This window comes from Vicugna pacos, chromosome X (assembly GCF_048564905.1).
Source record: "Vicugna pacos chromosome X, VicPac4, whole genome shotgun sequence".
Lineage (NCBI taxonomy): Eukaryota > Metazoa > Chordata > Mammalia > Artiodactyla > Camelidae > Vicugna > Vicugna pacos.
The window spans coordinates 56193-194827 of record NC_133023.1 but is presented as its reverse complement, the minus strand read 5'-3'; the positions used below and the strand labels follow the sequence as shown (position 1 = coordinate 194827).

The 138635-nt window shown below is 57.9% G+C and overlaps 3 protein-coding genes and 3 long non-coding RNA genes across 10 annotated transcripts; 4 read left to right on the top strand and 2 right to left on the bottom strand.

The window, feature by feature from the left end:
• Nucleotides 1-43824: 43824 nt before the first annotated feature.
• Nucleotides 43825-50085, bottom strand: LOC140692057 (uncharacterized). Its single transcript, XR_012067638.1, has 3 exons — nucleotides 50019-50085; nucleotides 46627-46772; nucleotides 43825-44359 (listed from the first exon to the last, which is right to left on the bottom strand). It is a non-coding gene; the product is annotated as an uncharacterized lncRNA (long non-coding RNA).
• A 213-nt stretch (nucleotides 50086-50298) lies between these two features.
• Nucleotides 50299-50836, top strand: LOC140692039 (uncharacterized). Its single transcript, XR_012067620.1, has 2 exons — nucleotides 50299-50498; nucleotides 50733-50836. It is a non-coding gene; the product is annotated as an uncharacterized lncRNA (long non-coding RNA).
• Nucleotides 50837-55333: 4497 nt separating this feature from the next.
• PPP2R3B (protein phosphatase 2 regulatory subunit B''beta) lies at nucleotides 55334-100388 on the top strand. 4 transcript variants are annotated; one of them, XM_072955773.1, is made up of 13 exons: nucleotides 55334-56290; nucleotides 69658-69840; nucleotides 84815-84918; nucleotides 85096-85198; nucleotides 85951-86025; nucleotides 87353-87439; nucleotides 88301-88457; nucleotides 91199-91247; nucleotides 91628-91717; nucleotides 93960-94135; nucleotides 95136-95254; nucleotides 95406-95512; nucleotides 99536-100388. In XM_072955773.1, exons 1-13 carry the CDS (start codon nucleotides 55952-55954, stop codon nucleotides 99684-99686), a joined length of 1740 nt encoding a protein of 579 aa, XP_072811874.1. In that variant the 5' UTR covers nucleotides 55334-55951; the 3' UTR covers nucleotides 99687-100388. The 4 variants fall into 4 exon arrangements, with proteins under 4 accessions (XP_072811874.1, XP_072811872.1, XP_015099820.2 ...); XM_072955771.1 differs by lacking the exon at nucleotides 55334-56290 and adding an exon at nucleotides 59883-62051; XM_015244334.3 differs by lacking the exon at nucleotides 55334-56290 and adding an exon at nucleotides 63862-64046.
• An 8540-nt stretch (nucleotides 100389-108928) lies between these two features.
• On the top strand, nucleotides 108929-117014 carry GTPBP6 (GTP binding protein 6 (putative)). Its single transcript, XM_072956252.1, has 10 exons — nucleotides 108929-109323; nucleotides 111432-111569; nucleotides 112127-112197; nucleotides 112338-112468; nucleotides 112817-112887; nucleotides 113739-113897; nucleotides 114541-114749; nucleotides 115062-115210; nucleotides 115606-115758; nucleotides 116045-117014. Exons 1-10 carry the CDS (start codon nucleotides 108966-108968, stop codon nucleotides 116166-116168), a joined length of 1563 nt encoding a protein of 520 aa, XP_072812353.1. The 5' UTR covers nucleotides 108929-108965; the 3' UTR covers nucleotides 116169-117014.
• A 4113-nt stretch (nucleotides 117015-121127) lies between these two features.
• PLCXD1 (phosphatidylinositol specific phospholipase C X domain containing 1) lies at nucleotides 121128-136980 on the bottom strand. Of its 2 annotated transcripts, XM_006210169.4 has the most exons (7): nucleotides 136895-136980; nucleotides 133516-133662; nucleotides 129449-129585; nucleotides 126692-126820; nucleotides 125733-125888; nucleotides 124794-124977; nucleotides 121128-121576 (listed from the first exon to the last, which is right to left on the bottom strand). In XM_006210169.4, the coding sequence occupies exons 2-7, from the start codon at nucleotides 133640-133642 to the stop codon at nucleotides 121338-121340; spliced, it is 972 nt and encodes a 323-aa protein (XP_006210231.1). In that variant the 5' UTR covers nucleotides 133643-133662; nucleotides 136895-136980; the 3' UTR covers nucleotides 121128-121337. The 2 variants fall into 2 exon arrangements, with proteins under 2 accessions (XP_006210231.1, XP_072812174.1); XM_072956073.1 differs by lacking the exons at nucleotides 129449-129585; nucleotides 133516-133662; nucleotides 136895-136980 and adding an exon at nucleotides 128342-128473.
• On the top strand, nucleotides 121331-133509 carry LOC140691843 (uncharacterized). Its single transcript, XR_012067488.1, has 3 exons — nucleotides 121331-121472; nucleotides 131763-131830; nucleotides 132739-133509. It is a non-coding gene; the product is annotated as an uncharacterized lncRNA (long non-coding RNA).
• Nucleotides 136981-138635: the final 1655 nt, after the last annotated feature.

The following is a 138635-nucleotide window of genomic DNA, read 5'->3' as shown; positions in this document are numbered from 1 at the left end:
TTGTGCGCGTAGGACCCTGAACGGGGGCCTTGTCACGTGTCGTGGGGTCACTGCCCGGGCTGCTGCTGCTGCTGTGGTCACTGGGGTTGCTGTGGTTGCCACCACTGCTGTGTGGTTGTGGTTGATGCTGGCATTGCTGCTGCAAGAGAGGGCAGGCCCCAGACCTGCTGTGTGGCTGGGCTCAGCAGTGAGCCCGGGTTCCCTTGGGAATCACCCCACCACAGCTGCTTCCCGAGATTCAGGGAGGAGCTGTTTCTGAGATGGACCATGTAGTGGAAGGAATGGTGCTCCCTCCACGTCCTGACCCCCAGAATCTGTGAACAAGATCTTGTTTGGAAATAAGATCTTTGCAGATGTGATTAAGGATGTGAGAGGAGGTCCTCCTGGAGGAGGTGGCCCTACACCCAGTGACAGTGTCCTTAGAAGAGACAGAAGAGGAGATACACAGACACAGAGGAGAAGCCACGTGGAGACAGACGCAGAGACAGGAGGGAGGCGGCCACCAGCCCAGGGATGGACGCCTGGAGCCCCCAGAAGCTGAAAGAGGCAGGAGGGACCCTCCCCTGGAGCCTCGAAAGGGAGCGCGGCCCTGGGACACCTCATCTCAGACATCTGGTCCCCAGGATGGGGGGAGTGCATTCCTGCAGTTTAAGCCCCCAGCTTGGGGCACTTGGCTAAGGCAGCCCCAGGACACTCCTACTGAGGGTGCAGCAGGAGCTACCATCCAGGGGGCAGCGCCCTGTCAAGGCAATGCATCTCTTTTGCAACCTGTGGCCCGTGGTTTCCATGGCCAGGGTGGAAGCCCACTGCTCCTACCAGCAGCCTGTGGCAAGTGTTCTTAAGGCCCCGACCCTGGGGTCCTGGGGACCTTGGAAGAGGGGGAAGACAAGAACACTGCCGTGGTTGTGGAGGGCAGGAGGGCAGTAGCTAAAGGGCACGGGTTTCTCTTTGAGGTTCTAAAGTCACTGCATGGTGGTTGCACAGCTGTAAATTTTATCTCAGTAAAGCTGCTTAAAATGACGAAAAACCATGGGCTAACCATTCTTAGCCCATGGGTGGGCTGTGCTAAAGCAGGTGACGGGCCACACTTTGCAACCCTGCTGTAGAACACGGGGGGTGTTCTCAGAGTTGCTGTCATGGTCTGCAGGGGTGTTTGTTGCCATCTGCGAATGTTCCCAAGCCCTAAGCCATGAACGGCGGACCTTGGGTGTCATAGGAAAGAAAGAGGACAGTGGGTTCTATCTCAGTGGAAAAGGCCCCTTAGAGAAAGGAGGTTCGTAATCAGTGTACTGTGTTGGCCCAACTTTACCATTTTCATGACAGTTTTGCATTTTCACAGCACCCCACCCCGTAAACCTGTAACATAATTGTCCAGAGTTAATCACAATGTGCCAGGGCAGGAAGTATCTTCACAGAACCGTCATCCAAGACCCTGGATTTGCAGACGGAGAAGACAAGCATCGCAGAAGCGGCACCATCTGCTCTGGGACGCGTGGCTCAGGGAGGTGGTGTGGGGGCCAGAGCAGAGATTCTGGGCTCTGCTGTCTGAACCACAGGGCACCTGTGAAGGACTTGCTGCCTAGCATCCTCCAGGGCTGGTTTGCAAGGTTGCAAGTTGCTTTCCAGACAGGGGATGATTTTGAGTGTCTTCTCCTCTGGAGCCTCCACCTGTGCAAACTACACAACACGGCATAGAAAGAATGGGAAACATCACATGTAAAACACCTGATTCAGGACAGCACCCTTCCAGAGACCAGCTAAGTCCCAATGTTGCTCTGAAACATTCAAATGGTAAAGTCACAGCTTGGAAATATCAATGGTGACACCAGTTCAGTGTTCATCTCCAGCCACTGCTTCTGGAACGGTTCTGTCAACGATCAGAAGCAGAAAAGCCCCACTAATAACACGTCCCAGTTCAGTAGCTGATGATCAGTGTTGTCCTCATAATGCGCATCTTCCTCCTCAGGCACCATGTCTGTTCAGGTGCTTTTTCTTGGCGGGGCGGAGGGGGGCGGGTACTTTTCTCGGCACCTACAGATCAAGCGTGTGCTCAAGGTCACTGCCGCCCAGAATTCTGGCACCTCTCGTGTTTCCGAGATGGAGATGGGCAAGAAACCGAAATGAGGAAGCGGTCTCACCCCAGGGTCTTCACTGGCTCCTGAAAACAGGCTCTTGCACCAGCACAAGAGGGCACCAGATGTGTCCAAACCGTGACACCCAGCCGACACTCTCAGAAACACTAGACGGCAGCCCCGTGTTGCAAAGGAAGCCCTGCTGTGTGGATCACAGGTGCTCCTGCACATCCGTGGTTCAACGCCTCCTGTCCTCAGAGATGAAGGTGCCCAGGAGCAGGGTCCAAACTCCACCTTCCCCACCTGCTCCGTCCACACTGCGTCTTCCCCCTTCTGGAAAGTCATCTGCCTCCTCCTAAGGTCCTTAGGGGTTGGGGGTTTCCTGGAAGGCTGTCTGCCTTCTCCTAGGATCCTGTAGGGGTTGGAACTTCCTGCTGGCCAGGCTGGGAAGACGCGTTTCTCCCTGGGACAGAGAGATGGGTGTCCATCCCCTCAGCTGTCATAGATGCTGTTTGAAATTCTGAATCCTGGGTGGCCCAGCATTCCTCACCCCATATCACACTCTCTGCACCCCCACCACCAGAAGTATGCAGCTTTCATATCATTTTTGTTATGTCATTTATTTTTTTATTGATCATTTCTAATGTTTCCTAATGACCATGCTGACCTCCTTCACAAGCATAGGGCATCATACATGGGGGAGGGGAGTTTGCAAGGAAATCGTCTGAGATGTAATCCTGCAAAGATAAAGGAAGACCATAGACGTGACCAACAAGAGCCGAAATTCCCCCGCCATGAGCCCAGAGGAGAAGCCGCCGGCATTCCCGAGTAAATCCTTCTCCTGAAAGCACCTGGCAGGAGCGGAATTGTCTGCCCTTCGTGGTAACTAATTGTGGGCACGTTCTCAGGGTGGAGGGGGCGTCCAGATCATCTCACGGGGTGTCTGGGGTGGGCCGGGACACAGGTGTCCGACGTCCACACTGACGCGCAGCAGCCTCCAGTGACGGGAGCCGCCCGTCTGCATGTCACTCCCCGTAAATCAGCTCCTCCTCCCAGAAAGGAATTAAAAGAGCAGGTACAAAAATAAACATTTCCTGCCACACAAGCACTCACTTTTGACAGGCAAATCCCCTGAAGCTATGAGGGGAGAGGGCGCTGGGGCCCGGCTGAGCTGGGAGAGGGGAGCTACTCATCGATATGCAAAGAGAGGCTTCCCTTTAGGGAAGGGGCGGCCCAAGGAAGGGCTGCAAACACACAGAGCACACGTGTGTACAGACGTGTGTAGTCACCTACACACACACACACACACAAGCAGTCTTATACACACATTCACACAGACACACACGTGCACACACAGACACGTACACACAAATGCACAAACACAAAGATACGCAAGTGCAGATCACAGCCATATACACAGACACACACGCGCACACACGTGCGCAGCAGCTCAGACACACAGGCACACCTGGACTCGCACACGCACACGCACACGCACACACACATGCACACGCTTGCACCCACTGGGAGGAAGGCAGCTGCCCTTTCAGCAAAGCCCTGACGTGAAGTTTGTGGGGAAGAGAATGTAAGTGACATATTGGGGCTGGGGGGAGGAGAGGCGCTCAGGAGGCGGCACTGCATCCCCCGGTCCTCGCCGCTCACCCCGCCATCGCCGCCGGGGAAGGGGCTCTGAGCCGATCGCCCCCCAGGAGGTGAGTGTGGCGGGGCGGGGGCGGCCTGGGGGAGCGGAGGAGGCGCCGGGGGTGGGGGCGAGGCGGGGGAGTCACGGGGCCCCCGCCCCGTCCACGTGGGTCCGTCGCCCGCATGATGTGTCACAATCTGGCCGGGCTCCTGACAGCCCCGGCTGACTCGGGCATTAAATCATCGCCCTGAGGGATTCTCGGCACGGCAGTTTCTGCTGGTGGGCTGTCATCTCCTCCCACACAGTACCTATCACTTTTGACATGATTGGATCAAAATTAGTCAGTACATTTAGATGTAAATTAGAGACATCCAAGAATAATAATGAGCGGAGAGGTGCAGCCCCGTGTAATTGACAGGCCAACAGCTTCCTTCTGCGCGCCGCCCCCGCCGGCCTTATTAACACCCTGATAAGAAAGGAGCGTATCAAAAAAGGGAGAAAACTTTTTTGAGGGGCATATTTAACTAAGCCTTAAATCCCAAATAAGTCTATAATGTTAGCTCGTCCCGCAGTTAGAACTACCAGACGGCTCCCAGCACAGATGGAGACGTGACCGGCCTCTCCGGAGCCCCGCGCCTCGCGCGGCGGGGCCTTCGCTCCCACTCCCCCAGGACCCGTGCCTGCCGTGGAATTCTCCTCCCAGGAGGGCTGGGGAGGCCCGGCGCCCGCGTCCCTGCCCGGAGCCTGTGTGCACAGAGCTTGGCGTTGTCCCCTCCGAGCCAGCTGGACACCTCCATGGGAGCCGGCAGCAGCTCCTCGGGCCCCAGTTCCTTCCAGAATGACCACTCAGCCCTGCCGGCAGCACTGCACGCCTCTGCAGGTGCCTTCCCCGGGCTGGGAGCAGCACCCCTAAGGGCATCTGAGCGCCTCGCAGAGTGAAAGGGGCTTCCCCCACCCAGGCTCCCAGGCTCCCTGCCTGGCTCCAGGCAGGACCCGCTCCAGCCCCCGGTCCCGGGGCACAGAGGGACCCCAGAGCCGTGCACCCCTATTAGGCCATTCCAGGCTGTGGGGGCCGGGAGCTGGTTCGTAACAACTGCACGCAAGAATTAAATGGCCCTACTTTGCCTGTAAGTGGTGACTAATAGATAGATAATAGGTGTTAGAAATAGATAAATAGGTAATGGATAAAGGATGGATGGATGGATAAATGGATGGGTGGATAGACGGATGGACAGATAGATGGGTAGACAGATGACAGACACACAGAGATAAACAGGCAGATAAATGGACACAGACAGCTGACTGATGAGTGAGCAGCTGATCGATAACTGATGACAGATGACTGCAGAAGCAGAAACAGGTCAAGGAATTGAGGGAGTCCACACGCAACGGCTTTACACCCTTCATCAGAAGCACCGGACAAAATCGACACGTGGGTCCAGCAGGGACACGGAGACGTGATTTTCTGTGGCCGCCGGGAACCACGGGAGGCTGAGACAAGTCATCTGCAGGGGAGGCCACCCCGCCCCGGTGGGCACACGGGGGTAACGAAGGACACACGACCACATGGCAGCAGTACCGTTGGGTCGGCCAGGCTGGAATCAAACGGGCTGAGCAGTGCTTACTTGCCTTGTCACCGGTGTTTGCAGCAGCTCCTGATGCGTGGAACTGTAATCAAACCGCACCTCTGGCTGGTGCCTGGGAGCGGGGACCAGGGCTGCCACTTGGGGAAAATAAACCGCTGTGAGTGACAGGCTGGAGAGGCCTCTCTGCTGGGGTCCCCGGGACCAGGTGTAAGCTGCCTCCCCGCCCTGGCAACCAGGGCGTGAGGGGGGACGCGTGGGTGTCCTCACCGCCTCCCCAGGGGCAAAAATACAACCAAACAATCAGTGTTTTCAGTGGAGTGATTCCAAGTCCCTCTGCCACCAGCAGGCAGCCGTCGCCACCCGGGTTGTTAAAACAAAGGATTCCTGAAGTAAAGCACATCCTGGCGGGGCGTTTCCAACCTCTGGACCACAAAGCCACAGTCGCCTGTCTCAGCTCTCGCATCCCCCGCTCAGAGCCCGGCATATTAGGAACAGGGCGCTTGGCTGTCACCATCTGCATCCAAAACTGGAGAGTTCGCTGCCACCAGAAGCATCCAAACGCATATTGCCACGGGCACAACACGGAGACACCCCAAAAGCACAGATTTCCAGACAACAGAGCTACAAACGCAATGCATTTTGCCCCCCTCACCCTTGCCATGTTACAGTCACGCAGATTCCTTTTAACCTTGTGAGTTAGAATCGCCTTGGTTTGTTTTTGTTTTTTTTTCAAAATCAAATGAGACGTCACAGCCACTCTGCTCTGCCGTGTGAGTGCCGGCGCCTCTTTCTAAGACACCACCGAGTCTTGTGTTCGTTTCCTATGCGGATTTTGCTGTAAAGCCAGGAAGAAATGGAAGGGAGGCACCCAGGGAGGAAAAGATCACAGAGATCAATGCAACAGGGAATCGCCTGGCTGTGTTTGCAAACTGACCTCACACTGTTTTGTTTTTTCAGAGTCTAGACCTGGAACTCCTGCTGACGCAAGGGTACCTTGGACAGGACATCTGGGAGCTGGAGGGGTCACATGACGCCCACAGACACCTCATTTCTTTCTCAAATACAACAGGACTCCCCCCGCCCCTGCCCCGTAGGGCACATCCGCTGCCGAAACGGACTGGACTCCACGGCCAGCGTTTCCCTTCCAGGAGGGACGCTGCGATCCCGCCCGCTGCTCGCGTCCACCAGCACGAGCTCGAACACCAGGACGGGCGTAAGAGGGCATTTGCGGGTGTCATGATTACACAGCCTACCGACATGACCCAGTATCCCACACGATGACTGAGCTCAGCCGGCTGGTGTCCCTCCACCCGGCTGGGTCACCGACTCAGAGACGTGATACCTTCCAGAAAGGGTCACCCGGTACCCCAGCCAGGCGCGGTCCTTGTGACGGAAGGGCCGCGTCGGATCAGGACCAGCGTGTGCTGACGAGGGCGTGACGCGCTCACACTCTTCTGGAAGGCGGAGACACAGAACCTCCGGGCTGTGGGCTTGTTCCTGAAGCCCTGGCTTTGCGGCTTTGCAACCAGCAGCGGCTGCACCTCTTGCTACTGGGGCTCAATGCTCATACACAGTCGGGGTGCAGTGCAGAGGGTGCCCCCACATCCGCACCCACCCAGAACCTCAGGACGGGACCTTATTTGGAAGTAGGGTCTTGGTAGATGAGGTCAGTTGAGATGCTGGCTCACTGGTCTAGGGGGCGCCCTGAATCCAGTGGCTGGTGTGCTGATAGAAAGAGGGGAGTCTGGAGACTGACGTCAACGTGGGAGGAGAGGCTGGCGTCCAAAGGCAAGGAACACCGAGGACCACAGGCAGCCTCCAGAAGCTGGAGGACAGACCTGGGGCAGAGTGTCCCCTGGACCCTCCAGAAGGAATCAGCTCCGCCCACACCTCGACGCCGGGCTTCGGCTCCCCGGAGCTGGGAGCGGGCGAGCTTCCAGCCGGTTGGTGGCGCTGTGTCCTAGCAGCCCTCGGACACTAACATGATGGGTTACTGTGTGACACAGCGTCCTCACTATGCTAACTAAAATGCTGATGTTGTCCACGTGGCTCATTCCTTTATTGACATTAACACAAAATTGCAGTAATGATTGTTTGATGCTGGTGTCCCCAAAGTGTCTTTTTCTTCTCACTTGCCAGCATTCTCCCTCCTTTGAGTTATTCTCGGGCACAGGACGGGGTGTGTATCTGCCAGCTCCGAGCAGTTTTCGGCTTTGAATCCTTGTTCCAAAGAGAACCACTGGTCCCAGCCATTCTGTGACAAGCGTCACTGATGTCGGACTCAGACCGGGATGTCCAGGTACCCGTGAGGCAGGCGTGACAAACGAAATGACCTTCTGATCCCTCTCAGCCGAGGACCACCAAAGCCGAGAGCCAGATTTGGAGAGCAAGGCACACAATCTTGCTCCCATCCACCATCCTCCCGTCCCGAACATTCCCACTCACCCAGCATCACGTGGTGAGGCCACACAGAGCGGGGCCTGGGGCTGGGCTGGGCTGGGCCGGGCCAGGCCGGGCCGAGACACGGCGGACAGCTGCTTCAGTCACAGACCAGCCGCTTCATGTCCCAGACCCAGGTTTCAGGTCTGCAAAATGATCTAGATTCATCTGGACCAGGGTTTCCCAGCCCCAAACGACTGACACTGGGGCTGGACGGCTCTCTGATGGGGGCGTCCTGTGCACTGCGGGGTGTGGAGCTGCGTCCCTGGTCTCCACCCAGCACATGCCAGCAGCAGCTCCATCACCTCGACAACAGTCAGAAACATCCCCAGACATTGTCAGACGTCCCCTGGGGAACAGAGTCTTCCCTGGCTGAGAACCGCTGTTCCAGACGACCTCAAAGGACCTCCCGTTCCCGACATTCCAAGAGTCTGGAAGCGCTGATTCTTCTCAGGATGAACATTTGCCTCGTGCTCTGTTATGCACTTGGAATTTGTGTAAATTTATATCTATACCCACAGAGTCCTCTGCTGGCTGAACCCCTGGACTAAATTCTTCAACACAAAAAGAATCTTTTTTTCCTCTTTTCCATGAGTCTTTGCACCAAAACTGACCACATCTGACCTAAGTTGTAGGATGCCAGGTGGAATTCTGCTGCGGGGCTTCTGGGGTCAGGGGCCGCAGGAGGCGGTGGAAGCCACAGGGAGGAAGAATCAGGGCCAACACAGAGACCGACAGATGGCAGTGCCTTCCAGCCCAAAGAACAACCCAGAGCAGAATGAGCAAATATGGGAGCAAGACAAAGCATGAGGGACTGGAGTCAGCCCCCAGGAGGAACTTCCCTGCTACCAAACACAGGATAACAAAGCACTTCCCGGGAGGGAGGCGATATCATGCCGTGCTAAGCACCCGCGGGACTGGATGACACACACCTGGCGGGGATCTTGGACCTGAGCTGAAAGTCTCTGAGACGTCGCTCAGCCACGGGAGTCCCGTCAGACCTGTCCAGAGACCGGCAGAAGTGGGGTCATTTGGCCGCAGAGCCACAGTCACAAAGGACATCAAACTTGAATTTCCAAAAGTGTCTCCAGACGATGCCACACAAAACAGCCCAGCAACACGCCGGCCTCACAAAGGCTGTTGGGCTATCATTGCAGAACCGAACCACCAACTGTCCCACGAATGAAACACCCCATGAACCCAGGAAGCGTCTTGGGAACAGCCCACGTGTGCCACGTTGCATTTCCATGATGATTTTCGTTGACAGTCATTATGCAAATGTAAACGCTGAACACATGTCACGGTTTTTACAAACTTGCAGTTTGGCACATTGCATTCCCTTAACTGTAAAATGTGACAGTTACTGGCTGAGTGTGGGAGTCGACGAGCAAACACAGCGGCAGACACGCAGCTAGCACTGCCGCCCTGCTCACTGTGGACGTCGGAAACCAGCGTGCCATCGTCTCGTCAGTGTCTCGGGTGCGCGTAGTCCCTGCCGGTTCTCCAAAGCACATCCCTGGACCTCGCTGGCCGCCGCTTGGGCATCAGCCACAGGAAGGATGATGCTGCTTTCAGGCAGTGACTGCGAAGACGGCCCTTGCTGGTCCGCAGTGCCCTGAGTCCACCTGCACAGCCTAGGAGAACGAGGCTCCACAAACTCGGTGTCAGGGCCACGTGACTCCACGTTGGTAGCCCGCCACTGAGCAGTGTGATGACTGTCCCCCAGACTGTCGCCAGGCTGAGGGACATGGTGCCTGGGGTTTTTCTAGACCCCACCAGGTGGACACTTGGCAGACAGTCAGGTGACGTGTGTTGATTAACTGAATGGTAGACACGTTGCACCAAGTAGCCACGTGTGTCAAAATTATGTCTTCTATTATTTTTTATGTTTCACTTTCTGATTTTACACCACACAGAACTCACTGAGAGGAGCGGGGCCAAGATTTGACTTCACGATGCATCCTGTTTGTTTTTTCAGACCCCTAAGGAAACATTGCAAATCCCCTCAGGGACAAACAGGGGCTGAAGGAATCTAACAAAAACGTCAAGAACAGGAAGGACCTGATTACTGCTGTGGAGGACAGAATGCTGTCCCCAAGGACGTCCAGGCCCTGACCCCCGCGTGGAGGACAGAATGCTGTCCCCAGGGATCCTGGATTATCCAGATGCGCTGTAATCGTCATAGGTATGACTCTCAGAGGAAGCACAGGGAGTTTTGTCACTGAAGAGGAGGGACGTGAAGATGGAAGCCTAGGTTGGGGCGATGGGCTTAGAAGATGGAAGAGGGGCCACCGCCCAAGGAACCTGGATGCCCACAGAAGCTGGAAGAGACAGGGAGAACTTCTCCCTTAGAGCCTCCCAAAGGAACCAGCCTGCCGACCCTTGACTTTAGCCCCGTCGGACTCACATCAGATTTCTGGCGTCCAGAACCGTGAATGAACACATGAGCATGGGCTGAGACCTCCCGGCTGGAGGGCTTCGTTACGGCAGACACGGGGACCAACCCCCCAACACGAGCACCCAGTGGGTGAGGCCCGGCCTGAGTCGGTCCTGCAGTCACCCCCCGACGCAAGATCCGGGCCATCGCGCGCCTTCATCCACGAGGAAACGGAGCGGGAGAAGGGACCGTCCTGCCTCGGGCCAGCTCTCCAGGCTGGGAGCACAGGCTGCTAGCCCTCTTGCTCCACCACCTGCGCTGCATCTCCAAACACCGATACCCCTCCAAGTCTCTGCTGAGCTAAAGAGACTTCTAATTTCTGGAATGTGAGATACTTCTACCTGGAGACCTAAACAGACATCTCTCCAGTGAAGACATGCAGACAGTCAACAGGCACATGAAAAGATGCGCAGCATCACTCATTACAGAGAAATGCAGACCAAAGACACAGTGAGGTGTCACCTCACACCAGTCACATGGCCATCAATCAGAAGTCCACAGACGATAAACGCCGGAGAGGGCGCCGGCCCTCCCATATCACGCGTGCTGCAATCAGGCCCCAGAGGGACCTGTCCGTCTGCCCAACCCTCAAGCCAGCATCCTTCTCCCGGAACAGAGTCTAAACGCTCATTCCCCCACCATCATCCCAGAACCCCCTTTCCTCCCGGAAATGGGATTTTACATGATAAACTGGACGTGTTTTGGGAAAGGTGGAGAGAGCCCCCCGCCCCCACCGTCTCCCTTCTTCCTCTTCCCTCCTTCCTCTCCTGGGGGAGGCAGCGAAGGGCACGGTCTCTCCTTGGCCATCCCCTTATGTGTCCTGGCCGTGTCCACCCGGCGTCGGGGAGAGCACACCTGAGCATCACGATTGCAGGCACCTGCCCCGAATCCCAGTCCCTGGCTGTCTACCCGCGGCACCTCCTGCCCTCACCTGACCTCCCGCCAGGTCTCACACATCTCCTTCCGCCGGAATATTTGTGGGCTTCATCTTGGTCTGGGAAGTTTGAAGCAAATTGGAGAAGCCATTTTTGACTCACGGGCCTCTGAAAAATTAATATGTTTCTGACTTTGGTGGAAAGTGTCCAAGCTTTTTCTGCTCATCACTTGGAAAAGGGGCCAGCCTCGGAGAGTTCCAACTTTCCCTAAATTTGGTCCAAAGAGGAATTTGGTTTTTTTGCTGGGTGTTTTTTTTTTTTTTTTTTTGGTTTGTGGGGGTGGATCAGTGCACAAAGATTTAGGATCATCACACATAGCATCACTTATATGTGGAATCTATAAAAATGGCACAAATGAACTCATTTACAAAACAGAAGCAGGCTCACAGACATAGAAAACAAACTTACGGTTACCAGCAGGGAAAGTAGGAGAGGGATAAATTGGGAGTTTGGGATTCACAGACACACACTACTATACACAAAATGGATAAACAAGTTTATACTGTGCAGCACAGGGAACTATATTCAGTACCTTGTAATAAACTGCAGTAAATACAACATAATACACGGACTCGTTATAACACAAAATGAAATGGCTCAGTCAAAAAGAAACATCATTCATCTCAATGAACATGAGTGGGCTATGAGTTTGCCTATTAAAAGGGACAGGTTTTCAAATAGGCTTATCGAGCAATACCTGGCTATAGGCTCTACATGAGAGATACATCTACAACAGAGAAATTTCAAAAGGGCAAAAAGACAAAGAAATGCCAGGCAGACAGAAACCATCTGACAGCAGGGGCTAAGCTGCTGTTAAAAGACAAAACAGAACTTAGGCCAAAAGGCATTAAATTAGACAAAAGACACTTCCAAATGCTAAAAGCCACAACCCACAACCAAGATGTAAGATCATGAATACCCATGTGCCAAGCAACTCAATGCCCACCTACATAGTATCAGAAGCAGGAGATGCCAGGAGAAACAGGGGCTGATTAACAGTAAGAGTAATAACACTCGTGGTACAAGAAAGCGGACACAACGTGAAACTGGCTAAGGGTTAACACTTGACAAGTCTGTGCAAATAAATTTGAACATTTAGACGAAAGGCACAGTTTCCTAGGAAAATGTCATTTTCAAAATTAACCCCAGAAGAAATCAAAAGTCTAAAAATACCAATTCCAACCAATGAAAGAGAGAAAATCATCAGAAAACTACGTCACCAAAAGCACCAAAATTACATGGCTTAGTGGTGAGATTCTACCAAGCCTTCGCTGAGCAGACAGTCTCAACGCTTCTTAAACTGTCACAGAACATTAAACAGAGAATAAATATCCCAAAGCCTTTTTATGAAGCAAGTATAACAGTTACACCTAAACTTGGTATAAGTAGGACAAATAAAAGTAAATCACATCCTCAAGTCACTTACGAATATTAATTTTAGAAATTCTAAGTAAAGTATTAGCCAACAGACCCTGACACCACATTAAGAAAATAATGCCCCGTGACCAAGAGAAGTTTATATCAGGAATGCAAGGATGGTTCAATGTCAGGGAAAACGTCAGTATGATTCACTAAAGGTAGATCTAGGAGAAACCTCATGTAGGAAACTGTACATGCCGGAAGAGCTCTTGACACGATTCCCAAAAACACTCAAAAATCTACACTAGAAGGCTCTCTGTTAACATGATTAAAACATACATAGTACAGCAGTATCCTACTTAATAGAGAAACATTGGAAACATTTCCACCAGGATTGGAAACCACGCCAGGACACCCCTCACCCCAGCTACTCTGAAACCTTGTACGGGAGGAATTAGTCAAGCAATTAGACCAAGGACAATAATTAGACCTACTGGAAAGCTGGAAATCGGAAAATAAAAAGTAAAACCGTATTTCCTTTCAAAAGACATGATGGGAGAGCAGGAAAGCCCTCGAGAATTCATGATAAAACTGACCCCAATGAGACAAGTACTCCGCAAGGCAGTGGGGTGTACAACTCACGTGTCAGTACCTCTGTGGACACCAATAATAGCGGAACACCTGCCATGTAGGAAAATGCCATCTACAGCAGCAGTGAAGACAATGAAATACTTAGGAATAAACGCGACAAGAATGATGCAAAGCCAGTATCAAATGAAACTACAAAATACATCTTAAGCAAGAGTAAAATTGAACAAACGGAAAGACATCTCAGCACTATGAAATGCTGGTTCTCCCTAACTTAACTTATAAATCTAATGGGATCTTAGGAAACACATCAAGAAGCTTTTCCCCCTGGAGGTAAGCTAGTTGGTATTCAATTCATACCAAGAATAGTAGGAAAACACAGAAAGGAGACATGAGAGAGTAGAACTGACCTGCCGGGTGCAAACACACACAAACCTGTCAGTAAGACAGTGTGTTTTGGTACCTAAATCAACAGACCAGTGGACCTAGCAGAATCTGGAATTTTTCTTTTATATACTTTTTATTTTTATCGTTAAAAATTAATGAGTAAGTTTTGCCTCATGGGCTGTTCCTAAGCAAGCAATAACAACAAGGAATCACAAAAATTCCACATGCATCTATGATGTACAGCAAGGAAACCTAACGGCGTCAGGTCTCTTACATGGAAAATGAAAAAGGCCAGAATTAAAATTCTGAACTGGAGCCTGGAACACCAAAGGGACAGCGCCCAGAGAATTTATCTCTTCATCCATAGGAGTGATCCCCTGCGGTTGGAGACAGATGTGCGGTTCCACGCACCACACAGGTGCCCACAGATCCACGTCCATCTCTGCGGTTCCCAGGCCTGTTTGAGCCGCACGACTCTCCTGGTTCACTGGGTGTTGGGCAAGATGCCGGCTCCTCCAGCTTCTGCTACGTGGGGCCGGGTGGAACCGCAGGGACTCTAGCTGCTCTGGACCCACGCTGCCGAGGGAAGGGCAGCTGGCGGTCATTTACCTCCCTCCCCAGGAGGACGGGGGTTTAGGGGCTGCAGGGGGATCCTGCGCCAGCGGGGCCGCCCCTCCTGGCCCCCGATGTCAGCACCGTCTCAGGCACATAGGGGACAGGCCAGGGCACTGGGACACCTGTGTGTGTGTGCATGTGTGGAGGTGTGAGAGGTATGGGAGTGTGTGCCGGTCGAGGTGTGTGGCACACGCCTGTGGATGCTTGTGTGTGTAAGTGCAGGCTGTGGGCGTGTGAGTTTGTGTGTAGAGGTGGGTTTGTGGGGGGGTTAAGTGAGGGGTGTCTGTGTATGCACAGTTGTGGGTTGTGGTGTGTATATGTGTGCAGAGATGAGTGCATAGGCACAGGTGTGTGTACGTGTGGGGTGCAGGTGTAAGTTGTGTATAGTGTGTGTACATATTGCGTGTCTGTGTGGTGGTATAAAGATGGATGTGGGTGGGTGTATACATGTGTGTGTTTACTAGTATAGAGGTGGGGGTGCATGTGTGCCCATGTGTATGAGTGTGTACGTGTGTGTACTTGTACATGTCTGTGGAGGTAGGATGCATGTATGTCTGTATGTGTGTGCGTGTAGAGATTTGTGTCCCCGTGTGTGGAGGTGTGTGTTCATGTGTGTAGAGGTGTGTGTTCATGTGTGTAGAGGTGTGTGTCCGTGACTGTGTGTAGAGGTGTGTGGATGTGCACATGTGTGTAGACATGTGTCTGTGCGTGTGTAGAGGTGGGTGGCGTGTGTGCACATGATGAGTGCAGATGTGGGCTGGTACCTGTGCGTGGGTGAGCGAGTGTGTGAAGGCGTGCCTGCGTGTTTGTGTGGCCAGGTTGTGTCCATGTGGCTGTGTTTCCTCCCAGGCGTGTTCTCCTTCACGCGTCTTTGTCTCTCGTGTCCAAGCTCCTAACAAAGGAAACGGGCTCCCTCCTCCAACCAGTTTCTGCATCCTCACATCCTGGACACAGGTTTCCAGACTCCGACTCATTTCGTGCCGGGGGAGTGACCCTGAGTGGCCAGGCCTGGAGGCAGCCGGATGCTCCCAGCCACCGCACCTCCTCCTCCTCCACCCAACCATTGGAGCTCTGGAATTTCCGAGCTCCGTAAAAACACCAGCCCCCCACACACGGCGTGGCGCGTGCACCGGGCTCAGCGTCCAGACGACAGTCTGGACAACAGACCCAGCCGGCTGGTCGCGGTGGAGCCACACCACCTGCACTGGTGCCCTGGGCCCAGCGGGGACGCACCTGCCTGGCCCTCTCCTCCTCACACCCTTCCCACCCAGGACGCCCTGCTGGCCACCGGCATCACCCGCCCGCTTCCTGCTCTGGGCAATTACTGAGACCCTGGCACACCGGCACCCCCGTGACTGTCAATATTTGTTTCCAACGCTCTCCGGGACACCTGCTTCCACGGCAAACAGGCGATACCGGTGCACGCCCCCCTCTCCTAACCCCTCGTGTGTTGGGAATCTAATGGTATTTGACGGCTGCTTGCCTCTCAGGTCCAGGACAAACTTTCCTATGACAGCCCTCCGTCCAGCAACACACATCGCGTGGCAGGCACCCCCTTCCCCGGCCCTCCTCCCCTCCCCGCTGCGCCCCGTCCCCCGCGTCTTAATGCCCACGTCTCTGCGATCAGGAACAAATACGATTTCTGATTGAACATCACTTTATTTGCCAGTTCTGTGGTCTTTTCTTATCTTGTTCCACATTGCTCAGGCTTTGTGGTTAAATTATGTATTAAGGTCAATGTCAAAACAGAGAAGATCTGTAACCTACAGGGAGCTGGCTTTTATTCGTGATTAGGGTGAAGTGCGGGCTGCCTGTCAGCGAGCGGGGGCGAGCGCAGCGTGGGGGCCTCCGCGCAGCGGGGCTCTACAAAGGCATCTCGCCGGCTCCCGGGACGCGCCGTGATAGATTCGCCCAGATCGCCCGCCTCTCTTGAAAGCCTGCTTGCCTGGGCTTCCATCTGAGAGCTGTCAGCCGCACCTATGCGGTCGTGTCATAAATCAAAAGCAAAGTTTGTACGCTGGGGAGCGCGGCGGACGTCATGTACCCGCTTGTAGTCTGAGATCTTCTAAAGGAAACGGTGTCAGAATAAGGAAGACGGGGAGGGATGTGGGTTTTTTTTTTTCCCCTCTTTTTCCTTAAAAAAAAAAATTGACAGAACGCTTGAAAAGCCTGGCTGTAAACTTCTTCTGGAAACTTGCACAGTTGTAAGCGCTGGGTTCAGCCCCGCCGTAAGCGAACCAGGGAGAGTTCAGGGCGGGCAGCAGCGCCACGGCGGGACTCCAGGCGGCCGTGCACTGATGTCACTTCCCTGGCTGACATCCTGATGGGCATTTGTCAGCGCGGGTTCCCTTCAGTTCCAGGGCTTGGCTGGTGGAGGTGAGTCCTCCTGCCATCGAGACACGTTCTGTGGGATGGACAGCGGACGAGAGGCCGTGTCGTGGACGCCGAGTGTGCGCTGGAGTGAGGCGGCCCTGGCTCACCCATGGCACTCAAGACTCCCTCCTGCAACTTGGCTTCTGCCCCCTCCTTTGAAACGGTTGCTCTGTGCTGAGCGTAAAAGGCACCAACACACCTTTGTCCACCCCCCAGCATCTGCTCCTGCGACGTGAGCTTTCGGAAAACTGGAAGGCTCAGAGCCTCGTGGAAATGGCTTCCTCATCAGAGAGGACGGGGTGGTGGCAGTGGTGCCTGTGTAGACAGACGCCCCTGGCTTCCGTTTTCTGGGTTTCAGCGTCTCCACTCTGGGACCCCAAGCCCTCCAGCGTAGAAATGGGGCTCCTGGCACAGCGAGGGGATGGGGGAGCCGGTGTCCGACAGGGTGGCAAAGTCTCTTGCCCTCCCGCGAGCAAGTCCACCGAAGGTGCATTAACTCCTAACCGGTGTGGGATGCAGGGCTTGGCAAAGTATTTTAGAGTCTTGGTGATGCGACGGACATCCCTCGTCCGAAAATGTGGGGAGGGGTGGCCTCAGCCGGTATCCCCCACCCTGCCCGTTCCTGCAAGCGTGCCACGGACATCAGACCGACGTGCACTGTGTGTCCGTTACATCTGTCACCCGGGTGGCAACAGTGTAGTGCAACGCACGTTCCTCTATGAACGTGGGAAGTGTTCGTATCTGTAGACACACAGACAGTGACCCCAGAGATGAGCAGTTTCACAGTCTGGTGGAAGCCAGAGGTCGGTGGTGTCCGCCCAGGAGACACAGATGCAGAAAGGGCAGGCGGGACCCTCCGGGCTGTCGGAAATGTGCCATCTCTCCACTCGAGCAGTGGTCATGAGCGGTCGTATCTAAAAACCGCCGTGTTGAGCCTTGGGTTTCTGGGCTGCACCCACGTGCATTTCACATCCACAGAAATACCTATGTGATCTCGGGCCTCAGTCCTTGGGCCCCTGGTGGATCACGTCCTCTGCCCTCTCTGGTTTACTTTACCCCATTTTTCCCCCACCCACCGAATGGGTTCCGTGATCCACCAAGGGGTGGTGAGTGTGAACACGTGTCCCTGTGATGCCCTTGGAAGGATGAGGGTCAAAGCGGGGGCCCTCCCTAGAGAAGCTCAGGCCCAGAGGTGGGGGAGGGAGAATGCCAGAGAGAGTGCTGGCACGGCGGGCAAGGAGAGGCCCCTCCCCGGGCGGCCAGAGGAGGGCGGTGGGTGATGGTGGTCCCATCCCCCCAACTCCCACCCTCTCCTTGGAGTAACTAAACTCAGTCCTCGCTGGGCGACAAACAGGCATCGCTCTGTCAGTTAGAAACAAAAGCAACAGGCATAAAATAAGCCCGTCTTTCACAGACACGTCTTCCGCTGTTGGCAGGTGACGTGATTTGATGTCATCCTTTCTTTTTCAATGGTCCAAAAGTGAAGCAAAAGAAGATAAAGGAAAATGCTGCAAACGTGCGGGGAGTGAGTGTGGGATGGAGCAGAAAAGGGCAATAAAACAAAGATAATTTTTGGAACTGGGTGAAGGCTATGTGGGTTTCCTTACTCGATTCTCTGTTTTTGTTTGTGATTGAAAATGTCTGGATGAGTCAGCTCAGCCGCTGTAACAAACATCCCAGACAGGGTGGTTTAAAGATCAGACCTTCATGTCTCCCAGTCCTGGAGGCTGGGATCTGAGGTCAGGGTGTGAGCAGGGCTCGTCTCCCCTTGGTGTGTGGACGGCCGTCTCCTCCCTGTGTCCTCCCGTGGCCGTCCCTCTGTGTGTGTCTGGGTCCTCATCTCCTCTTCCTACAAGGACCCCAGTCCTGTGGGATCAGGACCCACCTAGTGACCCCATTTTACCTCCATCACCTCTTTGAAGGCTCCGTCTCTGAACAGAAGCACATTCTGAGATCTGCTGTTCCCAAAGGGGGGGGGGCGTCCTTGTGCTTCTTGGAGACAAGACACGCATGTGACCTGAGCTTCACTCATGCATGTGAAGTCTGGGTTCGACATGGAGGCACCAACAATACGTACTACATCTGGAGTCTTTGAACAAAACACGAAACACAGTTATGGTTTGGTCGGCGGGTGAAAGCACAGCGACCAGAGGCTGCGGGACCCTCCCTCTGGTTTCCCCGGGAGCCACGGGAAACGTTTTCGCTACCGCACTGCTGGTGGCGACTTGACGGGACATGACCCCCGGAAGTGACGGCCATCGGTGAGCCTGGTTGCAGAGGGACCATGCTTTCCTGCAGCACAAGCTGGTCTTCTCCTCAGGTGGACTCCTCCACGTCACAGTTCCCACGGAGCCCCCAGAAGTCAAGCCCCAACCCCATCAGGGGTGCAGGAGGTGGCCTGTGACCCCTCCGGGTCCTGGATGAAAATGACCCTGCTCCCCACCTGTCCCTGCATCCTTCCGGGGACTGGCCTGGGGACATGGAAGGCTTCAACAAGGACAGTGCAGACGACCACCGTGCAGGGGACAGGAGGCCCTGGAGTGGCACCCACAGCAGAGTCCGTGTGACTTGTGAGTGTCCTGGAGTGGCTGTAATGAAGGACCCCAAACCATGAGGCTGAAAACCACAAGAATCCATCCTCCCCCGTCCTGCAGGCCAGACGTCTGAGGTCAAGGTGTCCCAGGGCCGTGCTCCCTCCCGAGGATCCAGGGAAGGGTCCCTCCTGCCTCTTCCAGCTTCTGGGGGCTCCAGGCGTCCGTCCCTGGGCTGGTGGCCGCCTCCCTCCCATCTCTGCCTCCGTCTCCACGTGGTGTCTCCCCTGTGTCTGTCTCTCCCTCTTCTGAGGACACTGTCCTTGGATGCAGGGCCACCTCCTCCAGGAGGACCTCCTCTCAGACCCTTCCCTTCATCCCATCTGCAGAGATGCTATTTTCAAGCGAGGTCCCGTTTGGAAGAACCGTGGGTCAGCACTTGAACATCACCACACACCAGAGGCATCCAGAGGACACCCGCGTTAGTCTATTCAGGCTGCTGTGACAGAAGACCCAAGTCTGGACGATTTACAAGCAGCAGACATTTCCCACAGCTCTGGAGGCTGGACACCCGAGACACGGTGCTGACAGGTTCTGGGTCTGGTGAGGACTCACATCGTTGTTCACAGATGCCGTCTTCTGGCCGTGTCCTCACGTGGACAAAGGGGTGGGGACCTCTGTGGAGTCTTGTATAAGGACACTAATCCTTGGGGCTCCACCCTCATGACCTCATCTCCTCCACAAGGCCCCACCTCCTAACACCCTGGGGGTTAGGATTTCCACATACGAACTTCTGGGGAACACAAACACCCCATCCATCCCAGGGAAGCATATTTCAACCCATCGACAGTGCTCATTTTCTAAAGGCCTGGGTGCCAGGGGACCGACCCGTGTGACACTGTTTGTTGTTGGTCTGTGAGTTCCCTTTTAAGTCACTTTGGGGGTTGTCCATGTATTCAGGGCCCACCTTGGCTCACAGCACCGTGGGGTGCGTCCCACCCCTATTCCGTGCCTGAACTGCGCGGCCACAGTGGAGGAAAAGGAACAACGTTTTCAGCAGGTGGATAATCAGCGTGGCAGGTGCACCCCCAGGACCTGTGTGCCAGGCACACGACCTCATCCTTCCTTCCACTGCAGGGCGTCAGAGGCAACTGCGTGAGGGACTTTTCCACGGGACGTAGTTGTACCAGCTCAGTCCAGGACCCAACACCTTCCACCAACCAGCCCAGCAGGTAATTCAGATCCTCCCGTCCCTGACAATGCATCTCACCCCATTTTCCCAAGTTTTCTGCAACAATTCTCTCTCCATACTCCAGAAGGACTCAACTGTTGGGTAGTCCCCACACAGAACCCACGGAGAGGAAGAATATTGAAATAAATGAGTTCCTAAACTGGAAACGTTAACAGTGCCTCATCGACTCATGGCCTCCATAACCAGAGGGTTTTATTGAAAAGCCTCTTGTTCCTTGATTTCTCCCTGTTTCCCCGTTACCCAGAGGTAGGGCAAGACTGACCCCGTTCCCACCCCAGACATGAACACTCGCCCTAGGCGCGCCCCAGGGAGGCAAAAATCGTGCGGGAAACAGCCAGTTCCGCACGGAAGGAAGCTTTGCGCTCTTCCCCCATGAGAGCGTTTTAGAAGAGAAACACATTCAGGGGAATTTCTGATGCTTTGCAGTGGAAAAGCGACCTCATTTCTTATTAAGGGGCTCCCAGCCGGGAGACACGATTTCCCACGTGGGGCAGTTCTGCTGTTTCTCAAAAGACCTGGGGCGTCAGGAAAGCCTGACTCCGAATCTTCCTTCCTGCCTGCCTCCCCGAAGCTTCATCTCCTGGTCCACCGGTAGCCCTGCCGGAAACTTCATCTGGCCTCAGAGAGACAGAACCCACTCGGAGACAGGCCTCTGTCTTCACCCTTTCCCAGCAACGTTGCCAACGTGATCGACTGTTCCTCCAATTGATTTCTGGACAAACCCTTACAAAGGAGAGATTTCCGTCATCCCCCGGGGCTGCCCAGGGACACGCTCGTGTCACTTAGATGCGCACAAACGTGAAAATAACCTCACCGCCTGGTGATGACTGCCCAGGCGTGGGGAATGGACGGAGGACGTCTTCCTACCTTCTGGATTCTGGGTGCTCTGACACCTTGGGGCCTCGTCTGGGGAGGGGCTGATGACTAGTTCCTAGGGAAAGGCTTCGACGGGCAAGCCGACCCTCTGCTCCCACACCGCATGACCCGGCTCGCTGTAGGGCCCTCGCACGCCGGGCCTGCACCCCTCCCTCGTCACCCCAGGGCCAGGGGCACACAACGAGCGACAGCCCTGCAGCCCGGACGCTGCCGCCGGCCAGTCGCACCCAGCTCAGCTCCCTTCCCCGGCCTCCCCGGCCCTCCCGGCCCTCCCACGTTAGCACAAGCCCGTCCCCCGCCTGCACCGCCTGTCTGGCGGCTCAGCGTCCCCGGCGCTTGCCCCGGTGGCTTCCCTGAGTGCTTGCAGGAGACTGTGAGGATAACACAGCCGCCTTCCTTCCTTGACAATCACCTTCACGTCCCGGGGTCTGCGCGTCCCGGGGTCTGCGCGTCCCGGGGTCTCCGCGTCCCCGGGTCTGCGCGTCCCGGGGTCTGCGCGTCCCGGGGTCTCCGCGTCCCCGGGTCTGCGCGTCCCCGGGTCTCCGCGTCCCGGGGTCTCCGCGTCCCCGGGTCTCCGCGTCCCGGGTCTGCGCGTCTCCGCGTCCCGGGGTCTCCGCTTCCCGGGGTCTGCGCGTCCCCGGGTCTCCGCGTCCCCGGGTCTGCGCGTCCCCGGGTCTCCGCGTCCCCGGGTCTCCGCGTCCCGGGGTCTGCGCGTCCCCGGGTCTGCGCGTCCCCGGGTCTCCGCGTCCCGGGGTCTGCGCGTCCCCGGGTCTGCGCGTCCCCGGGTCTCCGCGTCCCGGGGTCTGCGCGTCCCCGGGTCTCCGCGTCCCCGGGTCTCCGCGTCCCGGGTCTGCGCGTCCCCGGGTCTGCGCGTCCCCGGGTCTCCGCGTCCCGGGGTCTGCGCGTCCCCGGGTCTCCGCGTCCCCGGGTCTCCGCGTCCCGGGGTCTGCGCGTCCCCGGGTCTGCGCGTCCCCGGGTCTCCGCGTCCCGGGGTCTGCGCGTCCCCGGGTCTCCGCGTCCCCGGGTCTCCGCGTCCCGGGTCTGCGCGTCCCCGGGTCTGCGCGTCCCCGGGTCTCCGCGTCCCGGGGTCTGCGCGTCCCCGGGTCTCCGCGTCCCGGGGTCTCCGCGTCCCCGGGTCTGCGCGTCCCAGGTCTGCGCGTCCCCGGGTCTCCGCGTCCCGGGGTCTCCGCTTCCCGGGGTCTGCGCGTCCCCGGGTCTCGAGGCGTCCCCGGGTCTGCGCGTCCCCGGGTCTCCGCGTCCCCGGGTCTCCGCGTCCCGGGGTCTGCGCGTCCCCGGGTCTGCGCGTCCCCGGGTCTCCGCGTCCCGGGGTCTGCGCGTCCCCGGGTCTGCGCGTCCCCGGGTCTGCGCGTCCCCGGGTCTCCGCGTCCCGGGGTCTGCGCGTCCCCGGGTCTGCGCGTCCCCGGGTCTCCGCGTCCCGGGGTCTGCGCGTCCCCGGGTCTCCGCGTCCCCGGGTCTCCGCGTCCCGGGTCTGCGCGTCCCCGGGTCTCCGCGTCCCCGGGTCTGCGCGCCTACGCGTCCCCGCCTCTCACCGGGCTCGATGACCGCAGGTCCGGGGTCACGGTCACGGCTCCCTGGGAGGGACACAAGGCGCCGAGGCTCAGGACCACGTCAGCCCCGGGCGGCGCTGGAAGCTCAGCAGGCCCGGGCCCTGCCGGGTGTGGACGGGACCCCGGGACCCTCATGCCGCCCCGGACGCCTCCTGCAGCCCCCGCGGTGGGTGCCCCCCCGGGCGCCCGAGGCACGTCCGCCCCCGTTCAGAGCAGCCGGCCGCGTGCGTGGGAGGCCAGCCGGCTTCCGGAATCGGTCCTGACGTCCAGGCCTAATTAGTGCCGCAGACTGACCTCCACGTCGTCGCTGATCACACGGCCGCAGCCTGGCCGGCGCACGCGGGGCTCAGACCAGACAGATTCCTCCGCGCCCGGGGAATACTGATGAGCGCTAATTAGCCGCCCCGCGCCGGGGAGCTCTGCTAATGGGCCCCGTGCTGGTGGCCACCCGGGGCCCTGCGAGCTGCCCGGACTGCGAGGCCAGGAGCCTGTCCCCCACCCAGACCCCCGCCCACCACCCGCATGGCCGTCCCGCGCTGGCCCGGGGCAGGAAGCCGGCATCCTGAGGACACCTGGTCCCCGCCCTTCTGAACACACAGGTGTGCACGTCCCGACGTCCTGTCTGTCCAGCCCGGGAGGGGTCCCTGCCCAGGGGACTCCCCCTCACACGTGACCTGTCCTCCATCTCCCCAGGATGCCCGGACCAGTTTCCCTGTGCAGGTCACCCACCACTCGTGCAGTGGGGGCGGCACCAGCTCTGGTCTCCAGGGGCACCTGCACTGGCCAAGGCCACAGCCCTGCCGGCCAGAGTCAGCCGTGGCTCCTGCCCCCAGCCCCACCCCACTCCACTCCCGGACCAGGGGTGTGGGCACCTTGTACTGCAGTGGGGACCGTGTTTCACCCCGAGGGGCTGCCACTTTCATTTCAATTCTTGGGTCCTGAGACAGGGCAGGATGTCTCTGCTGTGGGCTGAGGTCCCCAAAATTCCTACGTTGAAGTCCTGACCCTCAGGATCTCAGAATGGGGCTGTGTTTGGAAACGGGATCTTTAAGGAGGTGATGGAGGTAAAATGAGGTCACTAGGGTGGGCCCTGACCCCATAGGACTGGGGTCCTTATAAGAAGAGGAGATGAGGACCCAGACACACACAGAGGGACGGCCACGGGAGGACACAGGGAGGAGACGGCCGTCTGCACACCAAGGGGAGAGGGCTCAGGAGACACCAGCCCTGCTCACACCTGGACCTCAGATCCCAGCCTCCAGGACCGTGAGGAATAGTGTCTATTGTTTATGCCGCCCCCTCTGTGATGTTTGTGATGGCGGCCTCAGGACGCAGCCCCACACAAACTATTTCACTGTTACTCAAATGAGTACAGGAGGAAAAATAATCACATGCGCCTCCTGCTTAGAGTCCTGAGGTGTTGGGAACATGAAAATAAGCGTGCCGGTTAAATCCCAGCAAACAAGAAAGCCCTTCCCGTGCACACTCCCCGTCGAGGTCAGAGGCCGGTCACCCCCACCCCAGGGAGACTCCAGCCCCAGGGAAGGCGCTTCCTGATTCCTCCGGAATCCGGTCTCCGACTTCTCTGAGCTCTCCGGACTTCCCACGTCAGACCCTGCGCCCCACAGTGTCTTGGAGTCCTCTGTCTTTATGGAGCAAAATGGGGTAAATTTGTGCTCCGTGTACTCTGGGTACACTCAGTCTAACAGGGTCGGAGTGCCTGGTTTGGGAAAACGGGATAGGGGATTTGGGTCCCCACAAGAGGCACGTTTGGGGCCAAGCTACATCTGAGGCATCCAGCCCCCACACGCAAAGCAGACCCCATGCCCACCACGCCTCGTGGGTGCCCTGGGCGGGCCCGGAACCCCCAGACCTGGAGGGGCGGTCCTTCTCCACCACGGGAGTGGGAGCAGGGGGCTGCGGCTCAGGTGAAGGCTCTGCGTGTCGTGTGTGTCTACAAGTCTGAATTGGGTTTGCCGGCCCTGGAGAGTGAGACCTCACATTTCAGAAGGCTTGGCGTGCCCTCTTCCGGGCCGGGCTCAGTTGGAGGCTCCAGGAAGTCTCGGCCTCCTGGGGGAGGCCAATCCCTTGAGGACATAGCTCCACCTGTGCCGGGAATTATATGGGAAATGCCATGCATTTGGCCCCAACTCAGAGGAAATACATGTATCAGGTAAAGGAGGGGCTGGCCACAAACGTCATATTCTCTTCTGATGCACATTTGTGACAAACAGCGGTAGTAATCACATGCACACACACGCGTGAGGAAGCTGCTCGGGGCGTAGGGACAGGCAGGAACCCGCCCCACCCCGTCTGCGCCTGTTGACAGGGACCGTGTCCAGTGTATGCGTGTCCTGGGGCTACCACAAGTGACCGCAAACCATGAGACTTAGAAGCACAGACATTCAACCTCCCCCTGTCCTGGAGACCAGACGTCTGAGGTCAAGGTGTCCCAGGGCCGTGCTCCCTCCAGAGGCTCCAGGGGAGGGTCCCTCCTGCTCCTTCCAGCTTCTGGGGGCTCCAGGCGTCCATCCTGGGCTGGTGGCCGCCTCCCTCCCGTCTCTGCCTCCGTCTCCACGTGGCGTCTCCTCTGTGTCTGTGTCTCTCCTCTTCTGTCTCTTCTGAGGTCACTGTCACTGGATGCAGGGCCACCTCCTCCAGGAGGACCTCAGTTAACCACTCGATTTCAGACTTCCAGCCTCTGAAACTGTGAGAGAACAAGTTTCTCTTGCCTGAAGACTTAAAGGTGTCTTGGGTTGGAGTGACTGGTTCCAGGAGCCCCATGACCCTCAGACACACCATTCTGGGCTCTACCTGGAGGTCAGCACTCTCGTCTCCTGAACTGTCCGTCCCCTCCCTGGAAGGTAGTTTTTATTTTCTGACTCCCCTCCCAGTCCCACAGTCTTGACCCCTTCTCCCTCATGAATTTTGCCCCTTGATTCAGACTCTGCCCACCCAGACCCCAGCCCACCCCACCTGTCTGTTCCCTCCCAGTAGCACTGGTTTTGCAGACCTCAGCCTGCCCGCGGCCTGATTTCTATCCCTGGCAGACTAGACAGCACACGAAGGACCCTTGTGCACCACCCCCCACGAGGGGAACCGGTCCCTCAGAGCAGCTGGAGTCTCAGAGCATCTTAGGACACAGGTGCCGGTCGCCCAGCAGACACCCAGTCCCGCACGACGGGGAGCGGGTAGGGGTCTGGAGGCGCTGCTGCACCAGGAGTGTCGAGAAGCCTCCTTTCATCAGGTATCTGATACGCACATGCATTTCACATGCGCAGTTGGACGGAGCCCCGCTCACCCTAATTTATTTATCTTGAGGCTCGCGATGCACTGTAATTTCATCATAAAGGCTCCCAATCAAAGCTTACCTTTTCCAGAGGTAATTAATACAAAGCTTGTTGAATTAAAGATGTGAGTCATGACACTTTGGCAGGGGGTAAGGGACATGGTCTCCAGGGCCCAAATTATACCCGAGACAGACAATTAGCACCATGCGTCTTCTTTTATGTTAACTCCAATTAAGCTTCCTTAAAATTTTTAAAGTTATTTTCTTCCTCACCGTCTGCGAGTGTCAGACGGCACATCAAAGGGCCTGGGTGGAACACCGCAGGTGACGTGGGTCGGCAGACAGCTCTGCAGAGGACCAGCTCGCGGGCGCCCGGGCGCGCAGCTCCGCGGGCCCTGTGTCTGGGCCGGGAGGGGCTCGGGGAGAGAGGTGCCCCACAGGGAGCCAGGGTCCCGTGTGCCCCATGCCCCTCCCCACCCCCGCCGGTTCCCAGCAGCAATGGCTCCCGGGGCAAGGCCCAGACCCAGCCGAGTCCTGCAGCTCAGACTCACCCTCACCCCGTTGAGGTCCCCAGGGACAAGGAAAGTTCTTTCCCCGCATGGTTGCCGCCTGTCCGAGAATTAAGGCTGTCCACCCAGGGAGCAGCTGAGGCCCACGGAGGACCTGGGGCTGGTCGCAGCCTGTTTGTGTGTCCTGGGGCAGCCGGAACAAATGATCACAACGTAGGGGCTTAAAACCACAGATGTCCACCCTCCCCCGTCCTGGAGACAGGATGTCTGAGGTCAAGGTGTCCCAGGGCCGCGCTCCCTCTGGAGGCTCCAGGGGATGTTCCTCCTGCCTCTTCCAGCTTCTGGGGGCTCCAGGCGTCCATCCCTGGGCTGGTGGCGCCTCCCTCCCGTCTCTGCCTCCGTCTCCACGTGGTGTCTCCCCTGTGTCTCTCTCCTCTTCTGAGGACACTGTCCTTGGATGCAGGGCCACCTCCTCCAGGAGGACCTCCTCTCAGACCCTTCATGTCATCATGTCTGCAGAGACCCTGTTTCCAGATAAGGTCCCATTTGTAGGTTCCTGGTGGTCATGAATTTGGGAGACACCAGTGACCCCCTGGTGGGCTTTTTGCTCCCCAGATAGTTTCTTGTCCTGAAAGATTAGGACAAGCACTTGTCCTCTCCCCTCCTCTCACGGGGAGGGCACGGGGGCAGGGGGTTCCTGAGAAAGTGCACGTGCAGGACAACGCAGGAGCCAGGGTCCACGGAGGTCTCGGTGGAGACATGGGACCAGGACTGACTGCAGGGTCTGTCTGGGCTTCCCGCAGGGTCTGCACAGACATGCGGGGTCCTCTAAGTAGACCACCCATCAGCCAGTCTGTGGGTGACCAGACTCAGGGTCCCCTGGACAGGCCATCCCTCTGACACTGCGGTCAGTGGTCCTGGGAGGGGTCACTCGAGAGGGCTTGACAAGCCCCAGCAGCAGGCACGTCGGCACCACAGTGACTGGGAACAAGGCTGGTCGTCCGGGGTCCTCCGTCCAGCGTCCCCAGCTTCCACGACTGACGTGGGGGCCCCTGACTGCGTGCCATGGGGCTGAGCTGTGCTTAGAAGGAGGTTGAGCAGCAGAGATGCGGGGGCGGCAGCTAATCAATCGACAGATAGGTAGACAGACCACAGGCAGGTAATGGACGGACAGGTGCACTCACTGAGCGATGACTGCATAGTTGTAGCGCAGGGACAGATACCTGGAGATGAAGCTGGGTAAATACACAAACAGATAATTGATCGACTGATAGATGACAGATGATCGGTTAGATGTAAAGAGATACAGTTGGTGGATTTTAGATAATGACACATACAGTGAGACGGCCAATCCAAAAGAGCAGATCTGTGACGGACAGACAGCTGAGAGAGAGAAACAGATGACAGACAGACACACGGATCCGTAAACAGTCAGAGAGGTGGGGACGTAACAGACAGACATGTGGGTTGAAGACAGATGCTTCAGTATGGGTGGTAGATCAATAGACACGTAGATGAGAGACAGGTGGGCACACGTCCATACGTGGGAGGAAGTAGGTTGATCCTGCACAGACAGATGTGCTAGACGGACGGACCTATTGAGTGACTCACAGTAAGTGGACAGGTAGGCAGACAGGCAGGTAGGGACTTTCACGCAGAGGAAGGACAGTGATGCTCTGTTGGGCGGTGATCAACAGCCGCCCTGATCTGGAAGGTGACGGTCTAGTCCAGGGTTTCTCAGCCCCACACGGTGGGCGCCTGGGGCTGGGTGGCTGTCTGATGGGGGAGCGCCTTGTGCACTGTGGGGTGTGGAGCTGCGTCCCTGGTCTCCACTCACCACATGCCAGGAGCACCCCTCCCCCACTTACAGCAAAAACGTCCCCCAGCACTGCCAAGATGTACAGTATAGCGACTGACCATTCCTTGAGTTTGCACTCCGTTTAGAGGGATAATGAAATATCAGCTATCTTCCCTGTTCTGGACAGTATATCCTTGTAGAGTACTGCTTACTTTATACAGAATCGTTTGTGTCTCTTAATCCCTGCCCCATCTTGCCGCGCCCTCTTCCCTCCTGACACTGGTCACCACTAGTTTGTTCTCTCTGTCTGTGAGTTGGATTCTGTTTTGCATAGACATTCATTTCTATCATATTTTAGATGGCACATACAAGTGGTCCCATACAGCATGTGTCTTCTCTGACTTGTTCCACTTTTCATGATACCCTCCAGGTCCACCCATGTTGCTGCAAATGGCATTATTTCATTCTTTTTCATGGCTGAGTAGTATTCCGTTGTATAAATAGACCACATCTTCTTTATCCAGTCATCTGTTGATGGACATTTAGGCTGTTTCCATGTCTTGGTTGTTATGAAGAGTGCTGCTGTGAACATTGGGATGCAGGTACCTTTTCAAAGGTAACTTTGTTCAAATTAGTGTTTTCATACACACTGCTGGCATGGAACCAACAGAGCCTGGAATTTCACAGTGACTTCCAGTTCTGGGTGGCTGGGATGCCGGGACATGGGGCGGGGGTTGGAGGACCAAGGCTGTGCAGAGAAACGGGGAACTGGATGTCGGCCGAGTTGCGGGACCATGGAGGCGTTCAGGTGACAACATTGGGGAGGCAGGAAGACTGTGTGCACAGGATGAGGACGAGTCCAGGTCCAGCAATGGGGGAGGCAGGCACACATGGAGCCCAGGGTGTTGGTGGGAGCATGGGGGGTACCTGCTGGACCCCTGGAGGAACGTCCAATTGCGGAGACAGGACAGTGTGCAGCCCTGAAGAGGGAGGACCCTGGATGGTGCAAGGGAGACCCTGGGGGAGGGAGCAACACAGAAAGCACTGGGGAATCCGCCCCAGCACAGGAGGACCTGGGAGGGTCTAGGAAGTGCTGTTTTTATGTTTAAACCCAGCTCACTTAGGCAGTAATTTCGTCAGATATATGAGGATACAGGAAAACAGAAGAGAAATGGACACCAACAGGTAAACTAGTTTTAGGACAAGCCTAAATGAAGGCTGGGGAGCTATCGCCCTGACAGACAGGTGGGCATAAATAAACCGTCCTCCAACTCAGTTGTTGCCCAGTGTGCCGTGCGTGGGGGGCTACCGCTCTCCCAAAGCGTGCCCCTGACCCTGAGGGGCTAGCGCGCACAGGCGGAGGGAGCAACGGCGACGGTGTCTGAGGCGGAGGTGACGGCAGCGCAGGTGGGGTGGACGTGATGCTGGCAGTGCTGTGAGCTGGCGGCGATGGCGGCCCAGGTGGGGGTGACGGCGGCGATGGTGGCCAAGGTGGGGGTGGTGACGGCGATGGTGGCCCAGGTGGGGGTGGTGACGGCGATGGTGGCCCAGGTGGGGGTGACGGTGGCGATGGTTGCCCAGGTGGAGGTGGTGACGGTGATGGTGGCCCAGGTGGAGGTGGTGACGGTGATGGTGGCCCAGGTGGGGGTGGTGACGGCGATGGTGGCCCAGGTGGGGGTGACGGCGGCGATGGCGGCCCAGGTGGGGATGACGGTGGCGATGGTGGCCCAGGTGGAGGTGGTAACGGTGATGGTGGCCCAGGTGGGGGTGGTGACAATGATGGTGGCCCAGATGGAGGTGGTGACAGTGATGGCAGACCACGTGGGGGTGGTAACAATGATGGTGGCCCAGGTAGAGGTGGTGACTGTGATGGTCCAAGTGGAGGTGGTGGCACTGCACCCGCCTGGGCTGCCATCACCGCCCACAGCTCTCACAGCTGCTTAAATGGGGTCTGGACACCTGCCGTCCAACCTGGACGAGCCTTTCCGTGCATCTTATCCTCCTGCTTACAGACAGCCCAGGGCATCCCACTTCCGGAAACTTCATTCATTCTTAGCAATGAGAACGGGATTGGTCCATGCGCTAAGAAATCCCGGTTATGACCCTGAGCGACTCACATCCCTCAGCATCAAGATACTTTTCTGCCCCCACAGAACCTGAGTCTCCACAGAGAATCACAGGAAGCCACCTCATGCACTTGCTCTGGCTCTTAAAAGGTTTCTGAAAAAAAAGAAACATCTGCGAAGCTGCAGGGAAGTGGTATTTGTCTCCAGCGGGGACACCGGTGCAGTCTGCAGATTCAGCGGCTTGTGCAGCAGGGGAGGGGTGGGGGGGACGTGAGGACAGTGCCGGCCACCTTCCACGGGTCTGCAAGCTGCGAGGAATTCACTCAGTGCGTTTCTGACAATTCCATGCCTGGGTTTTTTTTTTTTTTTTTTTTTTAACATTTTCATTGGAATCACTGGCCGGGGCAGACCGGAACCCCGAACACCAAAACTCGCCGCCTCTCCTCGCCATCGGTTTCATCAGATCTGTGCAGTGACTGTTGACTTCTGAGCAGTGGGGAGATGTCAGAGGGCGGCCGAGGGGCTGAGTCTGTCAGGAAAGGCCTGCAGGGTGGCCAGCATCAGCTCTGGGGGAGCTGGTTCACGGTGTAAATGGGACCAAGTTAAGAGCCCTGGGCAGGACTGGGGGGGAGGGAGCGCGGTTGGTGCCAGCTCGAACTTCAAAAACAAACGAAGCAGCCTCGTTAAACGCAGAAAGGGGGAATGTCACCCGCTGGTCAACAGAGGAGAAATAAAAGCACGTCTGGTAAAGGAAATAAGTACTTCAAGACTCCGGCAGAAGCCCCGGTGTCCCTGCATTTCCACGGGAGACACCGCCATCCTGTGGCTGCTCGGGGAACGGGCGCCCAGATTCTGGCTCTGACCCGGAGCCACCAGCTCCTGCACACTTCCTCCCCTGCCCAGGGGGTACCACCCAGGACACGTGGCCTCGCCGGCCTCCACGTGAGCCTATTTCAGGGGAAAGCACTGTTCTGTGCATCTGGGGGACAACTCCAGACATTGGGATGTGGACTGGTGTTCTGTGTTTGGAGGCTGGTCGTTGTCTTTGCTGTCTTGGGCCGTGTTTTCAGGAGGTGCACTCAGGGACCTTCTGAGCCGCAGACACTATTTTCAAATGATTCAGCAAAAATACGATACATACATATATATTCACATCTAATGTGTGCACATGTATGTGTGTCTGGATAATGGAAAGAAACAAAGACAGAAAGAGAAAGAGAGGGAGGGAGGAAGAAAGACAGGGTGTTATGGGTTGAATTGTGGCCCCAAAAAACGTATGTCCACATCCTGACCCCAAGAACCTCAGAACAGGACCCTATGTGGAAACAGGGTCTCTGCAGATGTGATGACATGAAGGGTCTGAGAGGAGGTCCTCCTGGAGGAGGGGGCCCTGCATCCAAGGACAGTGTCCTCAGAAGAGACAGAAGAGGAGAGACACAGACACAGAGGAGACGCCACGTGGAGACGGAGGCAGAGACAGGAGGGAGGCGGCCACCAGCCCAGGGATGGACGCCTGGAGCCCCCAGAAGCTGGAAGAGGCAGGAGGGACCCTCCCCTGGAGCTTCAGGAGGGAGCGCAGCCCTGGGACACCTTGACCTCAGACGTCTGGTCTCCAGGACAGGGGAGAGTGGATGTCTAGTCCTTTGTGACAGCGGCCACTGAAGTTCCCACAGAGCCCGGTGCTGGGGGCAGCAGGCGCTGCAGAAACCAGTAACACAGCGGAGGGCCGCTTCCATGGCTACGGGACGGCCAGCGGCAAAGCCTTCTGGGGAAGCAGTTTGGCGATGGGCATCAAAGACTCAAGGAAGCTCACTCAACCCCTTCCTTCCAGGATCGGGTCCCAGAGTCGTAAATCAGAGCCGCTCCTAAGGGTGGGTGCGTGGGCACCTTCCTTGCCGGGTAATTTATCGTGTTGAATTTGGAAAGAAGTGAAATGGTTGGACATGAAGGAAACGGCTGAATCCACCCGTGAAAAGCCGCAGCGCAAAACAGCATCCTCCCTTGGAAAAGGAAAAGACGTCTGCGGAGGTTTTCACTGGCAAGAAGACTGCTCATCCCACAGCTTAACTGGGAGACACCCTGGACATAAAAGCACGCGCTGTGAATCTGCTGAGAGCCCCGTGTAGACACCAGACGAGCGCCGTCTGTTCTCGGGGGCGGATCCACATGGACGGTCGCGGACGTGCTGGGAAGGAGACGTCGGAAGCACGCGCCCAAAATGCTCGTCAGGTGCGTGTTACTTTACCTGGATGCTTTTTAAGACCATCTCCATTTTTCTCCTTTATTGTTTTCTGGAACTTTCCAGCAGGAGCCTGTCAGGACTGCTTTTGCAATCCAACGGAAGCATCTCGTGAATGTTAAAAGCCAAGAGGAGGTTTCCTTCTGTCTTGGTATGGAGAATGACAACGCCTGGCTGGGGCAGAGCTGGACCCCCCTGAGCCGCTCCAGGAAGAAAGGAGAACCACCGCCCGCCCCAGGCAGGCACCGAGGTCAGGAGAGGACGGGGCCAGTGCGAGGGACCCCCCCAGCCCGGACACAGTACCCCCATTGCTCTCCTTCACACACAGCACCCCCAGCACGTGCCAGAGCTGGGCCGAGAACCCCAGGCCGCCCGCCTCGATGGCCGCCTGGTGCCCACACAGGTGAGTCACAGGCGGGGCGCCCGGCCACACCGCACACTTTGTCTCTGCCGGGCAGGCCCCCGCCCAACGGCAGGAGACACGTCCCTCCTTTCGGGAAGCCTGGGGCGCCCGTCCTGTGTGTGTAGGAACCTGGGAGGCGGCAGTGGGATTAGCGCCTGCAGATGTGGGCGGACGTGGCCCCGGGCGCCCGACCCCAGGGAAGAAAGCTGTTTCTTCAAACACAGCCCTCTGATGTGGGAGAAAGGCTGGGGCGTTTGCAGTATTTGTCCAGAAGCAAGAGCTCTCTCTTGGCCAGGACATGCGAGGCCACTAAAGAGAGACCGTGGATTCTGGCTGTCAGGAACGTGGCCACGAGCAGGATTTATTTTGTTTGCTCAGTTCTGTTCGGGAGGATGCAGCATGGGGACCAGCCATGGGTCCAGGCCCTGCCTGTCTCGGGGTCTGGGGGGTTCCCTGGGGGCCTGCAGCCGTGGCTGCCACGGGGAGACCTCGCCATCTGCTAGTTAAGGGGTCGAGGTCCTTCTTGTGCCTTCATCCTGCGTCAGCCTCTCTGCCCGGCCACACGAGGCTCAGATGGGGAGGAAGTGGCTCTGAATTCCATCGGGGTGGTACTCACAGCTTTCCGCCCAAACCAGCCACTGGCCAGCTCCGGGGTCGACGTTTACGAAGGTTCCCGGGGTGGGGGGTCTCTTCCGACGCCGCTGACCCACTCTGCGTTGGAGGGCGGCTTCTTCCCCATGCCGGACCCCACGCCCTTTGTTGTGTGGACAGTCAACACCAGGTGGGTGATGTGGGCTCTCCCAGGACATGGCCGTTCCACAGAGGAGGCCCCGGGCCCTCGGGGTAACTGTGGGCTCACAGAGATTCCCACTGCCCAACAGACACCTGGGGGTCATCCACGCTTCACAGCAGCCTCCCCTCCCCGTTTCCCCCAAATCCCTGGATTATGGGAAATGGTACTGGTGCGCCCGCATGTCAACCTGTTGGAAGCCCACGTGGCAGGAAGAGGGGACGTGAAGCCAAGTTTGAGGGCCAGGCTTCGTGGCAGGAGGGCCAGGTGGCTGGTGAAGCAGCACATGGACACTGAGGTTCAATAAACGAAGCAGGCAGAATGTTTCATAACGTTGGGGTATTTTTAATTCAATAAGGGCAATTAAATTTCTTTCAATTAAATACTTTTTAAAAGCCCACCCCTTTCATTACTGGGCAAATGGATAGCGAAATAAATACTGATTTTATCTCCACCTACAACAAACCCAAGGAAGCAAACACAACCGCGAAGCGGCAGGATGGTCGAGGAGCCTTGTGCAAGATTAAGTGTGCACATAAAAGAGAGTCACGTCCTACTGCATCTGGAAACACGGAGGGGAGGAAAACAGAAAATAAGGCCGTCGGAAAAGCTCGCTTTCTATTTGAATGACGTGGAAATTGATATGTCTAGATGTTCCTTTTCCAGCCACGCTTAATTACATAACATCAGCTCATGTAACATTTAAGAAACCATGGGAGACCCCAAAGCAATTATAATCACTGCTGAGAAAGTGAACCCTTCATGGAAAGCAATGTTTAAATTAACTATCTCGGTGCATTTTAAAACATGTGCAATAAAAATCTTCCGTCCAAACATGTGAACTGGTAAACTTGGGGGGGTTCCCTTAAAGAGTAAAACATGCACCGGGGCGTGGAGGCAGAAACCGTGTGAACCACAAACCCGATCTCAAAATCCCCGAGGTCCACAGGGCCCACCACGACTCATGACTTCAGTGTAGTTTATTTTTCACAGAAAAAAGCAAGCATGCCATGTGTCGATCTGTGTTCCCCAGATCAGCTATGTGGAAGTCCCCGCCCCAGGACCCTGGAACGTGGCTCTGTCTAGAAATCGGGTCTTTACAGAGGTGACTGAAGTGGGGTAACTGTGGTGGTGGTGGCGTCGGTGTATGAAGGGGACACTGGAGACCGTCTCACCAGCGGCTGCACAGAGGTTACTTTAATTTTTCACTCGCCATTTCCTGTCCAGATGACGTTCCGATCGCAGTGCAGACGCTCACAGGAAGAATTCTAGCAGAGGTGGAAACGGGGTGGGGGCGTGCCTCCCAGGAACTTAGCGAGAAGACCCCCCCTCTACCCTGGACAGCTGAAAACGTCACCCTTCTTACCCCCAGTTTCGAACAAGAGGCCTGGACCCATCCATCTGTCTGTCTGTCCGTAGAGAAAACCAGAAGGGAGCGGACAGCCGCCCATCCTGGGCCCTGTGCACCAGGAGCGGGGCCTCGTCAGCTGGTGGGGACAAGGCTGGCCCCGCCTCCACTCCGTTTGCAATTGAACGTGCTTCCATTCCTAGGTTTCGTTCACCTTCTCGAAGCGGCTCCGCAGAATTATTGTGGAGAATTCATCTGAATGCTAGCTCTGGGATCAGACCGGGGACCCAGCCACGGTCAGCACCTGAACCCTAAGGGCAAGTCTCGGGGGCCAGTGTCTGAAGGACGAAGGGGCCCTGTTTACCTGAAGTGCAGAGGTTCTAACCCTGAAGGACAGAGAACTCCTTGGACCTCACCCTCGGCCAACATGGGACAGAGGAGACCCTTCCCAGGTGGCCCCTGGGCACCCCTTGAGCCTCCATCAAGGTGGTCAGGAATTTCCACCTCCCACGCAGCAAACTCCTCTTCATCCGATGCAGCCCGGCCCCTCCGAGCTGCAGCAGCCTGGGAGAGGGCTAGGCACCCCCGACCCCGACCCCGTCAGGGCATAGACCCGTCCGGGCGCATCCACGCAGGAGACCTGGATATCTGGTCGGCGCGCTCATGTTTCCCTGTACGGCTCGTGTACCGTCTGACGTTACTGGGGGCCCCTTGGACTCGGCCCCAGGACAGTGGTCCTGGGGGAGAAAGCGGGAGACTGCACACAGCCCGTGGGCTGCCAGCGGTCCTGGGTTCTCAGGGCAGCAGAGTACACCCTTCTAGTCTCGTTTTAGGGCGAAAGAAGGTGAGGGAGAGGCTCCTACGGGCAGATGTGTGTGACGGGGCTGGGGGGCTGGGGGAGGCGATGAGGCCATGAGGGTGGAGCCCCATGAGCGGGATCAGTGTCCTTATGACAGACCCCAGAGAGCTCCCACACCCCTTCCTCTGCGTGAGGACCCAGCAAAAAGTCACCGTCGGTGAACCCAGAAGAAGCCTCCGCAGACGCTAAATACGCCCCCGCCAGGACCGCAGACTCCTGCCCAGAACGGTGAGGAATAAACGTCCGTTGTCCACAAGCCCCCCACCCCTGTCTGCAGGCCTCTGTTACAGCAGCCCGAGGTAGGACCCCCCTCTCTCACCGAGAGCAGTTCACTGACCTAAGGGGGGTGGGGCTGAGCTTTCCCTGGAACCCCTAACAGACGGAGCTGGGGGGCACAGGAAGCAGCAGGCAGGTGTGGTCCGCTGAGGACTGGCCCCAGATATCCACGTCCTAGCCCCCCTAAGCTGTGACCTGCAGGGCAGACTCTGCAGGTGCAGTCAAGGCGTAAGTCAAGAGGAGGCCCTCCTGGACCAGCGTGGCCCTAAATCCAGTGACAGTGCCCTTTCACCTTACTCATCTCCTTAAAGACCCTGCCTCTAAATCCAGACACATTCTAAGATTCTGGGGGTTGCAGCTTCAACATGTGAATTTTGGGGACACAAGGCCATAACAGACCCAGACCCTGCAAATGGGATCTTATTTGGAAAATGAGTCTTTGCAGGTGCAATGAAGTGAAGGGCCTGAGAGGAGGGCCTCCTGGAGGAGGGGGCCCTGCATCCAAGGACAGTGACCTCAGAAGAGACAGAAGAGGAGAGACACAGACACAGAGGAGACGCCACATGGAGACGGAGGGAGAGACAGGAGGGAGGCGGCCACCAGCCCAGGGATGGATGCCTGGAGCCCCCAGAAGCTGGAAGAGGCAGGAGGGACCCTCCCCTGGAGCCTCGGGAGAGAGCGCAGCCCTGGGACACCTTGACCTCAGACGTCTGGTCTCCAGGATCGGGGGAGGGTGGATGCTTCTGGTTTAAAGCCCCTACGTTGTGGTCATTTGTTATGAAAACCCCAAGAAACTCATTCCCCCAATTTAATCCTGAGTAAGCCAAGGGGCCTCTCTGTTCCTCAGGCCTTGGTGGCCAGGTCCCTTTGCAGGAAAAGCCATAAACTGCAGTCTGGCTGGGAGCTCCCAGGAGGTCGGCCAAGACCCGAGGGCCGTGGCTGGGGTCACTGTTCCGCCATCACACCCTCGTTCCCCTCAGTCTGTAAATATGACCCTGCAGCTCTGGGCTGTGCTTTGCAGTGTTGCTGGTCTGACAGACGGCACAACCGCTGGGTGAAGTGACATGGCCTGCGGCCACCCGATAGGCGGCCCCTGGAGTCCCCCAGCCCCATGGGGAAGACCTGCAGGGGTGGGGGTCCCACAGGCGTGGTGGGCAGGGACGGCAGCTCCACCCTTTGTACAAAGCCCCCACCACCCCCCGGGGGACCGATCCAGGCTTGGTTCTGTCCCGTCCCACAGCCACGGCCACGTTCTTGCACGAGCACCCCGAGAGCGGGCCTTGGAGCCGTCCCTTTCACAGTCCCCCCGAACTTTCCTGCCCGGCACCTCCCCGCTCACAAGTCCCGTGTCTCCCGCAGAGTGGACCTGGGAAACGTCTGTGTGTTTTTCAAAGGACAGGGAAACAACTTCGTTCCTGTGCCCAGCGCTGCAGGAAGAAACACACACCCCGTGTCTGAAGCCTCGTTCAACATCCAGGGGCAGGTCTGCCCTGGGCCAGTCCTGCAGCAGGACCAGGGAGCAGAGGGAGCCCACGGCCCGTTTCTCAGGCTCAGTGACTCAGAGTCACCTGTCCTGACAGCAGCGTAGCTCTCCTCAGCCCCCTGCTCATGCTTTTGGAATGGGACCTGGAAACATCTGGCCCATCTCCTCTCCGGTGATCTGCAGGTTCCCAGCACCGTGCATGGGAGGTGTCACCAAGCCCCCACGTCACCCACTGAGGGGCCGTCTCCCCATTACCAGCAGCGCCGCACACCGGGCAGGGCTGCCCTGTGTACAGCAGCCGGCTCTTGGCAGCCCCCGCCTGGCCCCAGCCGACCCTCTATTTATAGACCCACATTGCCCAGCAACCACACAAACAGGACTCCCATGACAGCTGATGGGCAGGGGCGTGGCCCTGAGGTCTTAAATGCACAGATCCTGTTTCTCTAGTGAGCCCAAAAAAGACCCGAGCCCCAGGGCATCCGGGGCCCCCCTCTCCTGACCCAGCTGGGGGCGGCCGGATTCTCTGCAAGGCTCCGCTGCCGGCCAGGACCCGGAGGACGACAGGGGCTGGGCTGTCCCCCCTTGCATGGGTCCGTGCGGGGTGGGTTCCGCATTCCCCCAGGCTGAGGTCAATGCTGGCCGGGTGCTGGCTGGGTGCTGGCTGGGTGCTGGCCGGTCTCAGGGTCAGGGCTCAGGTCAGAGGGTGTGGCGTGGGTGTGGTGTGGCCTTGGCTGTGGCCAGGGAAGGCAGTTCGTGGAGATTTACGAGCCCAGCTGCCTCCGATGCTGAGCCCACTCCGTCTGCCTTTAGAAGATGAACAACCAGGTGGATGGACCTGGAGGGGGTTCTGCTTAGTGAAATATGGCAGATGGAGAGAGACAAACACTGTATGTCTTCACTTACATGTGGAATCTGAAAAATAATACAAATGAACAAGTGTAACAAAACAGAATTAGACTCCCAGATACAGAGGACAAACTCGTGGTGACCAGTGGGAAGGGGGAGGGCAGGATAGGGGTCAGGAAGTAAGAGGTACTAACCACTATGAATAAAACATTTATATAAATGAATAATTTATAATACGTATACAATGAATAAGCTACAAGGATACATGATACAGCAGAAGGCATCTAGCTGATTTTCTGGAATTGTCATAAATGGAGCAGTCTTTAAAAATGGTGACTCACTGTGTTATACACCTGAAACTTAAAATATCGTAAATCAACTGTGCTTAAATTAAAAAAATCAAAGTAAACTGCACAGTGATTAATGAATTGTTTAAAAGATGAATTAAAATAAATAAGATGCACATTAAACAATGATTTTTTTCCTTTAAAAGAGCTGCGCCCTGCCGGGCACATCTGCATCTAAGCCGGGGCACCCGCCATCCCACCGGCGATCCTGACCCAGCTGTCCCCTCTCCGCTGGCTGCGTCTTGGCTCTCGGAACGTGCGAGCGGAAGGTGGGCCCTCTCAGCTCCCGGCTCTGCCCCTATTAATAGCCACCAGCCTTCAGCATGTGTCCAGCCACAGCCTCGTGAAAACAAGAGCTTTGGAATTTCAGGCGGGGCCGCCGGGCTGGCCCTGCACAGAAGTAGGATGCCACAGCTGTCCCGGGCCCCTGTGTTTTCCATTTTTATTTCCATCTCCCTGGCTGGACGTCTGGAGACCCCGACCCTGTGGGGTCCCTCATAGCCCTCTTCCTCTTCTTTCCCCGAAACAGCCTGTTTCACGGCTCATGAAAAAGGCGTCTCACGCTCATCATGAAAGAGTGAACCTTCACACACAGGAAAAGGCCGCCCCCTGCGCGGCACCGGCCGGGCCAGCCCTGGGACCGTCCTCCCCTCACACCCACATCCCGCCCAGCAGCAGGTCCCAGGGGCTCTGTCTGCAAAGTGCACCCAGGTCCAGAGGATGTCTCCTCCTCTGCGATGTGAGCTACCACAGCCCGTGGTCTGGCCCCCAGCCCTGGGCTCTCTGCCCCACACCCCCTCGGTGGTCTGTTCTCACCCTGAGCCCCCTTACTGAGCCCCCCAGTCCCGTCCCAGCCCCCGGCATCCATTCCCTCCAGCAGGTCCAGAGTAGGCAGGTCCCTGGGAGAAGAGCCTGTTCAGTCAGCCTTGCAGGACAGAAGGGCCACCGCCTGGGGCACAAGGCAGGACACGTCACCCTGGGCGGCCGCAGCAACGCACGCAGAGCCTGGAACACAGACCTGCCCGCCCTGCCAGCCAGGAGGTCACGCCCAGCGGTCCCCGGCATGGCAGCTGCCCACCCCCCAGCCCCGCCATCGCCTCCCCCGGGGCCACGCCCAGCTGAAGGATGGCTGTGTGACGCACCTGAAACGGGGCCAGGTCCCAGGTTAGGGGCAGGGTTTGCAGAGTCAGTGGGTGGCAGAGACCAGCGTTTCTGTGCCTGGCACAGCGGGGTTTGGCCTGTGTGTGTCTTAAAGCTGTTGGCGCAGCAGTTCCCAGGGACTCGGCCGCGGTGCTCGTGTCCCTCTGGCCCACCAGGGGGCGCTGTCCGGCTCCCTTAAACGCGTTTATTCCCAGCACGGGGATGCGTTTGGAGCCACACAGTCCTGCCTCACACATCCCAGCTCTCTAAAGCTACAAGGAAATCGAGTGAGATAATTGATGAGTAACACGCTGAGTGAAAAAAAAACACAACTGCACACAAGTAAGGCCGTAGTCCCACAGTGTCGAATTGACTTTTTAAAGGTGAGATGTATCCTTGCGGATGGGAATGTAAAACGGAGCAGCTGCTGTGGAAACAAAATTACCGTCCAACTACCATGCGATCCAGCAGTCCCACTTGTGAGTATTTGCTCCAAAGAACTGAAAGCTGGGTCTCAAAGACATGCTTGCTCACCCGTGCTCACAGCAGGGCTAGCCACAGAAGCTAAGACGTGGAAGAAACCCAAGGACGATGGATGGACAGACGGATGGATGGACGGATGGATAAGCAAATATGAAGTAATTAGTATCTGCACATCTCACCTCCCAGTTTACCCCTTCCCACCCCTCCCCGCAGGAACCATGGTTTGCCGTCTGGTCACACTTAATGAAGCCGCACGCCTGCCCACCTGTGTGAGGCCGGGTCCAGGGTGGTCTCGGGGCGGAGGGAGCGTGGACCACGGTTTGGGGTATCTTGTAAGAATCCCAAGCTGTACGTCCGAGTTCCGTGATTTCTCCAAGTAGACCAAGCCCCGTGCCATCTCTGGACCCGTGGCTTCGGGGGCCTCACTAACCTGCAAACACTCCCAGGAGACAGACACGTCCGGCTACTCCAGCCCCGGCCGCAGGTTCTGAGTCAGGGCCGATTCTCCCTGAACAACTTCGAGACAAATAGCTGTGACTGAGGCCAGAGGGGAGGACAGCACAGGACAGCGGGGGAGGGGCCTCTCCGGCCCGGCCAGGGTGGGTCCTTTACGCCGCGGGGTAGGAACCTACCCTCAGAGGCTCGGCTCTCCAGACAAAGGTTTGACAAGCCGTGCGGCCCGTGGGCTGGACTCCGCCACCCATGCGGACCTGCCAGGACGTGGGGCAGCTGTCCACCACCTTTAAGGGCTCACACGCTAGTGTCAGAAATGTCTGAGGATGCCCATTCCGTAATATTCACAGCCGCTCGATCCCAAGCCCGCGCCCACAGCAGGAAGTGCGTAACAGCAGCGACACTTCAGTCTTCTCCCTTCTCCTGTTTCTGCCCTCCCTCGCTGAGCGAAGATCGTTCTAGAGCCTTATGGAATCAATGGAAAAGCAGCTGCGTCTTCTGTAACCAGCTGACCAGTGGTCGCCCCGCTTTGCGCAGTGCTCTGCCCTCCCTCGGAATCCGCGATCGGTTCTCGGAGCTGCTCCCAGGACGGGCCCACTGCGGCCTTTCTCAGCGGGGGCGGGACCTGAGGCTGGGACCCTGGGGAGCAGCAGATGGGCCGTTCCGTCCATGATCCTGATTCTGTTCTGCACACAAAGACCTGCTACTTGTCACCCTGTGCCAGACCAGACTCCAGAACTTCTGTAATCGATGCAGAAAAAGCATTTGAAAAAAAAATCCAACACCGTTTCATGATGACAAGTCAGTACACGAGGACCAGAAAGGCCTCCCTCAACCTGCTGAAGGGCATCGACGAAAAGCCCAAAGGTAACGTCACGCTGGACATTTATGTGGGCTTCAACTCAATTTGAAAAAGCAAAAGCTCGGTTTGGAGGGGGGAAGAAGCTAACCGGCCGGCCTCCCACCCAGGTCTCACAGCCAGCGGAGCCCACTTGTGATGCAACGGGCGTTAGGTGTCTGGGTGCACCAGACACCGGGGGGGGGGGGCGGGCTGTCCGCAGGCCCTGGGGAAGAGGGTCACCGGGCAGGTCCAGTCGTGGTGGACCCCAAGCCGCTGGTCTGTCCCGCCTGCTGTGGCCCATAAACTTAGGGGACCCTGGGGTCCCTGTGCACCCAGCCTCGGGGACGTCCTTCACCCCCGCGTTCAGCAGGGACAGCACACACAGCAGACGTAAAGCTACCCGGCATGGAAAACAGGTAAGAAGGCAAATGTTCCGACAGACTTCTCCCAACCAAGCACTCCTCTGTTCCCTTGAGAAACAGACCACAGTGACACCACTGCTCCATCTGAGGTCAAGGCAGGAATGGAAATGCATGAACGTCGCTAAAGGGTTTTGGAGGTTGGGTTTTTTTGTGGTTTTTGGCGGAACCTTTTCTCATGAAAATGGCTGGGTTTTGTCTAGAATTATTACCTGCTTGAACCAAAAGCACATTTTTGTCTCAGGAGGAGAAAACAATTATGCTATTCAATTTGTGGCTCCAAAGATGTGCTGTAATATGAAGTAATAAAAGAGGGAAAAACAATACAAAGTAAGAGTGAGATTCAATTACCTCACAGAAACCTGAGGGAAGGAAGCCAGTCTGCTCCTAAGAGCATGTAATCAATAATAGGGTTTATGCGTCCTGTCTTACGACTTGATTAAAAAATTCTTCTATTTATTAAATAAGTCCACGTCCTTCTGAGAAGTAATGAAACAGCTGCTGTGAATCTAGGGTCATTTTTCTTCCAAGAACAGTCGGCGTCCTGCACGACCCTCCTGCGTCTCTCTAACTTTGAACGCGGGAAGGACTCGGTCATCTCGGAGATGACTTCACTGCATCACCATTCATTCTCCTTGAAGGAAGAGGGAGCAGAGATAAGGGCCAGTGTAGGCGCCGGAAATCGGAATCCTGCGTCCTCCAAGATGTGTCCTTTCTGGGATGAAGTCGCCCGGCTATGATTCAGGGCAATTTCTCTTTCCCACTTGGAGGGAAATAACAAAGAGCTTTAATAACTGGGATTCACTATCTGAGCTGGGGGCCTCTGGGCCAGGTGGTCTGGCCCTGATTCCCCGGCTGGAAAACGCTGATGGGGCATATTTTTATGTGGCCAAAAAATACTCCTACGAGAGCATTAGCGAGCCCGTCAGGTGTGCGCACAGCGGCCCCTGCCTCCACCAGCTGGGTCTCCGCCCGCCGGGCACGTGGTAGCCGTGAGAGTACACGGCGGGGGCAAGCTCGGGAGTACAAGACGGGGAGTGTCCGTGAGCTCACAGGTCACAGCGCCAGCTTCAGATAGCTCCAGCGCAGGCACCCCAGCTCTGAGTAGACCTGGGTCCCTCTGCTTTGAAGCGAGAAGGATGAGGCCCAGCCAAAGGAGTGCATCGGCCATTCAAGTGTCAAGTGGCCACCAGGCAGAAAAAAACACGCTGGCCAAGCCCCACCCGACCCTCAGCAGGTGGAGGGGGAGAAGAGGGGCAGGAAGTAAATTCACTCTCCACCTCCCCACCGGTGTCGTCACCCCTCCCCGCCAGCAACACACACACACCTCTGCACAGAACTTCACGTCCTAAGTCGGGGGTGCAGACACACAGCACTGGTGAGCCGCGAGATTCCGGTGTGATATTTCCCCAACCAGGAAGACACTGACCACCAGAACATCGGGCACATGACTCACCCCGCTCCCCTCCTGCCCAAGCCTCTGCTCTGGCAGCCCCAACTCTCGTGGGAATGTTCCAGAACACTCAGAACCACATCCTGTGGCAGAACCTTCCGTAACATCCCCGGTGAGGAGATGGTGGAAAAAAGTACACCCTCAATTTAGGAACCAGCATCCCTTCTGTTTCCAACTCACTCCCAGTCCGAAGTGACAAAGTGTAAATGAAAAACGGGGGCTTAGACTCGCAACGTGGGGTCTCAGCACTTGAAAGCTCTCCTAGTCCCAGCGCAAGTGGCCCCGATCAGGGCCGGCCTCGGGGCTGCTCCGAGACGAGGAGGGCTCAGCTCGATCCGGGAGAAGCTCCGCCTCAGCCCGTCCCTGCCACTCTCTCCACAGCATGGTCTCACGAGTCCGTTTACCGATGGCTCAGACTTAGGGAGACACCTGCCCCGTGCCAGGCATGGCCTGGGAGCTGGGGTCCCAGCAGTGGGCGGTACAGACCAGTTCCCTCTCCTCAGGGGGCTGTGTTCTCATGGGGGCTTGGTAAAAACTGTGAACCCAGATCCAAAGAGCTCAGTGAATCCCAAGCACAAGAAACGCGAAGAAGAACACAGCAGGGTACATTGTAGTCGAGCTGCTCAGACCAGCATTAGGAGAAAATCTTCACAGGATCTGGAGGGGAGAAAAAGGCACGTCACATACTTGGGAACAGGATGACGCTGACAACAGAAGACAAGATGGGGAGCACCGCTGTGAAATACTGAGAGAGAGAAAAGTCAGCCTAGAATTCTGTACCCAGCCACAGTATCTTTCAATGAAGGCAAAAACCAAAGACATTTTCAGGAGCCCAACAATTGAGAGAATTTACGTCTAGCACATCTGCACTCTGGAGACATCGAAGGACTTCCTTCAGGCAGAAGGAACACAGTGTCGGGGGGGACCGTGGGCCTAGTCAGAGAAACACAGGGTGTCAGAAACGGCGATGAGGTGGGTGATTGTGTGCACTGCTTTTCTTGTTATTCAAATCCACTTAACACTTTCACCAGCGTGGCTGTTATGGACTGAATGTGTGTGTCTCCCCAAAATTCATATGTGGAAGCCATGCCCCCCAGTGGAATGGTGTCGGGAGGCAGGGCCTTTGGGAGGTGCTTAGAGTTAGAGGGGGTCCTGGGGGGACACAGTGGGATGCGTGTCCTTTTAAGAAGAGGAAGAGATAGCAGAGCTCTCTCGCTCTCCATCGTGTGAGGACACTGGGAGAAGGCGACCTCTGTGAGCCAGGAAGCGAGCCTCACCAGGAGCTAACCGGCCCCTGCCGGGATCTCGTACCCCCACCTCCATGACTGTGGGAATAAATGTCTGCTGTCTGAGCACCCCTGCCTACAGTGTTTTGTTGCACAGTCCTAGCAAGCCTTAAACAAAACGTATGCTCAAAAGAAGACCTTTTCCCAGCACCTGCCTTTCCTCTGAAGATGTTGGGGAGCAGTAACAGAGCCCACATCTGTAGGAGACGTGAAAATCACACGTCGGGCATAGATAAAAGGGCCCGTGCTGGGTCTGCCCTGGTGACGAGGGCGACGTTAGCGGCAGATTCGCCTGGAGCTTGGCGAGCTCCCTGGGGCAGCCCCGCACTGGGGTCATCACTGGGGTCATCACTCGCCGCTTCTGGCTTTGCCTGGCCCTTCAATGCCATCCTCACAGCTGCTTCCGTCCAGTGTTCCTGCCCTGTGAGGCTTTGTACGGGCGCCCGGGCTGCTCTGACAGGGGGTCCCCGCTGAGGGGCTAAACAGCAGGAATCTGTCCTCGCCCTGTCCTGGAGACCAGAAGTCTGACATCAAGGTGTGGGCGGGGCTGGTGCCCGCTGGGGGCTCTGAAGGAGAAGCTGCTCCAGGCCCCCTCCCAGCTTCTGGGGGCTGCCGGGGACCCTCGGTCTCCTTGGGGGTGTGGACACATCAGCCCACCTCTGCTCCGTCTGCACATGGCTTCTCCCAGTGCACACACATCTGGGTCCGAATTCCCCCTTTTTATACACACCCCAGTCGTAGCGGATCAGACTCCACCCAAGATACCTCATCGTAACCTGACTGTTTCTGTAAAGAACCCCATCTCTGAACACGGTCAGATCCTGGGGGTCAGGGCTGCAACAGATGGATTTGTGGGTGCAGTCCAGCCCCTCACAGGTGGCTGCACCTGTCCTCCACGGCTTGCCTGCTTCCTTCTGCAAGGCCGTGGGTACCCTCATCCCGTCCACTCCTCCCTGGCCTCCCTGGCCACCTTGTCTCCCCCTCCCACCTTGAAGGCACACTCACTGGCGTGCACATCCTCAGGACAACACAGAACGCCTGCCCCTCCACAGAGTCCACATGCCTTGGGGCCACGGCCGGCTGTGGGGTCATCTTACTCCTTTTCAGCAGGAGTAATGGTCATGCAAGCTTCCGTTACACAAGCCAGCCTCTGAGAACTCAGGAAGCCAGGTCCTGGGGGGAGCCAGTTCAATACAGAAGGAAGGAGAGGAGGGGTCCGTGGGGTTTCATATTTAAAAGTCACACACTCCTGCAGGAAAAGAAATATATAGAGAGCAATCCCCCCCACCCACCCTGCTTGTCCTGGGGAAGCTGTTAGCCTGCTTGTGCTGGAACTGACTCTCCTGGGGTCTCGGCCAGAACAACGTAAGCTCCTGTGCAATCCCGGTGGGGCCACAGCAGTGGTGAGAACCCAGACCCAAAGCAGGAAGAGATCTGGGGGAATTACTGGCCACCTGAAGCAGGTCTGTATTGTCAGCCTGGAGAGAAGCTGAACCATGAGTTCCTGCAGACCTTGCTGGATGGGACAGGGAGATTTAACGGTGAACATAGGGACAGGAGCCACAAGATTCACTGAACGCCAAAAAGGTCCCCCCAAACGTGAGTTACCAAGGCAGGAAAAACATAAGAACCCAGCACCTCAAGGAGCAGACTTTGCAAGCAAGAGGAAAAATCCGATCTTCTACCACAAGAAAGAGAATGGCCGTGGCAGGCCGCCTGGGGAACTGGAATTCTCTCCGGCTCCTAAGCTGTGAATTAGGACGTTTCAGCCACTCTTCCGTACGCTGAGTGGAGGAAGAATAAATATGTTAACCAGGCTCGGAATCCCTTGGCTTCCCACCAAACACAGCAAAAACACAGTTTCATCCTTCCTCCAGCTGCCCTCCAAAAATAGAGGTGCCCAGGACGCCCGGAATCAAGTGTCGGGCGCGGAGGCACGCGGACAGATGCCCCTGCAAGCTCGCAGGGATGTTTTTAGAGTGTCAGAACCTAGTCCACTTGTGCTGTGACCAGAAATAAACGCTCCCACTCAGACGGAGGAGGCGTCTGGGAGACGCGGGCTGGGCGACATCTCGTCTACGTCCCTCGTCTGCACTCGCGGATAGAGAGAGCCCACAGAGGGCAGCCGCGTCCCCCAGCCTCCTGCCCTGAGTGGGGGTGCCCCGTCCCACCCATGCCTTGACCCCGAGGATCCTCAGAGGCACTGCCCTTTGTTAGGACGCACCGTCTTCTCTCTCTCCGTCCTCACAGTCGCTGTGTCTGTGTCTCCACTGCTCTCTCAGTCACGAGCTGAAGGAGCAGCCCGGCGCCCTCCGGGTTCTCAGCCCCCATCTGGGGGGCCCCCCTCCGAGCTCTAACCACAGAGCCGGCTCTGACCCTGTCCTTACTGGCGCTGCGATCATGCCCGTTTGAGTCCACAGCCCCTGTGGGATGGGCAGCTCTGAGCCGCAGGGGGCCCTGGGCTGAAGCCTCTGCTGGGCATTTACCACATCGCCCTGTAACCCTCCAGAGGGACACGTCTATGTGCACTGCTGGGGATGGGCAGGACACTCAGACCATACAAGTCCTGGTTCACCAAATGCTCGTGGGTGCGGCCTCCTGCATGCATGAGCTGATGGCCTGTGCCTAGAGGAGGGGACTCGAGCTCTCAGTGAGGAGGGCTAATTGCTAATAAAAGAGTTGGGCACAAAATCCTTCCCACAGGACAGCATGGCTCCTAGTTCCATGCAGCCCTTGAGGTGTGTGGTGGCAGGTCCTGTGGACCCTCTCCGGGCACGTGGGTGGCAGGTCCCAGGGACCCTCCCTGGGCATGTGGGTGACAGGTCTCTGAGCATGCCATCACCTTAAATCTGCAGGCTCACAGGGGAAAGAGGAAGGCAGGAAACCACAGGTGAATTGGGTGGACCTCAGTGCTTGTGGGGTTAAGGTGTCCCACCAATATGGGTCGTCTGCTGTCTGCATCCAGGTAGGCCCTCCACATGGGGGAACTGGGTCACACGGGATACCAGGTGAGAAGTGCAGCTGGGGACCCTCAGCATCTCGGGGGCCACCCAGGCGGGGGCCACCCAGTCAGGGGCCATCCTGAATCCCTGTCCAGCCGGACACAGCCCCAGTGGGAGGACAGTCCACCCCACAGCCATCCTGGGGAGCGTTCTGGGCAGGAAGACTCTGGAGAATTCGCTCCGTGGGGCCTGCACGAGGTCAGAGCCCATGTGTCAAACTTCGAAGTCATCTTGATCATTTGTTGGATTGTAAAAATGATGGAATACATTTGGAATATATGGAATACAGCATAGTACTGGATTGTGTTGTGCTACATGCATGTGCATGTGATAGTACAGCATATAGCATCATTATTTGTACCGTGGTAACTATGTAACATACACAGATACCGTGTAATCATAGTGTATCACAGTATGTGAAGCATGTAATCTCATACTGCAATACATATGCATGCACGTGTTATACAAAGTCACACCTGTTATATAAGGTGGGTACATATGTACTATGTGCATGTAATATGTAACTATGTGTTCTGCAATTACACGGTACTATATATTACATGCACATTATAGAATATAGTATATATACTTACAATGCATGTAATTTTTATATAAGCATATATATGTATCTCAGAAACTCTTTGATTATTTCTAAGTGGCATATGTGTATGTATCTTAAAGGAAATACATCTACAAGTCATGTGTCTGTCTATCATCTGTCTGTCTCTCACCTGTTACCCATCTATTTATCATACATCCGTCTGTCACCTACGTATCACCTGTACATCCATCTCATCTACCTACCTAATCTGTGTATCCATGAAATCTATCATCCATCTCTCTACCTTCTGTTTCCCCCTTATCCCCGTGTCTGGAAGGAAAGTCAAACTCAGTACGTGAGTTACTTTTCCAGGACTCAGGTGTCAACAGTCTCCGTGTATTTTGGAGAAATAGTTTAAGTTGGCTTGAGCGATGTGACAGGTTGGGGTTCAGAGACGGTCCCACACAAACCCCAAGGGAATCACCCTCTTCCTTTGTGGAACCCAGCGCTGACCCTGCCACGCTACCGTGGTCGGGAGACAGCTGTTGGACAAGAAAGCGCACCCACGTAGAGGGACGGGTCTTGAACCATCGTGACAGGAGAAGAGAGGGGATGGGGACGTTCCTCAGCTCGCACTGCTGTGTCTGAGCACCAGAGATGCCACCAGCTCGGTGGGAGCTTGTTTCTGTCACCAGAAAGCACGTCGGGAGGCGGAGGGGATCCCAGAACTGCCTGGTCCTGTCCCTGCACTGTGCACGCCCACGACGCCACCGCCACGATGTCCTGAACCCACTCCCGAGCTGTGCACCTCCCTCCCCCAGCAAAAGCCAGGGTCCGCACACCTCATCCTCAAAGTGCCTGACCGCGGTCACCGCTGAGGATGAAGCGTTAGCAACATTCTTCAGATCCTGGACCCAGAGAGTAATGCAGCTTCCATGTCATGCATGGCTGTGATTTCCTGAAATTTGCTGGTACGTAACCTCTGGGGCATGAACGAGAGCCCTTAAAATAACTCGAGTTCTGTCCTGCCAATGCAGGTCTGTGTCCAGCTGTCCCTGCAAGGGCATGCCCTCTGCCAGACTCCTGAGGGGACCTGTCACCCCACGCCCAGCATCCTCTTCAACCTTGGGGGGCAGTGGTCAGAAAAGGACCATGGTTTCCATGGTGTCCAGGCAGCCTCATCTGGACAATTGGTCTGAAGACGACCCAGTGGTGTCCAGATGACCACTGAGATGCCTGATCACACCAGGCACCAGGCTGAAGGGCTGCATTCACCCCCTGACGTGTTAAAGACAGGGTGGCACTGCTTGGGTGCCCATCAGGACACCACCTGGTCCCCCAGGAGCAGGGCGGGGAGGGCGGCCGGGGTCCCAGCAGAGCCGTCCACAGCAGGGGCTCCCCGCACAGCCCTGCTTCTTGCTTCACTGCCAGTGAGTCAGCCCAGGAGGTCAGAGGGATGGTCAGGGCTGGGCTACCTGGATTCCCACCTGTGCCCAGGTGAGGCCGGGTGGCAAAGCATGAAGTGAGAGGAAAAGTTCGTGCAGCTGGGATCACTGGGGACATCCAAGGACGCAGCCCACATCCAGGTCATGCTGGAGAGCAGGCCAGGGGATGGTGATGTCACAGAGGTCACCTGGGGGACGCTGATGTCACAGAACTCACCCAGAGGATGGTGAGATCACAGATGCCATCCAGGGAACAGTGAGGCCACAGGTCACCCGAGGGACTGTGAGGCCACAGGTCACCCGGGGGACTGTGAGGCCACAGAAGTCACAGAACTTGTCCAGGGGATGCTCTGGGGCTTTTGAAGGTCACTCTGACGTCTGAGTCCCGGGTGCCCTGCTGGTCTGGCCCCCTATCTGGCCATCTAATGGCCTGCTGCCTCGTCCAGTCCGTGGAAGGACAGAGCTGGCCCTTTATCTATCACTGCCCTGTGGAGATCGCACGTGTCTCAATGGGACTTTGAGGTAAATCAGAGTCTTCCTTCTCCAAATGCCTCCTAGAGAGGCCGGTTCCCTCCCCAGGCACCCCCATCCCCTGCACACCCCGAATCTCCCTCTGAAGTGTCACCCATTTGGTGACAAAGGAAGAAACAAACTTGACGCCTCATGTTCCCAGGGTAGATATAGGACAGGTCTCAGAAAACACATTGCTTTGTGGGCACGTTTAGTGGGAAATATTATCACTCATCCCAAAAACAGGCTGAGTTCCAGGAGCGCCAGAGGTAGGAACGGACATCCCCAGGTGCACTTTTCCGGTGTCTGCTCCCTAATGTCTCTAAGGATAATAAAACCACAGACCCAGAGCCTGCTCCTTCCAGACTCCAAGCCTCTTCATTTCTCAGCCTGAAGTCTCGGCCCCAATGCACTTGGATGCCCCAGAACCCCAGTCCTGCCTCCAGTGTCGGGATCAGACAGAGCCCCACCTTCCTGGCTCTCAAGGATTTCCATCATGTGAATTTCCACCCTCATGCATAACGAGGTGTTTCCAATTCTCCAACGCCCCTGAAAGACGCATTTCCCCTTTGAATCCGTCTTAGGAAACAACGTATCAAGGACTTGTGAGGCCCTCCGCTTCACTTCATTTCTCACAAGGACATCTGTTGTCGTCCCCAGACGCGGTGGCAGGTGTCTGCGCCTTGCCCTGCCCGGCAGACGCATTTCCATGCGCTCATGTGCATTAAGTCTTAATTCGTGGCCACCCTTTCTCCCCCCCGCGACAGTGCTGTTAGGGGCATGGTAATAAGAGAACGCGGGGTCCTGGCGGTGTAACGGGCAATTCTGCGCTTCGCGAGGATATTGAATAGACTTCATTATTTCCCTCCAACCCGCAGTGCACTCTGCCATTTGATTACCTGCACCAGAAGCATTTCCGTGCGCCATCCATCACCCTGACCAGTGCAAAGCGCTGAATATTCAGATTAAATTGGAGCTTTTTCCCTATGAATAAGGAATTTGATTCTATTCTATCGTACACACTGTCTCTGGGGACAGGAAATTGAGTTGAAGGTGGCGGAAGGCAAGTCAGGAAATTTTATTATCCAAATACAAAATTCTTTTCCTTATCATCAAAACCTGAAACAGTGCCGTGGGGAGACGGCAGGTCAGGGAGAGAATTCAATTAGACGTGAAAATGGAACAGGGGCATTTTTCAACGTACCGTTTATGTTGCCAAACAAGTGGCCGCGAGGAGGGTGCGAGACAGAGACGGATTTGTCAGGGTGTCCTTCCCAGAGACCCTGACTCAGGCGTGATGCTTGCGGGAGAATGAGGAGCAGCCCCGGGCACCCTCGTGAGACCTGGCGCCTGGCACCCTCGGCTTTCTCTGGGAGAAGGAAGGGCTCCTCTCCTGCGACTTGCCCCCGACATTTAAGATACTTAGAATTCACAAAATGCACTTAGAATTTCTCCGCGTGTCTTGGAGGGCCGGCTCTACCGGGGTGGGTAAAGCTCACATTCTTGGACGTTCCCACCAGAACTACCCCATTTTAATAAGGACCCAGCATGTGAGTGTCCTCTAAGAGGGGCATGACATATGACCCCAAACTGGTGGGCTGAAAACAGCATGAATCCATCCATCCTCCCCGAGTCCTGGGGACCAGACATTTGAGGTCAAGGTGTCCCAGGGCCACACTCCTTCCTGTGGATAAAAGGGCAGATTTGTACACTTTTTAATCTTTTTTTTTTTTTTTTTTTTTTAGCATTTGGGATTTTCCAGTTCTCTTTAGTTTGGTCAGAACTGCTATGAATTCATTTCATTTTTCCTTTTTTGCTCTACACTCATTCTTTGAAAGCTCATCAAATTGAGTGCTAACAATTTTTTTTTTTAATTGTCAGGTCTATATGACGTTTTACCTAAAATGCTACTGCTTACATAGGACCCACTCAGTGCATGTGCCCTCCTTTCTGCCCAGGTTGCAGGAAAACTGTGGCATTTAAAGAATGACCATAAAACCGTCTTTGCTGAAAAAAACTTCAAAGGCCATTTGATCCCTGGGTCTTCATCTGGAACCCTCTTCCTGGAAACACTTTGCTTTTAATGAAGGGAAAAGCAGGGGCACTGGGCCCTGTGTTTGTCTGAGTCCCACAAGGAAGGGGGTGCAGGGGTGATGGGGTTCACAAGAAGGAAACGTTTCCGAGACAACCCTGGGGCATGCAGAGCTCCAGTGACAGAATGTGTCTGCTGGGGCTGCCCTGCCGGGACGCACCAGCCACCTTCACATGGTATGAAAGGAAGTCTCATCCAGCAAGAAACGAAACCAAATGCCGCAAAGGAAAGCAGTCAGGAATAAAGCAGAGCAAATGAGCAGAAGGAAGGGTGAAAGAGACAGAATTCCTCTGTGGCCTCAGGACACGCCCATCAGAAAAGAGCCCCACAACACACTTGTTTGAACCCCCCACTCACTACTTTGAGAGGAAACCACTTGAAGTCAAACATACGCACCTCACGGCTATTTTGGAGTCTGTTTTCTCCAGGGAGACAAAGACAAAAAATACATAGGAAACAAGGAAAGACAAAGAAAGTTTGATCATTGGTGGCAGATACAGACGTGATCCGTCCGACCTCTAGCTGCACAGGACACACGTGTACTTGGAGCTTAGGGCCAGCCCAGGACCAGTGAGACTGACCACACAGGACACTTGGTCCAGGGCGTTCTCACTTCTCACGCTCAAGGTGTGCACTCAACACCCCCACCCTGGCTCTGGCAACAGGCAGGTGTGACTCAGAGCCATGCATGCAGGTAGCACCTGCAATTCTGAGCAGCTCCAGGCGGTGCTGAAGCTGCTGCCCAGCCACAAGCTTTGAGTTGGTGGCCCCAGAGGGGACCTGGGCTCAGGTGGGCCAAGCAAGGGCTGCCCTTCCTCCCACTCCCCTGGATAACACACAGGGAAGCCACCTCAGCTTCTCGGGTCCCTCTGCCCTCCTCCCCTACCGGGTCCTCCAGAATCTCCCTCTCCACGTGCACCCTGTCCACCATCACCCTCTACCCCCACAACTCCCCCGTCTTCCCAAAGACAGATGCAGTGGGAGAGCTTCCAACCCGGCAATCAGCAGACCCTGCCTCCATTTAGGGGCAGGCTGAGCACACCCCCGACCCCACTGGGACCCACAGAGCTCTCTGTACCCACCCACCCCCACCCCAGAGTGGGATCCTGTACAGACTGAAGGCGTTCTGTTTGTGTCCCAGCATTTACTGCTGCCCGCTTGGCAGACACACAGGCTCTGCCTCAGGCCTCACCGTGGAGCCGGGGGTATAAAGCCGTCTTGTGCAGGCACTCAAAAAGACCATTCCCCTCCCAAAACCACATAGATGAATGGCTGCTGGCTTAAAGACCCAGAGTGAAAAGCACGTTTGTTCTTTGACAAGATGTCTGTGTACGATAAACTCAAACAGAGCTGTGTATTAATATTTACTTCTCTCCAGAAGTGACAGCCTGGCAGACACAAGTATCAGCCTCCCAGTTAATAGAATTCCTGTGATACGGTCCTCCTGTGTGTGACCCAGGACACTCGAATTTTTGTCTTCAGAAGTGAAACACGGGGACAGAGAATGTCACCTGCTGTATCAGTAAACAAAGGATGTTGAGGCCATCAGGCCCTCAGGCACGACAGCTGCCCCAGACTGTGCCCCCTGAGAGGGGCTCAGGATGGAGAAAAACAGGACACTGGCCCCAGATGGTTAAGGTGCACATGAAAGGAATGATTTCAGTGAGCCCAGACTCTTGCATCTTCCCACAGGGAGAAAAGCGCTAAATTCATTAAATTAAGATATAATTAAGATTTCTTTAATTAAGAAACCTTTAATTAAGTAATTTTTCAATGTTCCAACTACCTGCTCTTTGTTGCAAAAACTCCTACATACCCTGGCTCCTCCGCTACCTCTTTGGAGCCGTCCCTCAGAGCTTATCCTGGGCTTCAGTGCTCAGCAAGTCTTCCCAATAAAACATGATTCTCAACTTTTGGGTTGTGGATTTTCTTCCCAGTCGACAAACACAAACGAAGTTTGAAAATATACACACAAAATAAAACCACAGTTTAAAACTTACTTAGTGACTCTGGCTATATTTATTTATACTGCTGAGAAGTAGGAGACCGCCATCCCCTATGAACTTGAAATTACCTTCTAAAAGGGAGCAAACCCAAGTGAAAACTTTTAAAACAAAGTTATGTTAAGGGAAAAAAAAGTCCTACCAAAAAAAAAAAATCAAGAGACAAAGGAAAGACGTGCACTTGTGCTATGCAGATGATCTAGCGACCCTGTCAAAAGGATAAACTGAAATACACCAGTCATTGGGCCAAAGGTCATTTAACTAATTAATTCCACTTCCATCAAAATAGATTTATTGATTATTTTTGCAATTACAAAATCGGTTCATTCTCACCCTAAAAGGCGAGCGTTTAAAGCAGCTGGAAGCCCCCAACCCCATCGTTATAACCAGTAAACAAAGTTAACGTAAACGCGACCCTTGCGGTCCGAAGTTGTCCATTATTATCTAAAAACTGCATTCCTCCCCGGCCCCCGCCTCGAGCTCGCTCCCGCGCTCCACGGACACTAACTGCGCATGCTCCCCCACTGTACTCCCCTGCCCCAACCGAGCCTCCCGCTCGCTCCCGGCGGGTGCGCACTGCGCATGCCCCATCCACCGGCCAACTCCCTCCACCTCCCTGGCGAGCTCGCACCGCGCATGCTCGCGCTTACGCGGCCCTGAGGGCTCCTCGCTGGCGGGACTTGCACCCCTAAAAAGCCTGAAAGCTGAAAGACCTCGGGTGGGGCGCCCGCCAACCCCGCCCCCGTCCCCATCACAGCTCCTGAGCGACCCCCGGCCCACCCAAGCGCCCCGGCACGGCCCCGACAGGAGTCGTGGGCGCCGACGGGCGGCGCTGTGATGACGACACTCGTCGCCATGACGCACGACGCAGGCGACCTTCTTTGGGAGCGCAGACGGCGCGCCCGTTTTGAAGCTGCCCTGAGCTGGGCGGGCCCCGCCGCGATCCGGCCGCTCGCCTCAGCCAGGCCCCGCGAGTCCGCGCAGCCTCTGGTCGGGGCGACACCTCACCTCCGACTCAGGGCCCCAGGCCCGCGACCCCTCAGGGCCGGGCGCCGCCTCTTCCCGGACCCCAGCCCGCGACCCCCTCAGGGCCGGGCGCCACCTCCTCTTCCTCGGAACCCGGACCCGCGACCCCGCCGGCCGCTGTCTCCTGTCCGGACCCATAATCCCCGCTGGGCCGGGTCCCCTACTTGGTCGGGCCCCGCCTCCTCCTCCCGCCCCGAGCCCCTGACACGCTGGGGCTCGTTCCCTAGGGCGGCGGGCCGTCGCTGCTCTGGGGAGGTCCGTTCAGGCCGGACGTCGGTCCCGGCTCCAGGCAGGTGCTCAGGAGGAAGGGATTCCCCCCGGGAAGGAGGGCCCGCGCCCCGGAGATGCCGCCCGGCAAAGTGCTGCAGCCCGTCTTGAAGATGAAGGTTGACGAGCTGTTCCTGTGCTGGCTGAGCGAGTCCAGCACGCAGGCGATGCTCCAGGACTGCTTGCAAAGGATCAAGATGCCCGGGAGGCCGGAGAGGGGCGGGGGAGACGCGGGGCAGCCGGGGCCCCCACTCGCAGCCGCAGCCCCAGCCCCCGCCTGCAAGCCGCGCGGGTTCGATGGCCTGGGGGTGCCCAGCCCAGCTCCCGCGTCCACTGCGCTCCCCCTGGGAGCCACCTCTAGTGCCCGGAGTGGCCCACCTGTTCGAGGGCCTCGTAGATCCGCAGGGACAAGAGTAGTAAGTTACTCTTCCTTCTGCTAACGCCTGCGAAGGTATCTCGGGTGGTGTAACCACGTATGGCTTGTGGGTGGCAGAGGCTGGTGGAGGAATGTCAGGCGTGAAAGCGCTTGCACGTCTAGTCTGTTCCCCACCAAACCTCCCCCAGGAAAGTCCTGCACAATGAAAAATGTTGTCTTTGACAGGGTCGCAAGTTGGTCATGCTTCTGAAGTTTGTGTCTAGTTGGTTTTAGTTATCCCCGTGGCTGTTTCTTCCACCCAGTTTAGCTACTGAGCCTAGAGGTTTTATCCCTGTGTGTCTTGTTTTAGCCCTAATTTATCTACAATAAGTGAAGTTGGATAGCTGTGTATTTTTAGGTATTTTTTTGTTATTATTTTAATGGAGGTACTGGAGATTGAACCTAGCACCTTGTGCATGCTAAGCCTGTGCTCCACTATTGAGCTATATACCTCCCTACTGACAGTAGTGTACTGAAAAAAAAAAAAAAGGAAAGGTGCTTTCTGACAGTCAATACTGTGTCTGTTTAAAGTAATAAAGCATCTCCAGGTGTTAAACAGAAAAAATGCATGGTTGGTACACGTTGTATCTCTAGAACACACCCAAGCCTGAAGTGCTATGACTGTTCCACTGGGATGTGTTGATGAGGTTTAAAGCTTCCCAGCTAGAGCCGGCACCCATCCCCACCACAGCACTAGGCATGTCATGAAGAAGTGTGTCTTCCATCACAGAGTCTGCTGGCTTCCCAGCCACAGTGGACCAGCCACTGTGGTAGAGGGAGTGGTGGATGTCAGTCCAAAGGGAATTCCCCTGGCTCTAAGTGATCGGTGGCTTTCTGACCTGTCCTACTGGATCCTAGGACATTTTCCCAAAAGTGTGTCTTCAAGAAGAGGGAGGCAGACCTGGAGGCAGCTTGGTAGACCGTCCAGAAATACCCAGAAGGAGGTTATCTGGACCTGCAGAAACACATGGCTCCCCACCCATCCCTGAGTCTGCCCCCTGCACTTTTCCAGTGACCTGCAGGACCCCAATGTTGTAGAAATCCGTAGCCCTCTCTGAGTGCAGAAGTAGAGATGTCAGAGAGAGACAGAGAGGAATTGTTTTTAACCCTTGATGTTTAAAAAGTCTGCCTTGCTGAGGGTTTGTTTACACACTATGAGCAGTGCCTGTAGGTGTGTGGGACTTCTGTCACACTAGTGTATGAACACACTCGGCACCAGGTCACTTCTAGAGCCCTGTGCCCCTCAGCCCCAGGCGACCACTTGGACTTCCCGGGCCTGTGTTTGAGAAGCTCTGTAGTGGTGTGCAGTGCTCCCGAGTTCCTTCTCCCTGCTGAGTGGGATCCCAGTGATGGATGGACCACCATCTGATTGTCAGGTCACTGAGAGCCGTTTGGGATGTTTCTGCTCCACGAAGGAAGGTGCTGGGAGCTTGGTGTGCACAGGTGTCTGCATCTCTTGGATGAATGACCTGGGAGTGGAACTGCTGGGTTTGTACACTGTGTGTGTTTCACTTGAAAATCATAGAAACTAGAACGCCTCAAAAGCCCCCCAGTCTAAGGGGGCTGTCACCCCCCAGTCCGGCAGCATGCCCGCGGGTCTCCTCGCCAGCGCCTCCCCAGCACCGGGTGTGCTTAGACTTTTCATTCCAGCCGTCCCGCCGGCCGTGTTGTGGGTCACGGTTTTATCTGCACCTCCCTGTTTCCTGCTGACAGCAAGCATCTTTTCACGACTTACCGCTGCTGTGAGCTCTGCCCACACCTTCTGCCCTTTTAAAAATCGGGGGTCCGTGTATTACTGAATTGTATGGGCTCCTTCCGCAGAGTCTGATGCAGCCCCCTTGTGAGACCCCTGTTTTGCACGTCCTTTTCATGTCTGCAGCCCGCTTTGTTGTTCATTTAAGGTGTCTTTTAGAAGTAAAAGCTGTTATTTTCGATTCTTTCCATTTTCTCCTTGTAAGGTTCTTATTGTCCTGTCTATGAAACGTGTCTCTGTCTCAGGGTCTCAAAGGTTTTCTGCCGTTTTCCTTCTAAAAGCTTACTGGTTTTCGCTTTTACATTTAGACTTCTGATCCATTTCACGTAAGCTGTTGTGTGTGGTGTAAGATGCCCGGGTGCCCCAGCATGTCTGAAATCTCTCCCTTTTCTCGTTGAGTTGCGTGGTCGGAGGTCAGCTGGCCATGTGTGTCTGGGTATGTTTCCTCATCTTGAACCCCCTGACCTGTGGTTGTCCTCTGACCCTCCGGCACTTTGTAGATTAACATATGTAGATTAACGTATGGTGTACGGCCAACTCTCCTTTTCAGAGGGCTCCAGCCGTTAATGACGTTTGCATTCATACATCACATTGAGAGTCAGCTTGTCAACTGGAAAAGTCCCTTAGAGTTTTGATTGGGATTGCCTTGACTCTGTAGGTCAATTACGCATAATTAATCCCTTAAAAAGGTGGAGTTTTCCAACCCATAAGGGCCGACGTCTTTCTGTTTACTTAAGTCTCTTGTCACTTCTCTGGGCACCGTGGTGTACGTCCACGTCTCGCACCGCGTTGGTTAAATTTATTATGCATCTATTTAGATCTCTGATTCTTTGCAGCCATTTTTGGTAGTCTTAGGGGGTATCCAGCTAACCCTTCATTTCATCAGGACATGAGACCATGTTCTGGAATGCTAGAGGTGGGCCCCTTGGGGACACAGTCTCGTATGTGACCACGGGTGCGTACACGTTCCAGTCCCTACACACACACACTCATTTACTTTGACAGTGCTGTGATGTTTGAGGTGGACGTGTTGCAGACAGAAAGGACCTGGAAACACGCAGATCAGAAGCTTGGGGTTCCGAGAGCGTTTCTGACGGGAGCCTGGAGTTTGCCCGGTGACTGTGTCTCCACAGTGGGGCTGTGCTTGGCTACCTTCAGTTCTGTTGATATTTCAGCAAAGAACACTTTCTGGTTTTTGTAGCTGGCATTGACCAGAATCTCTGCAGGAAGGAGAGAAACTTTTCAGAACTTTTTATCACCATTCAAGGGTTTGCCTTGTTGAAATGGCTGGAAGAATCTCTCTTCCTAATGAGTGGAACGAGGAGGTTTCTTGGTAATGTGGTGCTGTCCTCTCACCCTCCCACACAGGGAGGGCCCCACCCGCGTTCACAGATCCTGCACTCACCGCAGCCTGGGCGTGCTCGTGGGGGCGCCTCAGCCCAGCCCGCATCTACCCGGACTGGCTCTGGCTGCTGCCTGGGCTGCCCCTCCGGCACCCGATTGGCCCCAGAGTGGGCTGCGTGGGGAGCCTTCGGGGCCTGGGACACAGATCCGCCACAGCCACTGCCCAGGGACAGGGGAGCTGCCAGCCCCACTTTGGACCTCACCCTCTGGTCTGCAGTTCCCCAGCGTTCCCCACAGTGGCCTGTGGGCCCTACCAGGTACCGGCTTCCCCCAGCGTGGTCCAGGTTCCTTGGGCAACGGGCTGACATGAGGCTCGGTCACTGCAAGGTTACTGAGGGCTGAGGGGTCACATCTACCAGAATGCAGTCCTGGGAGCACTGCTTCAGATGTCGTGTTTCATGAGCCCTGGTTCAGTCCTGGTTTATTCCTGCTTCAGTCCTGGTTTAGTCCTATTCAGGAGTCCTGGGTCAGTCCTATTCAGGAGTCCTGGGTCAGTCCTGGTTCAGGAGTCCTGGGTCAGTCCTGATTTGGTCCTGGTTTATTCCTGCTTCAGTCCTGGTTTAGTCCTATTCAGGAGTCCTGGGTCAGTCCTAGTTTAATCCTAGTGCAGTCCTGGTTCATGAGATGCTAGAGGTAAAGTCAGGGAGAACCTGCAGGGGCTCCCTTGAGCTGGCTCTCTATCCCTGCGGTCCCACCAAGGCTGAGGGCGTCCCTCACATTGCCCCACGTTGGATGGCGACCTCACAACGGGGCCTGGAGGGAGAGGCGGAATCAGGGCTCTCCCCACCCCAGAGGAATCACCTACAGATGCCAGTGGTGTGAGCCTGCAGGTGGAGGTCTTGGTGACAGTGACTCAAATCCCACCGCTTTCAGGAAACAAGGGTTTAATGAGTGTTTAGAGAAAAGCTACGCTCTCCCCACCTCCACCTGGTCTGTAACGTTTATTGCCCCGGATCTTCCCAGGAACTCAACACAGTGCTGTGCAAGGTGGGAGAGGGGAGGTTTCAGGTCAGGGCCAGACTAAGGGGGCTTTCAGAGCCTTGAAGGTCACTTTGGGAGCAGATCCACAGCAGAGAGAGCTGTAGGAGCCTGTGTTGGTGTTGTGAACTCATGACCTGCTCGGCACAGTTGGTGACATCCTCCAGGCCACCCCTTGGCCAGGCCAGTGCTGTCCCAGGATCTGCACCAGGGTCAGGCATGGTCCGTCCAGGCACGGCTCAGAGGAGCATTCCCCAGCGCTTCCCCAGCGAGTGGCTGCCCCTCGCCCCCGTGGCTCTGCCTGCTTCTCAAGACAGTGTCTGCAGCTTGGCCTGTGGCTCAGGCGCCTGGACATGAGAGCCTGGACTGGCCAAGGGGAGATTAACCTGGTGATGTGTCTGCATGTGCTGAGTGCCCGCTGGTGGTCCGAGCTTCCCCGACGGCTGTGCTGCTGAGAGAGTGGTCGCTGCAGTGGGACCGGGTGCTCCCTGTCTGCACAGGCGCCTCCAGCGGTCAGTCCTGTGGAGGGCCACCTGCCTGCCTGTCCCAGGCCTGCCCTACCCCATAGCCTGTGGCCTGGGCACATCTCCTCCACCTGTTTCCTCGCCCCCGCCCTCCTCCTGGGCTGTCCTGAGGGTGTGCCCTTGGTCTTGGGGAAAACATCAGAGGTTACTCAGAGCAGGGCCTGGGGTCTCAATCCCTGTCTCTCTCAAGAATTACCTTTGAGAGTGGGAGGGGCTATTGATCTTTTCCCAGTTTATTTAGAAGTGGAGAAATGGGTAAAACTTTTCTTTTTTCTATTTGGATTTAATTTCTGGTTTGTAACAAGATTTTAATCTACAGGTTTGGTGTATTGGGGTATCTCGGTGTCCCGTCACACCTTCCGCTTGGCAGTTGTACATGTCCTGGCATCACTACAGAACTTAAACAGGAACAGAGGAGTAGGGAGCTGGCTTAAAAAGGCAGGATCTGTGTGACCTGGAGGCCTGTGTCGGGCACTGACCAGCTGTGTGTGTCCCTTGCTGCCCCACCTGCTGCGTGCTGGTGTCTCACACTCAGTGGAGCATCCCCGAGCTTTTCTGTAAACACTCGCCCACTGGGCTCAGAGCGAGAGGTCCGCCCAGCTCCCATGTCTGGTGGGCAGCGGGACCATGTTAGTGGGCTGGTCCTCCAGGGTCTTTCATCCGCAGTCCACCAGGCCATGTGTTCCTGGCATAAGCACCTCCAGTCTATGCCTCAGTGGACCTGTGGTCACCCTGCTGGCCAGTTGGCCAGGGCTAGTCACAGGTCCAAGCCCAGGTCTGGGGCAGGGCACAGAATCCGCCTCCATGTGGGGTTGGGACACAGGCTCCGCCTCCATCTGTGGGGGGGCAAGGCTCCGCCTCTATCTGGAGTTGCGGCACAGGCTCCGCCTCCATCTGGGGGTGGGACACAGGCTCCACCTTCATCTGGGGAGGTTGGGGTACAGGCTCCGCCTCCATGGGGGGGTGGGGTACAGGCCCTGCCTTGTCCTGGGAGGAGCTGCAGAGCAGGGCCAGCCACAGAGAACCTGGCTGGTTTTCAGGCTACAGGAACGGCCCTCTTCCCCGCGGTGGGCAGGGAAAGAGGGAGCTGGACTGAACGGCAGGTATGGCCTGTCCTGGCAGAGACGCAGCGCAGATCTACAGGGCTGTGCCTGTATTTGGAAGTCTTCCAGACAAATGATGCCCCAGTGCTGATGTGGGCCCTGTCTGGCGCCCTGGGGTCAGAAGTCTGTCCTGGACCTGATCCCTGCCTGGGGCATGGAGCTGGGAGGGCCTTCCTCCGTGTGGCGTCTTGGGTGGACAGGGCAGATCTTAGGCCCCGTGGTCTCACACCACCCCGGTGGCACTGTGGTTGCCTTGTGGTGCATACACTGCCCTGTCGTTTGTCTGGAGAACCAGGGGGGTCACCGGCCGACCTCTGAATCCTTGAGGATGGTCCAGGAGTGGGGAGAAGGGCAGAATAGGGGGAGAAGCTGGGAAAGAGGCGGAGGGGACAGGAGAGAGGGTGACTCCCGAATGGGAGTCTGGAGGGGTGCTGGGGGTGCTGAGCTTGGAGAGGCGCGCAGGTGGTGGAGTGGAGAGAGGGAGCTGCCCGAGGTCCCCGGTGGTCCCTGCTGGGCCACGCGGGGAAGGGCAGGATATACAGGCAGTAAGAGCACGGTGGAGGTAGGGTGGCTGAGGAGCCGGCCAGGCCCAGTGGACTCGAGGGCAGCGAGTCAGCGCTGTGTGACGCTGTAAATGGTGGACACACGTCACTGTGTGTTTGCCCAAACCACACTGTGGCCAGCAGATACATGTGGAGGGAAACCTGGAATTCCGTTCACAACAGCCTACCAGTGTGGTTGATACGGGCTCAGGGTTGTTACAGAGGCAGCACAGTGGGTGCAGGGTGCTCACAGCAGGGGACCTTGGGCCAGGGGTGGGGAGCACGCGCAGCTCTGCTTTCTGCCCAGTGTCTCTGTGAAACCAAAACTGCTGAAAAAAAAAAAGTCCATTAGAGAGACAGGAAGAGGGTGGATCGGTGAGGTGCCTCTTCACCACCCGGGTCATCTTCTTAGGGGCTCGGGGAAGGAGAGCGCTGGCCTGGGAGGCGTCCCTGGGGTCCTGCGGTTTCGGGAGTGAGGGACGCAGGTCAGACCTAGAGGGTGTTGGGGGATACCCTCCAGGTGTGGGACCTGGCTCGGCTGTGGGTTCATCCTCACGTCCGGCTGTGGGTCCCCTGCTTTCACTGCTCACGCTGCCTTAGGATCTGTCCGTCATCCGCGTCTCCACGCGACATTCTACCCCAGCCACGCCGTCTGCATGTCATCGCACCCGCCACAGACGTGGATGGTGGCCTGGAAGCTATAAAACCCGTCCCGCCACCCCGTTTGAGGAAACAGTGCGGGAGCCCTTGCAGTTTAAGTATGCGCTTGAATTCCGAAGTGCGGGTGCTGCCCCCCAGCTCCTCTGTCCGGGCTGTTCTCCGGAGGGAACCGGCACCGCGGGGCAGCCCGCGGGCTCGGTAACAGGCTCCTTTCGGTCCGGACGGGCTCCCCTGTGTGGAGAGAAGTCCCCTCCCTCCCAGGAATAGCAGGCGGCTCCCGCGTCTTCCGTCGTGCGGCCGGTTTCCGCGCTGTCCCAGTCCTGCTAAGCGCAGGAGGGTCTGGGAGCGCAGAGTCGCCCCCCGCCCGCGGGACGCTCGGGGAGTCTCGGCTGCGTCCCTCCTGCCCGGCGCGGCCGCCGGGAGGGGCAGGCAGCCGCACCGTCCCCCGGCGCGGCCATGTGCCCTCCTCAGCCTGTGGAATGCGCGCGGCCTGGGCCCGGCCCCCAGAGCGCCCGGCCGGCGACGCATGGAGCGCGCTGAGCCCGGCCGCCCGGACTGCCCCGACCCCGCCGTCCCCGGCCAGCCCCAGCCCCAGCCCCAGCCCCAGCCCCAGCCCCGAGAGCGCGCCCGGCCCGGGCCCCGGCGGCCCATGCGAACCGACATGCGGCTGCGGGACCTGTCCCTGCGCCAGGACCCCGACCTGCGGCAGGAGCTGGCCTCGCTGGCCCGCGGCTGCGACTTCGTGCTGCCGTCCCGCTTCAAGAAGAGGCTCAAAGCCTTCCAGCAGGTTCAGGTGTGGCGGGGCGTTCGCGTGCCGGGTGGGAATGGAGGGGCCGCGGCGCTCTCGGGGTGCCTCCGCCTGCGCGGTGCCTGTTTGTCGCGGATCAGGTCCCATCCCTTGGGTAGAGCCGGCTGTCTGGGGCGGCCTGGGAGGTTTGTCAGGGAGAGAGCTCTTTGAAGGGAGGCACCCACACCTCTCCTGGAGTTTCCTGCCCAACACCGCGGCGCGCTGGGAACGACCGTGGTGTGCAGGGCTCTGGAGCGAGGCGGGGAGAGCAACCTCAGAAGGTGGTGACACAGGGACTCGGCCCTCCCGGGGAGCCTACCCATGGCTGCTGGAACGTGCGGCACCTGTGTGCAAGGCCCCAGTGCTGGAGCGCAGAGCGGCGTCTGCTCGCAGCATGTGTTGTCCCAAGGGCTTCACTGGATAGCCCCTCCGTGGAGAGCCCTGCCTGCCGGGTCCAGTAGCTCTGGGGCTTCTGAACGTGCCGGTGCGTCTGGGCGCTCACGGAGTCATCCCGGTCCTCTGGCTGCACCCTGTCGGTGCTTTATAATTTAGTGCGAGGACACCGTGTAATTTAAAAGCCACAGCCACCCTGGACCTTTCTGTAACTGGAGGTTCTGCTGTTTTACAGATATTTGGCACGTTAGTCACTTGTATTTTCTCCCAAGCGAGGAGTTAAGGTCATGTCGTGGCCTCCAAAAAAAAAAAAAAAAATCACATCGAGTCAAACCGGGCTGCTTGGGGTGGGGAAAAATGAACTGCTTTCTGCTGATGATTTAATTGGACTTTTCTCTACGATCATGTCTCACATTTTGCACAGCTTCTCAGGGTTTTTTTGTCTGACCTCTGTCTTCCATCTTGGGAAATTTTGTCCACACATGGGTATTGCTTTTACATTTGTCTGTTGTTTTGAAGGAAAGTCTATTTAAAATCTGAACGTGAGACTTTCAAAGCAGAACCAGCCGAGGCACCATCTTGTTTCACACAGTGGGGAAACGAGTGTCTGCTGGTTACTGTCTGTCGGACGTGGTGCGTCCGAGGTGCAAAGGGACGTTCCCTCCCGTCAGCAGTGGCTGTGACTTGGTGTGGGACAGGGGGGCTCCCGGCAGACCCGTCGTGGAAGTCTGAGCTGTTCTAGGGTGACTGTTCTACAGAATCACTTTTTGGGAAACACGTCTCATGAATGCCTTTAAGAAGAAGAAGTTTCAAGTTACAGAAAATGTGCTCCAGCAGTTCCCCAGGAATGCAGCATGTGCTGTGCAGAGTGGGGGCTCCTCAGGTGCAGAGGCTGAACCAGACAGCCTTCCGTGTGGGGGGGCGGGTACTCTGGGGGAGCGTTTCCCGGCTTCCTTCTCCCCTGGATGTTTGCATGTGACCTCGGGACATAGCCTTGGGTGGTCGGTGGGAGTCACACAGGGTGTGGGGCGGGGGGAGATAGGGGTGGGGGTGGGAGGACATGGAGGGGTATGTGGGGGGGCGTGGGGAGATGTAGCGTAGCGGATGGTGGGGCGGTGCTTCACAGGTGACAGCCACACTGGACTCGGGTCTGTAGGGTGGCAGTGCCGTGCGTGTGGGGCTGTCCTGCTCCCGCAGCCCCGTGTCTACCCACCTGCCCCACCTGTGGACGCTTGGGCCCTGTGCTAGCTGAGCAGCACTGAGACCCCCAGATCGTCCACTGCAGTGTCCCTTAGACCCAGGCCCGTGGTGTCCCAGAACAGCTGTGCTGCCTGCCCCGACCCTCCGTCCCCCGGGGCCTGAATTGCCTGTTCTCTGCACACCAGGCCTGGGCTCCCCACTCCTCACACTGCCGTGTGCCCTGGTCCCATCCAGCTCCCTGCACAGTCCTTCAGGTGGACGACCAGACCCCACCGAGCACCGAGACCCCAGTGCAGCCATCCCCCAGGTGACAGTCCTGGACGTTGAGCTGATCTCTCCTCTTGTGGAGACAGCCTGGCCTCCGGGCCCTGGCCATCTCGGACACCAGGTGGGGCCACAGCACTGCCAGGGTGGGCCCTGAGTCCTCCCTGGACCCACGATCCCAGGACCCAGCACGCGGATGTGGCTCCCTCCCTCTGTGGTGTGTGACACATGGTGGCAGCACCCTGTCCCCAACTCCAGCCCTGCCTCCCGGCTTCATGGAGACCACACCGACCTCTAGCTGTGGGTACAGACCCGGCTGACCTCTCAGGCCAGCTGGGTGTCCAGGCCCCAGCTTGGCCCCACTCGGCCTGGCCCCTCGTGGGTCTGCAGGGTGCCCTGTTCTCCCCCCCGAACCCAGATGCCCCTGGAAAGCTCCCATGGCCTGTGTCGGCCCCTCGACACTGGTCCCTGTCCTGTGGTGACGAGAGGACACTGGGACAAACCCCCGGCCAGGCCTGCCTTTCTCATCATTGTTTTGGAGCCTGTCTTGAACTTGGACCGTGTGTCTCTCAGTGCCACCCCACTGTTTGCAAGTCGAGGTGGTGAACTGCCGCCGCGAGGGAGGGGTCTTGGAGCCTGAGAAGAAACCCCCATGCCTGCAGGGTCCGGGTCCTGGCCTACTCCTCCACGGGCCCCTGCTGGCTCCCAGCCCCCACCAGGGGCAGGCTGGGGTGGGGTCTGCCTGCTCTGCTGCCTTGCCTGGCCTGCTCCTCCCGTCCCGCCCCCTGTGCTCTGGCTCCGGCTTGCCCTGCATGTCCGCTTCTGTCAGAGTTGGAGCCCAGGTCATTCCCAGCACCCCGCTGGGGCCCCTCACCGTGTCCTGCCCGGCTGAGGTGGTGTTTAGAGGAGGTGTCACAGTGCACCTGCCTGGCTGGCTTTCTTGGGCGGAGAACCCACCCTGAGGGCGCTGGCCTCTGCACAGAGAGACGGCGTTGCCTTCAGGCGGGTGTGGACGGTTCAGCCCCGCGTGTGTTCTGGGAGGCACGGGCCAGCTGGGGTGGCTGGAATTGTGATGAGTCAGGGAGCACTGGTCCGCGTGCCCGCGACAGAAATAGCTCTCTGTGAGCAGGCTGCCATCACCCGCGTGCCCGGGACAGCCTCTTGGGGGGCTTCAGGCACGTGGGGGAGCCCAGCTGCACGGCTCTGGGAGCCAGGTGCCCCCCCTCCAGGGTTGGCTCTTCCATCTAAGAGGCCTCGGCCCTTTTGAGAATTCTCTGTCTCCACTCCCTCCTCTTTCTCTCTCTCCCTCTCTCTCATGCGTGCGTGCACTCACAGTTGTGCTACCTCCATCTTCACCATGGACTTGGTGCCTGACCACGGGCGCTCAGGGAACCATCCTGGGGATCCCTTTGGGCTCTGCCGAGGCCTGTGTGCTGGCCGGGGAGGTGGCCGGCTCCCAGCCACGCCCTGTGTGTTGGAAGAGAATGTGTGTTCTGCAGCTGTGCTGGCCGCGCTCTATTTCTGCCCTGGAGATTAGGCCTGTGAGTCTAGTGCGTCCGCGCTGGGCTGTTTTGTTTCCCCGTTGTCCGGTGGCTCCGTCACGGGTGCCTTGGGCGCGGAGCCCGGCCTGCCTCTGCCGTGTTGCTGTCTGTCCCCAGCGCCTTTGCTCTGTCTGTGCTGAGGTGCTGCTCGGCCCGGGGCTGGTGCAGCCTCCCAGGAGGGACCTGGAGCAGGGGCCGCCTCCCCAGCAGGCCCAGACCTCAGCCCGCCTTGTGGATGTAAACACCATACCAGACTGCTTTCCACAGCCGTCTGCTGCTGCGTCTTTTTCCATTTGTTACCAGGGTTACTCTCTGTCCTTACACCTTGTGTGTGTCTTTTTAAGTGAATGTTATTTTCTGTTTTCCGTCTGCTCTCTGTGTTCTAACTGGAACATTTAGTCTCCTTATGTTTACTGTGACTGTTAGCCTGTCGGACTTCTCTTTCATGATCGTATTTTGTGCTTCTGTCTGAGCTCTCCCTTCTTGCCCCCTTTCATCTTTTCCTCTTCTGGTTTGGAGGACTGTACCCTCCACACTCACTTCCCACTTACCTTACAAATGGCAACTGCTTCACTTTTCTAGGTGCAGAGATAATCAGTATCTTTACCCTCCAACTGAAAACCCTCCAGCACTTCAGTGCCCTCGCCCTTTCACTTTGTGCTGTTGTTGTCCTGAGAGAGTCTCTGAAGAGAAATGAAATGGCGCCCTCATCACTGACGCACGTGGTGGGTGAGCGTGGGCTCACCCGGACGCCCCACTTCCCTTGCCCTTCGTTCCGTCTTGAACTTCAGACCTTCGTCTGGGAGCCCTCTGCTTCCGCCTGACACACGTTCCTCAGCATGTCCTCGAGCGGCTGTTTGCTCACAGCAGGCTCGCTTCTGTTTCTGAGTTGTTCTGGTTGCTGAAATGTGTCTGTGTTGGTCTCGCTTGTCAGATCCCTCCCCGGTGGGCGCAGCCCTGGGTTGGGCCTGTCCTCCAGCTTCTGGCCGGTGCTTTCTGTTGAGCCTTGGCTGCAGGGCTCATTGTTTTCTCCTTTGGAGATCATCCCCTGTTCAGTTTCGCTTCTTGTACTTGGGCTGTTTCTAAGCACCTGCTGGCTGTCTTTGGCTTCTCCCGGTTCACTGTCCTGTGTCCAGGTGTGGGTTTCTTTCCATAACCCTGCTCGGGGCTCCCCGGTCTGTGGAGGGTGTCCGGCTGTCCAGGCTGCAGCCTGACCACGTCTCTCAGTCTCATTTCCGCCTTCAGTTACCACACCTCTCCTGAGCCGTGCCTGGTCTGCTCTGTAACCCAGCAGACAAGTGTCTCTCTGCTCACCCGTCCCTCATTTCTGGAAGGTCTGTTTGGGTCTGTCTGCATTTTGCTCCCTCTGTGTTCTCAAGCCCGTCTTACTCCTGGAAGCATACGAGGCGCCTTGGGTCCGGGTCCTGACACGTGAGTCCAGAGGCTCTGCGGGTTCCGTCCTGCTCCCTTGTTTCTGACGACTCCCCCGTAGTGCCTTGTTTCCACACGTGTTGGGTGGTTTTTGATTGTGAGCCACGCATCTTTTGGGAGTGCCAGGAGGTTTCTGAGTCCTCAGATGAGGACGGGGCTCCCTGATGGGCAGTGATCTCGCTGTTTCCAGGGCTGCCGCTGGGACAGCTCTGCGTTTGTGGCTGGAGGGGTGGGGACCACCCCGGTGACGTAGGTTTGGTTTCCCAGCTTGGCTGGGCACCCGCAGTGGCTGGGAGTTCTGGTGGGGGCACCCGCCCGCCAGCTTATTGACGCGGGGCCAGGTGCGAGGCCAACTGTTCTCCTCTCGCTCCCAGAGTCAGGAACGGGGATGTATTTCCAGTTTATTCTTTGCCCGGAAGGTGCGGCCCTCTAGGATCCCCACTCCAGGCAGCCTCCTGTGCGGGTTGAGGGGCCACTCTGCTGTCACCCCGGAGGGTCCTGTCTCTCCGCTCTCCCTGAGTGACTGGTGCTGCCTCGTCCTGACCGCAGAGGAAGACATGCATGTGGCTGGGCAGCTCAGCGGGTGTGCGTGTGCGCGCGCGCGTGTGTACGTGCGCACCACCCCGCACCTGGAGTCGCCTGCGGTGACGTCAGGGTTCTGCCCACATTTGGGTCGGCCAGGCTCTGCGCCCCCCAGGTCAGACCCCCTCTGTCCACCGTACGTCAGGAGGGGAGGCTGCTCCCCGTCCCCAGGCCCTCACTGACTGTGTCCCCGTTCTGTGTGTCAGGTCCAGACGAAGGAGCAGCCCCCACCGCCTGCACCCAGCCAGAGTGTGCCCGCCTTCTACTTCCCCCGCGGCCGCCCGCGGGACTCGGTGGACGTGGACGCCGTCATCGCCAAGATCGAGAGGACCTTTGCCCAGTTCCCACATGAGAGGGCCGCCTTGGACGACATGGGCAGAGTGGCCAAGGTGGGTGTCTTCGCGGTCACGGTCACGCCTGGGGCGGCCCCTCCGAGTCCCGCTGGCTGGGGTTCTTCAGCGTCTGAAGCACAGCGAGGGTTTTGTGCTCACTTCTGTCCTAAATGTTGACAAATAGGGTGCGTCCACGTGGTGTCTGCCTGGGCTTAGTGAGTGTTACCCTCGCCACCTGTTAGGAAGCCGTCTCCCCAGAGGGAGGGTCTCTTCCCTCTGAGGTGCTGCTGTTCTGGTGGATGAACGTGGACCACCAGTCCATCCGTCCGTCTGTCAGCCCTGAGGGCGCGGCGGGCTGAGACTTAGCCCGAACATTCCCATCACGCTGTGTGCATCTTTGTTTAGGAATGTGGTTTTTCTTTCAGGAGTGTTTCAGGAGGATCCATGTGGGCGCAGGAGGACCTGGCAGGGCATTCCTGTTTCTGTGTGCTGCCTGTGCTGGGAGCACGCCCAGGTCCCCCCAGGGGTGTGTGTGCTCCGTGCAGCTGCTCCAGGGGCCCCTGTGGTGGGGCTGCGGGGACAGAGCAGACTCACCCTCCCTCCACGAGGGGCCGTGGGTGGCCGAGCTTTGAGGTTCCCGCACCCCTCCTAGCTTGCGGTGACCCTGGTCGCTGTGCCTGCGCATCTCCGGGTGTCCCATTCCCACGCCCCGATCCCCTGGGCCCTGCTGCTCTACAAAGCGCTTCTGGATTCGGCGACAGTGGGTCTCCTGCCATGGGTTGCTCAGGCCTCTCCTTTCCCCTCCCTCCCCTCCCTTCCTGTCTCTTCCCCTCCTCCCCACCTCCGTCCCCTCCCGCAGAGTTTTCTTCACGTCTGGGGTGCTAACCCTTTGTGTGTCACGTGTGCTCTGAAGCCCTTTGTCTGCCTCGTGTGCTCTGAAATGTTCTCCTGTCCCTGTGCTGAGTAACTTCACCTGCTCCCTTGTGCTTCCAGATTTCAGGGGTTGCCCTCTTCCTTCTCCTGACAGCTTCCTTGAAATGAGCTTCCCGCGCACACAGCTCGCCCGTGGAGAACGTGCAGCCCAGGGGTGGTCAGTGCGTCACACAGCTGTGTGGCCCTCACAGTCAGCTCTGGTCGCCCCAAGGGCACCTAGTGGCCTCCGGCTGCCACCCCATCCCCTTCTGCTCCAGCCCTTGGAACCGCGACCCTGCTCTGTGTCCATGGACGTGCCCGTGCAGGTGCCCGTGCTTAGCTTTTCCTGTGACTGGACTCACACCACGTGTGGTTCTGTGTCCACGTTTCTCACCAAGCATCCCGTGTTCCAGGTCCCTCTGTGCTGGACCTGGAGCCTCACACCTCCTCCTGCTCTGACACTTGATTATCCACTTGTCCCTCCGCAGACACTTGGTGGTCTGCCCGCTGTCCGTGGTGCTAAGTGTGCGGTGCACGTGCACGGACCGCAGCTTTGTGTGGACGCAGGTGCTTGTGTTTCTCTTCGGCGACCCCCACAGCGGGGCTGCTGGGCAGTTTCCCAGGGCTCACAAGCCTGTTCCGCAGAGCAGCTGCCCCACTTGATGGCCCCCAGCACTGGGCGAGGGCTCCAGTGTGTCACACCTCCCTCCCTCCCTCCCTCCGCAGCACTGGTACCTGAATTGACCGAACCGTCCCACCCTAGTGGGCGTGGAGTGGCACCGCCCTGTGGTTCTGGTCTGCGTTTCCTTGACTACTAATGTTGAGCCTCTGCTGGTGTGCTTATTGGCCATTTCTGTGTCTTCTTTGGAAAAATGTCTCTTCAGATCCTTGGACTACTTTTCAACCGGGTGGTTATTTTATTGTGAATTTTAAGAGCTGTTTATTTATTCTAGACACAATCCCTTACCAGATCTACGGCATGCAGATATTTTCTCCCGTTCTCTGGGTTGCTTTTTCACTTTTTTAATACTGTCTTTTTTTTTCTCTAATTGAAGTATAGTCAATTTACAACATTCTGTTAGTTTCTGGTATCATCGCAGTGATTCAGTTTTTTATATATATATTCCCTTTACAGTTCTTTTTCAATATAGGTTATTACAGGATATTGAATATAGTTCCCTGTGCTGTACCTTATTGTTTATCTACTTTATATACAGTAGTGTGTATCTGCAAATCCCAAACTCCCAATTTATCCCTCCCCACCCTCTTTCCCCTTTTGTAACTATAGTTTGTTTTCTGTCTATGACTCTCTGTTATGTAAATAAGTTAATTTGTGTCTTTTTTTTTTTTAGATTTCACATATAAGTGATATCCCATAATAGTAGTCTTTCTCTGTATGACTTACTTCACTTACAATGATGATCTCCTGGTCCATTCATGTTGCTGCAAATGGCAGTAGTTCATTCTTTTTTTATGACCGAGTAGTATTCCATTGTATAACTATACCACATCTTCTTTATCCAGTTGTCTGTTGATGGACAGATTTAGGTTGCTTCTGTGTCTTGGCTATTGTAAACAGTGCTTCTATGAACATTGGGGTGCATGTATCTTTTTGAATTAGAGTTCCCTCTGGATATATGCCCAAAAGTGGGATTGCTGGATCATATGATAAGTCTATTTTTAGTTTTTTTGAGGAATCTCCATACTGTTTTTCAGTGGCTGCACCAAACTACATTCCCACCAACAGTTTGGGCGGGTTCCTTTTTCTCCACACCCTCTCCAGCATTTATCATCTGTGGACTTTTGAATGATGGCCATTCTGCTTGGTGATACTTCATTGTAGTTTTGATTTACATTTCTTTTATAATTAGCAATATTGAGCATTTTTTCATGTGACTATTGGCCATTCGTATGTCTTCATTGAGAATTGCTTGCTTAGGTCTTCTGCCCATTTTTTGATTGAGTTGTTTTTTTTTTTTTATTAAGTTGTATGAGCTATTAGTATAGTCTGGAAATTAAGCCCTTGTCAGTCGTATCATTTGTAAACATTTTCTACCATTCTTTAGGTTGTCTTTTTGTTTTGTTTACAGTTTCCTTTGCTGTGCAAAAGTTTGTAAGTTTAATTAGGTCCCATTTGTTATTTTTGTTTTTATTTCCATTTCCTGGGTAGACAGCCCTAGGAAAACACTGCTAAGATTTATGTCAGAAAATGTTTTCTTCCAAGATGTTTATAATGTCTTGTCTTATGTTTAAATACTTAAGCCATTTTGAGTGTATTTTTGTGTATGGTGTGAGGGAGTGTTCTACCTCCATTGATTTATATGCGGCTGTCCAGCTTTCTTAGTACCACTTTTTCTTCATTGTACATACTTGCCTCCTTCATTGAAGATTAATTTACCTTAAGTCTGTGGGTTTATTTCTGGGCTCTCTATTCTGTTTTCTTCATTGTACACACTTGCCTCCTTCATTGAAGATTAATTTACCTTAAGTCTGTGGGTTTATTTCTGGGCTCTCTATTCTGTTCCATTGATCTGTATGTCTGTTTTTGTTCCAATATCATGCTGTTTTGATTACTGTAGCTTTGTAGTGTTATGTGAAGTCTGGGAGGGTTATTCCTCCAGCTTCGTTCTTTTTCTTCAGTATTATTTTGGCAATTCTGGGTCTTTTTTAAGTCCATGTAAATTTTAGGATTATTTGTTCTGGGCCTGTTAAAAAATGTCTTGGGTAATTTGATAGATTGCATTAAATCTGTAGATTGCTTTGCATAGTATGGCTATTTTAACAGTATGAACTCTTCCAGTCCAGGAGCATGGGGTATCTTTCCATTTCTTTAAATCATCTCTAATTTCCTTAATCAATGTTTTGTAGTTCTCAGCATATAAGTCTTTCACTTCCTTGGTCAGGTTTATTCCTATTTTTTATGTGGTTTTAAAAGGGATTTTTTTTTTATTTTGCTTTTCTGATATTTCATTGCTAGTGTGAAGATATACAACTATTTCTGTATGTTAATCTTGTGACCTGCTACCTTGCTGCATTAGTTTATCAGCTCTAGTAGCTTTTTGTGTGGAGTCTTTAGGGTTTTCTATATGTAGTATTATGTCATCTACATAAAACGATAATTTTCCTCTTCTCTTCCAGTTCGGGTCCCTTCTGTTTCTTTTTCTTGCCTGACTGCTGTAGCTAGGACTTCCAAGACTATGTTGAATAGAAGTGCTGACAGTGGGCCTTCTTTTCTTGTTCCCGATCTTAGTGGGAAGGTTTTCAGTTTTTCACCATTGAGTGCTATGCTGGCTGTAGGTTTGTCATAAATAGCTTTTATTATGTTGAGATGTGTTCCCTCTATACCCACTTTGGCGAGAGTTTTTATCATAAATGGGTGTTGAATTTTATCAAATGCTTTTTCTGCATCTATTGACATGATAATGGGTTTCTGTCCTTTCTTTTGAGGATGTGGTATGTTACACTGATTTGCGTATGTGAACCATCCTTGTGTTCTTGTCAAGAATCCAACTTGATCATGGTGTTTGATCTTTTTTACGTGCTGTTGGATTCTGTTTGCTAATATTTTGTTGAGAATTTTTTATTGATAGTATCCTTTGATGCAAAAAAAAGTTTATTAACTCTTTAAATATATAATTGACAAAAGACATTACATTAGTTTCAGTCTTGTTGATAATTTTTTGAATTTGACATCAAAAGCAAGGCAACAGAAGCAAAAATAAGTGGGACTGCATCCAGGTGGCTTCTGCAACAGCAAAGGAAGCCATCGACAGAGTGAAAAGGCAACCTACCACATGGGAGGAAATATTTGCAAATTGTATGTCTGATACGGAGTTTAAATGTTTTTAATTTTATTGAAACTGTTTTATCTGTTTCTTTGTTTGTTGCCTGTGTTTTGGTGTCATATGCAAGCAATCTTTCCCTAATTCTAGGTCGTGAAGATTTACTCTTGTTTTTTTCCCTAAAGATTTTATAGTTTTCAACTCTTACATCTTAGTAATCTTTTGATCTATTTGGAGTTAATTTTGTGTATAGTGACAGAAGGGTTCGATTCCCTTCTTTTGTGTATGGAATTCCAGCTGTCTCAGCATCATTTTTGAAGAGCATGTTCTTTCCCCATCGAGCGGTCTGGACGCCCTTCCTTCTTGAAAATCAACAGACTGTAAATGTGAGGGAGTCCTCCTGGACTCTAAGTCCGGCCCCTGATCCGTGTTTCTGTCCTTACGCCAGCACACAGTGTTTTGATTACTGTTGCCTCGTGGTCAGCAGGCTTCTGAACACTCTGAAACAGGGAAGTGTGAGTCCTCTGACATTGTTCTTTTCCAAGTTTGTGCGGGGTCTCTTGCAATTCCATGTGAATTTTAGGGTCAGCTTGTTTTGATTTTTACAAAGAAGGCAGCTGACATTCTGATAGCATTGCCTTGAATCTGTAGATCAGTCTGGGGAATATTTGCCATCTTAATAGTAAGTCTTCTGATCCATACGCCAGGGATGTTTTTCCATTTACTTAGATCTTTAATTTCTTTCAAAAGTGTCTTGTAATTTTCAAGTGCAAATTTTGCACTTCTTTTGTTAAATGTGTTCCAAACTGTTTTATTCTTTTTGGTGCTTTTGTAGATGGAATTATTTCCTGAATTTTATCTTTGGATTGTTCATTGCAAGCGTATAAAATACAATTGATTTCTGTGTACTGATCTTGTATCCTGCAATTCTCCTGAGCTCATTCATTCATTCTAACAGTTTTTATTTTAGTGTAGTCAGGAGGCCTTTGTGCATACACAATCATGTCACCTGCGAGTAGAAATAGTTTTACCTCTTCCTTCCCAGTGTGGATGCCTCGTATTTCTTTGTCTTGCCTAATTGCTCTGGGTAGAGCCTCGAGTACAGTGTTGGATAGAAGTGGTAAGAGTGGAGGGTCTTGTCTTGTTCCTGATCTTATAGGAAAAGCACCTCGTCTTTGAAGAAGTGAGAGTGGAGGGTCTTGTCTTGTTCCTGATCTTATAGGAAAAGCACCTCGTCTTTGACCACTAAGTGTGATGTTGGTTCTGAGGTTTCCATACGTATCCTTTCTTCATTGGTTGAAGATGCTCCTTTCCATTCCAGGTTTTTATACAGAATGGCTGTTGGTTTAGTCAGGTGCTTTTTCCGCATCTGTTGAAATGATCCTGTGGTTTTTGTTTTTTCATTCTCTCGGTATGGTGTATTTCACGAGCTGATTTATCCAGTGTTAAACCAGCCTTGCGTTCCTGGAACAAATCCCACTTGGTCACGGTGTATAATCCTTTTCATGTGTTGCCTGAATCTGTTTGCTATTTTGTTGGTTTTTGCATCTGTGTTCATAAGAGATGCCGGTGGCAGTCCCGTGATTCCTTTGTCTGACTTTGGCTTTAGGGCACTACTGCTCTACGAAGATGAATTAGGAAATGTTCCCTTCTATTAGGAATTACCTTTTTGAAGTATTTTTTAAAGTTTGTGAGTATTTTTTTATTACATAATTCTTACGTTAAACCTAGAAGACGAGATATATTCAGCTGAGTCCAGATTCTGCCTCTGTTCAACCATGTTCTCCTCCTCCTCCCTGTAAGTAATCATTTCCGTAGCTTTGGTTAACCTTTTATCGTTGTTTTACTTTCTAATATGAGCAAATACACATGAGTATGTGTATGTGCACACATGTTTAGTTTCTTCTCTTTCTTAGATGTAGAACGCAGCACACAAATATACACCCAGGTATTTTTTCAGTACATCTCAGAGATGAGTCCATGTCGGCACAGGTGACCCTCACTTTGCACCGTTGGGTAGAACCATGGGAAGAATTACTCGTGTTCTGTAACCTTTGAAAAGTTTTTCTTGAATCTTACAAACTCTATACAGTTGGTTATAAATGTTCAGGGAAATGGAGAACATAGTAGGAGTAATATTTAGTACACTAAAATTTAAAACATTAGAAGCACTAATGTTCAAAGTGGGTTTTTTGCGGGGAGGGTATAGCACAGTGGTAGAGTGTGTCTTAGCATGCATGAGGTCCTGGGTTTAATCCCTAGTACCTCCATTAAAATAAATAAATAAATAAACCTAATTACCTCCCCCATTTAAAAAAAAAAAGGCTTTAAAAAAATAAATAAAGTGTGGTTTTTTTTAGGGGGGTTGTTTTTGGTAGAAAAGTTTAAGGTCGTCAGAATAGAGCTTGTGTCCCTGGCGTTGCATAACTCATGCCCCAGAGGCAAGCTGGTGGCCGTGCTGCCTTCTCAGTCCTGGTCCGCTTCCAGCGCCTTCGCCTTTGCGCTTTCTTTGCTGTGAACCGTCTCTGAGAGGTCCCTTCAGGTGAAGGTTTCGCCGCGTCACGGCCTCATCTGCGTCTGCTGCTGGCCGTGCGAGGTCCTGGGGCTGCACCTGCGGCAGCGGCGGCCCTCCCGTCGTGGCCACAGCGTCTCCGTCTACAGCCCGCTCCTGACGGGCAGGTCAGTACAGAGTCCCTGCTTGTCTCCTGGTTCTTGTCCAGTTTGTGATTCAAGGGTGGCTGAATGGGTTATCTTCTTCACCATTTCATCCCTCATTGTTTGCCCTGAGACAGCTTGAATGCCACCAAACCAACTGCTTCACTTCTGTGGAAACACACGCTTTCCTCTGTGACTGTTGCTGTCCTTCAACATTGTTACTTTCTTTAGGATTTTAGTTTCTGGAGTCCATTTTGGTCATCTATATTTTTTTCTAAGACAATTTTCTGCATGACTATAAATTTATTACGGTAAAGCTTTTTCCTTATCTTGTTGTATGACTTTTTGAAATCTTCATCAAATGTGCACATGTGACCTTTTTCTTTGTGGGGTTATATATTTCTGCTCTCTTTTAACTAGTCATGCCAGACACCAGCTTAGACTACTTTTTTCAGATAGGCATCTGCCAGCTCCTAGAGTGGTTTTTGTTTATCCCCTTCAGGAAATCTCGGCTCTTATCTTGGTTACTTTCTTGCACTTTTTCCTGTTATTTTTTGTAGCTTCTTGAATTGAAGAATTCATTCTTCCTTTCAGTCAGCTTTATTGGGGTAAAATTCACACAGAGTAAGATTCCCTAGTTGCAAACATACAGTTCGACACGACTTGGTAAACGTTCGCCCACTTCACACAAGGTAGGGAGCGCGACCCCCAGAATGTCCCGTGTACTCTTGTACTCGGTCCCACCCCTTGTTACCCACCTGGGTCCTTGGACCCCTTGCTCCGTGGGAATGGATGAGGCCAGAGGAGGAGTTGAGGGGAGGCTTTGCTGGGACTTGTGCTGCAGCAGGGGGAGTGAGAGCAAGAAACAGGGGCCCTTGGGGGTGCTCGGGGAGGGAGGGGGTGAGCAGGACCCTTAAATGGGGTGAGGGCGGGGGCGGGGCGGGGCGGGCAGGAGGGGCGGCTCACCCCCTTGGTGGTGCCCTGTGCAGGGAGCACACCTGGCACCTGCTTTTGCTCGGAAGTGGCAGCTGCGTTTGGTCTTTTTGTATCTTGTTGTTCATAACCTGCCCCAACTGCGCATGCCTGCGGCTACTTTTGGTTCTTCATTGTTTCTCTGAGTCTATTGCTGGAGGAGACGTTTGTCCCGGAGTCAGCACTGCAGCACAGGGTAGCGGGTCCAAGGTCCCGCATCTCACCCTCTCTCCCTGGCCCTCTGGTGCTTGTGTTTGGCCTTTTGTAGAATTTCACGTGAACAAGATCGTGTTCTGAGTGGTCTCTGGTTTCCGACTTCTTTTGCGCACATGGTTGTGATACTCGTCCGTGCCATTTGCTGGTCAGCCGTGTCCTGGGCGGCTGGCCGGCTGGTTTCCTGTTTCCTGGTGGAGGACTGCTTGTTACGGTCCCGTCTCCCGAGTGAAGGTGCCGGGTATGTCTGTAGGCCGGATTTGTGTGCATGTGTGCATTTCTCGGTTATAAGGGCCTGAGGGTTGAATTGCTGGGCCACCTGGTGACCGTGTGTTTAATTTCATAGAGACTGTAAAGCCGTTTTGCAAAGTGGCTGTCTGGCCCACACTTCCAGCCGGGGCGTGCGAGCTGCTGGTCGCGCTGTTACGTGTCAGCCCTTGCTACTGGCGGTGGACCTTCAGCCCTGCGGGTGGGTGAGTGTGACCGAGTCCAGACTTGTTCTGCTCTCTGCACGACAGGCCAACAAATCGGAAGACAAGGTGTTGGGGTAAGGAATAGCGACTTTATTTGGAAAGCTGCAGACCGAGGATGGCAGACTCATGTCTTGGAGAACCGTTCTGCTCCAGTCAGAATACAGGCTCCTTTTATACAAAAAAAAACAAACAAAACAAAACACGGGAGGGGGTGTGATTGCTTGTTGCAAACTTCTTGGTATGGGAGTTCTTTGTTCCTGCAGCCGTCCACGTGGCCCAGGTCATGGTGCTCCTGCAAAACCTCCAACAAAACAAATGTTTTCCTCTGTTCTGCAACTTGTTGTCTTCACGTGAGTGCAGAGCTGGCAAGACTCAGCCTAGGAAACAGGGCCCAGGGTCCAAGCCAAAGGAGCAGATGTAGGACGAAGTCAGATTTGTTCTTTTCTGTTACAGTGCCCCCCTTCAGTGTCCATTCACAGCCTTGTGGCAAAGGGGGCGGCGACCGCTCTGGCTACCTCCTGCTGAAAAGGGGCGACGAGGGGGTGATTACGGAATGGAGTTGCTCAGCCTTGGACAGGGAGCACTCCTGGGCGTCTTTAGTCAGCAGGATAATCTCTCTCTTTCTTTTTTTTTTCTCTTTCTCTTCATTTGTAACTTTAACCTGATAAAACCCCTTAGAGCTTTGTGGGGTATGCTGCAGACACGAGCAGGCCCGTTGCCACTTTGCAGCGTACCAGGCAGTCCACATCGGGGGTGATTGCCCTAAGGAGGCTTGAACCACTCTGAAGGCTTCTTCTGTCCAAGTGGGCTGTGCCTCCGCCCATCCTGAGAAAGTGTCCACAAACACTGGGAGGCATCTGACATTTCCTGCGGCTCGAGACACTGGAGTAGAGTCTGTGTGCCGGTCCTCAGTGCGGCAGGTGCCTCTGTGTCGGGTCCCCACCTGGGGCGGTCTGACGGTGGACTCTGGGTTATTTTAGCACAAATCACACAGTCCTCAGTGACTCGCTCGATGGTCTTCTGCAGGTCAGGCCCCATTATATACTTTTGAACCCATTGTAAGGCGGCGTCTCTCCCGTAGTGGGTACTGTTATGTGGGTGCTGCAGCATAGCGTCCAAGGTGCCTCGGGGACTAAGACGATTCCTCGTGCACTACGTTTCTAGCCAGGTGAGGCGTGATCAAGAGTGAAACCCCACTCTTCGGGCCTCTCCTTGGCCTTTTCTGAATACACCGGCTGGTAGCTAACTTTTCCCCAAACAAGGCAGGAGAATTCTTAAATTCCTGAGGCAGGACTGTCCAATACTGTTGGACTGCCTGCGTTTCTGGGTCCTGCCCTTCAAACTCAAATAGCTGCTGTGATTCTTCTGCGGTGGGAATGCAGAAAAAAGCATCTTCCAAGTCCAAAGCCGAGAACCAGCTGTATCGTCCTGGGACGGCTGTGAGCAGAGTGAGCGGATTAGGCACTACAGGGTGTACGTCTCGGACTGCCTCATTCGTAGCCCTTAAGTCGTGGACAAAGCGATGCTCTGCTGGTTTGGCTTTTTGATGGGAGGGCAGGGGTGCTGTACGGGGACCTGCAAGGTTTAGTCAGTCCTGATCTGAGAAACTTCTCGAGAACTGGCTGAATTCCCTCTTGGGCCTCTTGTCTCAGAGGACACGGTTTTAGATGAGGTGCCCCAGCATCGCCTTTCAGTGGCGTATGCATTGGCCATGCGTTTCTGTCCTTCCCTGGGGTGCCGTCAGCCCACGCTTACGGCCTTCACAGACCTCGGGGGAAAGAGCTCTGTGTCGTTTTCTGGGCTTTCCGTGGGTGCCATCTGCAGGCTTAAAGTGTGCTCCAGTGGGACCCTGATGTCAAGCTGTTCTGGTGAAAAAGTTACTTGAGCATTTAATTTACAAAGGAGATCTCGGCCCCAAAGAGGGGCTGGACACTCTGGCATATACAAGAAGCTGTGCTTCATGGTGAGGTCCCCTAGCTGGCATTCCAGGGGTTGTCAGAATGAACGCTTTTGTATTTCTCCAGAAACTCCTGTGACTGGGATGGACTGGGGGGTCTTCGGTGCCACCTTAGCGTTTACCACGGAGTATGTTGCACCCGTATCTGTTAGAAAGTCAGTCTGTTTGTCCCCCACTGTCAAAGCTACCTGGGGCTCCTGGGGGAAATTGGAATCGGGAGCCTCAGATCTACAGGAGCCCCTGGGCCTCTACATCCATCAGAGTGTTCCTCTCCTTTTACAATACGAGGGGCTCCTAGCCTTCTTCATTGTTTTCCTGGATCAGACTCGCAGTTATGTTAAGTGCACACGTTGGTGGATAGAACTATGTATCCCCGAAAAATACTGGGCCCTGCACAGGCAGAGGACTGACACAAGAAGCCGCCGAAAGGAAGCCCCAGCATTAGTGCCAGTCCAGAAAAAGCGTCAGGACTTCCCAGTACTGTGGCCACATCATTTGGAAGCGCCCTGGTGAGGACAGACGAAGACGGAGTTACTGCTGCAGCAGAACTTACTGAGTCAGTTATTCTCATTGGAAAACACACAGCAGGGAACACGGGTCCTTTTAGGCCTTGCTCCAGTACGCACCGGAGGACTGTAATTTTCCCTGAGACAGACATCCCTGGTACGACTTGTGCTCCAGTACGCACACGCTGTTTTCTACACACCCAAGATGCCAGCAAGTCCAACAAAGCATAACATCCGAAGGTCACACTAGGAACTGTATTGCCGGTTCCTTTCCAGCCTCCTTGGGGAAAAGGGCCCAGAGATAGAACGGCACATCGTAGAACCTAAGTTAAGGGAAGCTGCTCATACCAACGCAAAAATGTGCTCTCTGGAAAGCCGCCAGGGTGTCTCCCTTCCTGGAAGCCATCACCTCTTCATGTGCAAGGACGGGACAGGCTCTGAGAGCACGCAGCATCCTGCTGTGATCAAGTTTCCCCATCAGAAGCCATTTCCTTAGCTGCGGCATTTTATCACTGGGCGCCCCAGTGCCGGCCGTTTCCTTAGCTGGGGCATTTTATCACTAGGGGCCCCAGTGCTGGTGAAGACTGGCGTAGAATAGCCGGGCGCTGCGCTGAACCTGCGCTTGTCGCCAGTACAGCTGCACGTGTCCAGCTGGTAAAGTAAACGTCTCTGACACAGCAGAGTCAAGGAAGCCAAGACGTGAGCTTAGTGAGGTGGTGGTGAAGGACACGGGGCGCCCCCGGGTAAAGCGATGAGTGTCTGGAGTGAGCGTTTCCCTGTTGAGTAACCCTAGGAAAGCAACCTCTGCCAGCTGAGAGGGTGGCACTGATCTTTGCAGGTCCCTCATTTGCAGCGTGCGAGCACTTTCAGGGCCCTTGCAGTCTGCTGTCGACCTGATAAACCCTTCCCCCAACTTCAGAGGGGTCTTCACTTGCTTTTTTGCTGGGGTTTCTTTGATTTTATCAAACCCAGACTACTGGCCATTTGCATTTAGGCCCCCTGTGGGTGAATGGTGTAGAAGGAATTGTCCCGTGCTGAGGGTGGCTCCTGGTCCAAACGCAGTGCCTTGTCAGCTCTCAGACGGCAACACCAGACCTGGTCCCTGTGCCCCAGGAACTAACAAGGATTTTCTAATTGATCCCTCTAAGGAGGGGGAGCCAGTCCGACCTCGTCCTGAGCCCCAGTGCCAGGAACGGGGGCTGGCTGTGTAGGAAGGAGTGGGTACACTGGCAGAGCAGCCAGAGCGGCTGGGACAGCTGGCTCAGCCGGAGAGTCGATGTTCGAAGGATCATATCCTAACGTGCATTCCTTTCCTTTTCTGATTTTCCCTCATGTAGTAGCACAAGTGCTTGCCCACAGGGCATCCCATCATCTTTCCCACTTTTTCAGAGTGCCTGAAATAGCAGGAGTGTGCAGGGCCATTCAAAGGCCACCGCTCCTCAGCACCGTGCTGTAAACTGTAAATAGCCACTGACCCTCTCTCAGCGCTTCGCCTTGGCGCCAGCCAGCCGGGCCGAACTCTGGGCCTGTGGTGATTTTAGGAACCAAGTGGAACCCGTATATTCTCCCTGGGAACATCCTACTCTCAGACAAGAACAGGTTTGGTTTTTTCCCTCCTGTTCTTTTCCTCTGTTTAACAACAGTAAAAATTTTAAGCACATAAAACTGACTTGGCAGCAAGTGGACAAATGGCACCAAAACAAAATGAAATGAAAATCCCAAAGGGCAAACAGAAAACCCTAAATAAATGCTCCGGCTTGGTCTTGGGGTTTACACACATGATGACACAGGAGACCACAAGCGAGGTGACTCACACAGCAAGGGTGGCAGCACGTGGCGATAACCCGGCATCAACCCCTTGTGGGGGTCCAAACAGGTGCTCTGGCCACACGCTGTTCGTCTTTCTCTCAGGCGTGGGTTCGTAGCTGCAACCAGACCACTCACTCAGAGCGTGCCTCCGAGCACCTCCTTCAGGTGTCCGCGTCTTCGCCGCCCCAGCGTCAGGCCGGGCTTCACCCTTCTCCTTCTGGGGTCGGCAGTTCCCCTGCCCTCGCGTGTCCACACCTGCGGCTGCGGTCCCTCGTGTGCCAGTACTTGTAACGGGTTTATGCGGTTGCCCCGACAGCCAGGCTGCCTGGAGGCAACGGCCCCACTGAGGCAGCGGCTCTGACTGCGCTGAGTCAGTGGGAGGGGTGGGGTCCCTAAGCTCTGTCCCTCCGTGGGTCCCTGGCCATGTGTCCACAGCCTCGCTGCTGGGACTCCACGGGGGCCTGACCGCCCTGCGCGTTTACCTATGCGTTTTAAACAGGGTTCTGTTTCTGCTCGAACCTGAGTCGTTTGGGGAGCAGCAGGCATGTTAACAACGTGGGGCCTCCATCCAGGATTGTGTTCCCCCTTTGTTCGTGGTAGAGCTCCGCCTGCCCGGCCTGGAGCCGCGTCCCCGTGGGCTGACATGAGCTGCGTCGTGCGAGCCTGCGTCACGAGGCGCTGTTCCCTCCTGGGCACGAGGCCTGTCCCCGGCCTGGTGCCCGTCTGGTTGGGATCGGTCCTCCTCGTTGCTGAGTTCAGTGCCCAGCGTGCACTGCGTGGTGTCTGTGTCTCTGTCCTGAGAGGGCCGCCCCGGCCCCGCCCCGGGCTCCAGGTGTACATCTCCCGGCAGGACGAGGGGTCCCTGCGCCCGTTCTCCGGAAGAGGGTTTTGGTCCGTGTGATGTCATTCCCGTCATCCGGACTCTCACTGGGGAGCCCGGGGTCCAGACTGCCGTGGGAAAGTTACATCACGGCTCAACCTCCCGCGGCATCAGACCCCGCCTTTCCCGTTGTGGGTTCTGACCAGACGCATCGGTGCGGTGGGGGGCCTTTGTCTGTGTCTCTGCGCTCATCACACCCCCGGCCTGGGCTCCGGAGTGTCCATCTCCTGTCCTGTCCTCCCCGCCCTGGCTGCTGACCCAGAGAACTCGATTCTCTGTCTCTGACTCTCGGAGGGTTTGCTGAGTGGGAATTCCTTTTCAAACTCTCTGAGGAACAGGTTGTTGTGTGACTTTCTCTGTGCGTCTCTGCCTCCTGCTCTCTGCCCCCCGTTTTCCCATGTGTTCGAGGTGGAAGCTCAGATGCTGGGTTTTCAGCCTCTGTCCCAATTGGTACCTGCATCAAAAGCAGTAAACACCACGCTGATGTCACCGCAGTCCCCAGGATGTGACGTGTCCCAGCGTCCCTAGTGTGTCCTAACCTGCAGAGTCGTTTATGCTCCCGTCACCTCCTGTGGCCTCTCATGACCTCCGATTACGGGTCATCAGAAGCTGTTTCACCCGCATGGTTTGGGGACTTGCCAGCTGCCTCAGTCACGGTGGCCGCATGCCGCCTCCAGTCACAGAGGGTCTGCAGGGACGCTGCGTTCGTCCTGGGGTGACAGCTGGAAGCGCAGCGTCCTCCTGCCCCGTGATGCCCGCGGGCCGTCGTGGCAGCCGCAGACTCTCCGGGGGAGGCCTGAGGTGTGCACGGCCGTGTGGGGGCTCCGGTGGCGCAGGCTGCGGAGCGCTGACCTGCGTGTCCTCTGCTGCAGGCCTGCGGCTGCCCTCTCTACTGGAAGGGGCCACTCTTCTGCGGGGCCGGCGGGGAGCGCACGGGCTCCGTGTCTGTCCACAAGTTCGTCGCCATGTGGAGAAAGTGAGTCCGGGGCGGGCGCGGCGTCCCCGTGATGCCCTGCTGCTGGGACGGGAGGGGTGGACACGGACCTGCAGGCCCGCCCGGCCCTCCCTTCTCCCCGTCATAGGGCACCTGACCCTGAGTCCGGGTGGGGGCTGTGGGCAGACCTGGGAGGACAGCGGGGTGTCCTGTCACTAGAGTCCTGCAGAACTGTCATGACGATGCGGCCAAGTTTGTCCACCTGCTCATGAATCCCGGCTGCAACTACCTTGTACAGGAGGACTTCGTCCCCTTCCTGCAGGTATGTCCCCACGAGCGCCCCGCACCCTGTAGCCCTCTCGGCCGCTCTTGTGTCTGCACCCCGCCTGGGCTGCGGTCTGCTCCATCCTGGGGGCGCCGCCTGCCCCGAAGCTGGCTCTGTGCGGCCCTCCACACCTGTTTGGGGGCAGGACGGAGCAGACAGGTGCACACCTGAGCCTGGGAGGTGTGGTCTGATGGCGGGGTGAGCACTGTGTTGCGTGAGGCTCTCTCCATAAAGCGGGTTGCGGTCGGCGGGACGCTTATTCTCCAGACGCTGCTCCAGCCCCTCTTAGCATTGTTTGTTTGGCACTTTATTGTACGTTCCGTGGCAGAGAACCAAAGATGATGCGTGGTTACGTGTCACCGCGTGTTCCACTGAAACACGGCGTCACTGCAGTCCCTGAGGCAGGTGGGATAGAGGAGACTTAAGGGCTCCTGGGGTTGGTGGAGCCCTTTGTTGCGTGAGGGCACTTCAGATTCCCTTTCTCGAAGTTTGGAGGGGACTTGGGTGTCGGTGCTTACATGTTCACACAAGCCAGGTTGCCCGGCCGTGAGCAGTGCTGCCATGTGCGTCCCGAGCTCGTGGCCCAGATGTCCCATGTAACCTTGACGTGATTTCATAGACTCGAGCATTTGGGGTGAGCGTGTGTGAGCGGCTCGTGGCTGGCTGTGTGGGCCGCTGTGCTTCACGGGAGACGCTTCTGGTCCCCGCGGGCCAGCACGTCCCAGGCGTGTCTTGTCCCCCGCGTGCAGGACGTGGTGAACACGCACCCTGGCCTGGCGTTTCTGAAGGAGGCGTCGGAGTTCCATTCCCGCTACATCACCACCGTGAGTACCGAGCAGGCCCGGCCACGAGGCCTCTGCGGGCCCTGCTTCCTCTCTGTGATGCCAGCCTCCCTCTCCCTGGGCTTGTGCGCGGGGTGAGGGCGTCTCTGCTCCGGGCGCGCAGCCGGGCGCCCTGGGGGAGCCCCACGGTCTGACTGCAGCACAGCAAGCCTGGGCGAGGGGCGTCAGAGACCCTCTCTGGGGTCTGGGCAGGAGGCGCTTAACAGCGTGTCCTGGGCCCCAGCCTGGGGGTCTCCTTACCTTGAGGAGAGAGACTTGAGGACATCACAGCCCTGCCCCCTGCACCTGCCCTGGTCAGGGTCTCCTGGGGAGGACAGCTCCTCCCACACGCTCCTCCTCCAGCTCTGAGCCTGAGTGGCCCAGGCAGCCCGAGGGTGTGCTGCCGGGAGCTTGCATTTGTCCTGCAGAGCAGAGCGGACACCCGGGGGAGAGCCAGGCCGCCTCCTCCCGGTCAACGGTCCACTGTCACCCTGGGGGGGCGTCACCAAGTATGGTGATCGGAATTGGGGTTTATTCAGAGGACAGTGAGGGCTGACCTAAACCCGGCTGTGTGCCCGGGGCTCCGTGAGCACGCTGGGTCCTCAGAGCACAGGGCAGGGAGGGGCCGTCCGGGGTGAGGGCAGGGGAGGGGACTTTGTCAGTGGGGACACCCCCATCTGAGGCCGGGTCCTCAGTGCCCAGGGCAGGGAGGGGCCGTCCGGCGTGAGGACAGGGGAGGGGACTTTGTCAGTGGGGACACCCCCATCTGAGGCCAGGTCCTCGGTGCCCGGGGCAGGGAAGGGCCGTCTGAGGTGAGGGCAGGGGAGGGGACTTCGTCGCTGGGGACACCCCTATCTGGGTCTTGCTGTGCCGGGGGAAGGGGGTCACTCTCAGGTCTTACATTAATGCTGTCCGTTCCATAGTAAGTTGCTTGTGGGAGCGTTTGAAGCCATTTTCTAAACCAAGCCCGGTGTAAGGAGGACTCCAGCCTTCCAGGAGCTCCTGCTCCCTTCCCCTTCCTCCCCACCCCCTGCCCCTCGCCCCACCGCCGCCTGCTCGGATTGCCCACTTCCTGCATGTGCTCCCCCCAGAGTGTGGAATGTGGCCGGAGGGACAGCTCCTCCCGCCCGAGTGCCACCCCGGGCGGGAGGCAGGACACTGTGGAACTGGCTGATGCGTGTGGGCCAGGCGCCCTCTGCTGGCCACGCAGGGTCCTGCAGCCTAGGGTCCATTGATCCTGGTGAGGCCCAGCAGTCCCAGGTGAGGTCCCTGGTGGGCCTATGTGCAGCCCCCAGGGTCCCGGGCTCCGCTGACGGCCCTCCTCCCTCAGGTCATACAGAGGATCTTCTACACGGTCAACAGGTCCTGGTCGGGGAGGATCACATGCGCAGAGCTCCGGAGGAGCAGCTTCCTGCAGGTGGGCGGGGCAGCAGGGCGAGGTGGGTTCCTCACGTCCTCCTGTGCCCTCGCCCCTCCCCTCTTGCATCATTCCTCACTCCCCCTCCAGCACCCAACTCCCACCCACCCACCCATCATCCCTCCCTCCCCCCACCCACCCATCATCCACCCCTGCACCCTCATCCTTCCCTCCCTCCCCCCACCCATCACCCGCTCACCACCCACCCACCCATCCATCATCCCTCCCTCCCCACCCAGCACCCACCCATCATCCCTACTTCCTTCCACCCACCCAACCCCCATCCACCATCATCCCTCCCTCCCCCACCCAGCACCCACCCATCATCCCTACTTCCTTCCACCCACCCAACCCCCATCCACTGTCATTCTCCCTCCACTCCCCCACCGTCACCCACTGATCCCTCCCTCCCGGCCCCACCCACCACCCACCCACCCATCACCCCTCCCTCCTTCCACCCACCCAAACCCCATCCACCATCATCCTCCCTCCCCAACCCACGCATGCATCCATCATCCCTCCCTTCCTTCCATTCATCCTGCGTCCATCCTTCCACCTGTCCAAGAGGCACGACCCGCCCTCTGGGAGCTGGCGTCCCCCATGCCCACACCCAGTTCTGTGGATGGGCGTGTTCACAAGGTGGGGTGCTGACCTGCCTGCGTCAGGATACCTGCTCACGGTGCTGCTCCCCGTGGCTGTCAGGCGGCCCTGACGCGGGGGCGCCCCTCCCCTGGGTACTGAGCTCCCAACCCCTGAGCGGGTCTCCACCAGCTCTGAGCCCCCACCGTCACCTGTGAGACCCTGGGGTCCCACCTGCAGGAGGCCCGGCTGCCATGGAAACTCTCGGGTTTGTGCCTGCAGAATGTGGCACTCCTGGAAGAGGAGGCGGACATCAACCAGCTGACAGAGTATTTCTCTTACGAGCACTTCTACGTCATTTACTGCAAGTTCTGGGAGCTGGACACGGACCATGACCTTCTCATTGATGCGCAGGACCTGGCCCGGCACAACGACCACGGTGAGGACACGGCCTGTGGATGGCAGGGACCTGCAGCCAGGGTGGGCGTGGGCTGTGCCCTCCCATGAGACCAGCCATGGCTGCTGCCCCTGATCCTGGAGGCCTGACGCCTCATGCTGTACCCCCCGGAGTGGCTTTCACTGCAGGACACACAGGAGGCAGGGACACACATCAGGACCCACGAGGGCACACGGGGAGGGCCCGCTCAGGTCCTGTGGCAGGAGGGAGGGAGGGAGGCCTCATCAGTGCCGGCTGCTCCTCCACGCCTGCCACCTCCACCCCCACTTGTGGGGCTCTTCCCACCCCGAGGCCCCTTGGTCTGTCCTGAGTGTTGGGAGACCGCCACCCACCTATCAGATTCCTCCAGGTCTCCTAGGTGAGCCCCAGTTTGGGCAAGTCTGTGGGTGCAGCTCTGAGCTCACAACAGCTGTTCCCCAGGTGAGCAAACACTGTTGCTGCAGGTGGCCAGTGTCTGCACCCTCCCTGTCACACCCTCACCCCACTTCCTGCTTCCGGTCAGGGCCTGCGTCCGTGGAGGGATGGCCCCGTGTCTGTGAGGGTGGCCTGGCCCCAGGCTGGGGAGGGCGGATGAGGTGCTGGGCCATGTGTCAGCCCCACAGTCACTGTGACGAGACTGTCTGAGCAAACTCATTTGTCTGAGGGTTCCCTTCCCGCCTGCAGGGCTGACCCCTCACCTGCCCTGCCTTCTCACCACAGAAGGGCTTGAAAAGTTGACTTTAAGCCCCTTCACGGTCCAGGTGCAGCAAGGAAGAACCCAATGCAAATAATTTTTTTGTAAAAAAAAAAATAGTCACCTGTCACCTCCATTATAAGAAATCCAATTTTCAAGGCACACAGAATGGCCTGAAATTTGAGCTTGCCATGAGTGGGCTCTTAGTTTTCTGGAAGGTTTCCTTAGGCCTGCGTTTGGTGTGACTATTTCACGTAATTGCACCCGCGAACACACGTCTGAATTTTCTACATTTGTTTCACTCGTGCTCAACGTAGATGGGACAGTCCTGGATGTCAGCTCCCTGGGGCCGCCTGTCTGCTCCCCCACATCTGTCTGCAAGGGTCCCGCAAATGCTGGTGCGTGGACACCTGGGTGGACGTGGGTCCCTCTCAATGCTGCTCCGAACTTGACGTGTGGTCTCAACTCTTACCTGTGCCCTGAGTCCCACGGGAGTAGCTCTGAGCACAGGCTCGTGGTGGCTAGAGGAGGGCGCCACATCAGGGGTCACCCCAGCCTTGCCCATCCCCGCGGCCCCTCCCCCAGAGCCCACGTCCCTGTGGCCCCGTGCACTCCATCGAGTTCTCGTTCCTGGGGGCTCTCATGCGGCCGGCCTTGGGGGTTGGTCACCAAGCAGGCTGGCTGCTGGTTGCCTCGTGTGCTGGAAACACTAGTAGTAGGGACGGCGGCCCTGTTGTCCAGGACAGAACAGTGGGTGGCTCCCAGAACAGGGCTCCCAGTTATGGGTGTGAGTGCGTGCCGTGACATGTCCCCTCCCTTGCACGAGCCTCTTTCAAAACATCGCGGGCTCCTGCAGGAGCAGGGTTCATCCTGCCGTCATGGGAGGGAATGGGCAGGGGTCGGTGCTGATCTGTCCTGTGTCCCTGCGGACCAGTGGGTTCCCTGTTTTCAGATCGCTGGTCGTGGGAGTGAGTCCGAGTCCCTGGGCTGCTGTCTTGGGGGCGGGGGGGACTGTAACACCAGGAAAGTATCCTCCCAGGGAGCATTTGTGTATTTACGAAGGACCGTCATCCCGGGCGGGGGGTGGTTGCAGTTTCCTGGGGCAGTTGTAGCAGATGAGCACAACCTGGGGCTTAAACAGCCATCTTCATCCCCCCCAGCAACAGGGACCTGCACCCACCTTCCCCGAGTCCTGGAGACCAGACGCCTGAGGTCAAGGTGTCCCAGGGCCGCGCTCCCTCCGAAGGCTCCGGGGAGGGTCCTCCCTGCCTCTTCCCGCTTCTGGGGGCTCCAGGCGTCCATCCCTGGGCTGGTGGCCGCCTCCCTCCGGTCTCTGCCTCCATCTCCACGTGGCTTCTCCTCTGTGTCTGTGTGTCTCCTCTTCTGAGGACACTGTCCTTGGATGCAGGGCCACCTCCTCCAGGAGGCCCTCCTCTCAGGTCCTTCACTTCATCCCGTCTGCAGAGACGCTATTTCCAGATGGGTCCCATTTGCAGGTTCTGGGTCTATTAGGGTCTTAATTGTGTCCCCAGAATTCGCATGCTTAAGGCGTATCCCCCAGGAACCAGCCCTGCTGACATCTGGACCTCAGACTCCAGCCTCCAGGACTGGAGGGCATAAACCACTGCTGTGTAAGGCACCTGGTGTGTGGTGCTTCGTGTCAGCAGCCCCAGCGACCTCATTCAGTGCTTTTCCCTTTTACTTCTGAGTCGAGTGTGCCTTGAAATGCGTTTGTGTTCTGACTACAGTCAAGCTGAGAGTTTGGGAGCAGAGTGTCTGACAGTGTGGGTTCTGGCATGTTCTGTCTTCACACCCTGTTTCCATCTTGGAGCCTCCAGGCCAGCTCTTCTCGCTTGTGGCTTTAGTTTGGACTCAGGTCCCGGATTGGCAGGCGCTGGGCAGGCCTGGGCGGGTGTGTGCAGGAGACTCAGGTCCCAAGATCCTGCCCCCACCAGGCCTGGGCCCCAGCGAGAGGACCCGAGCCCGCCCAGAGGCTGCTACGTCAGGCCAGGGCCATGCGTGGTGGCTCATGGCCCCTTCTCCTTTGCAGCCATTTCCACCAAGATGATCGAGAGAATCTTCTCAGGAGCCGTGACGCGGTACGTCCACACTCACTGCACTCGGCCCATCCAATCAGGGTTTTGGCCGATTTTCCGTGTAACCACCCGGTTCTGTCTCATGTACTGCTGACCTGAGGTTCTTCTGTTGTGAGAACAAGTGCCGTGGTCACACGAGGTCATCATTAAGGGGGACAGGGGTGCCATGGCAGGTGTTGGGCGTTGAGACCACAGTACGCTGTGACCACGGCAGCTGCTCCTGCCCACCTGGGGTCCTGGGGACCGTCGTCTGTGGTCACAGGATCTCTCTTGGGCCTCCTCCCCAGTAGGAGCCACCCAGTGGGAAGTGGGCAGGGACCCTGCACCTCAGGCTGCTTCTCCCTGACCTGGTCTTTGTCTCTCAATTCTGGCCTTGAATCCAGAGGTAAAAAAGTGCAGAAGGAAGGAAAAATAAGCTACGCTGACTTTGTCTGGTTTCTGATCTCCGAAGAAGACAAGAAAACCCCGACCAGGTGCGTGTCTGGCAGGTGTCCTGGGCTCCCCTTGGGAGAAGACTTGCAAGCCCTGGGCAGGTGGGCATCCCTGAGAAAGGGTGCCATCCAGGCTAGGTCAGTCCCGGGTGGGGCTCGGGCAGGGTCCACAATGGGCAGGGTCGTCCAGGTAGGGTCTGTCCAGGGGCATTCACCCTAGGTTCTCTGGGGGGGGGGCCTGTCCCTGGAGGGGGTGGTTCACACTGAGTGGAGGTGGTTCCCAGGGGGTCTGTCTCTGGGAAGGGGATTCACACTAGGTGGAATTGTTTCCTGGTGGGGTCTGTCCCTGGGCAGGGTATACACTGGTGGAGGTGGTTTCCAGGGGGTCTGTCTCTGGGTAAGGGGGTTCACACTGGGTGGAGGTGGTTCCCTGGGGGAGGTCTGTCCCTGGGGAGGGTATACACTGAGTGGAGGTGGTTCCCAGGGGGTCTGTGTCTGGATAGGGGGATTCACACTGGGTGGAGGTGGTTCCCGGGGGGAGGTCTGTCCCTGGGGGGGTTCACACTGGGTGGAGGTGGTTCCCGGGGGTCTGTGTCTGGGTAGAGGGGTTCACACTGGGTGGAGGTGGTTCCCGGGGGGAGGTGTGTCCCTGGGGGGGTTCACACTGGGTGGAGGTGGTTCTCGGGGGGAGGTCTTTCCCTTGGGGGGTTCACACTGGGTGGAGGTGGTTCCCGGGGGTCTGTGTCTGGGTAGGGGGGTTCACACTGGGTGGAGGTGGTTCCTGGGGGTCTGTCTCTGGGTAGAGGGGTTCACACTGGGTGGAGGTGGTTCCCGGGGGGAGGTCTGTCCCTGAGGGGGTTCACACTGGGTGGAGGTAGTTCCCGGGGGTCTGTGTCTGGGTAGGGGGGTTCACACTGGGTGGAGGTGGTTCCTGGAGGTCTGTCTCTGGGTAGAGGGGTTCACACTGGGTGGAGGTGGTTCCCGGGGGGAGGTCTGTCCCTGGGGAGGGTATACACTGAGTGGAGGTGGTTTCCAGGGGGTCTGTCTCTGGGTAGGGGGGTTCACACTGGGTGGAGGTGGTTCCCCGGGGGAGGTCTGTCCCTGGGGGGGTTCACACTGGGTGGAGGTGGTTCCCGGGGGTCTGTGTCTGGGTAGGGGGGTTCACACTGGGTGGAGGTGGTTCCCAGGGGGAGGTCTGTCCCTGAGGGGGTTCACACTGGGTGGAGGTGGTTCCCGGGGGTCTGTCTCTGGGTAGAGGGGTTCACACTGGGTGGAGGTGGTTCCCAGTGGGAGGTGTGTCCCTGGGGGGGTTCACACTGAGTGGAGGTGGTTCCCAGGGGGTCTGTGTCTGGGTAGGGGGGTTCACACTGGGTGGAGGTGGTTCCTGGAGGTCTGTCTCTGGGTAGGGGGGTTCACACTGGGTGGAGGTGGTTCCCCGGGGGAGGTCTGTCCCTGGGGGGGTTCACACTGGGTGGAGGTGGTTCCCGGGGGTCTGTGTCTGGGTAGGGGGGTTCACACTGGGTGGAGGTGGTTCCCGGGGGGAGGTCTGTCCCTGGGGGGGTTCACACTGGGTGGAGGTGGTTCCCGGGGGTCTGTCTCTGGGTAGAGGGGTTCACACTGGGTGGAGGTGGTTCCCAGTGGGAGGTGTGTCCCTGGGGGGGTTCACACTGAGTGGAGGTGGTTCCCAGGGGGTCTGTGTCTGGGTAGGGGGGTTCACACTGGGTGGAGGTGGTTCCTGGAGGTCTGTCTCTGGGTAGGGGGGTTCACACTGGGTGGAGGTGGTTCCCCGGGGGAGGTCTGTCCCTGGGGGTGTTCACACTGGGTGGAGGTGGTTCCCGGGGGTCTGTGTCTGGGTAGGGGGTTCACACTGGGTGGAGGTGGTTCCCAGGGGGAGGTCTGTCCCTGAGGGGGTTCACACTGGGTGGAGGTGGTTCCCGGGGGGAGGTCTGTCCCTGAGGGGGTTCACACTGGGTGGAGGTAGTTCCCGGGGGTCTGTGTCCGGGTAGGGGGGTTCACACTGGGTGGAGGTGGTTCCCGGGGGGAGGTCTGTCCCTGGAGTGGTTCACACTGGGTGGAGGTGGTTCCTGGGGGTCTGTCTCTGGGTAGGGGGGTTCACACTGGGTGGAGGTGGTTCCCAGGGGGAGGTCTGTCCCTGAGGGGGTTCACACTGGGTGGAGGTGGTTCCCCGGGGTCTGTCTCTGGGTAGGGGGGTTCACACTGGCTGGAGGTCATTCCCAGGAGGTCTGTCCAGCGTCGTGCTGAGCGCAGCCCACTGTGACCGCAGCATCGAGTACTGGTTCCGCTGCATGGACCTGGACGGGGACGGGGCACTGTCCATGTACGAGCTGGAATACTTCTACGAGGAGCAGTGCCGACGGCTGGACAGCATGGCCATTGAGGCCCTGCCCTTCGAGGACTGTCTCTGCCAGATGCTGGACCTGGTGAAGCCCCAGAACGAAGGTGACGCCCTGAGACGGGGTGGCCCAGCCCTGAGACGGGGGGACACCCTGTCAGGGGACACTCGGTGAGACGGGACAGCCCTGTATGGGGGTGTGAGGGGGACGCCCCCTTGGGGAATAGCAGTCCCCACCTCAAGCTGCTGCAGGGCAGGGTGCGTGTCATCTCGTGTGGCATCCGCACCGTCATATGGCGGGTTCCTGGGGTGGACACAGCATGTGTGTCCCAGGCCTCCTGCCCCTCAGCCATCACGTGTGACGGGTCCCATCCTGTGGGTGAGCACACGCTTCTGGGCTCAAGAGGGCGGAGGCCCGGGCCCCACAGCCCCGTCCCTCTGCCTGTGCTCCTCCGTTCCCCAGCGGGGAGACCACGTTCGGGACCCCTGGTGTGGGGCAGTGCTGAGGGTCAGCTACCCCGGTTCCCCTCATCCAGGCCCTGTGCTGCCTCTCGGGGGTGTGTGGTTATCTGGGAGCAGGAGACCCACCAGGCACATCCTGACGCCCCTCACCCGAGAAGGTGCTTCCAAGTGGGGCCCAGGACGCCTTCCAGTGTGAGAGGAGGCTCGGTGTAAACCCAGACGCTCAGTCAGTGTTATATCCTGTCTGGAGGCCCTGGGCTCAGGTGCTGTAAGGGGTCGGCCTGGGCACAGTGGCCTGGGCCTTCTGTCTGACTGGGGTTGCCCCTGCTCTGCGACAGCTCGGGACCTGGCGCTGAGGCCGAGGGTGCGACCCCCGCAGCAGTCTCTCGGCCCCTACGCCCACCCAACCCACCACTACACCACCCCCCAACCGGGCACGCCGGGCTCCAAGTCCCACTCCCGCCCCGGGCTTCGGTCTGCACCGGGAACAACCCTGCGTTCCCTGTGTGCATCAGGGCGCTTGCCGTTCGGGGTTCTAAAGGCGGGTCGCTACGCACAGCGGACGCGGCTTCTGAAAACGGGGGGGGGGGGGGGGGGGGGGCGGGCAGGGGCAGCTGGTCCTCACGTCCCGCCGGCCGTCCGCAGGGAGGATCACGCTCCACGACCTGAAGGCCTGCAGGCTCGCCCACGTGTTCTTCGACACCTTCTTCAACGTGGAGAAGTACCTGGACCACGAGCAGAAAGAGCAGGTCTCCCTGCTCAGGGTGAGCGCGCGGGAACGAGCATGCGGGAGGACGAGGAGCGGGCGCGGGAGCAAGCACGCGGGAGCCGGGGAGCGGGAGCCCGGGAGGACAGGGGCCCGGGAGGACAGGGATAGGCGCGGGGCCGCCCTGCCTGACGTGGCGCTTCCCGCAGGAGAGCGAGAGCGAGGGCCCCGAGCTGTCCGACTGGGAGCGGTACGCCGCGGAGGAGTACGACATCCTGGTGGCTGAGGAGGCTGTGGGGGAGCCGTGGGAGGACGGGTAAGCTCGGGGACAGGGAGGAGGCTGGAGGGAGGAGGGCGACAGGGACGCGGGGGTGGTCGGCAGGCGGGACGGAGACACCTCCCCAAGTGTCGTGGGTTCAGGAGCCTGCAGGCCCAGGGCCCGCGGCTGTGGACGGGAGACACCTGCGCCCCTCCACCCTGCCGCTCCCTCGTCTGCCACTCTCCGGGAACAGCCCCGGCGGTGTTGCTGCCCCCGACCCACGGAGAGTGGGGACCTGCAGAGGCCCGAGGACTCGGAGCCTTCCTTGTCCCCGGGCACTCACCTCTCCCCCACTCACGACTGCCCTGCTGGCTGCCGAAACCTCATTCCGTCTGGACCCCCAGAGGTGTTCATTCCGAGTCAGCCCCTCCCCCACCCGACTCCGCGAAGGGTCCTGACATGGCGTCTCCCAAGAGCTCCACCTGTTCTCTGAGGATGGGCCTGGCAGCAGATTGAGGGGCACAGTGCCTCCTGGGCAGAAGTCGCACACATCAGGGCGGCCAGGAGCCTCCCCAGCTCTCCTCTTCCCTGGACATGGCCACTCAGTACCTGGTCTAGGGTGTGCGCCGCACAGGCAGGTATGGTCGGGAGTGGAACCCAGTCTGAGATTCCCCCCTGCCTCTGGGGAGGGGGCCTCCACACAGGGGTCTCAGTGTGGCAGCAGCATTGCTGCCTGTTCAGGGGTCCTCCGACTGCAACCCAGAGGGGTTTCAAAGTGACAGGAGGAAGAGTACTGCCTCACCCCAGACTCCTCCCCACTCCCAGCCCTTGGATATGTGGCTTGTTAGTTTCTGTTCCTGCTCCAGAGATTCTGTACCAGATCCAAGAGTTTCTATTCCAGGTCTGGAGTTTCTAGATTCAAGGTTTCTGTTTCTGGTCCTGAGTTTCTGTTCCTGGTCTAAGATATTCTGTTCCTGGTCCAGGAGGTTCTGTTCCTGGTCTGGAGTGTCTGTTCCAGGTCCAGAAGTTTCTGTTCTGGTCTCAGAGATTCTGTTCCTGGTTCAGGAGGTTCTGTTCCTGGTCTGGAGTTTCTGTTCCTGGTCCAGGAGATTCTGTTCCAGGTCTATAGTTTTTAGGTTCAGGGTTTCTGTTTCTGGTCCAGAGTTTCTGTTCCTGGTCTAAGGTATTCTGTTCTTGGTCCAGGAGTTTCTGTTCCTGGACCAGGAGATTCTGTTCCTGGTCCAGGAGATTCTGTTCCTGGTCTGGGAGTTTCTGTTCCTGGTCTGGGGTTTTCTTTTCCTGGCCCAGGACTTTCTGTTCCTGGTCCGGGAGATTCTGTTCCTGGTCTGGAGTGTCTGTTCCAGGTCTGGGGTTTTCTTTTCCTGGTCCAGGAGTTTCTGTTTCAGGTCCAGGAGTTTCTCTTCTTGGCCAAGAGTTTCTGTTCCTGGTCTAAGAGGTTCTGTTCCTGGTTCAGGAGATTCTGTTCCTGGTCCAGGAATTTCTGTTCCTGGTCCAGGAGATTCTGTTCCTGGTCTGGAGTGTCTATTCCAGGTCTGGGGTTTTCTTTTCCTGGTCCAGGAGTTTCTGTTTCTGGTCCAGCAGTTCAGCCTCTCCTAGGAAGTCACAGATGTGGAATCTCACGGCCCTTCATGCTGGCTTCTTGCTCTCAGCATGGGCATCTGAGGCCCAAGCACGTCACTGGGTGGGTCAGGTCAGCCCGTGTGCATCTGGTCATGCCTGTGGAGGGCATCCCACTGACACTGAATGGTGTCCGTGGCTCAGAGAACTGGCCACATCCTCCCCAGCGATGGGCGATGGTGGTCTCCACTGCGTCCAGTTTCAGGCACATGTGAGCAGCTGTGGTTCTGTGGGGATGAAAGTGCTTGTTTCTCCTGGATCAGCACCTGGAGGGAGGCTCTGGGTCACATGATGGACACTCTGTCACCTTCAGGAGGACCCACCTAGCCGCCATCCCCATGGCTGCACCACGTGGCATCCCCACCATTGGCGGTCTTTGGTTCCTGTGGCTCCACGACCTCCCGACTATGGGCATGGTTAGGGGGTTTTGTGTCTTAAATTTTAGCCAGTCTGAAGCCTGTCACAGTATCTCACGTGGCTTTAACCTTTGTGCCCCCGTTGGCCCGTTTCCGTGATGCGCCGTGTCTCCTGCCCCCTCTGCACCACGGACGATCTGTTCTTTCGATCTGAGTCTCAGCGGTCTTTGCGTCCTCTGTACACAAGTCCTTTATTGGATGGGGTTGGGGGTGAATGTTCTCTCCCTGTTTGTGTTGCATTTTTTCATTCTCTTCCCCTCGTGTCTTGATGGCTGGGGAGACATCTTAATTTTGATGGATAGCCGTTTATCAGCTTGCCTTTTGGGCTGTGCTTTGGTGTCATGTGAGAGACCACCGCCTAATCCACAGATAACGTGGCTCACAGACGGACAGGAGGACGGATGGGGCATCGCCGGGGGAGACTTCAGGGATGTGGACGGCCCTTGGCAGCGGGAAGCCAGCGGGGTGGGGGTCACAGGCCCGGGGCCCGAGAGCCCCCACCCACCCTGGGGGGAGCCAGTCACTGCTCTGAAAGGTTTAGCATTGTCCCCCTGATGCTCGGGCCTGTGACCTGCTTTGAGAGACCCTTCCTGTGGGGTGTGAGGTCTGTCCCAGGTGTCTCATGCACGTGGGTGTCCATTCCCTGCACAGCCTCTGGTTTCATCTGTACTGAGAATCAACTGACCATGCACATGAGGCCTCTGTGTGAGCTTACTCCGTCCTGCTGACAGGAACCTCTGTCCAACCCCCAGCACCACACAGTCTTGACCCCGTGGCTCCAGGGTCAGCCTCTGGCTCTGGTCCTGCTCAGAACTGTTCGGGTCACCCTGGCTGCTTTCCTCCCATGTGAGTAGTAGACTCGGCCGGATCTCCAGATGCTGAGCATCAGCACCGTGGTCGCTGACCATCTGTGCCACTGTCCTCGCTGGCCGCCCGGCCATGGTTTCCACAGCTCTGTGGTGACGTGGCTGCTGCACGGTGAGACCTGCCAGCAGTCTTCAACGCACTGTTGGTGTTCTGGGTCCTTTGTTTTCACGTGGATGTTGAAGGCTAAGCTTGTTTGTCTGTACAAGCGCTATGCTGCACTCTGAGAAGGAGTGAGCTTGGTGGGGACAGGGGGGCGTCTCAGTCACGTAGAGTGTCCTGACCCATCACCGTGCGCCCCTCCACTTGTTCAGGTCTCGCCCGACTCACCCATCAGCGCTCTGTGGTTTTCAGGGTACGGCTCTTGTGTGTATTTCATGAGGTTTGTGCTGAAGGACTTCATACTTTCTGGTGTTGAAAAGTTACTGTTAAAGTTTGGATTCCAGCTGCTCGTTGGCAGTTTATTCATCTTTTATTTTGCAGCTTTGTTAAATACAGTAAGTCTCTAGACCTTTCCGTAGCTTCTGGGATTTTCTGTTCACAGACAGCGAGTCTGTTGTGAGGGGCAGCTCTGCCCCCTTCCTCCTGCCCACAACCTCTTCCTCCTTCCCCATGTGCTGCCTGGAGCATCCAGCTTGGCCGTGAGTGGGTGCTGAGTGGGTAGAGACCTGGCCTGTGGGTGCAGAGGACAGCGCTGCTCTGTCCATGGGACTGACCTGTTGTCCGGGGGCACAGGGGACAGCGCTGACCTGTTGTCCATGGCACTGACCTGTCACCCGGCGGCACAGGGGATGATACTCAGTGCTTTTTGATGGTTGGAGCAGCCCTGCGTCCCCGTGAGAAACCTGGCCGTTGTCTGTTTTCCTTCCTGTGCGTTCTCGGATTCTCCCTGCAAAGGCTGTTTGCAGTTTCCTGTGACTGCCCCTTTGGGATATCAGGTCGTGCTGGCCTCCTGCAGAGCGGGGGCGAGGGGCCTCCTCGCGTTTCCTGGAGGGCCTTGTGCCCAGCAGGTGCCGGCTCTCCCACTGGTAGAGCTCAGCAGTGTGTCCATGGCCGAGTCTGCAGCACCCGAGCTGTGTGTCGGGTGGGGGCCACTGGCAGCGTGTCGTGGCTGTGGTGGGGCAGGTGGGCACCGCGTGTCCTCACCCGGCTCTCCCTGCAGGTACGAGGCTGAGCTCAGCCCCGTGGACCAGAAGCTGAGCGTGCTGCGGTCCCCGCTGGCCCAGAGGCCCTTCTTCGAGACGCCATCTGGCCTGGGCGCCGTGGACCTGTACGAGTGCGGCTGCGGGGACGACGACCTGCAGCCCTTGTGACCCACCCGCCCGCGGGGCCGTCCTCGCCGCCTGCTGCTGGACGCGGCGGCTTCTGTTGAGCTGTTTTACGGAAGATGAGTGCGTTTGTATGGGATGGTAGGTTTTTATTTATTCACCACGGGAGCTGGCTGAGGTGGGCACTGAGGTGCGTGTCCCACCCCACCCCCGGAGGGGCCGACACTCGTCCAGGAGCCCAGGCCAGCCTGGCAGGGAGGGGACACAGTCCTGGGCTCCCCTGAAAATCAGGATGGCCTCGCCCCACTGGCCAGCTCCCTAGATAATGTCTTTCGAGACTCAGCCCAGTCCTGGCTGACGGTTCACCCTGGAGGGAACCAGTCTCTGCTCCAAAAGGGTGGGTCTCAGGGTCACGTGATGTGCTCGAACCTTGGGGCTGGGTGGGGTAGTCAGGAACATTCCAGGAGCCCCGGCCCCACTGCAGCCCCAGAACCTTCTGTCTGTCCTGCACGGGCATCTGGGTGCAGCCCCAGAACCTTCCGTCTGTCCTGCACAGGCGTCTGGGAGGGGGCGCCGCCCCAGCCCCAGCCCTCCCCACCGAGGCCACACCCACGTGAGCTTATTTGACCGTTTTTGTGTAAATGTACAAAGTATGTAAAGTTAACTTTTATTTGTTGTGCAGAGCAGTTTAAAAATGTTTTATGAGATCACGTTTGTATTTTCAAATAAAGAATTTAAGGATTTTCAGCCACAGGCTCAGCTGGAGACAGACATAGCACCGGGGTTTCTGGACACGGCTCACAGACGGACGGGGGAACAGATGGGGGCGTTACCGGGGGAGACTGCAGGGATGTGGACGGCCCTCGGGGGCGGGAAGCCAGCGGGTTGGGGGTCACAGGCCCTGGGACCTGAGAGCTCCCAGCAGCATGACCAGCGGTCTGACCATGTGGCCTGCACTCCGGCCACAGTGCTTCTGACATCACCCTGGTGGCCGTTCTCTCCCACTGTCAGTGCTGACCTGTGCACGACAGGGTGGGACCCTCCCCTACAGACAGTAGAAAAGACCCCAACGTCCGCCCTCCAAGGTCCGCTCAGGCCTCCCCCGTGTCCAGGACGGCTCATGGTTTGGCACCAACGTGAAACTTACAGGCATGAGCAGCCCCGCATGTCCGGGGGAGGCATCTGATGAGCACCCCTGCCCAGGCCTGGGCAGGCCGTCTGATCGTCTGGGCGCTAAGCAGGCCTTGGGGAACCAGTTTCTTTGTCCAGCAGCTGGGCCCACAGCACTGGACACAAGAGGCACCAACAGCAGGGCCAGGGCAGAGAGGACGTGCTGGGTTCTGTCTACAGAGCTGGACGATGAGGGGCCGCACAGGACCACAAAGAACGCACAGGAGCACACGGGACCACACCGGACCACTAGGATGCACAGGACCTCACGCTGAGCTCCACAGACAGGAGCAAAGCTGGTTCCAGCCCCACCTTCCCAGCCCAGCACAGCGGTCAGGCAGTGAGGAAGCTGCGGCAGGTGGGCCCCCAGTCGACAGCCACACCACCTTGTCCCCAAGTACGGGGTCAGATCCACGGGTGTGGGTGGCCAGGGTCACTGTCACCATCACCTGCCCCACGGCCTCAGGGACCCGAGGCCCGGGTCATCCACACACGCTGGCCACTGAGCATGGCTGAGTGGGGTCATAGACGAGGCGATGGAGGAGTTCCCACCACAAGTCCTGGTGGGTGTGGGTCACTCCAGTCAGACTCGCCTGGGGACAGATAGGCCAGGAGCCTAGGACACACGTGCGGACGTGGGCTCACAGACAGAGGGACAGACGCATGGACACAGGCAGCCTAGGCACCTCTGCGGTGGTCCCCAGGCAACTCAGGGAAAACTGAGCAAGTCCCAGGAAGATGACGGGGTCCCCTGCCTACCACAGCTGTTTGCAGGAATGAGCCAAGACACAGAGGCCAAGACAGTGGGGAAGATCCTTCCACAGGCCGGCCACACTTCTGCCCAGAGCCCCCTGGCCGGTGCACCCTGCCCAGAGCGTTTCCTCCTTCCAAGGGCTGTCCCAGACCCACAGATCGCACCAGGGCCCTGGGCAGCACCGTCCCAGCCCAGGCTCAGGGTCCTGGGTAGGAGCCAGGAGAGAGACTGGGAACCCCAGGGAGCCCCAAACCCAGTGTTCTGAGCCACATAGGCCCAGGGACACACCTGAGGACCCCGTGTGACCTAAGTCCACATGAAGATCAGAGCACCATGGGTGGTGCCTGGGCCCCAGACAACCAGGCCAGTCCCCAGGGCGTTGCCCACAAGGCAGGCACCCAGTGATCCTCCACGTGGTGGCCTCGGGTCAGTGTGACCAGCGCCCGAATCCCTGGTTCTGGATGTGCACAGGAATCCCTCCCACCCGAACCTGGGGCAATGGCCTTGCTGTCACCTGGGACACCCAGTGGCTGGGTGTCCTGCCACCCCCACCCAGGGACTGGGGGAAGAAGAGGCAACCCCCACGTGGCCCCCACAGTGTCCTCTCCAGCCCTGCCAGCGTCCCACACAGCCACCAACCGCCCAGAGTCCCAGCCTGGGACCTACCCCCTGGGCAGGGATGGATTTCACATTGACGGCTTCCTTGGAAGAGTTCAGAGTCCTCAGAGACAGAAGTGGATGTCAGAGACGTGCTGCAGGAGGAGAGGTCAGTCCCCACCCTCAGCCGGCAGGCCAGGAACAGGTCGTGTCCCTCACAGTTCCCCCAAGGGACTCACCTGTCTTGGGTATCAGTTCCTGTTCAGAGATGGAGGCTGGAGATCCATGGAGAGTTGGAGCCCTGGAGGGGACGGGCTGGACGCTGGTGGAGGAGGACACAGAGCCTGATGGAGACGGATGGAGGGTCGGCCCCAGAACGCAGCCCCAGTGGCCTCTCTGACACTCCACTGAGTCTCCTCTTCTGAGCTGTGGGCCACCGCGGGCTGCCAGGGTGGCAGGAGGTGCCCCTGGATCACATCCCACCAGGACAGCACGGTCTGGACACAGCCACCCACCCAGAGAGCAGCCCCCCATCCCTGACCAAGGCAGGACCCTGTCTGACCAGCAGCCCCCAACGGCCAGCCCTGCCTTGAGGTCAGTGGGGATGAGGCACCTCCACTCAGCTCAGCAGGTTACCAGGGCCTCCCCTCAGGGATGGAGACACCCGAATCACTAGCCCTGCCCAGCAGCCTGTCCACGCTTAGGCCTAGTGGATGGCAGCGCCCAGGGAGACGTCACAGCAGCCCCGAGCACCTGCACACGCACCTGAAAGGAGTCAGCGGTCTGGTGGCCCATCCACGTCATCTACAAAGCACCCTTCCAGAGGAAGCCCAGCAGCTGTTACAGGCAGGCTTGTTCTAGTCGCCGTGGGGCCGAAGGGCCCGATGTGACCTCGGACCCAGCAGGGAGACTGCACCTTTTTGGGGCCACAGGACATCCCACATCCAACGGTGACAGGCCTCCGGTCCAGGGCGGTGTCCAACAGCTTGAGCTGGAATCAGCTCTGCCCCCAAGGGCCCCACGTGGACTTGCCCCCAGGCCCCGCCTCCACCCCCAACGCAGGGACCAGCCCTGGGTCCCCCCTATTCCCCCAACACACGGGGCAGCCCGGTGAGTCCCAAGTTCGAGTCCTGCCTTAGTCCAGGGCCCAGCTCTCCCCTCAGCAGCAGGGACCGCTGGGGCTAGACGACTCTCTGTGGGGGTGGTGTCGGGTGCAGAGTCCCTGGTCTGCACCCACCAGAAGCCAGCAGCTCCCCCTCCCCCGCTGTGATAAACAGACATGTCCCCTGACATCACCAAGTGTCTCCTGTGGGTTAAAACTGCCCCAGTTATGAACCATTTCTATAGACAGGACAGATGATTGACAGATAAATAACTGATAGACGGATGGCGGATAATTGATTGACAGATAACAGATAGACAGATACATACATAATAGATTTTTGATAGAAAGTCTCCACGTCAGGCCTCTTGCTCCCCTGCCTCCCTGGACGGCCCGCACTCTGAGTGTGTCTACTTGGACTTTAAGCACCCAACCCCGCATCTCTCCGCCTTTCTTTTGCGTCTGAGACAGCCTGTCAATGGAGCATACATCTCGGAAGAAATCTACTTTTACTCATAAAAAAAAGCATCCATATTAGACAGGGTTTCTCATGACCGACATGAGACTGGGTGACTGCAAGCTGCATCCCTGGTCCCAATCCACCACGTGCCAGGAGCACCCCATCCCCAGTGTGACAACCAGTAATGTCCCCAGCAGTGACAAGTGTCACCAGGTGAGAGCCACAGGTGCAGACAGGTTAGGAACAAGACCATCAGCTGATGGCACCCTTGGGTGACACTGGGGGACCCAGAATCCTTAAATCTTTGGGGTCTGGTGGCCCCACAGTGAGGTCAGCTCCATCAGTCCCGCTGCTCAAGCCAAGTGGCCAAGACCACAATGCACATCAGGCCGGAGGAGAGAGGTGCTAGGGCTTGGACACGGGCAGTCACTCTGCTGGGGGCCTGGATGTGAGACTGTGCGTCCTGGGAGCCGCCATCGGGGAAGGGAGGCGCGCTTACACAGAGCCAGGTCAGCTGCTCGAGTCCCACGGGTGCTCACCTCCCCATCAGGAAGGAGGCCCAGCCCAAGTGTGCGGTGAGGGCAGTGTGTGCGCGGGGCCAGAAGCAGGAGGTAGGGCACGGGCTGACCCCCAACGGCTCCTGCGTCTGCGTCTTTTCCATGTAGCCCTAGCTGGGTCTCAAGACCTCGAGCTGTCCTGGGAGGCCCACCTGGGAGATAAACTAACTCTGGAGGGTAAAGAGAATGGAATCTTATCCCGCTCAGACTGGGGGCGGCATCTCGGACACAGCAGTGCGCCCCCAGGTTTCCCACATGGACGTAGCCAGATTCCCTTCTTTCTTGCAAAGGACCACACGTGAGTCTGCACGGCAGCCCCTCCCACGAAGGGGTCCTGGATCCCCGCTGGCCACGCAGTCACCCCGCGTGCTGAGTCACCACCCCCAGCACCTCCATCCCAGCAGGCACCACGGCTGCTCCTGGCTTTGTTGTTTTTTCTGAAACATTGTGAGAGTTCAGCTTCCCCAGAGAGACACTGGAGATCCCTGTGCGTGCACATTTGTCCTGAGAGAGGTCACCTCGCAAAGGGCAGCGGGGCCGTGGAACCAGGAACCAGACACGACAGAAGTGCGAGGGGGTCAGGACCTGCCACCCAAGTACGACCTTGGCACAGTGATGTTACCAGACAAAGGGGTCTGACCCCCAGGGAAGGGGTCCTCCCCATGCCTGGAGGAGAGGTGCGTCCTGATCTCCCAGGCAGAGCACTGCCCTCAGAGCCTTTCCGCACTGCCCTCCTGCCCTCGGACCTGGAGTGAACATGCAGTCTCGCCCTTCCTGGGTCTTCACTCCTTACAAAGGGCTTCTGTGTGGACGCAGCACCTCAAGGCCAGGCCCTGCTCCCAGCTGACCATGGGCCCCAGTCTGTGTGTGGCACCGGCTGACGTGGGCAGCACAAGAGCCTGCCCTCCCTGTGGGAAGTGGGGCTTCCCTCCAGTGCCCAGTGTGGACAGCGAGACCTCCAGCAAGAACTAATCCACCGACAGCTCTGGCCGGCCCCTCGGGCCCTGTATATTTTACTGACGACCCACTGCTATGAGTGTCTGGTCAGGAATCTCTCTGGCCTGGCAGGGTAAGCCACCCTCCAGCATCCAGCAGGTGTGACCCCCTCAGGCTCCCATGTCAGAGCCTAGCTGACCCGTGGAGGGCACTGGCTTAAACCTGACCCCATGCTTGGAGGCCCGTGACCGAGGCGCACACCCATCGGGCAGCTGCGCAGCATGGGGTGATGGCCCTGGACTCAGACATGGACACAAGCATCCTGTTCACCTTAGGGTGCGGCAGCCCCGGCACCGTGCTCAGGAGTGGCCGGCGGGGCCGGTGGTGACCCAGCCTGACTTCCACAAATCCAGCAAGACACAGCAAGGTTGCTGAGGCCAGGCAGAGGGGCCCTGGCTGAGAAGGTAAAACACGCTCACTTTGAATTTACAGGAAAAAAGATCAGTTTCACAGATGATTCCCGTTTCTCATAGAGTGTCCTCAGCACCAAGACACACTTCATGTGAACGTGCATCCACGGGGACAGATACAGGGCGGAAAGTTACCGTGCACAGTAGCTGCTTTCCCTGAGCACAGACTCAGGTGAGTGGTCAGAAATGGCCTTCTGTCTCCATGACAATGCAAATCAGCCGCACTGACCCAATCAGCACCTGAAATGTTCCCAGTAAAACACATGGTTTCACAGTCTCACTCTTTGCAGAAAAATGCCTGTTATAGGCTGAATTATGTCCCCCAGATTTACTTGCTGAAGTCCTGACCCCCAGGACCTCAGAATGTGGCTGGATTTGGAGATGGGGTCTTTACACAGGTGATGAAGGTAAAATGAGGTGGGCAGGATGACCCTGAGAGACCTCCAGGGTCACCCCAGCACCTCAGAGCCAACCCTCCGGGGACACCCCAGCACCTCAGAGCCAGCCCTCCAGGGACACCCCAGCACCTCAGAGCCAACCCTCCAGGGACACCCCAGCACCTCAGCCTGCTCTCCGAGGACACCCCAGCACCTCAGAGCCAGCCCTCCAGGGACACCCCAGCACCTCAGAGCCAGCCCTCCAGGGACACTCCAGCACCTAAGAGCCAGCCCTCCAGGGACACCCCAGCACCTCAGAGCCAACCCTCCGGGGACACCCCAGCACCTCAGAGCCAGCCCTCCAGGGACACCCCAGCACCTCAGAGCCAACCCTCCGGGGACACCCCAGCACCTCAGCCTGCTCTCCGAGGACACCCCAGCACCTCAGAGCCTACCCTCCAGGGACAGTCCAGCACCCCAGAGCCAAACCTCCAGGGACACCCCAGCACCTGAAAGCCAACCCTCCAGGGACAACCCAGCACCTCAGCCAGCCCTCAGAGTTCACCCCAGCACCTCAGAGCCAGCCCTCCGGGGACACCCCAGCACCTCAGAGCCAACCCTCTGGGGACACCCAAGCACCTCAGAGAAGCCCTCCGGGGCACCCCAGCACCTCAGAGAAGCCCTCCGGGGCACCCCAGCACCTCAAAGAAGCCCCCCGGGGGACCCCAGCACCTCAGAGAAGCCCTCCGGGGCACCCCAGCCCTCAGAGAAGCCCTCCGGGGGACCCCAGCACCTCAGAGAAGCCCTCTGGGGCACCCCAGCACCTCAGAGAAGCCCTCCGGGGGACCCCAGCCTTCAGAGAAGCCCTCCAGGGCACCCCAGCCCTCAGAGAAGCCCTCCGGGGCACCCCAGCACCTCAGAGAAGCCCTCCGGGGGACCCCAGCCTTCAGAGAAGCCCTCCGGGGCACCCCGGCCCTCAGAGAAGCCCTCTGGGGCACCCCAGCACCTCAGAGAAGCCCCCAGGGGACCCCAGCACCTCAGAGAAGCCCTCCGGGGCACCCCAGCACCTCAGAGAAGCCCCCCGGGGGCATCCTTGCCTGACCAAGGACCATGTGGTTTTAACATGACCCGCTCGTGGACATTCCTTTGCTGCCTGGCTGTCTACAACCCTTGTGATGGAGGAGGGCAGGGGGACCAGCCACAAAACGGTACCGGCCACCAGAATTCACACATTCATGAACTAGTTATTCTAAGTTTTAATTCAGCCTCTCACCCTATCCACAGGGAAATGGCCCCCAGGAATTACTACCTGTGCCTGGATCCACTGTGAACACTGGGTCAGGACTCCTGAGAGTTCACCCATTTCCTTCAAGGCTAACAATCTCCGTCTCAATGTAAACTTGTGATTCTGCACAGCCTGACCCCTCTTAGCTGGTGTGTACACGACAGGTCCTGGCCCTAAAGGTTCCTGCTCGTCCCCTACACCCATTCCTAAAGGGGAGTTGTGTTTGCAACCCCATTTCGGGCTACATCTCTCTACATTCCCCTGGGGTCTCCCTCCTTCTCTGTTACAATGATGTGGTCTAACATCATCTCCTGAAATACCAGAAAGGCTTTCTGCAGACGCTAAAGGAACATTTCAGTTAAAACTGTTCTCCTGTAAAAACATGAACTCCTAAGAGGCAGCTGGGATTCTGTGTGACCCTCTCAACACCGTGCATTTTGAGGTTTGCCAAGAGGATACAACTGGTAAGTGTGAATGGGAGGGCCGCTCCTTCGAAACCAGCCCACATCCCACTTTCTGCAATGCTATGGGCTCCGCTATCATTTCCGAAGCCATACCCGCCAGCCACATGTGGGCCCCCAAGGCAGGGCCTGGGACTCCTGTCCAGACTCACACCCCCAGGGAAGCACTCAACCTTCAGAGCCCCTCCTTACCCCACTGGGAAGCCCGAAGCAGTATTTGGGACCCCCAAGGGAGAACAGCATCAGACACCCATAGCAAAGTCAGGGGTCCCTGGGGATGGGCTCAGACCCCTAAGGCAGGGTCCAAGACCCAAAGGGCAGCACTCCAACCCCTTAAGGCAGAGTCTAGGATGCACTGTGACAGACTTGGACCTGCCATGCAGGGTTCCCAATCTCCAGGGCTGCACTCAGACCCCCAAGGCAGGGTCTGGGATCACCAAGTATGGAATGGAACCCCAAAGTCAGGGTTTGAGACCCTCAAGGATGAGATGGGACCCCCTCAAAGCAGGGTTCAGGACCCCTTGGGTCCCCCTCAGACTGCCCCAAGGCAGGGTCTGGGGCCTGGGGCTGCACTCCCATAATTGGGCTACCAACGCAGATTTAAGACTCCCCCACCCGGGGCCAGATGGGAGACTGCAAGTTCAAGTTCGGGATCTCCAGAGCAGACAGAGCCCCAAGGCAGAATTTCGGATTTGCGAGGACTGGCCTGGACCCCCAATGCCGCAGTCGGACTACCAACATAGACTTCCGAGCCTTGACTGGATTTGGAACCCTCCCGAAGTGTTCACAATACCCGCCGGGCTAGATTGCAGACCCCAAGGCAAAGTCTGGGACCGCAAGGGATGGGATTTGATCCCCAAGGCGTGGTCTGGGACCCAGACTGCACTGGAACCCCTAAGACAGAGTTCAGGATCCCCGGTGTTGCACTCAGACTCCCTCTTAAGGCAGGGTCTGGGACCTGGGGTCTGCACCTGGCGGGGGGCGATAAGCGCGAGCATCCCGGCCACAGAGAACCGGACCCCGGCAGTAGCGCCGGGAGCCTGCCTCCCGAGCCCGCCCGCCCCGATCTGGCGGCGGCGAGCACGTGACCCGGGCGGCCAATGGGCAGCCCGCAGGGAGCACGGGCCCCGCCCACCGCGTCCGGGCGCGCGCGGAATGTGGGCCGTGCGCGCCGCCGTCCGCCCGGGGACTTGGCTCTCCCGGGTAGTTCGGGGCTGCAGGGCTTCGAGGGCCGCGCCGCCGCTGCCGCCCCGTCCCGAGCGCGCGTTCGCCGCCTTCCGCGGGGGTCCGAGGGGCCCAGAGGGGCGAGGGGCTGCAGAGCCGGGCCCACGTGCGGATGGCGGGAAAGGTCGGGCTGGAGAAGAGGAGGAGCAGCAGGAGGAACCAGAAGATGAGGAAGAGGAGGAGGAGGCGCTGCTGAGAAGGGACCCTCTGCTGCCGGCGGGGACCCAGCGCGTGTGCTTGGTTCACCCCGAGGTCAAGTGCGGACCCGGAAAGCCGCAGGGAAGCCGAGGTGACCGGGACCGGGGGCTGGGCTTGTGGGGGAGGAACTCCGAGGCCTGGCGTCCATAGGGCGATGCTTTGGGGCGGGGCTTGTGGGGCGGGGCTCCGAGGGCTGGTGTCCATAGGGCGATGCTTTGGGGTGGGGACTTGGGGGGGTGGAACTGAACCACCACCGCCCGCCAGCTCACGGCTGCCGCACCCCTGCTGCGCGTCTGGAAATCCTAATTCTGGGCAGGGCGCCTTTCCCGGGGCACACAGCGGATCCGGAGCCCCCTCCCCTCTCGGCTGCGTCCCCGATTATCGCTCTGCCCTGCTCCTCTGCAGTCTCCCATCCGTAAAGGAAAAGAACCCAACAACCAACGCCGGGGTGCGCATGGCGTGTCCCGCAGCTTTGAGCCTTTTATCTACCCGCATTTCACTCTGTGGCGCTCAGTCCGAAGCCCAAAGATTGTGCACACACGTGTTCACACGCCCGCTGCTGCAGAATCCGTCAACCCGGCCGAGCCCCTGAGTGCACATCTGCCCGGGGCCTACAAACATCGCCTGCACCCGTCAGCAACCCCGCTCTGTTCCCGCCCTGGTCAGGCTGTGGGGACAGCAGACAGGCCAGGCAGGAGCCCGCTGTGTCCAGAACCCAGCAGGAAGGTGGACAGGGGCGGGGAGGGGCCGTGTCGCCAGGGTGGTCCTCCAAGGCCTGGGGAGCCAGACCCCACAGATGAATAGGGAGAGTGTCCAGAGAGGGCTCCTGAGGGACCACGTCCTGGGTCCTCCGGCTGTTCGGGGGGCTGTTAGAGCCGAGCCACTTCCAGGGCGCAGACCCCCAGACAGGCAGCTGGAAGGGGCAGGGGCAGCAGCAGAGGCCACGGGAGCTGCGCAGTGGTTCAGGATGGGTCTGGGGATTGGACGGTGGGGGTCGGGCAAGACAGCACCGGTGGCGTTTGCTGATGGGTCACACCTGAAGTCTAAGGAGGGAAGTAAGGGAGACCAGGCACCTGACCTGAGCGACCTGAAGGTGGCAGTGGGGCAGGCCGGGGGCCCACGGGGAGTCACGCCCCAGAAAACGGCGCCTCTCGCAGCCCAGAGGAAGGGGGACCCTGCTCCCAACTCCTAGAGGAAAGGGGACCGCGCTCCCTGGCCTTGGAGCCTGCTTGGCTCCTTCCCACCAGCCTTGTTGCTCACATCTCCACTCCTCACCTGTGTCCTGGATGTGCCCTGAGGCAGTCAGGTGACCACAGAGACAGCAGCACCCAGGTGTCCGAAGCAGGGTGGGGCCGCTCCTCTGAGGTTCTGTGCTCAGGGGCAGCCTCCTGGGCGGGGTGGGAGGGTCAGAAGGGAGACACCTCATGTGGGGCTCAAGGCACTTACTCCACATCTAACCAGAGGAGGAGCCAGGGAGCTCGCAGAGCTGTCCTCCCGGCCCCTCTAGACCACGGCAGCCCCATCCACCCCGGTCAGGCCCCCAAGCCCCACGTGCCTGCACAGCCCAGAGCACGGGTCTTAGCCTGCTCTGCTCTGCCTTCTCCCTCTGGAGGGACTGTCAAGGGGAGAACCTGGGACGGGGCAGCTCACAGTGGCCCTCCACCCATGGCATGTGCCCTGTGCCCTCTGTTCCTGTCCTGAGCGGACACTGCCTTTCCCGGCCCCCCTCCCCACATGTCATCCTGTCTGTTCAGTCAGGGGCCCTGAGTGGGTGCTTTCTCAGTAAAGGGGCAGCCTCTAGGACTAGGATCTGGTCACCCAGGACAGGATCCCCATGGGGACTCAGCCTGCCCCGCAGGGAGGCAGCAGTTTCTTCAGGCCCTTGGGGAGCCTCACAAGGGAATTCTGCCAAGAGGGTCTCCAGGGACCAGGAGTCCTCACAGATAAAACTCCCCACTTCCAACATATGGGGCCGGGCCTGCCTTCTGGCTCTGCTCAGGCCTCTTCTCCCTTCCTGACAATCTGCCCAGAAGAGCAGAGCTGTGTTTTGAGGAAACGCGGATTCGGGCGCTCTCTCAGGGGACCTTCATGTCCTGAAGGCAGCAGGAAGCCGTCCCTGTGGGGCATATGGGCCAGGGCACTGGCCAGGGCTGACCTGGCTGGGAAGTGACCCTCACACTGGCCTGTCTCCCCCTACAGCTGAGTGGCAGGTGGCTGAGGCACGAGCGCTGGTGCACACACTGGATGGCTGGTCGGTGGTGGAGACAATGGTGGTGCCCACCAGAACGCCAGACAGGAAGCTCATCTTCAGCAAAGAGACCTTGGAGTACCTGACGGGTGGGTCCAGCACAGGTGTCCTGTCCCCGTCCCCTCCTAGAATCAGAACAAGCATGGGCTGTCCTTCTGGGCTGGGTGGAACTAGCCTCGAGGGAACTTGGATTGAGCAGTCAGAATTTAAACAAGGCCCCAGGGCCCAGCTGAGGCATTTAGAATCTGGTACAAGTCAGCCCTGCAGCCCCAGCCCAGCTGCCCCGGGGTGTGGGTCCTCCCTGTGACCCCTGCCCTCCATGGACCTTGAGGGCCCCCTCCCCACTCTGCTATCCAGCTTACAGCTTACAGCAGGGTGCCCTGCAGACGCACCGAGAGGTGTGCTCACCTCCTGTCTGTTTCACCCCAAGTGTAATGTCCACTCAGTCTCCATGAGGTCACGTGACCTCCATGTGTGAGACCTACTCCCCTGAAGATGGACACAATCCTCCCTGACCCGCGTGCCCTGAATATTGTATTCAGAGAATCGGGGTGTCTGGGGAACACTGCAAACCAAAGTGCAAGGTCAGTCCCCAGACAGACGTTGTGGGCATGTGGACCTCTGATGGGCCGTTCTCTTTTCCTAGAGAAGATCAGAGAGTCCAAGGAAATCACCGCCGTCTTTCTGAACGTGGAGAGGATGGCGACGCCCACCAAGGTACCTCGGAAGCTCACTGTTCCCCACCCGCAGTGGCTGAGGGAGTGGGTCAGCATCCTGCCATGAGGACACAGGTCACGATGGGCCTCGTGTCCCTGCAGATTCCATCCCTCACTTCCTTATTCTCTTTCCTCTTCCAGAAAGAACTGGAAGCCTCCTGGGGCGTGCAGGTGTTCGACAGATTCACGGTGGTTCTTCACATTTTCCGAGGCAACGCCCGCACCAGGGAGGCGCGGCTGCAGGTGGCGCTGGCCGAGCTCCCCCTCCTCAGGTGCCTGCAGAGCCTGGGCTGGGGAGAGATGATGGACCCCTTCTTGTTTTCACAAATTTAGGACGTTGCCAGGTGTGGTGAGGGCGGAATGTAGCCGGTGGGACTGGGAGCTTGTGGGCGGCGGGTCTGAGCAGCGTGTCTGCTGGGGCACGTCGCCCACGAGGGAGGAATGTCACCCTGGTGATGGACTCTCTGTCCCGGCCGGTGAAGGCCCATGCAGGAGGGACGCCCCAGCAAGCCCATCCTCTCAGTCCAGACACCCCTCAGGGTTCTGTGTGCCCCCTCCTCACGTCTGACACTGGATGGCCATGTGCTCCAATCTCCTGAGCTGACCCATTTCCACGCCAGGTCCCACCTGAAAAACAATGGTGCCCCCCTGGACGGACGAGGCAGAGGCTCTCGCTACATCATGGGATCAGGTACAGAGTCCGAGGTCTCATCACTGGGTGCTCAGAAGGGGGGTTGTCATGGCCACCACTCTTACAAAAGGGACAACGTCCTTGAAAGGTCCTGACAGGGCAGGGGCTGCATATGGGCCTCATATGTGGTCACATTCAAACAAAGGAGGGTATTGAGGTGGTTTCCTGGGGCAGCAGTAACGAAGGACCACGGACCAGGAACTTGAAACCACAAGAATCTTCCTCCCTCCAGCCCTGGAGACCAGACATCTGAGGTCAAGATGTCCCAGGGTCAGATTCCCTCCAGAGGCTCCAGGGAGGGTCTGCCCTGCCTCTTCCAGCTTCTGGGGGCTCCAGGCATCCACCCCTGGGCTGGTGGTCACCTCCCTCCCGTCTCTGCCTCTGTCTCCACGTGGCTTCTCCTCTATGTCTGTGTCTCTCCTCTCCTGTCTCTTCTGAGGACACTGTCCTTGGATGTAGAGTCACCTTCTCCAGGAGGACCTCCTTTCAGGTCCTTCATTAATTGCATCTGCAAAGACCCTGTTTCCATAGAGGATCTGTTTGTAGGTCCTGGGGTTCGGGACGTGGATGTGTCTTTGCAGCCTCACCCATCCTGCTGTGGATGCATAGGGGCCCTTCTGAATTGCTGTCAGGGTCTTATTTCCTCCCAGGTAAAGGGGAGCCCAGGTGAACTCAGGGGTCAGCAGGACAGAGCTATCTCAGAACAGAAGGGTCACGTCTGCCCGGGGAGCAGGCTGGGGGGTCCCCGTGGCCCCGAGAGCATGCCTGTCCGCGGCCCCGCAGGCACCTCTGTGGCTCTTGCCTCTTTCCCCCGTATCTGCTCACTGACTCATCGTCTTGGGTGTTTTTAGGAGAATCTTTCCTGCAGGTGCAACAGCGTCTCCTGAAAGATAAGGAAGCCAAGATTCGGAGGGCCCTGGAGAGGCTCCGGAGGAAGAGACTTCTCCTGGGGAGGCAGCGGAGGCGGCAGGAATTTCCTGTGATCTCTGTGGTCGGATACACAAACTGCGGTGAGGTGTGGGCCCCTCCCTGGGCCTGGGCTGCTGTATTTTAGGAGAATCCACTTGTAAACTTGCCAAGATAGAGCCCGTCTACACCTTCACCCCTGTCTACACGGACAGCCGCCCACCCCACAGACACGCTGCTCCCAGCCCGTCTACACCTTCACCCCTGTCTACACGGACAGCCGTCCACCTCACAGACACACTGCTCCGACCCCGTCTACACCTTCACCCCTGTCTACACGGACAGCCGCCCACCCCACAGACATGCTGCTCCCAGACAACACCATCAGCACCCTCATCTACATGGTTGCCTTCCCCCTCACGTACATTACCCCATCTACACCCTCACTCTTGTCTATACCCACCTCACAGACACGTCACCCCGGTCTCTGCCCTCACCACCGTCCACACAGGCTGTGCCCCACACCTACCCCTTATCCAGGAGGCCTGCACGGTGCCGGCTGTGTCTACACAGCCACACACAGCACCCAACGGCCCTACAGAGACCTCTGAGCTCAGAGACCCTCCGAGCCCCCGGCTCACTCCCCGGAGGCCTGTGGTCAGATGGGTACAGTCCCTCAGGTCCACCATGGACAGTGGGGGACGCCAGGGGCCTGAGACGCATCACCCCCTTGTGACTGACTTGCAGGAAAAACCACGCTGATCAAGGCCCTGACAGGGGACGCCACAGTCCAGCCTCGGGACCAGCTGTTTGCAACGCTGGATGTCACGGCCCATGCCGGGTTGCTGCCCTCCCGCGTGACAGTCATCTACATGGACACCATTGGGTTCCTCTCCCAGCTCCCCCACAGCCTGATTGAGTCCTTCTCTGCCACCCTGGAGGATGTGGCCCACTCGGTGAGCAGGGAGGGGCTGGGGCTCAGGGTTCTCAAATGCTAGCAAAGGGGAACTGGTCCCTCCAGCATGACACCACAGGGACAGGTCCCTCAGTACAACACAGCGGGGGCAGGACCGCTGGGGACTCCTTCCACTGTGGGCCAGCTTTGTCGTCTTCGTCCCTTAGGACACAGGGACTCCATGGGGGCAGCTCCACCCCATTCTGGGTGAGTGGTGCCCTCGGGGCCTGTCCTCAGCCTGGAGGATCCTCCCTGGTGGGGCTGGGCACCACGGACCCCAAGCACTCTGACCACCTGGCCCGTCTGGTCCCAGGACCTGCTCGTCCACGTGAGAGACATGAGCCACCCTGACACCGAGCAGCAGAAGGCCAGTGTCCTGTCGGCCCTGCGGGGCCTGCGCCTGCCAGCCGCGCTCCTGGACTCCGTGGTGGAGGTGCACAACAAGGTGGACCTGGTTCCTGGGTGAGTGTGCGCCCGGCCGCCTGCTGCCCTCACCCACCGGACCCTGCCCCACAGCGGACTCCGGGTGCCTCTGGAGATGAGGACAGGCTGTCCTGCTGGTGACGGTGACCACATTCTCGGAGTTCCCGCTCCTGCTTTCAGAGTGCCCTCCCCAACCTGCAGCGGGTCAACCCAGGGTTACCGACACCTGGCAGAGTGGCATGTTTGACCCCTTCCCCGCTTGCCCGTATCTCAGCCCAACCTCAGCTCAGCCTTTCTCTCCCCATCCCTTGCTCTCAGCCTCTGGCAGGGCCATGTCCTCACCTGGACAAACAGAGGCCATAACAGTGGGGCTGGGGGCAGGGCCCCTTGCCCAGGGCCCCCTCACTGAGTGGGGTCTGCCGGCACCCCGACAGGTACAGCCCCGTGGGACCACACGCTGTGGCCGTGTCCGCCCTCCTGGGGCTCGGGCTGGAGGAGCTGAAGGCCAAGCTGGAGGACGCGGTTCTGAGAGCCACGGGGAGACGGGCCCTCACCCTCCGCGTGCAGCTGGCGGGGGCGCAGCTGAGGTGCGTGGGGTGGCTTGGCAGGAGGGGGTGGGAAGTGAATCGCTGTGTGGGGCGGGCCCTCTGCGGGGGCAGGTAAGGCGGCTCCACAGGGACACCAGGATGCGGAGCAGCTGTGTCACCTGCAGGGAATCTGAGTTAATCCGGTGGTGAGCTCCTGCCAGGTGTCCGGCACGCTTGTCCACACTGGGGGTGTCACGATGCCCTCACCAACAAATGACACGCCTCGGTAGGGGCTCCCGGACTCTGTTGGGGTCACCCCTTCACACCAAACATGCCTTCCTCCCAGCTGGCTGCACAGGGAGGCCACAGTGCAGGCGGTGGACGTGATGCCCGAGGCCGGGGTGGCCGACGTCAAGGTTATCATCAGCAACTCTGCTTACGGCAAGTTCAGGAAGCTATTTCCAGAGTGAAAGGATGGCCCAGGCCTGGGGCTGCAGCGTCTCAGCCTCAGAGGGAAGCAGGCACCCTGGGGGGCCTCCCTTCTCTGCCCCGTCAGCCTTGGCTCAGGGGTCGGTGTGGATGGGGCTCTGAGCAGTTACAGTCGACTGTCGCGCTGTCTGGAGGCTGATTTCCCTCCCAGGATGACTGAGCCACCAGGAAGCTTTGCTGTGTTTGCGAAGCAGCCTTCTGTTGCACCAGCCCCCTGCAGAGGCCCCGCGAAACGTGGCCGTGAGGGAGGTGGTGCAGGTTCCCTGACCCCTGTGCCCACCGTTCGCAGCTGCCAGGCCTTGCACTTCCCCACGGCAGCGAGCGGCAGGGGTGTGGTTAAGGTTCCCAGCCACCCCGCGGAGGAGACAGGAGGAACCCCTCGTCACGGGGCCTGGCAGACAGAGCCCGCCACACACACGCCCACACCCACGTCGGTCGTCTTTTACCCGAAGCACAGACACGTCAGGCATCTTCTTGACAAGCAGGAAGCTGCGTCGCGGAGCCAACCCCACAGAGACGGGAGGCAGGGCGCCCCCCGTGCCCCCGATGCTGACTTAGCAAAGAGCCCCCGGGCCCCCAGACACCCCTGGCATGCAGACAGGCCGGGGGTCCTTCAGCTTTTAAAGAGGCTCACACCTCGGGGCGAGGGGAGGGCGTACAGCTGCACGCCTCTAAAGGGAAAGCCAGTGAGAGGGGATCCCTTCCCTTTGGGCTCCAGGAAAAGCTTTGTCTTTTTCCTTCCATTTCTGTTCGTCATTATGGGGTGTTCCCTGCGTTGTCCCAGAGTTTCAGCGTAACTGGAAGTAAATCTCTACCCGTCTTCTGAGCATGCGAATCCGTGGTGTGTGTGTGACCTTTCCTCGTTTTCTGAGACTCGGTTACACACACGGCCCTGCAGGCCCCTCCCTCGATGGATCCCAGACCTCCCGCCTGGCTTCTGTGACTGCTGTCCTGTGGGACTTTGGCCTGGGAGCGGGTAGCAGACAGAGTGGTGTCTACAGCAACGTCCACGTCCGGATCCCCAGGACGTGAGCGTGCGACCTTATGTGACCAGGGGACCGCGGAGCGTCCCCGTCCCGCAGGGAGCCCACCTCGTCACACGGGGCCTCTAAGCAGGAGGCAGAAGTCAGGTCGGGGCTGGTGTGAGGGCAGCACCAGAGGCTGGAGTCAGGAAACGGCTTTGCTGAGATGCTGGCTGTGAAGATGGAGGAAGAGGCCGTGAAGCCAGGAATTCCGGGGCTCAAGGGCTGGGGAAGGGAGGAAACGGGCCTCCCTGGAGCCTCTGGGATGAGCAGCCCTGCCCATCCTGACCGGTCACCCGGGGACGATATCGGACTCTTACCTGCAGAACAGAGAACTCATCTGTGCTGTTGGAAGCCGCCTGGGCACCATCTGCAGAGCCGCCACCTACGAGGGGACCCCCACCCCCATGGGGTCCTGGGGTGCAGGACAGGGCAAGAGCCCCCATGAACCCACGTGTGTAGGACGGCCTCCCCGTTCTGCCCGGGAGGAGTAGGCTCCAGCAATCGCGAAACCAGGGGTGGGTCCCACAGCCCACCGGTGCTGTGTGTGGTTGGGAGGGGTGGGAGCTGGCCAGGGCAAGGGGCCAGTCAGCCAGGGCCTCACAGCACCCGCTCCACTGGCCTGTCCCCTACATTCGGCTCAGCCCCTGGGGAGCTCGCTCCTGGGGGATCTCCGAGCCAGAGGGGGCTCTGCAGAGACCCTGGTGGGCGGGGAGCATCCTGCCTGGGCCAAGCCCCCAGGCTCCCAGGTGCCCAGTCGTCTGCCAGGCTGTGTCCACCCTGGGTGTGCCCATGTGTCCCCAGGGACCCCCTCAGCACCCTCATGGTCAGGGTTCCCGTGTGCTTGGCCGCCCACTTCCTCCCAGGTCCAGCCTACAGTCTCAAGTCAGGTCCACCCCCTCAATTCCTCCGTCTGCCAGGCACAAGGAAGGACTGTGGGGGTCAGTTCTGGCCCCTGGTCGCCGTCTCTCTTCCTGGTGCCCCTCCACTCCCAGAAGCCCCGCCCCAAGGACTTAAGGGAGCAGAACTCAGCCCAGGGCTGCCTCAGGCCCAGGTGAGCCGACCACAGAGCCAGACACCCACTGCGGGAGCTTAGCAAGTAGACCCCAATGAGGAGGACAAAGCAAGGGTCTCACGGGGCCTGGGATGGAGGGCCGGGGTCTCACACGGGAGAGGCCCTCAGGGGTCCAAGGAGAGGGCTGGGGGTCTCAGGGAGGAGGCAGGGGTCTCAAGGGCCCCAGGAGAGGGTTCAGGCTTGCCTAGGGTGAGAACAGGAACACGACCACCCCCACCCCGTGCCCAGACTCTCCTAAGACCCTCCTTCCACTGCCAGCGTCCCCTCCCGGTGGGGGTCCACTGCCTGGAGGCGCCCAGGGCTGCGAGAACAGGACGGTCAGGGGGCTGTCGTCACAAGAAGGGGTTCTGGGCGGGGCAGCCCCCAGCAGTGCCCCCACTGCATCCGATGTGGGAGGCAGAAAGGTGGCTTTGAGAGCCAGCATCCTCCATCGCGCGGGCCAGTGGGTTATTCACTTAGTCAGCAGCTGTATTCAGGGCGACACCACCACACTGGCTGTGAACAGTGAACGCGGGGCCAGCTCTGCTTCCTGGGCCGGCAGCCCCAGCGCACAGCCTCGAGGCCGCCCCGCCAGGAACATCCTCCTGTGGGAACCCATCCCTCAGTACCGAAGTCTCGAAGACTCGTCTTGAAAACGAGTACAGAGTCTTCACTTAACATCCCCACGGAGGAGCTGAAGTTGTCACCAGACGCACACCTTGATTCAGTGCTTGAATTTATAAAGCAAAAGTAAACGGGAAGGAGGCGCGAGGCGCTGTTATAGGAACCTCACCGTGACCTGAGAAAAGCACGTCCTCAACGTAGCATTTCTGAGGACCCTTCTGAGTATCAGCACAAGAGCCGCCCACACCTCCTGGCCGTCTGCATGTAACCAACATCCACAAACACGGCTGACTTTAATGGCTTTTAATCTTTCCCCAGAGAAAAATGACCCACGTTGAACCGTTCCTGACACAAACGCTAGGCGATCGCGGTCGGATCCAGCGGGTCACTGAGTCGTTCTCGTTATTAAACGTGCAGCCTCACCTCCACTCGACCTCCCGCATGAGCTCCTCGGGGCCGAGCGGCCAGTTCGAGGCCGAGGCAGCCCGGGGGCCGGCCCGTGAGTTTCTCTTTCTGGATCTCGGGTGCCTCCGTTCAGTGAGGACCACCGAGCACCCAAAGCAGCAGCAGATTTTCTTGTGGAAAATGACGCATCTGACCCCCAGGGATCGCGTGCCGACAGGGGTGAAGTGGCATCGTCACGACGCCCTAAGAACCCAACCCCGAAGCCCCCGGGTTATGGGACGGGGTTTCAGATCAGAGCCCCGGAGGACTCCCCGGTGCCGTCTTAAGACAGACGTGACCCTAACAGCACAGTTGGGTCGGTCCTTCGGCCGAGACGTATTTTGCTGACCTCGGAGTTCATGAAACTCCTGGCCATCAGGAAGCGGAGCAAAGGCCTCGTGGATGATAGCCAGCCTCCGTCGGGACCAGGGGACAGGGGATGTCGAGTCCCCACAGGGTCTAACTTACGGAGGCTTCTGAGCCGACCAGCAGAGGCCGAACGCTGCAGGGCCGGTGTGTTCCAGCACCGGGAGAGGGGATGCCATGCAGGGACTGGGGGCCCCCGGGGGTCAGGAGGCAGAATGCAGAGCCCACAGAGTGTCCGCAGGCACAGCAGGGCAGACGGGATGGCACTGGTTAGTCTGATGGGCTCCCGGGGCCCGGGGCTGCAGGCGTGGCCTCTGGTCCCTGGGCCCAGCCCTGGGTGCTGGGAGGGGGAAGCTGTCCTGCCTGTGAGACTTGGACAGAGGGTGGCCAGCTCCCACGGGGCAAGTAAGTTGTTTTGTCCTCGGGGGTCAGCGAGCCCTCCAGGGACAGCCTCCTCTATACCCCCGCTCCAGGTCTGCAAGGCCCCAGATGTCAGAGCGTCAAGAACACAGAACATAAAAAAACAGTTAACATGATGAACAGACGCCAGATAGTCAGAAAAGGCAAAGAACAAGGCCAGTCTGGAAACTGACAAACCTTCCCCGGGGCCCTGGGAGGACAGGAGGAGTTCCAGGTGTGCAGAGACCCAGGGGTGCAGGGACCCAGGTGTGCAGAGACCCAGGGGTGCAGGGACCCAGGTGTGCAGAGACCCAGGGGTGCAGGGACCCAGGGGTGCAAACAGGCCAAGTGCTCAGGACAAGTCGGCTTAAGAGCAGCGCCTGAGGGAGCAGGGCAGCGCACACCTGGGCTGGAGTGCTGGGTGGACAAGGGAGGTGCGGGCAGCTGAGAGCAGATGTGGGCACATACAAGGGACTGTCATAAGGACGACGAGGTTGCAAGGCAGCACCAGCACCAGCGTGGACATCGCAGCGTTTCACCTGTGTCCTGACACCAGCATCACTCTGCTTATACCTGTGTCCTGACACCTGAGTCCTCACACTTGCATGAAGAAAACATTACAACCGGGCTCTGGGGATGGGAGGAGGCCTGTGCTGAACACGGTTCATGTTCATCTTTGTAGCAAAACTCCAAACAGCCCCTTACAGCCACTCCTCCGACAGCTGGGAAAACCACAGTAAACAGTGACTCCCGAAGGAGCCCGTGGGCCTGGGGAAAGGGGACAGGCGTGACTTCACTGGTTAGAAGCGGGTTATCCGTCGCTACCTGATCAGACGGTCTTCTCAGTAGGACCCCAGCCGGCTCAGTGCCGTCCCACAGTGCCCTGAGGGCTCCACGGCCCCGAGCTGGGGGTGTCATGCGCTGCTCTAGCCCCCGGGGCGGGGCCGCCCCTGGGCTCCGCCCCCCCGCCCCCCGCAGCACAGCCGGGCGGAGCCTACAGACCCCACGACCCAGGTAATTCCCTCTGAGGATGCGATCGTGCAATCACCTTTAATCTCCACCTGACGTGCTGACTGCACCCCAGAGACACCGAGACAGAGGGCCGGGAGGCACCGAGGGCCCCGCCCGCCTGGCGGGACCCGCTCTCCTCACCCAAGTGCGGGGGAACGCCGGGGCCGACCGCCTGGGGTGGAGGAGCAGCCGTGGCAGCTCCGCGTGCTGAGCTCGAACAGGTCGCACCGTCAGCCCTGAAGCAGCTTCTGGTTGAGTCTAATGATGTCGCTGACGAGCGAGTCCGCCCCGATGAAGTCGCCGGTGATGATGTTTGTGCACCGTGCACCCGGCCCCGGGCACTGCTCCCGCACCCACGCGCCCAGGTACGGCAGGCTGGGGAGCGTCAGCTTCCGCAGGGACGCGGTCGGGTGCGCGAGGATGTACTCCAGGTTCTCCGTCAGGTTGATGCCGGCCACGAACAGCCCGCCTGCAACAGGGAGGTCAGAGGGCGCGGTGCCCACGAGTAGGGAGGTCAGAGGGCGCGGTGCCCACGAGTAGGGAGGTCAGAGGGCGCGGTGCCACGAGTCCCGGCTGCGCCCGTCAGCCCACCCTCGTGTGCCGTCTTTGTCGTCGTCAGACTCTCAGATCTCGGACAGAGACTGAGTTCTCACGGCAGGGCTCACGGGCTGTCAGTTCACTGCCTTTCTCCTGTTACACAGGGTGGTGGACAGAATACTGTCCCCAGAAACATCCACGTCCTGATCCCCATGTGGCACACAGACCACTGTCCCCAGTTTCAAATCCTAACCCCCGGAACCTGTGAACGTGTGAGCTGACGTGGCGGGACAGAGCTTGCAGGCATGACTAATCTGAGGCTCGTGAGCTGGCGAGGAACCTGGATTATCTGGGGCCCTGCACGTCATCCCAGGGCTGCGACAGGGCCAGGCAGTGGGAGGCGGAAGACAGAGCAGGAAGAGGGGAGACGAGGGTGGAGTCAGGGAGGGAAGAGGGTGTGACCTGGGCTCAGCAGTCCGGGGTGCAAGGCCTCTTGGAGCCGGAAAGGCCGGAAGCAGAGTCCCCTGGAGCTAAGAAGGACCAGCCCTGCCCACACTGACGCGGCCCTGGGACACGTGGGCCGGAGCCAGGACTCGTCTGCTCAGTCCTCGCGGTTTGTGGGCTCTGTCACAGCAGCTAAAGGAGACCCCCACGTACGGAGTCTGCACCCCCTAGCTTCCAAGGGGGCCCCTGGGGCTTGGAAGTGCAGACGCTCGGCCGTGGCCCAGGAGTCGGTGTGTCGGGGGAGGGCCGGGCCCAGTGAAGGTGTGGGCGCCCCTGTGGCCTGGCGCTCCGCACCGCGGGCAGGTCGGGCGCAGGGGCCATCCTGCTGCCGCAGACTCTTGACTCCACCCTCTGTCCAAGCTCCTCAGCCAGAGCCGGGAGGGAGGGAGGCCCCGCCTCACCCAGCCGCCCTGGGCTGCCTCCGAGCTGGCCCTGCTCCCTAACGACACGTGGCTCAGCTCGTGGGGCTGCAGAAAGGCCGCCGTGTGGGAGGTCAGGGCCTCGCAAAGGTCAGAACCAGGCAGGCCCCGGGTGCGGTTTTCAAAAATGGCAGTAACATTCACACGGCCTTTTTACAGCTCGTGGTTTTAGCACATTCACGACGCTGTGCAGCCACCACCTCTGTCTGCTTCCAGAACCTTCTCACCCCCCAGAGGAGACCCCGTCCCCGTGAGCAGTCACCCCCAGCCCCCGGCCCCTGGCACCACGAACCCACTTTCCGCCTGTGGGTTCGCCTGTCCTGGGCGTTTCCTGTACGTGGAATCACACACCGCGTGTCCCCCTGTGTCCGACCTACTGGACCTTGTTTTTAAGATCCATCCACGTGCGCACGTGCTAAGCTCACTCCTTTCCACAAACAGCACTGCACTGTGTGGACAGACCACGTCTGTCTGTCCATTCATCCAACCACGGGCATTCACCCTGGACGCTTCCCGAACATCCTGGCACCACCAGGCCTGGGACCTGGCTGATTTCAAGGTCCAGCCAGGGGGGCGCCAGGCCCCCCACACCCCAGATCCCACCACTTGGCTGTTCTCAACAACAGGGCCCCAGAGCTGCACCCCCAAAGCCGGGATTTCTTCTGGGGAAACAGCAGGAGACAAACAGGGAACCCAGAGGTCAGTGTCCAGAGGTCAGTGTCCAGGCTGCAAACAGCTGCTGTTTTAGTGGAAACGGGTCAGAGGGAGCCTGGGCAGAAGCAGGCCCCAGACACCAGCAGACGTGTCTGCGGGGACACCGTGGGGTCATTTGAGTAAAACCGTCATCGATCACGTTGGCGCAGCGAAAACCGCCACCTCCTCGCTACACATGGTACCATGCAGAACGGGCCAGGAGTCAATCAGCAGCAGGACCCAGGACAGGACACTGGGCAGTGGGCCCTGGGACCCCAGGCGTCCCCCAGCAGCCCTGCCCTTGGCCGTAGGTGCAAACGCCTGCACCGTGAACCACGGGCGACACAAGTTCCCCGTCATCAAACCAACGGTGCAGCAACGCAGAAACACCGCTGACCCTCCGAGCAGCCAGAAAAGGGCTGCTTTCCTTAAAGGAACCAACAACCCACGAAGATGAAGCAGGGGACCCCGCCGGAGACACCCGCAGCCAGAACACAGTCACTGTGGGGGGGATGCGATCCCCTCGCTCCCGGCCCCTCCCCAGAGCAGGAGGCCAGCACCCGGTGCACAGCTCGGCCACAGGCACCCCGAACTGAGGGAGCAAAATGTGACAGAGAGACAGGGTGAGGGAGACAGAGACAGAGAGAGACAGACAGAGGGAGATACAGAGACACAGAGACAGAGAGACGCAGAGGGAGGGGCAGAGACGGAGGCACAAACGGAAGGAGCGACAGAGATGCAGAGGCAGAGACAGGGAGGAGGTGGAGCTGCCGGGCATATGGTTGAGTGTCTCCCTCCCCTGGTCCATCTGCCGTCAGAGTCGCGGGGCCACTCAAGATCTGCCATGAAAACAGGCTAACGAGTGTACACCCTTAGCAGCGCCCATGACAGAAACGCCAGGCACTCCTGTCCCTGAGGCCTATGTGCAGGGAGACATAGACCATATGACCGAGTGAAAGCCACGTGCACGTGGACACGGTCAGTCCTGCTGGACGGCACAGCCTCACCTGCAGAGCAGACAGGGGCGGTGGACCTCCCTGGGTTTGCTCTGTTTACACAGCCATGTCAGTGCTGTGTGTGTGTGTGTGTGTGTGCGTGCATGCAAGGGTGCGGGTGCACACATAGAACCTCATATAGATTTGGGGGGGTGTATGTGTGTGCACTGACTGGTATGCATGGGTGTGTGTGCATAGACACACATGTACACATGCAAGTCTGTACGTGTTTGTACACAAATAGTCCACATGGGACATACACATGTGTACATGTGTGTGTGTGCACACGGGCCTGTATGCTTGTGTATGTGTACACAGATGCATGCCCACATATGTTGGCGTGTGTCCATTACACAGGCACGTGCATGGCTATGTGTGGGTGTGCACGCATTACACGTATGTATGTGTACAGACACGCACACGTGCACACACCTGTGCATGTACATGTACACACACAGCATATTTCTTTCACGTGGGCCCCAAAGCAAACTGTGCACCTGGCAGCACGTGGCACCTCCGCGCAGAAGGCATCACGCACCTGGGCGGCCGCAGCTCTTCATGTGCTCCAGGTAGCGGATGAGGTCCTGGGGCTTCACCTGGTTCCCCCACCAGTAAGGGATCCCGGGCCACAGTTCCACGTGCCGGCTCACGGACGTCTCGTCCTCGTAGGACAGCAGGACCTGCTGGCCCCGCGACCACAGCTGGCGCAGCGTGGGCACCTCCTGGAGGGATGGATCACCAGGGCGCCCGTGAGACGTAGCGCAGTGGGTTCTGTGAGAGGACAGTGGTGGGTGGAGATACTGGGGTGTCTGTGAGGAGATGGTGGTGGGTGAGTACTGGGGATATGTCTTTGAAGAGGTGAGGAAGGTAAAATGAGGTCCCTAGGGTGGGTCCTGATCCTATAGCACTGGGGTCCTTGTAAGAAGAGGAGATGAGGACCCAGACACATGCAGAGGGACGCCCACGTGAGGACACAGGGTGGAGTTGGCCGTCTGCACACCAAGGGGAGAGGGCTCAGGAGACACCAGCCCTGCTCACACCTGGTCTCGGACACCAGCCTCCAGGACTGGGAGACATGAAGGTCTGCTGTTCTGAGGCTCCGATTGTGAGCAACAGCCCCAGGACAGACCAGAGGACACTCAGCACGGACACGGGGAATGAAAACACTGCAGACTTCTGCACAAGCACCGCGTGACCCCTGGTCCAGAGAAGCAGCTGCACCCATGATGTCACCTGGGACGCCGTCCCAGCACAGGCACCGCACTGGGCCACACTGTGCACCTGAGCACAGCGGTCTCCTCACTGGGCGTCCAGAGGACCCTGGTAGCGGCCCCATTGGCACCAGAATGATGTCCGCATGATGCAGGGCGGGGCCAAGTGAGCGGGTGGAGCCTGTGATTAGAACCCAGCCCGCCCTCCCCATCGTCCCCGCCGCCCCCGCCATGGAGAGGTGTGGGGAGGCCGTGACCCTTCTCACCCCTCGGGGACACAGCATGTCCCCAAAGATGTTCTTGATGCAGGTGACCAGATACTCGTGCAGGTCCTCCGTCATCCCCTCGAAGTTCCTGCACGCCAGGAGGACCACCTCCCGCGGGTGCTTCTCCAGCCACTCGGAGATCTCCGTGAGCGTGTCCTGGGCGGGGCGGAGGGGCGGTCGTGAGAGGGGAGTGGGGGCTTCCCTGGGGAAGGCTACCTCGTGAGGGGTGAGAAGGGGCTTCCCCAGGCAATCCCCTCCTCCCCGGGTCCTGGACACACAGACATGAAGCAGGGCAGCTGCCCTCGAGGGAGGCAGCCTCACCCAGGTGACATCCGGGCCAGCTTGTCCTTGCTCTGGGGGAGACGTGTGTGTGTGCATGCGTGTGCCCTTGTGTGCGTGCCTGCAGGTGCACGTGTATGTGCACGTACGTTGGTGCCTGCATGTGCACAGATATGCACGTGAGTGCGCACACTCCAGAGGACACCGCTTGTGTAAATGTGTGAGGTCCGGAAGCTGTGGGGAGCGTGAGAGGGCCAGCAGGTGATGTGCAGAGTGACGTCCCAGGGACACGGCCTCCAGATCCCTGGGGGCCTGCAGGGGTTCACGGGGGACTGAGGGGTGGAGCAGGAGGTGACTTATCCAGCAGCCAAGAGGATGGATTGAAAACCCCCAAACTGGACGCAGGAAGATGTATCCCACTTAGCAAGACGCCAGGAGGCAAGGCAGAGGCCAGGGCACCAGTGCAAACACAGAAGCACATGCTGGTCAGGAATTCCAGCTGACTGGCTGCCGGAAGCCAGCCCTCTCCCATCCGGGGTGGACGTGTGTCCGTCCCCTTAGAGGCCAGCCTCTTCCCACCTGGGGTGGACATGGTCGTCCCCTTAAAGTCCTCCGGCTCCTGCCTAGAGTGGACACGGGTGTCCCTGGCTGGTGGGGCCTCTGCACCCCACCCCCCGTACCTCCACCAGCGCGGTCGTGTACACCATGTGGACGAAGTGCAGGTTCCTCTCGGAGCCCTCCTCCATGTGCGCGACCCGCAGGTCCAGGTACCGCACCCCAGCGTCCAGCTGCTCCGTGACGGTCAGCACCTGCAGACAGAGGTCGGTCATCTCTGCTGGGGACAGAGAGCGGCTTCCACCTTACCGCTGCCCTCTGGGGCTGGGAAGGTGCTGGGGGAGGCCGTCTGATGGCCGTGCTGTCCAGAGTCAGAGCAATAGCTGTGGTGCTGCCGGGGCTCAGGCAGCCACTCGGGGGGACCCTGCATCCGGAACCCTCTCCCGGGGACGCTGGCCCTGTGGAGCCACAGACTGCGCCTGGTGAGGCCCCGTCCTCCAGGAAATGCCTGGGGCCCTGACGTAGGTCTCAGGACGTCCGTGCAGGGTCCCACCTCACCCTTTTCCCAGCCAGTCACTGGGCAGAACCCCTCTGGGTTCAGCAGCCCCAGGCCAGGCTCCAGGACCCCCCACCTGGACCCTCGGACATCCGGCCACACAGGGACAGGCACTGGAGGGGAGGTCCCCACCCCCCACACAGCACTAGGAGAGGCAAGGAGCCCAGAGAGGGGGCAAAGAGAAGGAAAGGCGCCCCCTCCTCACACAGCGAGAGGACAAGGCAACAGCAACACTAACATGAAGCGGAGAAGACGGTGCTGCGTCCTCGACACGGAGCAGTAACGGAAAAACGGAAAAGACAGGAAACAGAAGGGAAACGGTACCCCCTCTGCCCAAAATAACGGGCAGAGCAGCGTTGACCTGAAGAGTAAAAGAGGTGGCACCGAGTGCTCTGCACACAGGACGAGGAGGAAGAAAGCAAGAATCTAAGTGAGCGCAGTCTCACACCCCGGGTGTCCCTGCAGGGAGCTCGGTTCCCTCTTGCTCGACCCCTGTTGGCAGATGAGGAAACCTTGGCCCGGGAGGGTACGAAGAGGCCTGCTCTGGGCGCGGCGGGGCCCTGCGCTCCACCCTGCGCTGCAGCCGCGCAGAGCGGCCGGAGGGGCCTCGGCACAGGCCTGTTACACGGCTGCCTCTCCTGTGGTTAGGGTTCTGGGTGGAGGGGCTGCGGAAAGCGACTTTCCCCTCTGAAATGCCCTCCAGGTATTTAGAGTCTACGCTTTCCGGCTGAGAAATGGGCACTCATTCTTCCAGTGTTCAGAGAAGTCTAACGGGGACAATGGAATTCGCACGGGAGTGACCCTGCCGCCCAGGCCTGTGCTGAGATCTGGACCCTGCAGAGGACCCTCCCTCGGGCTGGGGTGCACGCCCCCCACCAGGCGTTCCTGTTAGAAGTAAGCGACCATCCCCGCCACCCCCCCGCACACTGTCCTGTCTTCCTGTGAACATTACATGTTCAGCCCCTTCTGATGACTCCGGATATTCCGGATCCAAAGACCTTCCGGTCAGCTGTGTGGATGGCACTGCTGCCCTGTGGCCGGATCCTTCCCCACAGGCCTCTGTGGTTCTCTCTCTGCCAGGTCCCTGAAGGCTTCCAGCCTTTCCTGCAGTGCCACCCACCCCCAGCACCTCCCCCCCGGAGCTCCCCATCACCCAAGCACGGCAGGACCCCATCCCCGTGGGACCCCAGCACTGCGGGACTCCTGTGCTCCAGACGACCTGCTGCCCCTCCTGGGGGTCTGGGCTGCCCGTGCGAGGCTCCAGCTGCAGGTGCCTGACGCAAGTCAGGAATGTTGCTTCCCAACATTCCAGACCTCCCTCTCTGCCCCCGCACATCCCCAGTGGGATTTCGGCAGCCCTGGGTGTGACTGAAACTCCCAGAAGGAAGCAATTACAAAGGAGAGCTGGGGGTTGGGAGCCAGTCAACCGCTGGGAGGACTAGCCTCTGGGGGCAGAAAGGCAGGAACATGGAGGCCCCAGCGCAGGCAGAGGGGGCTGGGGGTCGGCGGCCCCCGGGGTGCGCTGGTGTCCCCGCCAGCACCCGCGCCCCGCGTGCTCCCTCCCCCAGCCCGGGGTTCTGGCTAACGTGTGTGCAGGATGAGGGACCACAGGCAGCTCTGGGCCCCTAGGTGACTCTGGGAGGCCCTTTCCTCTCCACGCCCCCTCCCAGCTGCTCTCCCGTCCCTAAACCCCCCGTCCCTGCCTCCCTGCCGTCAACACGGGGGAAGGGCTGCCAGAGGAGGATGTGAGGCAAACAGACAGAAAAGGAGAAGTCCATGCTCCTGCCGAGTCAGGGCAGACCCAGCTTCCCTCACTCCCGTCCCTGCGGAGTTTCCAGGAGAAAACATGTAAGTGTAGGTATTTGGCCACTTTTTCAGATGCACATACACCTTTCCAAGGAGACCTCTGGCCAGCCCGGCACCTTGGCACGTTTTCTCCAGGCCTGGGTGTGTGTCTGAGACACGTGGGGAAGAAAACGCCCACCTCCCTGCTCCAGATGCAGACCGGCACCTCCCTCAGTGGTTGTCACGTGGACATGGTCAGGCGGGGGGTCTCGTCTCCGCTGCACAAAGGGAGCAGATCTTCCGTCTCTTCAGCGTCTCTTCAGCTGACATGCGCCCCGTCCTGGCTTTGCGGTGCTCCCAGTAACACCTTGTTCTCCCCTATCTGTTTGGGAGGCTTTCTGGCTCTGAGGGGGTTTGTCTTCAATCCTATTTCCCCAACAGGGATGAGGACGCTGTCCCCCAACTCCCGGGACCCCTACCTGGCTGATGGACACTTCAGCACCACAGAGAGGGAGCCCCCCCCGACACCCAAGACCCCTACCTGGGTGATGGACCACTTCAGCACCACGGGGAGAGTGACACATGGCAGGGTCTTGCCCAGAAACTGCAGCAGCCGTGACTCATTGTGGGAAATGGGGGACTTCTTGTCCAGGCAGTATGTCATGGTGTCGTGGCTCCCTGGAGGAAAACCCGAGGGACATGTCACCCATTAGCCTCTTCCTCCTGCTCTGTGCCCAGAGCTGCACACGGGAGACAAGCGCACAGCACCGGCAGGCAGTGGTGGCCCCGAAACTCACGCCCACGTGGGCTGGGGACCATGATCTTAACTGGACATAGGGTGTCTGCAGATGTGATAAAGTGAAGGACCTGAGAGGAGGTCCTCCTGGAGGAGGTGGCCCTGCATCCAAGGACAGTGTCCTTAGAAGAGACAGAAGAGGAAAGAAAGACAGAGAGGAGAAGCCACGTGGAGGCGGAAGCAGAGACGGGCGGGAACTCACACACCCAGGAATACACGTTAACTGCAGAAAAATGAGAACATATAGGTAATTAAAAAAAATTAAAATTCTCTACTGAGATACAGAAATTTATATGTCTTTTTATATTACATATTATACACATTATACATATTATATAAATGAATCTGTTTATATGTGGAGACAATCCATTATTATATGTAAATATACACTTACAAATATTTTAAACAAACAACAGGATCAAACTACGTAATTTTCATCTGCTTTCTTACGTAACAGGCTACCGTCAGCGTGTTGTACACAGGGAGCCCTAGCCGTAACGGCCGAGTCGCTCCCTGGATGTTTATGAACACGTGTACCCAACAGCTGTCACTGGAGCGTTTTTGTTACGCTCCTCCCAGTCCTGCATCCACGGGTCCCTGTCCTCTCTGAAGTTGGCCAAGTCATGCCAGGGATCGGACTCGGGCCATGCTGGGAATCCAGCTGATGGGACACCTGGGCTGCTATCTGGAAAAATGCAGACTGGATCGTGCCCCAGGAAAATGAACTGCAAACGAGTCAAGGATTTAATTTCTCTTAAGCCACACTGTTACGGAAGAAAACCTCTGGCGGATGTGAAAACGTGAGTGATTCTCAGAAAGCCTGCTGAGTGAGAGCAGGTACCCAGAGGACATGCTGCAAGTAGAAAGCCTGGGGGAGGCAGCACTGAACTGGGGTGAAAGGGAGCGGAGCAAGGCTGCTTCCCCAGGGGAGCGCGGGTCGGCCAGGGCCATGGGGCTACGTGGCGGGGCAACACACGAGGGGTCTGTGCCGTCTGCCACATTTACATGATTCCTGAGAAAACCTGGGACAGAAGGAGCCATGAAGGAAGCACAAGTGATGAGGGATGAGATGCCATCACTGACCCACAGGTGATATGTCCTGTGAGCAAAGACTCGGGGACTGGTGGAAGCCATCACTGCCCTCCAGGAAGAACTGGGCAAAGGGGTGTCCAGGTGCGAAACCTGCGTCCTTCCACAGGGAGCTGCTCCGGGTCTGCACGTGCGCCATGGGGCTTTCCACCTCGCTTTTTGGTGAAACAAGACGGGAAAGGCCTACGTGATCCTCAGTGGGTGTTGGTTAAATTAATCGCACAGTCTGCATAGTGGGACTCCATGCACATTTAATATTGGAGGCACACAAGGAACTGATGAGGAGTGATTCGCATGGTGGGCCCACCTCTTTCTCTTTTCATGTCCTTCTGGTGCATCAGCTATGCTCTTAAAGTTTGGCTCTGAGTGTGCAGAGTATAAAATGAAAACAGATTTTCAAACAAGTATTCGGACATAGCAACACTAGTCACACAGCCCAAAGGTGGAAACCTTCCAAGTGTCCATCCAGTGACGGATGGATGAGCAGAATGAGGTCCTTGAACACATGGGGAATATTAGTCAGCCAGGAAAAGGAGCAAAGCTCTGACACAGGCTGCAGCGTGGGTGGACCCTGAACACAGGATGCTCTGTGAGAGAAGCAGACACAGAAGGACACACAGTATGTGATTCCAGTTACAGGAAACGCCCAGAACAGGCAAATCCACAGTCACAGGAAGTGGTTAGTGGTGCCAGGGGCTGGGGGAGGGGGAGGGGAGTGATGATTTAATGTGCACAGGGATGAGAATGTTCTGAAACTAGACAGAGGGGGCAGTGCCTCAGTGTTGTGAATATGCTAAAAGCCCCTGAACTCTGCACTGTAAATGGGTGAACTGCGTTGTATGCAAATTGCATCTTAAAAAACTGTCAAAAATAGCACGAAGTCGTACGTAAGTCATTCCTCCACCAAATCTATAAATTCATTTGAGAGCGTGAAGGACACTTACTCCTTTCTTCTCTCCCACGTTTCCAGGGAGTATCGTTCCAGGACCAGCGCCCTCACACTGAGCAAGTAGGAGCCAGGCGGTCGGAGCCCCACAGGTGGGGACTGCGGGCAGCGGGGGGACGGACCCCCACAGGTGGGGACTGTGGGCAGTGTGGGAGAGCATCGAGGGCCACGCAGGGCCTGCAGAACCTGCTGCAGGACATGAGACCAGTGGGGCAGGTCTGTCCAGGCACCACATGTTGCCTCTTGTGATGGGGGGTCCGGGGGACCCCACGCCAGAGAGAATCGTGTCTGCTGGTCCTGAGACACCCCTGGAGGAGTGAAGGCTGAGGCACAGCCCCCAGGCCTGGCCCAGGGCGCCAGGATGTGCCTGGGGTGTAGGCTTCTCCTGAGCAGAGGCGGGCAGTCCACGGGTCAGGGGAGAGGGGTCTCCCAGGAGGGGCGGAGCCGGAGCCCCTGTTCAGAGGCCGGTCCACGCCACCCCCTGCGCCTCAGCCCTCTCTCCTCCCTGTCCATCTGGCCAGCTTTCCTCCCAGTGGGGGCTCCTCCCGCAGCTGGGGCTAGGGTCACATGGATCCACGTCCCCGAACAGCCTGGGGGTCTTGATGAGGCCTGGGTCAGGAGAGCCACAGAGGGCCCTTCTGTGGCTGGGAGGCCTGAGGGCCTGGGGGCTCTCTTCCTGCAATGTCCTCCAGCTGCTCCACAGCCCTGTCCCCACAACTCTGTCCCCGCAGCCCCGTCCCCACCAGGGACGCGCTCAGCAGAGGTTAGAGAGAGCAGGGCTGCGGCTGGCTGACCCTGCACCCAAGTTTGCGGGCAGTTCTCTGCCTGTCCCACACCCCGAAGGGACGAGTGGGCCTGGGGCCCCTCCCCCTACAGAGGGCAGGGCAGCACAGAACCCGAAAGTCATCAAGGAAGCAAAACAAATGGACAATGTCCCACAGCAAGAAATAGCACAAAGCTGGCCGTCCAACGGAAACAGTGTTTTCTGTTTGTCCAACAGTCCCTGCAAACAAGAGACGGGCCCGGACAGCCAGCGGGCAGTGCTGGGCATCACAGAGGCCAGCGAGGTGCCCGGCCTCCACATGTCTGGAGGAGTGCGGGTGAGAACAAAGAGCGTGTGCACCTTCAGGAGGTCACTGGGACGGAGTTGGCTGGCGGGGACCCTCCTCACCCCGGCCGTGGTGCCCGTGGCCATCTCCGCAATGTCCTGAGCGCAGATGTCTCTCCCTGGCACTGGCACTGCCACCTGCCTGGTCACCATGGGGTCTTCTCCTGCTCGCCCCCACCCAGGCTGAGACACCTGTCCATGGCTGAGCTCTGCAGCACTTCTGACAATGAAATGGGCTCGAGTCCAGGCTTCTTTAGTTTGCTTAGAAAGTCCCTGGACCACTGACTGAGCCTCTCGGGGCCGGGACCCAACTGTGAACCCTCCAGGCTCAAGCACAGATGCCACACGAGCTCTGCTGGGGAACGTGGGTGTGCACAAGCAGCCTGAAATTCCCGGGGCCCCAGAGGGAGGGCTGGCCGGCCAAGGGGGACATCACCCCAAATCCCCCAGACGTCCCGTCTCCCCGAAGCTATGCTCTCAGGGGTGTGCCATGTGCTTCCCGGGAAGGAAGTGGACAGAGAAGGGAAGGCACTCGGGTGTGTGCATGTGAGTGCATGTACGCACGTGTGTGTGTGTGCACATGTGTGTACATGTATACGTGGCCACGCGTGTCCCACCTGGTGTCCCTACACCCAGGCCTGTCTCCCGCCGGGAACGCAGGGGCCTCACCTGGGATGGAGAGGTGGTGGAGGGGCACGTCCCAGAGCTGCGGGCACAGCGCCGACATCCAGTCCGCGTTCTCCGTGGTGCAGTGCAGGCCCGGGGAGCTGCCAGATGTGCTCACTCGCCCACCCATGGAGGCCAACTCTGTGTGATCTGACCCAGGAAATAAGGTTTTACATAATTAAAACAGGGCACCCAAAAAACACAGTGCTCGTGGAGGGAGGCATGGCTTTGAGAAAGAGGAACCAGTAGACTTCCTTTCAAACAGAAAGTAGGATGGGGTGGTGGGGAGTGGACAAGAGTTCTGGACAGAGAAACACACACACACCCCCCCCACACACACACACAAGACCTCTGGACAGAGACCGAGACAGAGGGACAGACAGACAGACAGATGGGGGTGGGGAAGAGAGGGTTTGCGGAAGAGGAAGGGAGCGAGAGACATAGAGGGAGAGGGACGACAGACCCAGGAGCTCAAATCCACTTTCCCGGCTGGCTAGAGCAGGTGACGGGCCTCCGGAGGCCCCCCGACCTCTGGTCATGCACTGACCGCCCCATCTGGGGACTGCAAAGGGGCCCAGGCTGTGCCTGTGGGGTCTCCGGTGTGGCGGCTTCCATCCTGGAGGTGGTGGAACCTGGGGCCCAGGTCAGCACCCCACCTTTGCTCTCCAGGGCTCTGCCTCCACCTGTTAGTGCTGGTGCAGAAAACGGGACCGGAGAGGCTCGGGGATGAAGTGCGGAGCGGGGGAGGGGGCCACCTGAGCAGGTGAGCTACGGGACTGCATTTCCTCAGTGTCTACCTTGCTTGCCTAGGTCCTGGTGCCCCCAGGTCTCTCTGTGGACTGGAGGAGACCTTGTGGGTCCTTCCATTACAGCCGTAGCCGCTGCTTCCTGAGTGCCCACCGTGGGTAGAGGTGACCTTATTCTCAGGACAAGCAGACAAGGTGTGTGTACCCTGCTCACACCCACACAGGTACAGGAGGGAGGCTGACAGAAGCGTCCTTCGGGGTGCAGCAGGCAGGACCGGGCCCCCCAGGTTCCTCAGCTGCTGAGGCCTGCACCACGTCCACTAGGGTCCAGCCGGCCGGCCTACCTCCTCCACCCAGTGGGATGCCATCAGGGGCTCAGCTCTGCTCCCCAAATTCCTATGCTGAAGCCCTGACCCCCAGGACCCCAGAATGTGACTGTGTTTGGAGATGGGCCTTCCCAGAGGTGACGAAGATAAAATGAGGCCACTTGGGCGAGCCCTGGTCCCATAGGACTGGCATCCTTATAGGAAGAAGAGGTGGTCAGGACAGAGACACCAGGCACACACCCGGGACCACAGGAGGGGCCCACGACGCTCCTCGACCACGTGTCACCCTTGTCCTTCACCTCGACCTTGGCCCATCCTTGTTGGGCGGGCACAGCCCCGTCTCATCAAGAACCCTGCTGAGTCAGTGCAGAGTGAGGGCAGCAGAGCAGGCCACCCCAGCATGGGCCTCGCTGGCACGCGGGTTACTTTGGGCTGAAGGCCACAGAGAACCAGCAGACGCAGGTCTCCTCTAGAACCGGGCACAAGCTTTCCTCCTGCGAAGGAGGCTGACGCTGACAGAAAAGACGCTCGCTGAACAAACCCCGCTGAACACCCTTGTTCACTGGGGCTTCCTGGCTGCCTTCCTGTAACTTACTCCCCTCAAAAGAAGCCTAGCACCCAAGTGTCCCCTCCCTGACATCACAGCCCAGGGTCTGGGTGTCCCGTCCCTCCTGTCAAATCCCAGGGTCTACATGTTCCCCTCCCTCCCAGCACAGGCGGCCGTCCTGCAGGCGGAGGGACAGAGGAATGAAAACACTTTACTCGCCGTGGGACATGGAAGAAGGGGATGCTGTTGTAAATGACACTCCCCCAACACAAGCCCAGACTTTTGAGAAGCTGTGTCCCCAGCGGCCCCCACTGCAGACCCTGGTCTTCACCTGTCCACTCACCCAGAGCCTGGACTCACTCCTGAGCCCCTGTGCCTCAGTTTCCCCTCCTGGGAGAGGGACAAGGCCCTCTCACCAATGCTGAAGGCGACCTGAGGGTCCAGAAGGCCCCTCACCCTCTGCATGTGGGAGACAGCTTTGAGCAGAGACCCTTCCCCACTAAGACTCGGCTGAGACTCAGGACCCCCGGTTTCTCGATCAGGACACACAGACCCAGTCCCTCTGGGCTCGTTAGCCGGGTGCTGACCCGCTCCTTCCCAGTTCAGATCCAGGACTGGTCACTCACATGTCCCCTCCTCCCCATCCCGAACTGTACCCGCTGCCCTCAGACTGCACAGAAGCCCCGCTCAGGGCACCTCCTGAGTCGGGGCCTCTGGTGCACATGCCATCAGGCCACCTTCCACGCCAGCCCCACGCCTGGGCCTTCACACGTGGGTTTACTCCTGTCCAGGAGAGACTTCCTCTGCCCCAGCTCTCCAGATGCTGCAGACCTCCGCTCTCTGGGTCCCAAGCACACAGGCAAGTATGCTCAGCTCTGGTGCCAGCCCAGAGCGCCCAGGAGATCCCCACTCCCCAGGCGCAGCTGCGAACTCCATCCTCAGACGGCACACCTGGCAGCCAGCGGGTGCCCCCCACCCCGAGCACCCTGATGCCTCCCCCGTGAGCACGGGCCCGTCCTCAGCGGGATCCACCCCCCCTCTGCTGCTCAGTCCACACAGGACTAAGCCGAGCGTGTGGGGAGGACCCTGCTGGGTGCAGGATGAGTTAAGATTCCAGTCCTGCCGACCCACCCTGGCCAGGTGAGACACAAGCGCCACCACCAGTGACTCTGCAGGGAGGCTCCCTCCCCACGCACGTCTGTAGGTGGTGACGGGCACGCAGCAGGCACGCGGGAAATAGTTCTCAGGTGAATGAATGGGTAGCAACGCTCACTGTGCTGCCAAACCCGCAGACATTCTCAAAGTACTTGTCCTCACCTGGGCCCCCCAGTGCTCAGCGGTTTCCTGAACCCAACCCGCCTTGATGGCCCTGCCCCCGCAGCCCAAGGACAGGACAGGGACCTCTGTCAGCAAGTTATTCTCCGACCCCGACCGCCCCGCTAACTGGGTCAGCGACACAGGAGACTGTGGGTTGTCACGGCCCCCCTGAGGGGCTCCTGTGGGCTCCTGTGGGCTCAGGGGCTCTGGCCCAGCAGGGCTCACACCTCTGTTCGGGGACACAGTGCCTGCGAGTGGACGCTTTCCCTCGGTGGTCCTGGCCCTCCAGCCCCTCTCGCTGCCCCTCCGGCCTCTGGGTCCCGGGGAGGAGGGAGGAGCCAGGACCTGAGGGGCAGGAGGGCGGAACACCCAGGACCTCCACCCCACCTGGAGGCACGCCTGCCTCCTCTCCCCAGGGGTCTCTGAATTCAGACTCTGGTACTCACCGCACGGCCACAGAACCCAGCAGTGTTTCTGGCTGCAGCTCCAGCCTCTTCCCCGTCTCTCTTGCGGGAGCCCCAGGCACTTCCTAAAGCACTCCTGCCTGTGATTGGACGCCAGGAACACCCACTCCTGCGGGGCGCGAGGGCGGGAGGAGGGCGAGGAGCGCCTCCCAGGGCTGACCTGCCCCAGCCCCAGGACTGGCCGGAGGCAACGCTGCAACTCCAGAGGAGACCCCACCATGGGGGCAGTCTGGAGGAACCTGGTCCGTCCTGACGGTGACCAGGGCAGCCAGTGGTCAGATGACAGGACGTGAGGATGTCTGAGCGTGACTATCAGGCCTAGAGGTCAGAGGACAGGGACAGGAGGATGTCCCGAGTGTGACCTCAGGGTCCAGAGGTCAGAGGATGGGGGCCCCAGGAGGTCCTGGGTGTGGCCGTGGGGCCCAGAGGTCAGTGGACTGGATGTGAGGATGACCTGGCTGCCTGGCCGAGCTCTGGCCACTGTCCATCATTGTGGTCACTGGACCCCAGCGCTGGAGCAAACAAGAGTCTCTGCACAGGGCCCTGTTTCCTCATCCCTGCGGTGCCCGTGCCTTTGATGTCTGAGCACATTGGTCAGCAAACGGCCAGGTCCTCCACTGAAGTGCCGGTCCTTCTGCCCTGAGTGGCCCTTGTCCCAGCAATGACCAGAGTGTGTGGCCTCAGGGGCACAAGAGGGTCCCGAGGGCATGTCCACAGCTGCAGACCTGGCTACCCCTGACACTGGCCCAAGCTGACCACAGCCCAGGAGGGTCAGTCCCTCACACACCCTCATCCCCGTCTGCTCCTCTTGGTCAGTCATCCAGTCAGCAAAGAGCCTTGTCCACCTCTACGGACTTCCATGCTGGCAGGAGGTCAACGGGACACGTGGACAAACACCGGGGCAGCTCAGAGGGCTGACTGAGTGAGTTCTCCAGGGGGCCTCTCTCGCCCTCTGACCAGCACCCTTGACCCTCAGTCACCGCAGCAGGTAGACTTGGGGACACTGTCCTCTTATGGGGACGTCCATTCAGCCGTCCAACAGCATCCATCTGACTCCTCTTTCCCTGCCTCCCTCCCTCCACCTCCCACCCCTTACATTTCCTGCCCTCCCCCCACCTTTGCTCTCCCCTCCTCCTCTTGCCCCGAGCTCTCCCCTCTGTGCCCTCCACAGCCCAGGGCCCCAGGTGGAGCTTGTAAAAGGGGGCCTGGGCTTCCTCCCCTCACCCCCCCGCTCCCCACACTGCCTGCAGACTAGACTGTCCCTCCTGGCCAATGCCCACCTTCCCCCAGGTGAGGTCTCCTCCTGCCCTTCACCCTCCTGCCTCCAGGGGGCAGAAGCATGGCCCAACGTTGTCAAATCCTGGAGCCTGGGACTTCATCAGGCTCCCTGGCAGAGGGGAATTAGGTTGCAGAACAGCTGAGCGTGGAGCCGGGGGAGTTTTCTCATCGCCCAGATGGGCGGCGCAATCACGGGGCTGTAAATGTGGATGAGGGGCAGTAGGGGGGTCAGCGACTCTGTGCGAAGGGCTCCCCCACCACTGCTGGCTTTGCCCTGGGGGCAATAGTCCCGAGCCAAGGGTGCAGGGCTCCCTGGAAAGACAGGACGGGGACCCTCCCCTGGAGCCCCCCGAAGGAACCGCCCTGCCCACACCTGCACCAGCCCAGGGAGACCACGTGGGACTGTGGCCTACCAGACTTCTGTGGAAGCTGTTGCAGAAGCTGC

Excerpts from the sequence above, each read along its gene's own strand:
- PPP2R3B (XM_072955771.1), top strand. The coding sequence starts at position 61,554 with ATGTCTGGTGGGCAGCGGGACCATGTTAGTGGGCTGGTCCTCCAGGGT. Across the intron at positions 88,458-91,198 it reads GGCCCGGCACAACGACCACG|CCATTTCCACCAAGATGATC; the intron begins GTGAGGACACGG and ends TCTCCTTTGCAG. Across the intron at positions 91,248-91,627 it reads TTCTCAGGAGCCGTGACGCG|AGGTAAAAAAGTGCAGAAGG; the intron begins GTACGTCCACAC and ends CCTTGAATCCAG.
- GTPBP6 (XM_072956252.1), top strand. The coding sequence starts at position 108,966 with ATGTGGGCCGTGCGCGCCGCCGTCCGCCCGGGGACTTGGCTCTCCCGG. Across the intron at positions 109,324-111,431 it reads AAAGCCGCAGGGAAGCCGAG|CTGAGTGGCAGGTGGCTGAG; the intron begins GTGACCGGGACC and ends CTCCCCCTACAG. Across the intron at positions 111,570-112,126 it reads GACCTTGGAGTACCTGACGG|AGAAGATCAGAGAGTCCAAG; the intron begins GTGGGTCCAGCA and ends CTCTTTTCCTAG.
- PLCXD1 (XM_006210169.4), bottom strand. The coding sequence starts at position 133,642 with ATGGGTGGGCGAGTGAGCACATCTGGCAGCTCCCCGGGCCTGCACTGC. Across the intron at positions 129,586-133,515 it reads CCACCACCTCTCCATCCCAG|GGAGCCACGACACCATGACA; the intron begins GTGAGGCCCCTG and ends GTTTTCCTCCAG. Across the intron at positions 126,821-129,448 it reads TGAAGTGGTCCATCACCCAG|GTGCTGACCGTCACGGAGCA; the intron begins GTAGGGGTCTTG and ends CTCTGTCTGCAG.